The sequence below is a fragment of the Tasmannia lanceolata genome, unplaced genomic scaffold (assembly GCF_043159265.1).
Source record: "Tasmannia lanceolata isolate RefF3 unplaced genomic scaffold, GAP_Taslan_0.1 ptg000012l, whole genome shotgun sequence".
NCBI lineage: Eukaryota > Viridiplantae > Streptophyta > Magnoliopsida > Canellales > Winteraceae > Tasmannia > Tasmannia lanceolata.
In genome coordinates, this window is record NW_027518689.1 from 34407711 (window position 1) to 34528973 (window position 121263).

At 39.0% G+C, this 121263-nt stretch overlaps 9 protein-coding genes across 27 annotated transcripts; 5 read left to right on the top strand and 4 right to left on the bottom strand.

The window, feature by feature from the left end:
* Positions 1 to 1856: 1856 nt before the first annotated feature.
* On the top strand, positions 1857 to 12406 carry LOC143887239 (putative cinnamyl alcohol dehydrogenase 1). 2 transcript variants are annotated; one of them, XM_077391350.1, is made up of 8 exons: positions 1857 to 1958; positions 2283 to 2306; positions 8094 to 8195; positions 10103 to 10216; positions 10351 to 10579; positions 10727 to 11014; positions 11774 to 11924; positions 12010 to 12406. In XM_077391350.1, the coding sequence occupies exons 3-8, from the start codon at positions 8107 to 8109 to the stop codon at positions 12204 to 12206; spliced, it is 1068 nt and encodes a 355-aa protein (XP_077247465.1). In that variant the 5' UTR covers positions 1857 to 1958; positions 2283 to 2306; positions 8094 to 8106; the 3' UTR covers positions 12207 to 12406. The 2 variants fall into 2 exon arrangements, with proteins under 2 accessions (XP_077247465.1, XP_077247464.1); XM_077391349.1 differs by lacking the exons at positions 1857 to 1958; positions 2283 to 2306 and adding an exon at positions 3559 to 3650.
* An 8804-nt stretch (positions 12407 to 21210) lies between these two features.
* MOS2 (D111/G-patch domain-containing protein) lies at positions 21211 to 23231 on the bottom strand. Its single transcript, XM_077392184.1, has one exon. The coding sequence runs from the start codon at positions 22972 to 22974 to the stop codon at positions 21451 to 21453; it is 1524 nt and encodes a 507-aa protein (XP_077248299.1). The 5' UTR covers positions 22975 to 23231; the 3' UTR covers positions 21211 to 21450.
* Positions 23232 to 38266: 15035 nt separating this feature from the next.
* Positions 38267 to 43078, bottom strand: LOC143887240 (WAT1-related protein At1g43650-like). Of its 2 annotated transcripts, none has more exons than XM_077391352.1 (6): positions 42850 to 43078; positions 42315 to 42494; positions 41317 to 41560; positions 39756 to 39914; positions 39049 to 39200; positions 38267 to 38598 (listed from the first exon to the last, which is right to left on the bottom strand). In XM_077391352.1, the coding sequence occupies exons 1-6, from the start codon at positions 43029 to 43031 to the stop codon at positions 38406 to 38408; spliced, it is 1110 nt and encodes a 369-aa protein (XP_077247467.1). In that variant the 5' UTR covers positions 43032 to 43078; the 3' UTR covers positions 38267 to 38405. The 2 variants fall into 2 exon arrangements, 1 of the variants encoding a protein (XP_077247467.1); XR_013254100.1 differs by having other exon boundaries at positions 38471 to 38598; positions 38974 to 39200.
* A 9148-nt stretch (positions 43079 to 52226) lies between these two features.
* Positions 52227 to 70650, top strand: LOC143887943 (protein FAR-RED IMPAIRED RESPONSE 1-like). Of its 12 annotated transcripts, none has more exons than XR_013254448.1 (9): positions 52230 to 52680; positions 53642 to 53722; positions 54476 to 54550; positions 54836 to 57115; positions 57393 to 57461; positions 57623 to 57714; positions 67544 to 67664; positions 69231 to 69334; positions 70098 to 70650. XR_013254448.1 is itself a non-coding variant. In XM_077392192.1 (8 exons), exons 3-7 carry the CDS (start codon positions 54527 to 54529, stop codon positions 57689 to 57691), a joined length of 2355 nt encoding a protein of 784 aa, XP_077248307.1. In that variant the 5' UTR covers positions 52227 to 52680; positions 53642 to 53722; positions 54476 to 54526; the 3' UTR covers positions 57692 to 57714; positions 67529 to 67929. The 12 variants fall into 12 exon arrangements, 7 of the variants coding, with proteins under 7 accessions (XP_077248307.1, XP_077248304.1, XP_077248305.1 ...); XR_013254445.1 differs by having other exon boundaries at positions 52231 to 52680; positions 67529 to 67664; XR_013254446.1 differs by having other exon boundaries at positions 52231 to 52680; positions 67529 to 67664; positions 69276 to 69334.
* Positions 70651 to 72257: 1607 nt separating this feature from the next.
* Positions 72258 to 81359, bottom strand: LOC143887944 (large ribosomal subunit protein uL6-like). The gene is made up of 3 exons (XM_077392193.1): positions 80885 to 81359; positions 72646 to 72768; positions 72258 to 72553 (listed from the first exon to the last, which is right to left on the bottom strand). The coding sequence occupies exons 1-3, from the start codon at positions 81245 to 81247 to the stop codon at positions 72467 to 72469; spliced, it is 573 nt and encodes a 190-aa protein (XP_077248308.1). The 5' UTR covers positions 81248 to 81359; the 3' UTR covers positions 72258 to 72466.
* Positions 81360 to 87162: 5803 nt separating this feature from the next.
* Positions 87163 to 92719, top strand: LOC143887241 (WAT1-related protein At4g01440-like). The gene is made up of 6 exons (XM_077391353.1): positions 87163 to 87415; positions 88739 to 88801; positions 89594 to 89710; positions 90063 to 90480; positions 92081 to 92232; positions 92329 to 92719. The coding sequence occupies exons 1-6, from the start codon at positions 87228 to 87230 to the stop codon at positions 92459 to 92461; spliced, it is 1071 nt and encodes a 356-aa protein (XP_077247468.1). The 5' UTR covers positions 87163 to 87227; the 3' UTR covers positions 92462 to 92719.
* A 2972-nt stretch (positions 92720 to 95691) lies between these two features.
* On the bottom strand, positions 95692 to 97522 carry LOC143887242 (berberine bridge enzyme-like D-2). The gene has a single exon (XM_077391354.1). The coding sequence runs from the start codon at positions 97509 to 97511 to the stop codon at positions 95874 to 95876; it is 1638 nt and encodes a 545-aa protein (XP_077247469.1). The 5' UTR covers positions 97512 to 97522; the 3' UTR covers positions 95692 to 95873.
* A 6590-nt stretch (positions 97523 to 104112) lies between these two features.
* Positions 104113 to 110458, top strand: LOC143887243 (uncharacterized). 6 transcript variants are annotated; one of them, XM_077391358.1, is made up of 11 exons: positions 104131 to 104609; positions 105546 to 105612; positions 105707 to 105772; positions 107306 to 107393; positions 107489 to 107684; positions 107765 to 107869; positions 107982 to 108266; positions 108352 to 108384; positions 108472 to 108696; positions 108792 to 108855; positions 110117 to 110458. In XM_077391358.1, exons 4-10 carry the CDS (start codon positions 107365 to 107367, stop codon positions 108813 to 108815), a joined length of 897 nt encoding a protein of 298 aa, XP_077247473.1. In that variant the 5' UTR covers positions 104131 to 104609; positions 105546 to 105612; positions 105707 to 105772; positions 107306 to 107364; the 3' UTR covers positions 108816 to 108855; positions 110117 to 110458. The 6 variants fall into 6 exon arrangements, with proteins under 6 accessions (XP_077247471.1, XP_077247470.1, XP_077247475.1 ...); XM_077391357.1 differs by having other exon boundaries at positions 105707 to 105743; XM_077391360.1 differs by lacking the exon at positions 105546 to 105612 and having other exon boundaries at positions 104130 to 104609.
* Positions 110459 to 112366: 1908 nt separating this feature from the next.
* LOC143887945 (ubiquitin-conjugating enzyme E2 variant 1D-like) lies at positions 112367 to 119058 on the top strand. Its single transcript, XM_077392194.1, has 4 exons — positions 112367 to 112544; positions 118185 to 118324; positions 118425 to 118550; positions 118681 to 119058. Exons 1-4 carry the CDS (start codon positions 112511 to 112513, stop codon positions 118819 to 118821), a joined length of 441 nt encoding a protein of 146 aa, XP_077248309.1. The 5' UTR covers positions 112367 to 112510; the 3' UTR covers positions 118822 to 119058.
* The last annotated feature ends 2205 nt before the right edge of the window (positions 119059 to 121263 follow it).

The window sequence follows — 121263 nt, forward strand, 5'->3', positions numbered from 1 at the left end:
CTAATGGTTTCAGGGTAGAAAATGTGGTTCCCACGCCGGGCCCGTACGGGCCGAGTCGACCGGCGTGTCACCCGGATTTTTGCCGTATTTTTTAAGATGTTTTTGGGAAATGATATCCGCACTACCGTATTTTGATGAGGACACTCCTCACTTTATTAAAAGTACGGTATGGCCCGCACCATAGGATGATCCAAACCGTTCATTAGATGGGCCACAGCCTAAACATGTTGTGCCCCAAAAAGCATTTCTGTAGGTTTATCCTAACCCTCTGATTAGAATGTTAGAGGGTTGGTCCTAACCCTCTATAGATCGGAGGGTTAGGATCAACCTATGGAAATAATTTTTGGGACAACCAATTTAGGCTGTGGCCCATCTAATTGACGCTTTGGATCATCCTATGGGGGGCCATACCGTACTTTTAATTAAATGAGGAGTGCCCTCATCAAAACACAGTAGTGTGGATAAAATTTCCCTTTTTTTTATGGGAATTTGCTAGCCACCTTTGCCGAGGCAACTTCTCGGCTTGTGGCCCATCCTTTGATGCAAAGATTGGCAGAAGTAATATGGGTGCAAAGGTGGCTAGCAAAAGCATAATTGCAAAAAATAGTAATCATTACTTGCAAAAAATAGTAATCATTACGGATTTGTGGCTGAAGTGCTAAGTTTTAAATGAAAAATTACGAAAAAATGGAAGCAAAGTATTAAAATTACGAAAAAAATACCAAAAAGGATGCACTTACATATGACAATTACCGAACTATAAAGTTTGACTGTCTTACGTCGGAAGTCCGAACGTTTTTTCGGAAGTCCGACTCGGAAGTCCGAACAAACCTTCGGACTTCCGAATGTAACCAATATTTTAGTTATGTATACTGACTTCCATTTGGAAGTCCGAAGTTTTGTTCGGACTTCCGACGGAAGCCAGTAGAATAGGGATAATTCCAAAGATTTTTATTTTCAAATTGAGTAAAAATTCGAAGGATAATAAGGATATACATTGTGATCTTAGTGTCATGCAGGCAACTATAAATTGAAGCTTGATTTTGATGTTTTAGAATAAAAAAATGCAAAGAAAATGGATTACCAAACCCTGTTGTAAATGGCAACCTTCATGATTACCAAACCCTGTTCCAAGAGTTCGACTCGGAAGTCTGACTCTCTCTCTCTCTCCCTCTCCCTCATGATTACCAAACCCTGTTGTAAATGGCAACCTTCAAAACCCTTCCATGGAGTTTTCCACGTTAGAAAAGTCTTGAGGAAGAAGAAGGTGGTATGTGAGAAGGTAATAAGTACATAGGGATAGGGAGGGTATTCTTGTCCTTTGGGATTTCTAAAAGCACTGACAGCCCCTATTTCACAAATAAAAAGAACGTACCCTTACTTGACAATTTAACCAAAACTTTGCATTTTTCTAACACTTTTTCCATAAATTAAACTAAAAAATGAGCCTGTGTCTAGCAAATCTCCTAATATATAATAGGACCTTGGTGATATATGACTCCATCTATGTGGGGCAAATAGGACTTATTCCATGATCACCAACGTGCACTTCGTACATGAAGGGTCCAAGATTGTCAATGTGCTGAGCTCATTGCAAATGTCATTTGTAAAGTAGCCTACTAAATGAAACCTTTACCCTTCCATTTAATATGGATTGTTGGCTAGTCATATCGACTATTGAGAACCTCACCGTTGACTGATCTGAACCGTCCATTTGATGGGCTGAACTTTAGATTGCATATCTAGCAGCAAAAAATCCAAACGTCTGAGTATACAAATGGTGGCCAATTCAAAGCAGAGATGACTGGTTCAATGGAGGGTCAGAAATGTATCCTGCCTTCCTCGTGTACGGTGATGGTAGCCCAATATTGTAACACAATCAGAAACAAGTTGAATACAAATTTTGCCTATAAAACGAGAATCCTGAAATCTAGCATAGAGAATACTCACACTGTTAGGTCTAAAATTGGTAACAGGTTATGGTAGAGCCGGAGAGGCTGATCTGACACACCACAGCTGAAGGGCTGGTGGAGTCCTGCGCTGTACAAGGGCACATACAAGAAGATAAAGGGTCAGAGGACCAACCCGGAGTGGTGCTCCGGACGGGCGCTTCGACACTCAAGTCAGTATGAGCAGGAGTGCGGAGCAATGTCAAAGCAAAAGCTTAGGGTTTTGATTTTCAGATCCCTCACCTTAGCACAAGTGGTTGCTGAGTTCGGACCTCATCAGTGCTAAGTTCGGACCCATCAGTGCTGAGTCCGGACCCCATCACACACTGTGAGCTAAATCAAAGGCAATCAGTACTGGTAAAATTCTTATTAGTAGAGAGATTTCATCTTTTATTATCGTCTTTCCATTTTTCTACTGTCATCATCTGATGATCATCACACACCCACATCCATTTGGTTTTGTTTTATCTATCTCTTACTGTTTTTTTTCTTCTAGTTTTACATTTGTTAGCCTGGAATTGTCTAAATCTCTTTTGATCCTTCTATGATTTCGAAAATACTATAAAGTACATACATGAATCTCTTCCTTGTATTGCTAACGTCTCAATACTTAACTCTGCCAATAATCTATCCCTTACTTATCATTTCTTGAATCTCTTGTGTGTATTGGTAACATCTGAAGTCTTGTATTGTATCTCCCAAAAATTCATACCCTGCTCTTCATTCCTTAGTTAAATTAGAAGCTTCTCAATGAGAAGGCGATGAAAACCTTCATCTGGGTCCGTCCTACATGGTGTCAATGTGATATTGTTTACACCCATTTTTTGAAATTGAAATCGGTCACGCGAGACCAAGCTACTGATTGGTGACAAGTTCATTGGAGTCAAAGAAGTAATGCACCAGCTATTGTTTTCCATAAGGTGGAGACAGAAGGTATCCTTGAATAAGGGAATGTGTAAGAGTGTGAAGCTGAAGTAGGTGGTTATTGCAAGTTCCCTCTCAAAGAACGTGGGACAGTGGTGAGAACTTACAGGTAAAAAAAGCTATAAAAAGGAATGGCTGCCTCAAAGGAAGAGGTCCCGCTGCCAAACATCAAACATGTCTTAGAATTTTATCTTTTTCCTTCAGTAGTCGATGTAGCGGCCAAAACCCACCGCAAATGACACTGATCAATCTTCTCGAGGCAAATACACGGAAAAATCTAAGATCTTACACAAACAAGATGTAGAAAACACATACCAACAAACCATAACCACCAAAGGGAAGCAAAAACAGACAATCACATGAAGTCAAGAATATGCATGTGATGAACACAATGGGCTACTTCACGGAAAATGCAGAACACAAGCTACTATGTAAAACCAAAATAATATAATGTTACTTTCACTAGTAAAATCCACTGGAAAACTTGTGTATGCATCTAATCTAAGCGTGTTTCTTTCCTTTGTCATCCGTTTTGGAATTTTTTTTCTACTGTGCATAGCAAGGCGGGGGCCATCATTTTACAACTACACTCATGCATAGCATCAGTGGAGGCCCACCATTTTACAACTCATGTTTTGATATGGCAGGGCAGACAAAAAGTGACCCGGACCTGCGGGTCCACCCGGCCCGCCTTTAAATTATGGGTCCGGGTCACCAATCAGTGGTTGGTGACCCGTTTGAAATTAACCCGAGGGTGCCCGTAGAGAAGTGCAGAAGGTTTTATTTTGGCACCGTTTTGACCTTTTTTTCCGTAATTGTCATAATTTTTGCTTCTTCTATGTAGTTTTTTCCGTAATTGTCATATTTTAGAACATTCTTTCGGTTTTTTTTTTCGTAATTTTTCTACTTTGCTTCCATCTATCCGTAATCCGTAATTTCTCATTTAAAACTTAGTACCCATGATTATTATTTATGAGAACTGATATGATGCCCGACCTTGAGATTATAAAGGGTGGAGAGAGAAAACCATCTCTCCCTTAATTTTTAATCCAAGAGAAAGCCCTTTTTCCGACTTTTCCTTGGTTCAAAAACCAAGGCAGCAAGTTTTGTCTCTACCCACCCTTTACATTCTCACGGTCGGGCATCATATTATTTCTCATTATTTATTGCTATTATTTATTGCTAGCCACCTTTTCACAAATCGTACTTCTGCGAATCTTTGCAGTTTGCACCACCTCGACAATAAGACAAATCTCTCAAACAGTCAAGATAAATGGTTGGCGAAGGTCGCTAGCAAATCCCTATACAAACAAAAAAAATCTTAAAAAATATGTCAAAAATCCGGGTGACCCGCGGGTCGACCCGGTCTGTACGGGCCTGGTGCGGGTCCAAGCTTAGTGACTCGTAAACGTTTTCGGGTCATTTTGACGTAGCCCGTTTGACTCGGACCCGTACGGGCCGAGTCAAACCCGACCCTCCTGTTTGCCAGGTCTACTACGCAAACCCATGTATATGTTGGGGCCCACCATTTTATACCATCTTTATAAATCCATGAATAGGGTGGGGCCCACCTTTTTTACACCATGTTCTGTTTAGGGTGGGTCCCACCAACTCCACTCAAACCCGCAATGGGTCCCACAAATTTGCCTTCCGTTTTGATGGGGCCTCTCCAATCTTCTATGTATCCACAAAATAACCTCGAAGTCTACACTGAGTACAAGGAATAAACCCTCATTTGAGAAACAGTTGGAAAATTCTCTAACACAATGCTTGTGCCACAATAGAGAAAATCCAATGGAGAAGAAGAATGGAAGAAGAATACACCTGAGTAAACAAGGAGAGGAGGAAAAACCATTTTTGCTTCACCACAAAGCCGTCCAATAGCCCAAGAGAAACCCCATCTTTTTGCCACAAACTTTCTTTTCAACCTTGAATAGAAAAACAACATTGCTTTTGCTTCACCACAGAAGCCCTCCTAGAGCCTAAGGCTCTGCTCACTTGCGTTCCCCGGAAAGCAAATCCCTGGAAATTAGCCTCTTTTTTCCTTGACAAGACAGAATTCTGGTGTTCACTTGCTTTCCTGAGAAAGTAACAAGCCTAGGTGGAAAATGTCAAACAATGACATGGAAATTGCCAAAAATGATGTGGAAATGTCTCTTTTCTCACAAGTGTGGGAAACCAAATCTCACTATTTTGGTCGGATTTGCTTTCCCGGGAAAACTAGTGAAAAAGGTGGGCAAGCAGTTTCTCAGGAAAAGGTTTCCTGCACAGTTCATGCGCACGTGAACCAGCGCGGGAAACCTTTTCCTACACAGTTTCCCTGGATTTCTTTTCCTAATGCCACATCAGATTCCCGGAAAACCTTTTCTTTTCCTTTCCCGGGAAAACAAGTGAACAGAGCCTAAGAGAAAATCCCTCTTTTCTTGCCCTAGCTCTCTCTTCAACCTTGAGTAAAAGAAGAACCTTGCTTTTGCTTCACCATAAAAGCCCTCCTAGAGCCCAAGAGAAAACCTCTCTTTTCTTGCCCTATTGCTCTCCTCTGTTCCCTACATTTTCCCTTCTTCAAAACCCTCTCTTTCATATACAAACTATATATAGAGAGAGAAAACACATCCCACTTAAAAGGACCAAGTGGGACCCCACTCTAAGAACGAAATATAACCGGTGATTTTTTATCACTGACTCAACAATCTCCACCTTGATCCATAATCACCGGCATGTCGAGCCTTCCTTCTTGAAGTCGAGAGAAGATTAACTCCAATCCAACTTTTCTCCTTGAACTGTTTAAGTAAGCATGTCCACCAAATTCTCTTTGATTCTCACTTTCAACAAATAAATACGTTTGTCTGCCATAATTCAAAATTTGTCTTCCCATCAAAAAGCTCCACCTTAAATGTGTGGCTAGTCATTTTCTAAAACTTGCTTCTTTCAAGCAAATTCCAAAACACCTTGTGTGCAAAACCCAGAAGCTCTGATACGAGTTGTAGCGGCCAAAACCCACCAGCCAATCTACCGCCGGCAAACGGACGAAAAATCCAAGATCTTACACAACAAAATAGAGGAAATATATACCAACAAACCACAACCACCAAATAGAAGCAAAAGAAACAATCACAAGAAGACGGGAATATACGTGGTTCATCACAGTGGGCTACTTCACGGACAAGGCAAAATACAAGCTACTATTTAGAACGAAATAGTAAAATATTACCTCTACCGGTAAAATCCATCGGAAAACCCTCCTCTCCAACCTTCTATGTAGCCACAAACTAACCTCAAAGTCTCTACACCAAGTACAAGGAAAAAACCCGTCATTCGAGAAATGGTTGGAAAATTCTCCAACTTGTTTATACTACAATAGAGAAAATCCAATGGAGAAGAAGAATAGAAGAAGAATACACCTTGAGTAAACAAGAAGAGGAGGAAAACCCATGTATTCTTCAACACAAAAGCCTTCTAAGAGCCCAAGAGAAAACCCTTCTTTTTGCCACAAACTTTCTTTTCAACCTTGAATAGAAGAAGAACCTTGCTACCCTTCTTTTCTTGCCCTAGCTTTCTCTTCAACCTTAGAGTAGAAGAATAACCTTGCTTTTGCTTCACCAAAAATGCCCCTTCTAGAGCCCAAGAGAAAACCCCTCTTTTCTTTCCTAGCTTTCACTCCTCTTCTCTACATTTTCCCTTCTTCAAAACCCTCTCTTTCATACAAACCGTATATATAGACAGAAAACGAATCCCACTTAAAAGGGCCAAGGACCCTACTCCATGAACGGAATAAAACCGGTGATTTTGTATCACTGACTCAGCAGTCGAGAGTTGTTTATCTTAGCATTTAGTACCTGTAGTTTGTCCTAAAGAATTAAAGACGTGACCAAATGGATTCATCTTCCCTATGCCTTGCACTGGCGTGTGTTTTTGTTGCTTTGTTAGCATGAGTCGTTCACATTTTGCGTGCGTCAACAATCCAATTTGGTATTGCCTTGTTCTAGAAAAGTCCTTTTTGTCCGAGAAAGGCATTAGAGCCCAAGGAATAAGTTGTGTTCCCCTCTTCTTCTCAATCGCCTGAAATCCAATCCCAGGGGATAGAAAACTCTGTCGTCTACCCCTCGAATTGAATTTCAAATTGTTTGCTAAAAATGGCACGCCCTCATATTCACCACAAATCACACATACCACTCGCATTGAGCGACCACGCTGGCGACATTTGACCCAACGGATATAAACCCCTCATCCCAATGGCCCCAACTCATAGCCATCTCAGCTAACAACATTCCTATCGAATCTCAATTGGGTTCTTCACATTGATGAAATTAAGGTTCTTCAGATTTCTCCTGACACTGAATCTGAGATGTTCTGAGCTGAGAGGTCTAATATTGGATGAAGCATAGAAAAATTTTCAGATTGGATGAATTAGTGTTTGCTAGGGCTTTAACTATTTCATTGTACAGGCAGTTTACGTATGTCTGTATTTACGCATTTTCTGGATATCAACTTTTGAATTAGCATTGTATCTGTGATGCTTTGAGCTGAAAGGTCTCTGTTTTTGGATATCGGGGCCTTTTTAGATTGTCACACATAACATGAACTTAAACGGTCCGAATTGCAACCAAATTGTATTTTTGTTTACATCCAAACGACCCTTAACATGTTAACCTTTGCTTCCTAATTAATTTGATTCTCAAGTTTTGCTCGCAGGTCAGATTTTTCAGCGATAGTTCTGATTATTCCACTAAAGAGTTGTCAAGTCATTGATGTTCATAGTAGTATGTTGGATTTTCTGTATATGATAGAAAAAGAATCCAATGTTTTTTTTTTTTTTGTAAAACTAAATGTTTACGTCTAGAAGTTAACCTCTTATTCAAAATTCTTGATCTTATGAATTTGAGCTGCTTTCTAATAAACAACCACACATAAGAAGTTTTCAAATCTGAGAACAAGAAAGAAGTTGCAGATGAAGTTATCAATGACATGTATATGCATAAAGCTTTCTATCTTTCTGCCGTATGTGTTCTCAATAATAAGCAAGAAAATTAACTAACTGTAATGATATTTACAGTATATAAGATGTAGCAGATGCTTAAATGGTATGTTCTTCATATAGTTTACCTGATAGTATGAAAGCTTGCAAAATTCGAAAATAATCAAATTATTAATGTAAAATTTGGCATATCCAAACCATGTAGCCTCTTCACTAACCTTTGCATTGACTGTTTTCATGGCCAGCGTTGGGATAACAATGAATACAGATAGTGCAAATAAGAATTGCCTAGGATGGGCTGCGAGAGATCCATCTGGAATTCTATCACCATATAGATTCAGCCGCAGGTATGTAAACTAACATATTTAGTTGTATAGTTGTATTGTAATTTTCCATTTGATGGATATTTTGTATAGCTGAGCAAATGGTGATAAGAGCTATACTTGTTAAGTGGAACCCGTATAAGGCTGAGCTAATGTCTAGGCACTCCTGAGTTACTTTGCGGCAGAGTCATTATCTATGGATGGGTTAGGATGATCCTATGGACCTGATTTTTGGTACACACCCTATCTATGTAAAGGCCTTCCAAAGGAATGCTTTAGATCACCCCAAAATATGTGGGACCCATCTGATTGTGGCACTCTAGCTCATATAAGCTATGTGAACTCAAGCTCACAAAATGATTCATATAATGCTGTTTTCTAATCATTCTTTGTTATGAAAACTGTTCATGCTCATTACTTTGTGGAGCAGGAATTATCTGTCTTTCCTTTTCTCCAATGTAACTCCTTGTATTTTTTTATCCCTAATGGATTCCCTCCTCATTTGGTTTCCCCATTCCGGTTAGCTGTTTTTTTTTATAAATCAGGATGGGTGGCTTGCTTCTTTTATTCGCTGGCCCCTGCACTATTAGATCAACTCAACTCAACTAAGCCTTTGTGCCAAACTAGTTGGGGTCGGCTAATGAATCCTTTAGAAAATTCTCATGAAGAAGGTGAAAGAGTCTACCCGGCTCAAATTGACTAAGTCTAATCCTTACACTAGCTGGGTTCGTCTACATGGATCATTTTCTTCCATTCTCTCCTATCCAAGGTCATTTTCTCTGTTATGTTCCTAGCCATCGAGTCTTTCCTCAGTGTTTCTACCCAAGTTGTTTTCGGTCTGCCCCTTCCTCTTTTTACTCCATCAACTTGGCACGAGTCACCTCTTCTCACTGGAGCATCCAAAGGCATACGTTAGTATAATGCCCAAACCATCTTAAGCGGTGCTCTCTCATCTTCTCCTCAATTGGTGCCACCCCCTACACTATTAGATCCATGTGTTAAAAACAGGTAGATGAGTGTCCATCAAGTGTTAAAAGTTTTGTCTGTTTAGGAGTCTTCTTCAATAATCTAGTATTGTTTTTTTTGTTTTTTATCTGACTTATAGGGATTGGTTGCATGGTTCTGGTCTTGTTCCTGTCTTAATTTTTTGTTTTTCCTTACCAACCTATTCTAATTCATAATTTTTTTATGCTTATTTATCATGAAAAATCCATTATATATATGAGAAAACTGTTGGTGCACTTAAGCTCACCATTTTTTTGATGCGCTTAAGTTGTTATAACGCCTCCCATTCGTTTAAATGTTTGGGTCCCGCTTAAGCGCACCAATGGGAGGCGTTATAACAACTTAAGCGCACCAAAAAAACAGTGCGCTTAAACTCACCAACAGTTTTCTCTCTCTCTCTCTCTCTCTCTCTCTCTCTCTCTAAATATATATATATATATATATATATATATATATATATATATTCATTAGAAATATTAGTTTCTACCATTTAGTATGAAATATTAATGTTACTTTTGTATTGTTTTCTTACTTTTGAAGAATCTGAACTGATGCTTCACAGGACTTCCAAAATCTCTCTCCAAACTTCACTTATCATTTAAATGCCATCTCCCTGCTCCTGAATCTACTTGTAGAACTAATGGAAAAGAGTTTCTTTAGATTCGTCTACATAATCCTATTGCTAGTTGGAGATCATGATCCTTTAGTTGGCTACATGCCTACAAGCTTTGTAATTTGAAAGGGCTTTGCAAAGTATCACAATGTGCATTAGTTTATAAAATTTAGCAGAAGGATGATACAGGGGCGCTTTTAAGTAGTTTTCGATGTCTATCTGTTCGTAACTATTGAATGATAGTATTGGGGTTAAAAGAAACCACAATGCCTTTCATGATTCTCAACTAACTTGTGTGAGAAAAATCATACAGGGTTGTTGGATGCGATGATGTTTCATTGAAAATAACTCACTGTGGAGTATGTTATGCCGATGTTATCTGGACAAGGAATCAACTTGGAGACTCGATGTACCCATTGGTACCTGGGTATATTTCCTGGAACTAACACACCCTGGAGTGTTTAACTTAAATTTCTCAAATAATTTGGTCGTTATATTTTTATTAATTTTTATTCTTCAATAAACTCATTTATTCATGTCTATATATGGTGTTTTCTGTAGTCATGAGATTGTTGGTATTGTCCAAGAAATCGGCTCCAATGTTACACGCTTTAAAGTTGGAGACCCAGTTGGTGTTGGAACATACGTAGGCTCATGTAGAGATTGTGAGTATTGTAATGATCGACTTGAAGTTGCTTGTGTTAAGAGGACCACCCGCACTTTCAACGGCCTTGACGTCGATGGAACAATCACCAAAGGGGGATATTCCAGTTACATTGTAGCTCATGAGAGCCAAGTCATTTCTATTATTGACCTAAGTTTTCATTCATTTTCTATGTTTAATATACTTGAATTTCTACTCCCAAAGACATTGTATCAGTGTTTCGCTTCTGCTAGGAGAACTACACTGAAAAATTGGTATATGTTTTGAATCCACAGGTACTGCTTTAGAATACCTGTTGGGTACCCATTAGCTTCGGCAGCACCATTGTTGTGCGCGGGAATTACAGTGTATAGTCCCATGATGCGCCATAAGATGAACCAACCTGGAAAATCTCTCGGGATGATTGGTCTTGGTGGTCTAGGTCACATGGCTGTGAAGTTTGGGAAGGCCTTTGGTTTAAATGTTACAGTTTTGAGCACAAGCGAGTCCAAGAAAGAGGAAGCCCTAAAACTACTTGGAGCAGATAAATTTGTGATCTCGTCTGACAAAAAGCAGATGGAGGTAATATTCACATATCTTTCTTTCATGTTTTAATCTGGTTTACACTTCTGAAATATTGAGATGTCTGAAGTGGACTACCCCTTACTTTTTACAGTTGCATTTTGGAACATCCTCGAGAACGACAGCTTAGTCGCTGCGTTTTCAAGATCCATTTAGCTTTCATCGATGTTTAGCGTTTTAAATAAGAATTTGGTTTAGATTTTCCTTTATCCTTTTTATGGTTTTGTCCTTGTTTTCATCAAGAAATTCTATAGCTTTCATCAATGTTGATATGTGAGTCCTTCATCTAGAATTTCAAAGAATATTACCAATATACCATATTCTTAACATAGCCTGCACCTCTTATTCTTCTGTAATCAACAATGCCATCAATTCCTGTTGGTATTCCAATGTTTCTTGCAAAAAACAGTGGGGATTCAACAATTTCGTCACATTTTACATTAAGTTTTGTTTTTCCTTCCCAACTACATCAAGAGCATCGTTTTACATAGATTTGTCATCTATACGAGAATCATGGATTTTCTAGCCATTTCAATCATCATATATTTATATGGCCCTGTTCTTTTAGATGTTAGAATCTGATTACAAAAAATTTGACTCCCTAACTGACTATTGGATGCAAAATCAAATGCAATGTTGAGCCGAATAATCAGTTTTGGACCCAAAATCGATTCTCAAAATCTAAAACGAAAAGGGTCTAATCTTTTAACCACTGCTGGCTTTTGCTGTGATGCCACCATATTTTTAAATCTTATGCAGGAATCGGCGAAATCCCTAGACTTTATAATCGACAGTGCATCCGGAGATCACCCATTTGATCCATACATGTCCCTACTAAAGACTACTGGGGTTCTAGTCTTAGTCGGATTCCCAAGTGAAATTAGACTCAGTCCTGCAAGCCTAATTTTTGGTACCTCCATCTGTCTCTCTTCTTTCAAAACAGAAAGAGCTACTGTTATTTGACTTACCATTTGTTATCATAATAATCATTGCAGGTATGAAAACCATTTCTGGAAGTGCAACAGGTGGTACTAAAGACACGCAAGAAATGATAGAGTTCTGTGCGGCCCATAAGATATACCCGAATATTGAAGTCATTGAAATTCAGTACATAAATGAAGCACTTGAAAGGCTAATAAACAGAGATGTGAATTATCGCTTTGTGATTGATATTGAAAATTCTCTCAAGTGATACAATACAGGATGAAGCACTCTCCTCATGCCATCTTTGCTCCTCAGGCTTTTGTGGGTCATATCATGTGCATTGATGACCCTATCAATAATTTTGAGTTTCTCACTAGAATTACAAATAATGTATGAGAGAATAAGGGACTGTTTGTCAGACTTGTATTTAATTAGAAATATACAAGAGGTTTCTGATTATTAGGGAATTTTTAAATTTTAAATTATGCTTACGGGTGATGATATTTTCACCCCCCTGCAGTACTTGCACACCTCCCTTATAACCTGATTTGACCCGAAAAGTGGGCAACTTTATGTCAAATCACGTTATAAGGGGGGGGTGCAAGTACTGCAGCGGAGGTGTTATTTCAGGGATTTTTCAATTATTCAGAGAATTTTGTAACTATAATTGCAATTGCATATACAAAATACAGAAGCCTATTAAATACGGTAATTATATATTGGCTGGAAATACGAAATCATTCATATGATTTATTGGCTGTGCCAAAAAACTTTCATCATAGGGAAATCTTAACTCTTTGTTATAATGGGTATAAAATTAACAGCTTGGAGTGCTAAAAAAACAACAATGTAGAGGCTTAACCAAATCAATATGGGATGGTTTTGGGGCTATGACCTATCTATTGGCTAGGACAAATAAATGAATGGTTTATATCACCTAAATGGGTGGGGTACAACATTTCTCTGCAGTGCTTGGCATTGATATAGAGTCTACATATGGACATTGATATTACGGGTAAATTATTTTACATTTCTAGGTAGTGCTTGGGCACTTTTTTCCGTTTTGGAGAATAAAACAAGGGAAATGTTATCAGCACTGCTGTATTTTGATGAGGGCACTCCTCACTTTATTAAAAGTATGGTATGGCCCGTACCATAAGATGATCCAAACCGTCCATTAGATGGGCTACAGCCTAAATAGGTTGTGCCCCAAAAATTAATTACACAGGTTGATCCTATCCCTCCGATCTATAGAGGGTTAGGATCAAACCTCTAACATTCAGATCAGAGGGTTAGGATCAACCTAATTTAGGCTGTGGCCCATCTAATGGATGGTTTGGATAATCTTTTGGTGGGGGCCATACCATACTTTTAACAAAGTGCGGAGTGCCCTCATCAAAATACAGTAGTGCTGATAACATTTCCTTAGGAGAAACAGAAAATTTTATTGTTCAACACTGACCGTTCAGCCCGTTTCTTTTATTTCCAACACTCATGTGAAAATTTATGGTAATTTGGGTTGAATTCTGAGAGCAAAGTGGAGTCATTCCACCAGATATCTCTTCCACCTCAAATGAATAAAACAAATGAGACAAAATCTGCTAAAAAAAACAGGGCTGGGCCGAGACTCCGCCACTGGGGAGGGCTAAATGTACACAGCCTTACCGCTGCTTTGCAGAGAGGCTGTTTCCGTGACTCGAACCAGTGACCACCAGGTGACAATAGAGCAACCTTACCATTGCGAAAAGGCTCGCCCTCTTCACTCGCTCATGTTATTTGATGAAATTTCTATATATTTATTAAATGCGTTAAACAATAAGCAACTCTATTGAAGGACGACAACTCATGCAAAATATATGAGCTTCAGGCATGTATACTTGATATTTGATCCATATAATTTCTCAGAATTAAGAGCCTTAAATTTATATATTTTGAGAGGAGTTTTCCCCCCTTGTTTTTCAACATTTTCCCTCCTCTCCTCGCTCAGTCTCTCTCATGTCTCTCCCTTCACCATTGGGTAAGATACCATTCTTTGGGGGGGAAAATCATGGTTGCTAAACTTGAAGAAAAACAGAAAATAAATGAAATTTTTTAAAAAGGGGGGCATCTCCCCTTCTTCCACTTGAGTTTGTGTGACCAAACATTTTGGCACTTCAAGAAATACTTCAAAACACAACATCAACGATTGGAGGGGCTCGAACGACCAGAAAAGTAGGCGACATAACATTCCTTTAAAAAGTATGAATTACAGAAAGAAAGAATCTGAACTGACATAGCTCAAAAACCACACACTCTAAGCGAATCAACTTTTAGATTAGGAAAATGTTAACACATGAAAACCTATTCCAAAAGGTGAGAGGCCTTATTACATCTAAAGTCCACACAAAAAACCAATCCCATTGCCATATTGCAGATAAATATAACTAGGAAGAATGGAAATATAATTGAGGCTTAGGCCAAACCCCAAAGTAACAACTGTCAACAGTAACAATGATGTTAAATCTGACTTTAGATTACATTTTCTTACACCATAACTGTTACTCTACTGTCAATTTACCAAAGCATAGGCCAAAAGGAAAATTTACCCTCTTTATCACTAAGCCATATAATCAATTATAAAAGCAGCACAACAAAAAGTTTACTATGTTACTTTTATGAAAAGAATAACTCATTAATAGCAAATCCTATATTTAATATATAGATGAAACTATAAGAATATCACACAAAAACCCTCCTCAAACCAATATGCTTCCATTTCCATCATGACTGAAATCGTTCCGAAATCGAAACCTGAAACCTTGCCTCAAAATTCTATAGTTTCAGCTCACCATATTCAAAGAATATCTACATAGACGCAAGGGATTTGCTAGAAACCATCACAAAAGGCATTTTGCGGCTGGCTGTTGCATGCGAAAGCAGCCACCTCACATGAATTAAATGAATGAGACAAAATCTATTGAAAAATGAGCCTGTGTGGCTGCTCTCACATGCAACAGCCAGCAGTGAAATGCCTTTCTGAGATGGTCCCTAGCAAATCCCTAGACACAAACAATGGTATTATACTGGAAATGCAGATTATCAACGAAAGCCAAGCAAGATAGATGGTCTTGGTTATAGCCATCAAGTAAAGGGTAAAAAAAGTATCTAGAACATCTTTTTGAAGACTTACCCATCATATACAGTCGGTCTCGATCTTTCTGCAATGGTTAGATAGGAGGAACAATAATTATATTTGTAGTATGCCAACACCAAGACACTTCTTTGTACTTCTAAGAAGCCATCAATGACTATCAAAGCTTATAAACTATCTATCAAACCTAACCATTTTGAAGAATAGTTATCAAACCCATTTTGTATCACCTTTAGCTTCATATTAACCTTATAAACCATCAACGACTATATCCGATGCTTCTCTCATGTCAAAAAACCATCCCATCTCAATCAACGAACTAAAACACAGGCGACTTCAAACTCACTTGGGTTCTAATTAGTTGTATTCCTCAATAGTCCCAAATCTATTCAACTCATATAAAATTTCCAGTAGTAACTATAAATATTTGCACCCCCAAGGCTCACATAGGAACAAAATAAAAAATGAAATTCAGTTATGATCTAGCACACCAACTAACAAAAATTACAACAATCCTCACAAAACTACACATCTCAAGAAAATCCTCAAAATATATCACAAAATTTCCAATTACAGCTACTCTTTAAGCATTTGCTCCCTCGTGCTCATATGGGGGCGGCCCCGTACACGAGGCTCCTCGTGCTCATATGAACGTAAAAAAACAAAGCAGACACCACTTATATCTAAATATAATGTAACATCTAAAAGACAACCCAACTAGTAGATCTCAAACAAAAAATTGCAACAATCTCAAAACAAAGAAAAGTGAAAGAGAAATCCATAGAATTTCCAATCCCTGCTACTCTAAATATTTGCTCCCTCAACCTCACATTTGAACAGGAAAAAGCGGCAGATCATTTGGTCTGGATAATACCCACAGAGAATTCAAAAAATTATCCTCTAATTTAGATAGTACTGTCGGAATTGTCCATATCCATACTTGTAACACAACAGATAAAATACACAGGAAAGGAAAATGGGTACTTAATAGTTAGTACTATAGACCTGTGCAAAAAAAAAAAAAAAAAGGTAAACACATACATCAATACCACTACCAGAAAAAGATCAACACTTGCGATCGGCTTAAAAGAAGGAAAAATCTATATGGCTATGCATTTTGCAAGGAGAATGAAGAATCTCTGAATCATCTATTAGTTCATTGCCCCCTCTCTCATAGCTTGGTGGATGAACATTATTAAAATCTTTAGACTAGCTTGGTCACTACAACAATCTATCAAGACAATAGTATGGGAGTGGAATGGCAGGCCTTTTGGTGAAGTTGGTGGATCTCTATGGAGATTTGTGTCATGTGTGATGATTCCGCACATATGGAAAGAAGGGAACAATAGCATTTTCAAAAATCAAGAGGGTTGGAAAGGACATTGCTTGATATCAAAACCGACCTCATACAACTCAACTCAACTATGCCTTTGTCCCAAACTAGTTGGGGTCAACTAATGAATCCTTTAGAAAAAATTTATGAAGGAGGTGAAAGGATCTACCCGGCTCAAATTGACTAAGTCTAATCCTGACACTAGTTGGTTCGTCTACATGGATCATTTTCTTCCATTCTATCCTTATCCAAGGTCATGTTCTCTGTTATGTTCCTAGCCCTCAAGTCTTTCCTCACTGTTTCTACCCAAGTTGTTTTCGGTCGGCCCTTACCTCTTTTTACTCCATCAACTTGACACGAGTCAATTCTTCTCACTGGAGCATCCAAAGGCCTACATTGGATATGCCCAAACCATCTTAAGAGGTGCTCTCTCATCTTCTCCTCAATTGGTGCCACCCCCACCTTTTTACGGATGTCTTCATTTTTAATTTGATCTAACCTTGTGTGGCCACACATCCATCTAAGCATTCGCATCTCCGCTACACTCATCTTATGCACATGCTGCTTCTTGGTGGCCCAACATTCTGAGCCGTACAGCATGGCTGGCCTCACAGCTGTCTTATAAAACTTTCCCTACAACTTGGTACGTATTTTACGGTCGCACAGAACTCCTGAAGCATGCTTCCAGTTCAACCAACCTGCTCTTATTCTGTGGTTAATGTCCTCTTCAATCTCTCCTTCCTTATGTAGGATTGAACCAAGATGGAGTAAAAGGGGGAAGGAGACACCTCGTATATAGCTTGAGTGAAATTCTTAGAAATCGGTCAGAGATCTTGTTTGAGAAAAAAAAAGAAATAAAAAAATGAAGCCTAGGTGGTGCACGCCTCTTAACAGATCGGTCAAATTGAATATCAACAGAAGCTCAAAAGGCAACCCGAGGCAGGGGGGTATAGGTAGACCTGGCAAACGGGTGGGTCGGGCCGGGTCAACCCGCGGGTGATGCGGGTGCGGGTCACACGGGTCGGGTCAGGAGATGACCCGCATTTTTGCGGGTCAGGATTTAGGTGACCCGCGCGGCCCGCGGGTGGGACGGGTCAACCCACGGGTCACCCGCAAACAGGGGATATTAATTCTCATGATTTGACCGCACCACTTTTTTCCCATAATTGTCATAACTTTATACATTTTATTGGTATTTTTTTCGTAGTTTTAAAACTTTATAACCTTTTCTAGGTAATTTTTCATTTAAAACTTTATAAGTTTAGCTATTTTATTTTTTTGTAATGATTACTTTTTTTTTCTTATTTTTGTTTTGCTAGCGACCTTTGACATCTTTGCCATCTGTGCACATCTTTGCAACATGGATGGCCACATGCCGAGAAGTGGCATAGGAGAAGTTTGCTAGCAAATTACTATAAAAAAAAAAGAAAAAAAGGAAATGTTATCAACACTACTGTTTCTTATGAGCGCACTCTCACTTTATTAAAAGTATGGTATGGGCCACACCATAGGATGATCCAAACCGTCCATTAGATGGGCCATAGCCTAAATAGGTTATGCTCCAAAAATCATTTCCATAGGATGATCCTAACCCTCCAATCTGAATGTTAGAGGGTTGATCCTAACCCTCTATAGATCGGAGGGTTAGAATCAACCAATGGAAATAATTTTGGGGCATAACCTATTTAGGCTATGGCCAATCTAATGGACGGTTTGGATAATCCTATGGTGCAGGCCATACCGTACTTTTTATAAAGTGAGGAGTGCCCTCATCAAAAAACAGTAGTGCTGGTAACATTCTCCAAAAAATAAGGTAAAAATGCGGGTGCCCGCGGGTTGACCCGACCCGACCGTGTTTTTGCGGGTTGGGTCACCCGCGGGTTAGTTTTTGACGGGTCACTAAAACTCAGACCCGTGCCCGTAAATTTGGGGGTGGGTCGGGTCGACCCGCGGGCACGGGTCGCTTTTGCCAGGTCTAGGTATAGGTGGCCTATTCTGAGATACAAGCAGGTGAGTGATATTATCTTTTCAGGGCCAGCCGGTGTATGCGACTCCAATGAAGCGGAAGCACAAGCTCTGGCTCGAGGTGGTTCGCCACCCACAGCTCCGGGCTGTTGATTATAGATTTATTGAAGGTGATTCATCTAATGTGATATCGTGGGCAAGTGTGGTTGGACCATCAGCTGAACCCTAAGTTTGCACTCGTAGCTCTAGGTAAAATTCTAGGTGGTAAGCTAACCTGACGGCTTCCTTCTCCACTATTTTTTTTTTTTTTTGGAATGATCACCATTTCATTACTAAGAAGACCGAGATGGTCAAGGTACAATGTGAAAAGGAACCCAGAGGGCTAAAATACAATCAGAAGAAAATATTCAAGGAGGAAGTGAGTCAAACAAAGCTAAGGACTCTTTCTGCACTCCTTCCCCAGCAAGACTTTCTGCACTTCCTTCTCCACTATTGTTATTTGAAACATTCTTTATCCCACCTTGATTAGTGGTGTTCCTAGTTTCCGTATTAGTGGTGATCCCAATTTTGGCTACAGCTTCTCCTCTCGGATTAGAAATTGAAGTTATATAACTCTACAAGGCTTTCACACATTCAATAAGTTCAAATATGCTTTCATCCCTAGCACTATCCACCAGTTTCTGACGCAAAGACGGACACAGAAGCTCTGATACCAAATGATGCAAAGGGGCATGACGGATTGAAACTCTTATACAAGATAATGAAAGAGGCTCGGAGGGCTAAGCGTCTTTATGGGAAATTGGCAAAGTGGGTGGAGCTAGGAACTGGAACAATGGGCTGGAGTTGTTTGAGGAGACACAAATGCCGTAATTATTTTACTATGATGGGCATTGGGAAGAAACAAACAGCCAATATGATCTATTTTGATCATGAACATAAAGTTAGTGAGTGGGCGTTTAAGTGAAAGAAAATAGGGCAACAACAATAACAGGTTAGAATGGAGGTTGTAATAGACTGAAATTTGATAGTGTAAAACTTGGATAGCAGGTGAATGAACTTTTGACAATAAAGGGTTGAGATTAAGAGCGGCAAGCACTCGGCAGTGAAATGTTCACTGGAATTTGAAGTAGCTACCAGATAGGTGATTCTGTGCGGCAATGACTGGTTTGTGGGTTTCTCCTCCAATAGATGTCAAATCCGATTGGTGGCGGTTTGAGAAGAGACAAAACTGCAACTGCAAATTGTGACAAGGTGGAACTGGTCAAGAAGAAGACAAATCTAGTTGAACTGTCATCCTTGTATGTAACAGGGGAAGAAAATGAGAAGAGGGCCGAACACAATTCGTTCAGAATTGGGTAGTTTGTAGTCTTCAAAGATCGAAACCACCATACATTGAATTGATGCAGAGAGAAACAAATTGTTGAATCGTCCAAAAAAGACCCCTTTTCTTATTGTATTTCACCTATATATAGAGGCACTCTTCTTCAATATTACAAGACAAGCAAAATTAGCAACTATGAAAATTTGAACAACAACCTAAACTATAGAAACTCTATCCCTCGTCCAAGTACTAGTCTTGAACGAGGGATAGATTCTATGTAAATTGGGAAGTTACTACTTAGGACAACTGCAAATAGAAAAAGCCATTCTTTTCCAATTCAAAGAAGGTTATTCAATCTCTAACCCATGACTTGGTGTATTCTGGTGGAAAATTCCATTAAATGTCACATATCAGCTTCTTCTTCATCATCAAAGGTTGAAATTTCTATCAACTTCACGTATTGGATTCTTCATCATCAAAGGTCCAATATTATAATACATATAAAGTTCAGTAGTCATCAAGGAAAGTCTGTGTCAACTTACCATGCTTCTGTATGATGATAGTTGGCAGAATCTCATCAGTTTTATGAGTTAGAAAGGACAAGATTATCAAAATAAAGCAGTACATGCGTGGCTAAGGCTTTTATAGAAAGTATCAAATTAAGGGTCTGTCCATCCAAAGGCAACAGATTAAGGCATAAATAAACAAAAAAACTGAAGGTCTTGCGCAAAGCAAATGCTCAGGATTAGATGAAAATTGTGAGTTGAGCCATCAAAAATGAGAAATTTGAGTAAATCTTTTAGAACACATCACTTCAGAAAAAAGAAAATATAATTAAGACCTGTTTGCAACAAGTGCTAACCACCTCAAAGATCTCAAGTTATTATTGACATGTATATTTTTGAAAGAAAATCAGAACCAACCCCTAAAGAATTACCCGTAGTATGCTTAACATTCTCACCCAAAGGAGGCAATGATTTTTGTACTACAAGAGGAAATTCTATTTCAGTTATCTGGTTGTATAAGCTCCAATTGATCTAAAAAATGCTTTAATGATGTAAGGAAAATTCAAAATTTATACATGCCAGAACATGCGACAATATACCATTTACATGGGCGGAAAGTAAAGGCTGAAAGCTGGGGATTTCTGCCATATTTAGCATAATAATCATTAATATGAATCACGCTTACACAAGTATGTACAGCATCATATTCCATGCAACAATCTGTAGTATGTCAATCTCTTCCAGGGAGCATTTATATAAATCGTAATTTCCAACACATTGTACTCAATGTTAATGAATCATATTTTCAAAATTTTCCAAGGTGTGACCATCTTTACCAGTTAAAATGGCCTTAAAGCTCACAAACAGTATAAGAACATCATATTTTGGATTTTCTCAAGCATCAAGAACCTAGAAAAAAAAAAAAAAAAACAGATCCTATCATTTTTAATGGGCATTTTAAAGTACCTTCAGTAAAAACAAAGCTCCTATTTAATAACATGCAACACTAAGAGCCAATGACCATAAGAAAATTAATATCCAATATAACACATGTCTCCTACATACTCTGCAATTTGTTCCAGACGCACAGTGAAGAATGTATGACTATCTGCATCTCGAACAATGCCATTCACAAAACAAAAAAAAAACACTAGAAGATTTAAAGAACGGATCCTATCATTTGTAATGGGCCCTTCAGTAAAAACAAAGCTCCTATTTAAAGATGTGCATGACTAAGAGCCAATGAACAAAAGAAAATTAATATCCAATATAACTCGGATCTCCTACATACTCTGCAATTTGTTCCAGACGCACGGTGAGCAATGCATGACTATCTGCATCTCGAACAATCCCGATCTCTTTATCCATATCCCTCTCCACAAGGTTTCCAAAAACGCCTTTGTGCTTCCCATACAAAACTAGAACAGGTCCGCCACGCTTTGGAAGTGCCGTCTCCAAAATGTCCTGATCAACACCTTGGATGATCGCCTTGTTCTCATCCATAGATATGTCACATGTCGTTGGCCCGACAACATCCATGACCTCACCTTTTTTCAAGTAAAACCTCCCTCCTCTGAAATCTTTGCTAACTATTCTAACCCGGATATGACTCCTGAGCCAAGAAATGGGCACCTTCTCCTCTTCCCTACGGTCACCATTGATACAGCTAGACTGTGAGTTCCTATTATCAGATTTTGCCACATCCTCTCTCCCCCTTTCTTCTCCATTTCTTTTATCTTTCCTTCTCTCCTCCTTGCCTCCATCCCTCTTTTCCCTATAATTTCCATCATCTTTTCCACGAACCTTCAATTCCTTCAATTTCCTCAAACACTTCTCCTCTTCCACTGAACCCACCTCCGCGACCTCTGCCAATCCAACTCTAACTTCCTCGCCACTCCTCGACAGCTTCAAAACAACCACATCAGAAACAGAATTACCCAATTTCTCCACGACCTTCCCCTTCAAACCCACATGCCGACCATCGATAATCCTAACAGATTTACCCACAAAAACTCCTCTCACCTCCCTAGGAACAAGCTTCTCATCGATCCCAACAACATGCCTAGTCCTCCCATCAGGCCCTTTTGGAGCAACAAGAGTCTTCTTCTTTGTATCTAACACATCAGGAGTAAACCCTAACCCTTCCTTCCCTGCTCTCCTCACATATTGCACTACCTTCACATCTTCCTTGGCATTTCTACCAATCCCTTTCCCCTCTGACCATCCATACCCTGCAAGATAAGCCGCAGCGAATTTCTCCACAGGCATATCAACAAATTCATCGAACCCACGATCCTCAGGTAGATTTTTTAGGTCTTCTCTGAATCTCTGCAATCTGAAGGCTTCAGTATCTATTGGTTTCTTATCTTGTGTTAGGGTTTCTACAGAATTGAAATTGGGTTCAAATGGAGGGACAAGATCTACTGGTTCATTAAGGCCACCATTTTTCTTCATGATATTCAATCCGAAAGCTAAGCTTTCGATTTTGGTATCGGTATCGAGGACGGAGGGAGTTTCGAGCTCGAACCCTAAATCAGTTTCAGAGGGGAGTTTAGAGGGATCGATGTTGCGCATCTTTTTCTCGGGTCTTCTCCATGTGTCCTCAATTGGAGGGATGATGAGGTTTGTTTTTTGGGTTAGGGTTTTGGATGGGTCAAATTCGGTTACAAATTGGGGTTTCGTTTCTTCATCATTTTTGGTTTTCTCTTCGAGAAAATGTGTGGGTTTGTTGTTGGGTTTGGAAGAAGAGGGTTTGGGAGGGAGAGAGAATGATAGTTTCATGATTTCGAATTTCCTGTTTTTCTACTGAAAGAACAAGACGAGAGAGAAAGAGAGAATGAAGAGGAATTAGGGCAAAGAAGATCTCCCGAACCTTCTTGAGAGAAACTTGGGTCGTTGAATTTCTATCTGACCTGCATCGTGAAATCAATTTGGGTCGGGTTTAGAAATCATGGATCTTGGGTTGGGTCCAATCTCAAGTCGGGTTTTAAAAAAATGGAAACTTGAAGCCTGACCGTGATTATAGGCATACTCTGACTTTCTTAAATAGCTCTTGAATAACATGATAGAGTATTTTCAAATATATTATGCGGTGAATGCACATGTAGATCGGTGTAGCCAGAAGTACTGCCTTTGATATTTGATCCAACAGCAGCACCTTATAAAGTACGCTGCTGTTTGATCAAATATCAAGGGCTGTACCGCCTACGCCTATTTACGTGGGCATTCACAATATAAAATCTCATGACATAATTGTTTTCAGGGAATTGCTAGCATCCATCTCAAAAAGCATTTTGCGGCTGGTCTGTCTGGTCTGTCGCATGTCAGACCAGCCACTTCTTTAATGAAGACAAAAGTTCACAAGGTGGCTGGTTTGACATGCGACAGACCAGCCGTGAAATGCCTTTTGCGATGGACCCTAGCAAATCCCTTATTTTCATTGAGGTGATTAAGTTTGTGATGTGAAAAAAAAAATAGAAATGCTTTTTGTTTGAAAATTTAAACTTTTGCACTTATGACTTAAATTTAGAGATTTTTAGAGTGAAAACTTATCTTTTTACAATCTTAAAAATTAGTGCTTATTATAAGTTGAACATTAAAACCTATCTCAGCCCGACTAAACCTAAGAAACTATCTCAGGTAGGGTCAGGTTTATGATTGTATTTTTTTCCTATAAACTCAACCTGACCTGACCAGAGATAATCTTTGTGTAGGGCAGGGTGTTTTGGAAAACCTGACTTGCCCACCCGAGTTGCAACCCTAATTTGTACATGGTAGATAGACTCTTATCCATCATGTTTCTATTTTGTTCTATTTAGATGTTCAATGGTTTACTAGAAACAATGTAATCTACAGTCAAGTTCACCCAACACAAGTAAAATGCAGACGTTTTATACTTTGGGTTCATTTCCACCAGCTTCCCATGATAGAAATGCTTGTTGCTTATGAGGAGCCTGCTACGTGTTATGGTCCTGAATGCGGCGTCAGGACATGCCTAGGTATGGAACTAGGTGGGACGAAGGCCAGCATGGGACTTGTTTAAAGAGCATGCCTAGGTATGGAGGAACTAGGTGGGACGAAGGCTAGCATGGGACATGTTTAAAGGGCAGAGGCTAACGCATTCCATCAGAGCTTGAGCTTTTGGCGTAGATGTTAGGTACCAACCAATGCGCCAAAAGCAACAGAACACGAATTAGACTAGGCCCTTAATGTTAAGGTCCTAAGTGGGGGCTTGCCTTACACAGTTACACTAGGTCCTCTAAACCTATCTCATACCACGTTGGGTCCTACCTAGTCTCATACCTAGGCAGGCCCCGCACTCAAGACCATAACATTAATGTTAGGTACCTAATCGATACGCCAGAAAACCCTAGACCTCATGGAACGCGTTAGGCTAGGCCCTTTAAACCCATCCCATAGGCTAGGTCCCACCTAGTCCCATACCTTGGCAGCCCCCAGTCAAGACGATAACAGAGCCATCAATAAAATCTTAAATTCTAGAATCCTTATTTGAGACTCATCATGGGTCCTAGCCAAAGTTAGCAAAATGCTGTTTTAAGCAGCGTTTTTTTTTAAAAAAAAAAACTTGTTTTATTAGTTTACCATTTAAAAATTTTACACCGTTTTTTTAGGAAAATGTTTTAAATGGACGCATTTAAAACACATTTTTTTGGCTAACTTTCCAACTTTAACGCCCCTATAATGTGTTAATGACAATATTTTAAGGCTACTGATATTAGCACTACCGTGTTTTAAAAATTGAACTAACTCATCTTGTTTTTTATTATTTAAACAGCTGTCAAATGTTATTACGGCTCCCAATAAGCTCTCATTAGCCCTTTAAAACAGAAAAGACAAGCTGAGTTTGTGCAATTATTAAACATTTTTTTTGTGTATCCGTTTTTTTTTCCACGTTTGTTTGAACCACTACCATATTGCCGAATTACGTTTTGCAAACTATAGTCCTTAGTAGTCTAGTTTATACTAAAAGGTCTCTAGCAGTCCATCCAACAAATAGATTCATCTGTTTTTCGACATGAATAAGATCTTTAGCTTGGGGATTGTCTGTCTACTGTGCTCAATTGAATTCATCTACATCATCTTTACCCATCTCCTAGAAGCATCTTTGACCAAGGATTATCACTTAGGGCATGTTTAGCAATCATGAAAAATTATTCCATGGAATATTCATCTGCCCAATTATGAGAAGAGTTGTAAAGGAGGAAGGGGGAGAGACTTGAGAAATCACTAGAAAACAGTGAAAAATTAAGCTACTTCAAATTGAGTTTTTGTCTTTGTTTTTCAGGGCATTTTCTTGCGCCCCTCCCACCTTCTCAAGTCTCTCCCTACACACTCATCTCTCACAACCGGCCCCACTAATATTCCATGAAATATTTTTTCATGGTTTCGAAACAAATGCCCTTAGGGTCTGTTTATTAAAACGGGCATAAAACAAAAGAATATTTTAAGACGGGCGTAAAAAATTTACAGCAAAAATGGAGTATATTCGACAAAATCCCGGAGAATGCCTCACTTATAGGGCACGTCTGGCTGCCAGGAAATGTTTTTCCTGACAAATCGCCATCTCCAAGTGTAAATTGGAGAGAAATCAGGAAACAAAATCGAAATTAGGAAACAAAATCCTAGAGACAGCTTCTCCAATGGAGAGAAGATGCAAAAAAATCCAGTAAGAGAAATCTCTGCTCAAAACCGAATCAATCATTTCGAGTTTTTAGCATCTTCTCTTCATTGGAGACGTCGTCTCCGGGATTTTGTTTCCTAATTTCTCTCCAATTTACACTTGGAGATGGCGATTTGTCAGGAAAAACATTTCCTGGCAACCGGACATGCCCATATCAAGTAAAATGGGTATTTTAAACACTTCTTTGTGCAGTGAAGTGTGCACTACATTAGCATCTAGCTATCAGTGTTGATACCTGATGGAGAGAAATTATATGATGAATGGGCATACAAAGACGTAAAGGTGGTATGATGGAAGTACCGCCCTTGATATTTGATCCAACAACAACTTCTCAAAAAGTGAGTGTTTGTTGGATCAAATAACAAGGATATGGGATGATGAGTACTTCTTAGTATGCCCCTTCATCATATAATTTCTCCCTGATACATAGGGTATGGAACTGCTTCCCATGATAGAAATGCTTGTTGCTTATGAGGAGCCTGTTACGTGTACTAGTCCTGAATGGGGCGTGAGGACATGCCTAGGTATGGAACTAGGTGGGACGAATACTAGCATGGGACATGTTTAAAGGGCAGAGGCTAACGGGCAGAGGCTAACGCGTTCCATCAACGCTTGAGCTTTTGGCATAAATGTTAGGTACCAACCAATACGCCAATAGCCGAAGAACACGAATTAGCCTAGGCCCTGAATGATAAGGTCCTGAGTGGGGGCTTGCCTTAGGCTAGGTCCTCTAAACCTATCCCATACCAAGTTGGGTCCTACCTAGTGTCATACCTAGGCAGGTCCGCACTCAGGACCATAACATTAATGTTAGGTACCTAATCAATACTCCATAAAACCCTAGAGCTTATGGAACGCGTTAGGCTTGGCCCTTTAAACCCGTCACATACTAGGCTGGGTCCCACCTAGTCCCATACCTTGGCCGCCCCAGTCAAGACGATAACAGAGCCATAAATAAAATCTTAAATTCTAGAATCCTTATTTGAGACTCACCATGGGTCCTAGCCAAAGTTAGCAAAACCTCGTTTTAAACAGCCTTGTTTTTTTTTTAAAAAAACATGTTTTTTTAGTTTACCATTTAATACTCCGTTTAAAACTTTTACACCGTTTTTTAGGAAAACGTTTTAAACGAGCGCATTTAAAACACATTTTTTCTAACTTTCCAACTTTAACCCCCCTATAATGTGTAAATGGCAATATTTTAAGGCTACTGGTATTAGCAGTTTAGCACTACCATGTTTTAATAAGGGAAATGTTATCAGCACTACTGCATTTTGATGAGGGCACTCCTCACTTTATTAAATGTACGGTATGGCCCGCACGATAGGGTGATCCAAACCGTCCATTAGATGGGCCACAGCCTAAATAGGTTGTGCCTCATAATCATTTCCATAGGTTGATCCTAACCCTCCGATCTGAGTGTTAGAGGGTTGATCTTAACCCTCTATAGATCATAGGGTTAGGATCAACCTGTGGAAATAATTTTTGGGGCACAACCTATTTAGGTTGTGGCCCATCTAATGGATGGTTTGGATCATCTCATGAGGTGGGCCATACAATACTTTTAATAAAGTGAGGAGTGCCCTCATCAAAATACAATAGTGCTGATAACATTTCCCTTTAATAATTGGAAGAACTCGTCTTGTTTTTTATTATTTAAACAGCTGTCAGGGCTGCAAACGAGCCGAGCCGAGCTTTGGGGTGTTCCGGCTCGGCTCACTTAGTTTTATGATGGCTCGTGTTCGGCTCGGCTCGGCTCGTGAAATATTCGATCAAAGCTCGGCTCGGCTCATGAAATATTCGATCAAAGGGCTCGGCTCGCTTAGTTTTTATAAAAGCTCGTGTTCGGCTCGGCTCGTGAAATATTCGATTAAAGCTCGGCTCAGGGTCGGCTTGTTAAGTGGAACGAACCGAGCTTAAGCTCGGCTCGTCTCAAGAATGATAAAAAGAGACAGCTGTGGGATTTGATCCCAGGCCCTCTAAATCCAGCGCCTTAACCACTCGGTCAAACTTTCATTTCTAATAAACAACCCACATTCTTTTATTTTATCAGTAAAAAACAAACATAATCCTAGCTTTAAAGCTCGGCTCGTTTATGAACCAAGTCTAAAAAGTTCACGAGCTTGTCCGAGCCAAGCTATACAAAGCTCGGGTTCGGCTCGTTTAGTAAACGAACGAGCCCGAGCCGAGCTTTTAACAAGCCGAACCCAAACAAGTTCGCGAGCCGGCTCAGCTCGTTTGTAGCCCTAGCTGTCAAAGGTTATTACGGTTCCCAATAAGTTCTCATAAGCCCATTAAAACAGACAAGACAAGCTGAGTTTGTGGAATTATTAAACATATTTTTTTGTCTTTCCGTTTTTTTACCACGTTTGATTGAACCAAGGTTTTAAATTTCGGTTTCGGTACCGATTTCGGACCCCACCGAAATCCGAGCCTTAACCAATCGGCCAAACTTTCATTTCTGATAAACAGCCCACATTCTTTTATTTATCAATAAGAAACAAACATAATCCGAGGGTTCGGCTCGGCTCGTTTATGAACCGAGCCTAAAAAGTTCACGAGCTTGTCCAAGCCAAGCTATACAAAGCTCGGGTTCAGCTCGTTTATTTGACGAGCCTAATTTTTGGGCTCGGGTTCGGCTTGTTTAGTAAACGAACGAGCCCGAGCAGAACCCAAACATGTTCGCGAGCCGGCTCAGCTCGTTTGCAGCCCTAGCTGGCAAAGGTTATTACGGCTCCCAATAAGTTCTCATAAGCCCATTAAAACAGAAAAGACAAGCTGAGTTTGTGCAATTATTAAACATATTTTTTTTTGTCTTTCCGTTTTTTTGACCACGTTTGTTTGAACGAAGGTTTTAAATTTCGGTTTCGGTACCAATTTCGGATCCCACCGAAATCCAAAATTTCATCCCGAAATTTGGTAAAAATTAAAAAAGATTATTTAATTCATTTCGAAATTTCGGCCGAAATTTTGTAACATTTCTTTTTTTTAAAAAAAATTATATTTTCTCGAAATTTTGGACCGAAATTCTCAAAATTTTGGACCGAAATTCTCAAAATTTCGGCTGAAATTTGGTAATGTCCGAAATTCCGGATTTTGCCAAATTTCGGTTTCGGTGGTCTCCACCGAAATTTCGGATTCGGTTTAAAACCATGGTTTGAACCACTACCATATTGCCGAATTACGTTTTGCAAACTATGTCCTCAGTAGTCCATTCTCATCCTAGTTTATACTCTAAGGTCTCTAGTAGTCCATCCAACAAATAGATTCATCTGTTTTTCAACATTGGGGATTGCCTGTCTACTGTGATCAATTGAATTCATCTTCATCATCTTTACCCATCTCCTAGAAGCATCTTTGACCAAGGATTATTACTTAGGGCATGTTTAGCAATCATGAAAATTTATTCCATTGAATATTCATGTGCCCAATTGTGAGAAGAGTTGAAAAGGAGGAAGGGGGGAGACTTGAGAAATCCCTAGAAAACAGTGAAAAATTAAGCTACTGCAAATTGAGTTTTTTTGCGTTTTTGTTTTTAAGGGCATTTTCATGCGCCCCTCCCACCTTCTCAAGTCTCACCCTACACACTCATCTCTCACAACCGGCCCCACTAATATTCCATGAAATATTTTTTCATGGTTTCCAAACAAATGCCCTTTAGGGTCTGTTTATTAAAAAGGGCATAAAACAAAAGAGTATTTTGAAACGGGCATAAAAATTTTGCAGCAAAAATGGCGTATATTCGTCAAAATCCTTGAGAAAGCCTCACTTATATCAAGTAAAACTCTTCTTTGTGCAGTGAAGTCTGCACTATATTAGTATCCAGGTATTTGTGTTGATACCTGATAGAGAGAAATTGCATGATGAATGGGCGTAAAGGTGGTACAAAGACGTAAAGGTGGTATGATGAAAGTACCGCCCTTGATATTTGATCCAACAGTAGCTTCTCAAAAAGTGAGCTGCTGTTGGATCAAATAACAAGGATGGGATGATGAGTACGTCTTTGAACACCCATTCATCATATAATTTCTCCCCCGTACATACATACATACATATTATACAGATCTTGTATATGTATAATTTCACCTTGTCCGGATGCAGAAAAAGATACAATACAAACAGAAACGCCCATGAAAAATAGGAAATTTATCTCTTGAACTCATATAAGATAAATGCCATGAATTTCAGCAGTAATTTCCATATCAAAAGGCATGATAATAGGGTAATACACAAGACCATGAAACTCCATGTCTTTTGTGTTGTCCTTTATGCCCCCTCCATCTCTGCATGACGTCTTCACCCGGTGTTTAATGTCTTCTAACAGTCAATCTATACAGTAAGTGTCACACAGTAACTGTTGATCGTCTTTCCTCCTGCAATCTCCAGATTAATCATGTCTACTTGCTTCTTTCCCCTCCCGAAAAAATCAGTCTAGATTGTTCATTGTTGTGAAATCAATATAAAGTTATTTCATTTGTTATGTCGGGCTTACCCATCAAAAGAAAAGAAAGATCAATGAACTTTGGCAAACCGACGTATAATCAGAGCCCTTTTGGTACAAGGAATGGAATTGGTAGCACTGTCTGGAATAATAACAATATCCTTAAAGAAGGGGTGCGATTGGATAACGCCAATGAGATGATGCATTTCATCTTCTATATTTACCAAAAAACTCAGATTGGGGAATACTTATTTTGGACAAATAAGCTGCGAATAGATTGACCATCTTGTGCTTGCCACACAAGGTAACTTACATATGATACAACCATGGTTTAAAATTTCGACCGAAATCCGAAATTTCGGATACCGGTGAGGACTGAAACCGAAAATTTCCGAAATTCAATTTTTTGCCATTTACCAAATTTCAGTAATTTCGGTCCGAAATTTCGGTTTAATGACATTATTTATTAATAAAATAAAGTGTTACAAAATTTCGGCCAAAATTTTGGAATTTCGGTACAGAATTTCGAACCAAATTATCAAATTTCAGTTTTCGGTAGGGTCCGAAACGGTTACCGAAACCGAAATTTTAAACCTTGGATACAACATACCTCACTTGTAGCTGGCAAAAGCATGAATTTATGATCAAGTAATATCAGATTGAAACATAACAAATGCTGTGTGACTTGAAATTTTCAGGCTCTCTGTTTCCATTCCTCAATTATGAAAGATGACCCATTGGGTCAACTCTAATGTCCCAGTTCGAGTTCTTAAACCTTGTAAAGGGCCGCTTCTAAGAGCAACATATTCCAAGCTGTCACTATCCCTTTTTGTGTGTATAAAAAAAACGTACGACAACAAAGAGGAGAGAGAAAGACACATAGGGAGTCGATTTAAGATATTTGGGAGTCGATTTATCACTGCCCAAAAAGAAATGGCCAATATAATTTCAGATGGACTCATAAGAAGATTATGGCCATATGGAAGCATGTATAGATGGTGTGACATGCTCAACCTCGAGTTAGAAAATCTGGCAAGCCGACTAATGTAGAGTGTCCTATACTATTCCTGCGTCTTTAGAAGTGCCAAATTGAGCACCATAAACTGAACTGAGAGCTTTGTGAATGTTGAGGTTATGTTTAGTGGGGATTATGTAATATTGTGTTGTCTCTTGCTTCCCAAACAGTTAGGAAAGTGTTTTCAAACCATATTACATGCAAACGTGCAAACAAGTGGAGATGGAATTTCAAATTTGAAAAGAGAACTGTTATTCTCTTGAAAAGGGTTTCTCTTGTGCTTAGAGAGAAGGAAGTGAGTGCGGAAGGCTTCTCTTTAGGAAAGAGAGGTGAAGAAGAAGAAGCACCTTGGGTTTTTCCAGATTTTCTGTTGAGATAAGAGAGGAATGAGATTTAAGCAAAGACTAATCACTTTGGGGAAAAAGGGTGGAGAAGAAGAACGTAAGGGCCGTTTGGTTTATGATCTTGTGCAAAGACAAGAAAGTGAGATTTATTTCTCTTGTGGTTTCCTTTCGTAGTGCAAAAAAGGGATTTTCTTTCTTGTACAAAGAAAGGGGTTTGAGAGAGAAGGGTGTCCATGGAAGAGCAAAGAGGGTTATGGGTTTACAGGATTTTGTTAATCCCGCCTTTTGTAATCTTGTTATCTCTTCTCTAATAGTGGAAGAAGTGGTTTCACCCGTGGATGTAGTCCATTGTGGTGAACCATGTAAATTGTGTGTGTGTTTGTATGTAGCTCTCTTGTGATTGTTGTGAAAGCTTTTATATTTTCCTTTGATATTAACCTAATTTCTTGTAGGGATTGGCCCACCGAAAAAAAAAAAAAAAAACTATACTTTAAACACAACTATTGCAAAAGACATGAGCAAGGTTTGAAAAATAATCAAATTAAGACCCTCTTTCATTTGAAATTGTCAGGCAAGATTAAGTAAAAGTGAGACAAACAAAAGCAAGCTCATGCAGATTATAAAAACATTTATGCACCATCCTAGAGTTCAGATGGATCTTGATCAAATTGATGAGATTCCTGCTTCTGCTTTGCCCATGAAAAGCATTGTTTGGAACTGTTGGGGGCCTTAATAAACCATCAGCTCTTCAAAATTCATAACCCATGCTAGCAGTATAAGCAAAGTCTATAAAATTGGAAGGCAAACCCAGGTTGAAATCCCATTGCACCCAGTATTGTGATCTTCAAGAAAGCAGCTTACCTGATGGTTTCCACCAAAGGCTTTTGGGGTTGGCCCCTAGCTCAATTGAAAGGTGCTTTAGGTAGCAATCTGGAGGAAATGACTTGGGTATAAGCTTAGCTATAAAAAAAAAAGGAAATCTACAAGATGTACTGATCAAATAGGATATGGATTGCTCAATTGGAAAGTTTCAAGGCTTGCAATAAGTGTGCTATCAAGTCTGTCACATCCTCAATATTATGGGAAAAACTTCCCTTTGAAACTTTGCTAGACTGTGAGTTCCTATTGTCAGATTTTGGCTCAGCCTCTCTTCTCTTTTCTTCTCTATTTCTTTAATCTTTCCTTCTCTCCTCCTTGCCTCCATCCCTCTTTTCCCTATAATTTCCATCATCTTTTCCACCAACCTTCAACTTCCTCAAACATTTCTCCTCTTCCACTGAACCCACCTCCGCAACCTCTGTTAATCCAACTGTAACTTCCTCGACAGCTTCAAAACAACCACATCAGAATCAGAATGACCAGATTTCTCCACGACCTTCCCCTTCAAACCCACATGAACGATCCTAGCAGATTTACCTACAAACACGATCCTCCCTTTCCCAAAGGCATACCATGTAATCCCAGCGAGGTCACCTTCCCTCAAATGGCATACCTCATCCAAAGGCCCAACGTGACAAACTTGAACATAATTTATGGTGAGACCGAGCTGCCTAGTGTCCTGAGTTGGAACACTGGATGATGACTCTAATGTAGACTCAGACAATGTCTTTGCGAGGGGACTCGTATGGAACTGAGTCGCCCTACTGCAAAGAGACCTTTGGGGGACAATGATCGACGACTTGAACCACGTTCCCCCAACAAAGAAACTTCCAAGTAAGGACTCCACTGATTGAAGTTGGTCACGATTCACGAAGGCCTGATCGGAATCTTTTTCTCCGGTGGAGATCGTGGGTCCTACACTCCTACCCCATGAAAGCATGAGGTAAAATGGTGGGCCCCACCCGTTATATGTGTTTGAATGAGTTAGTGGGACCCCCTTTCAAATCATATCAATGAGCTTCACTGGTATCATTATTTTGGTCTTTTTAAAATTTAATTTTAGGGCGCTCGTATATGTCACTTTCCCACCATTTGACCGGTCTCTCTCTCTCTCCACACCATAGGATAATCCAAACCGTCCATTTGATGGGCCATAAACGTAAATAGGTTGCGTCCCAAAATATCATTCCCATAGGCTGATCCTAGCCCTCCGATCTAAATAGAAACTACACCTTATGCAACCTCTATAGATTGTAGGGTTGTGATCATCCTATGGAAATGATTTTTGGGGCACAACCTATTTACATTGTGGCCCATCAAATGAATGATTTGGATCATTCTATGGAGTTGGTCTTAAAGTAACATTAAGGCCCGTCCACAACATAGGACGATCCAAGCCGTCCATGGTTTGGATAATCTTATGGAGTTGGTCGTACAGTAACATTAAGGCCCAATCGTAGGCCCCAAAGATATTTTTTTAAATTGAAGCGTACCGTCCACAACATAGGATGATCCAAGCTGTCCATGGTTTGGATCATCCTATGGTGTGGTTCGTACAGTAGCATTAAGGCCCAATTTAGGCCCCACCCATATTTTTGAAAATGAAGTGTACTGTCCAGACCATAGGATGATCCGAGCCTTCCATTTGATGGGCCATAACGTAAATGGGTTGTGCCCCCAAAAGGGTTGGCCCATCAAATGAATGGTTTGGATCATCCTGTGGTCATACAGTAACATTAAGGCCCGTCCACAACATAGGATGATCCAAGCCGTCCATGGTTTGGATAATCCTATGGAGTTGGTCGTACACTAACATTAAGGCCCAATCGTAGGCCCCATCGATATTTTTCAAATTGAAGCGTATTGTCCACAACATAGGATGATCCAAGCCGTCCATGGTTTGGATCATCCTATGGTGTGGTTCGTACCAATTTAGGCCCCAACCATATTTTTGAAAATGAAGTGTACCGTCCAGACCATAGGATGATCCGAGCCGTCCATTTGATGGGCCACAATGTAAATAGGTTGTGCCCCAAAAGTCATTTCCATAGGATGATCACAGCCCTACGATCTATATAGGTTGCATAAGATGTAGTTTCTATTTAGATCGGAGGGCTAGGATCAGCCTATGGAAATAATATTTTGGGGGCGGGCTTACGTTGTTCAAAGATGGGCCCACCATTCCACCAACGGTTTCTGTTGGGCCCACCAACTGTTCCTGTTGTGTATGTGTGGAGAGAGAGAGAGAGAGAGAGAGAGAGAGAGAGAGAGGTCAAACGGTGGGAAAACGTTAGCCAGCCGGGGGGACGGGGAATATCAGCGCCCTAATTTTATTCTTTTCGTACAAAAGGACATTTTGGTCTTTTCCTGAGTCAAAAAACTCTATCAGGGTATTTTGGTCACAAATTGATGGCACGACCTGATTTGTAAAATTCCCACAAACTAGTGACGCTATTTGCAAATTGTCAAACTAGAAGACTGTTTTGGCATATAAAGCAGGGTAGAGGACCTCTCTTGCAAAAACCCCATAGTTTTATAGTACACTTGTGAAAATAGAAAGGGAGAATATATTTGCTCGGAAACCTTCTCCATATGTGATAATTTTTCATTTCTGTGAAAACCCTTGTTTTTCACAAAATCTGCAGTTAAAACTTCAAGTTCATCACAAAATAATGTATACACTGGAGGGTTTCTTTGCTTGCTGAAACAATAGGTTGAAATGCATTTTAGAAAGTACTATTCAAGTGTTTGGAGAAGGTTGAAGTATTCAAGAAAGGGGTTTCTTTTCACTTTTGTAATGCTACTGATGTATAGTTGTTGGATTTTTATTTAGGTTTCAACTTGGGTCGTTTTACCTCACTTAAAATTAACCTGGGTCAGGTTGAGAAATCATGGGTCTGTTTCCCAAGTGAGGTTTAAAAAAAATGGAAATACAAAACCCGATCCTGATTAAAGGGATACTGTTTCTTCTTTACAAAAATGGAAACACGAAACCCGACCCTGATTAAGGGTTTTTGGAAAACCTGACCTGCACACCCGAGATGCAACCCTAATTTGTACAGGGTAGATTTTAAGACTCTTATCCTAACATGTTTCTATTTTGCTCTCTTTAGATGTTCAATTGTTACTAGAAACAATGCAATCTATAGTCAAGTTCACCCAACACACGTAAAATGCAGACATGTTTATACTTAGGGTTCATTTCCACCAGCTTCGCATGATAGAAATGCTTGTTGCTTATGAGGAGCCTTTACGTGTTATGGTCCTAGTGGGGCGTCAGAACTCAGAACATGCCTAGGTATAGAACTATGTGGGATGAAGACTAGGTAGGATGAAGGCTAGCATGAAACATGTTTAAAGGGCCTAGCCTAACGCATTCCATCAACACTTGAGCTTTTGGCGTAAATGTTAGGTACCAACCAATACACCAAAAGCCACAAAACAAGCATTAGGCTAAGCACTTAATGTTAAGGTCTTGAGCGGGGGCTTGCGTTAGGCTAGGTCTGATCGCTGCGGATGTTTTGATTTCAAAAAATTTCGCCCGTTAAATCGCTAAACCGGACACGTAATCACGCAAAGCCGCAATCGAAACCACAATCCGACGGGATGGAAGATGATCGAAAAATCCTAAGGGGGTTTGTACGTACACCACGAGGGGATTTGTTACTGTACACCCGTTAAATCTCAGTCCATAGAAGATGGACGGGAGAGATCGATGATGGATAGAAAAAGTGCTAGAGGAAGAAGAAGAGGGATGAGAGAATCTTACGTGTATGTAGAGAATGAGCTATAAGCTCACTTATATAGAAATAAGAGATTTGGTAATTCCCAAATTACCCCCAAAATCTCTACACTCTCAAGAGCAAACAAAAAGTCCTCATTCTTCGACTTTATTACAGCCTTGCCATTAGTGATCTAAAATACCAAAATACCCTCAAGGCATAATGATAATTATCAACCTGCATAACCCAAAAGGCAGTTAGATCAACGTCACAAAACTAACCCTTTAGCAATCTTAACCATTCGCACCTGATCTCAAATATTGAAACCTAACAGGTGAGACCTCAGGGAACAATCATCTTCTCAACGAGAGCACCGTACCAAATCTCCATCTCACTAGAACGGCAACATCACATTCCTATTCGCACCTGATCTCAAATACTGAAACCTAACAGGTGAGACCTCAGGGAACAATCATCTTCTCAACGAGAGCACCGTACCAAATCTCCATCTCACTAGAACGGCAACATCACATTCCCATCTAGCCTGTCCTAAACCCACACGATATATACCGAGATGAGCTGCTCTAATCCCAAAGAGCTCCCATCTACCTCAGCATATACTTGGTCATTTGTTGAGCAAACTGATGTTTTGCAAAAATTATTTTCTAAAATAAACATATTTAACTACATAAAGAGATTTAGAAAACAACTCGCAAAACGATCGATAAAACCCGATAAAAATGCCGCGGCCGATAAAGATAAACAAGTGCACACCATAGCCCAGCCATAGTGTAAATATCATGGGATCTTCCCCAACCACATATGCTATTCCGTATCAGTCCAACTGCTTTTCCAGCAATGCGTCAGTATGTCGAATCGATCACAACCGCATGTTAGCATGCCGAAGTAGCGAGCATTAGACTTCAACTTCCTAGCAAAGTGAAGGGTACCTAAGGGCACAAGGGTTACCTACAGAACCGGCTCCTTACACACGGTGCTAGGTAAAAGGGATTAATCATGCACCTGTCAGTAGTGGCCTCTGGCACGTTTCGCACCTAGTGCACACACCATGATGTAAATCTAGAAAGCACATTGTAATCCGGAACTAGATATATCGTCATGCGGTTACACATCAATGACTATAAGGCTCATCTGACTAATCTCAGGAATGCCTCATCCTGGCTCTAAAACATGTCAATCATCCTGATCTCCTGTGGAATCAGGGCGGCCAATCACTTCCTCGGACATCCCAGATGTCAATGCGATCAACATCATCCCGCACATCCCAGATGTCGGGGCCGGTCTATGCCATGTGAGTAGCAGACCGTACATGTTGACGATCATTAATCAATCTCATCGATTAACTAAATCCATCTAGTTATTTAACATGCATCCATATAAGCATAAGCATAAAGCTAAAATAAGGCAATCTCAAATATCTAATAATAACCATCACGTGTGCTAAATATGAGCATCCACATAAGATAAATGTAAATGAAATAAAATGTTGAAAGGCCACAAAAACTCCTACAAAGTCCTCCTCACATAGAGATGGTGTGCCCAAAACAAGTTGGGGCAACATTGTTTCGGTGATCCAAAGCACATTTGATTGGCCCTCACATAGATAGGGTGTGCCCAAAAATCAGCTCCATAGGATCATCCCAACCTTACGATTTGTGGAGACAAATGAATGTGTATAAACCTTCACAAATCTGTCCTTTGTTGCCTCCACGGTTCGAAGGGTAAGGATGATCCTATGAAGCTGATTTTTGGGGCACACCATAAGGGCCCATCAAATGAATGCTTTTGATCACCCAAACAATGTGGTCCCCACTGTATTTTAAGCTAGTGTGTAGATAACTTATCTATACTAGTGTATTACAAAAAGGGAAATGATAAATTTCATAAATCGAAGGATAAACTTTCATAAACTTGATAAATCAAAGGATAAACTTGATCAACTAACAGAAATTCAAAAGGCTCCATTGATTGAGACTCCATATTATGATGTTATCTTCGGAAAAGCTAATCCAAAAAGGATAATAAACAACCCACTTTGATTATCCTAGCATAACAAATTAAGTCCATAAATCAAGACTGCGACAAAGAATTAATTATTGTCATTTTTCACTTGTGTGATGATGACATTTATAGATTGGTCAGTTTTAGAAACGTCTTGCATACGATCAGGTAAAGATTTTTCATCCACTTGCTTCTCTTTGTCATGTTCAACAAGAGTATCCCTGTTCTTGCCCCAGAGTACACAGTATAGGCCGAGGATTATGAGGAAAGCACCGATTAAGCTGTAGACATCCAATGAAAATATAACATGTCATTACATCAGCAGTTTATAAGTGACCATGCTATTAAGAAGCTAGAATCATAATCACTTTTTAAAAAAAATTGAGTATACCATCACCTTGCCCGAGTTAACTGGATTTTAACTTGGTCAAGGACTTATTTGAGCCCAAGTTTTGCCGTCTCAAGTAATCAAAAACTCAAAGATAGGTCCAATTAATACAAAATAGACGACATCAATCATTGATCTCGCCCCAAGTTGACTCCTTTTTACCTTGGTTGAGTTAGAGTTCTTAAACACTCATCTTAATTTGAGGGTTTTTTCTAGTTTCACTTAGGTATCCAAAAAGGGAAATGATAAATTTGCCCCTTTTTCTTACTTTTGTCATCAGCTTGTAGTGTGAAAATATAGTCAAATTTCCACTGAGAATTATTTCACTCCTAGTTTCCCTCACCTTCCCAAGTGAAGTCTCTCTGCAAAGACAAACGCCGAGAAGATAGCAATAATGACAAGTAATAATGGTGAAAACATGGCCGCAAAAACCGGCCCCTTCTCGGTAATACACCATGTTTGTAGGGAATAGACAAGGGCAGAGTTAACAGTTCCCTGCAACAAATCAAACATGAGAGAGAGAGAGAGAGAGAGAGAGAGAGAGAGAGAGAGAGAGAGAGAGAGTAGGATGCAGGTTGGATCGGGTCGGGTCAAGCTTTTGCTAAAAAATGAATTGGAATTAACCTGAAGAAAACCAGATTTTATTGTAAAAGCTCAACCCGAATTCCCAAAAATCAACCCAACTTGGGTCATGGTCGGGTCGAGCTTTTGCGGAAAAAAAATGTATTGGAATTAACAAAAGCATCCTCATTTTATGGTAAAAGCTCTACCCAAATTCCCAAAAATCTCCCAAGTTTCGGGGTGCAACTTGGGCCGGGTCCGGGTTAGGTCGGCCTGAGGCCAACCAGACCCAAGCCGAGTTTTTAAGCTTACAAAAAAATCATAAAATGTCGAGTTTCACTCGGGTCATGTTGCCTGAACCACCAACCCGAACCCGACTTGAACTCAACCCAGGTTGGGAAAACTCAACTCGAACCCGACCCGAGTTGCATCCCTATCTAAGTTGCACCTTTAGAGAGAGAGAGAGAGAGAGAGAGAGAGAGAGCTTACACAATAGATGATGGTCAAGAGCTGCACATCCCATTGTAATTTCCATGAAGAACTTTTCCGATCAAAAAACAAAGAAAGCACAGAACATTGCAAGGATGCAAAGAAACATATTAAAGTGTTCATGGATAACCGAGCTGGATAGACCTTGTAAACCACGGCCTGTAACCCACAGAATGAAACAAAGCATGTTAAAGTATAAATGATTAAATAACACCATTTCCAACAGCTCAAGTTTTTGGAGTAATTGGATGTTTCACAAGGTATCACAACAAAGGTCTTGAGGTCAAAACTCCTTAATATTAAAAGAAATTACACATGTAATGGCCAACCTAAAAAGAGAGGCCACATGTGACACGTGTAGGCCAACCCTAAAAAGAGGGGCCACATGGAAGGGGAGTGTTAAAATATAAATATCGCCATCACGGCTTAAGCTTTTCGAGTAATTGGTTGTTTCACATAGTACTCCTCCAAAGAAGAGTCGGAAATGGAAGCTGATGAAGAAGAACATCCCCGTCTAAAGAAAAAGGAAACCCTCCAACAAAGGAAAACTAAATCTTCTAAGGTTCAGAAGCTGAGGAAGAGCCAGAGACAAAGGTATTTTAGCCAGAAAATGAAAGACGCCTTGGATCATTAGTGGCTTAATCATGAGGACCGGCTCTAGATTTCATATGTTTTCTCTATTCTCTTGCTTGTTTTGTTATCCAGGGTATTACTATCTTTGTTGTTTCACCCTCCCTTAGTCATTGTTCTCAGGATTGGGAGTGGTCTTGTTTCTTTCATTGTAATATATTTCTTTAATTTATATACTGGTAGAGGTCTGCCTAACCCCAGCTTACCGATCAAAAAAAATAAAAATAAAAATGAGATAAAGGAATCAGGCTTATGTCTTGGAAATAATTATTACCTCATTCACAAATCTTTGTCTAGGGAATTTCCCAAGGAGGGTATCTCTTGGAATATTTGTTTTTTGTTAATTTTGGGTTTATAAGAGGAACAAATTTGTAAAAGAGAAATATTTAAAAAATATAGAAATATAAATTTTAAGAAAAAAAAAAAGAAAACAATAATATTGTGAATTTATCTTGATTTTATCATGATATTAAAAATAAAATATGAAAATGAATCAAATTTTTAGAATCTCAGAAAAATTTAATTTGGGATTTTGTTTTAGCAATATTTTTTAAAATATCCATGATATTTATGACTATGATTATTATTTAATAAATGTTAACTGTTGTTCAACTTTCTTATAGTCCATAACTAATATTCAAACGATGGGCTACTCTTTTGTAACATGACATAGATAATATATCATATTTATATTTCTTAAGGGCCTAAACTTGTCTAATTTTCTCTCAATGACCACATGCTCTCATGTTCTTCCTAAGGTTGATTTTTGGGAATTTGGATCGAGTCTACCGTAACATCGGTCGGGTTCATGTCAATTCCAAATCATTCTTTTTAGCAAAATCTCGACCCGACCCGACCCAAACTGCACCTCTTAGTTCTTTGCAAAGACAAAACTACAAGAGGAAGGAAGTGAATCATTTATAACGAAGACCTGAAGGATAAGCCATGAACTCCATGCACAATTGCCGGTGAAAATAAGAGCTGCGCCTTTGATCCAATCATCTTTCTTGTGCCGACTTGAACCATTATTGTGAACGTCGATTAGAGGGCTTCCAACAACGCCCTTGAATAGGTACCCTTTCCACAAGGTAAAAAGGAGCGCTCCGCCGATGCATATTGTCGCACCGATGAGCTTGGCTCGCCCATGAATGCTTCCAATCTGCAGCTTTTCCATCCTGAATGGGAGAAGGAGAAGGGAGAAGTACTTAACCATAAGTCTAGTAACTCGAAAGCTCGACTTGACTAGAGAGTGGGTTGAGTCTAATTTATAACTTTATGGGGCGATCTTTACCCCTGAAGTGCACTTGTAATCCATCCTTATTGTTTTAATAAATCGTTAACGTTATCCAGAACAGAAAAAAAAAAAATTTGAGTCTGAGTCACCAATGCCAATTGCGCATAAAAACTCGAGTGCATGTGACTATTTAATTACTTGGGACATGCCCTCTGGTGTATTTATGACTACTCTTTTACACTAGAGACTAGAGAGGGTTGTCCCAAGTAGAAAATAAGGGTGAGTATATAATTTTCCTTTTCATAATATAACATAAAGAGTGTTTAGGCAAATTCTTCCCAAAAAGTCATTCCGGGGCTCACACCTTTCCAAGAGAGAACAACCTCATAGACGAATTAAATGAATAAGACAAAATCTGCTCTGAGGAGGATGCGATATGACATTTTGCGAAATTGCCTAGACATTCCCTAGCTATAATATAATTGGAATGTATAATTTTTAGGTCGGGGAATTCCAATCCTTCTACCAGCAATTTATTTCTATGTTCTATCGAGTTCAAGTTGAGTCAACTCATTTTGCTGTCGAGTCAATTCAACTCGTCCAATCACTGACTTAACTCTTGGAGTTTTAGTACTATGACTCTTAGCCTGCCAGAACTCTAACAAATAGTAGATCACACCAATTAGATTCTTAACCTGAACAAAATTGCTAGCATGAATGTTAAACCGGGAACAACATTGCTCAAAGCACCCGCAACCGTTGGAGTAGTGTAATCCAGGCCGGCATAGTAAAGCCACCCATGGATTGTAGTCCCAAGCATCGAAAGCAAGAAAATCTTCATTACGACCGGAAACGTTAGATAAGCGTGTTTTTTCCTGCATTACATAGTACACTTTGTAAGAAGAACTAAAATAATAGTGATGCTAACCGGCTTTCTTGTTCAAAGAAGAGAGAGCCCACTTGGAATTGTTTGATTTTCTTGAACTTGATTTCTTTTGGATTTTGATCTTATTATGCACTTGTTTTGCTTTTGCTTTTGCTTTTTCCTTTTGTACTGACCACCTTGGTCGTTAGGGTTTCTCCGCTTTCTAATGCAATTTGCCACAATTAAAAAAAGAAAGAAAAAAGAACCAAAATAGCAGCGAGCTATCCAAGTCGTGAAATCTATGATCATGATCAAGGTTTGACATAATAACCATGAAAAAATAAAATTAATAAATGCGCACTAACCTTTCGAGGGCATAAGCGAAGGGACCTAGAATGAGCATGGCAATGAGGTGCCGATACACGATAAAGACGAGATAACTGAGTCCCTTTCGCAAGGCGAGCTTGCCAAGGATGTTCGACCCGCCATAGGCGAGCTGCACGAGGATCATGGCGACATACGGAGCGCAAGCTTTAATGTTTCCCATTGATCAAACTGTTTTGTAATCAACTTTGCAAGAACACATAATATAGTTGTTAGATATAGAAACTCAGCCACTACTTTAAAGGTGCTTTTATTTAATCAATGGATAATGGAATTCATAATCGGTAAAGCAATATGCCACAAATGCCCACCTCCTTTCGTGGTTGACAGCATTAGCTCCAAATTGGAAGAAGAGTTTGGAATTTGATTCGAGTTTGATGAACACTATTCCAATTCGATACTCTCTGATTACGATATATTGGAATGTTAGAAAGCTGCAAATAGGATCAATGTACCCTTTTATCGTACCGTATGATGATAGTTTTAAATATCACTTTTCTCTTGAAGGAGAAAGTTATCTCAATTCATGTTCATGTTGATACACCCTGTCAGTGTGACGCGGTTGATGCCCTTTTAGTAGGTCCAATTGTTCGGTTTAGATGCCTTTTTTCCTGTGTAAGTAGGACTTGAGACTCTCTTTAATTTATGTGTTCTAGTATGACTATGATATATATATAGAGGAAAGTGTTTCTACTCGGTCCCCTAGATAAGCTTATCTACTCCTCCCTTTAAAAAAATACAGTGGGCCCATGCTGTTTGGATGATCCAAAGCATTCATTTGATAGGTCTTAACATAGATAGGGTGTGCCCAAAAAATCAGCACCAAAAGGTCATCCTAGCCCTTCGTTTTGTTGGGCACACCGTGTCCAAAATGGACGCATATAAACGTGGATGTTTATATGTGTCCATTTTGGGCACCACAAGGCACTACAAAACGAAGGGCTAGGATGACCCTTTGGTGCTGATTTTTTGGGCACACCCTATCTATGTTAAGACCTATCAAATGAATGCTTTGGATCATCCAAACAGCGTGGGCCCACTGTATTTTTTTAAAGGGAGGAGTAGATAAGCTTATCTAGGGGACCGAGTAGAAACACTTTCCTCATATATATATATATATATATATGAGAGAACGGTTCCTACACACATGTGTAGATAAGTTATCTACACACTAGCTTAAAATACAGTGGGGGCCACATTATTTGGGTGATCCAAACCATTCATTTTAAGGCCCTCACATAGATAGGGTGTCCACAAAAAATCAGATCCATAGGATCATCCTAACTATTCGAACTGTGGAGGCAAAAAATGGACTAATTTGTGAAGGTTTAAAGACATCCATTTTACCTCCAAAAATCGTAGGGATGGGATGATCTTATGGATCTGATTTTTTGTAGACACCCTATCTATGTGAGGGCCTTTAAAATGGATGACTTGGATCACCCAAACAATGTGGGCCCCCACTGTATTTTAAGCTAGTGTGTAGAGAACTCTCTACACATATGTGTAGGAACCGTTTTCTCTCTCTCTCTCTCTCTCTCTCTCTCTCTCTCTCTCTATATATATATATATATATATATATATATATATAGAGAGAGAGAGAGAGAGAGAGAGAGAGAGAGAAAAAAGTGTTGGTGAGCTTAAGCTCACCAAACTTATGGTGAGCTTAAGCGCCCCAATCACATGGGTCCTACATTTTCTGTGGTGATCCAAACCATTCATTTGCAAGGCCCTATCATAGATAGGGTGTGTACCAAAAATCGGCTCCATAGGATCATCCTAACCCCTCCATTTGTGGAGGACAAAAATGGGCAGATTTGTGGACAAATAATGTCTGTCCATTTTGACCTCCACAAATGGATGGGTTGGGATGATCCTATGGAGCTGACTTTTTGGTACACACACCATCTATGTAAGGGCCTTTCAAATGAATGCTTTGGATCATCCTAACAAAGTAGGCCCCAATGTGATTGGGCGCTTAAGTTCACCATAAGTTTGGTGAGCTTAAGCTCACCAACACTTTCCTCATATATATATATATATATATATATATATATATATAGAGAGAGAGAGAGAGAGAGAGCTTCTTCTTGGGGTTTCTCATGTGGTGACAAATTGAGATGTTAAAGTATAAAAGATTAAATAACGCCATCTCCAACCGCTTAAGCTTTTGGAATAATTGGTGGTTTCACATGGTATATATAGAGAGCAAAGGTCTTGGATTCAAAATATTAAAAATCCACATGTAATAGCAAATCCAAAAGAGGGGCCACATGTGCCATTTGTAGGCCCACCCTAAAAAGAGGGTCCACACATGAGGGCGGGTGTTAAAGTATAAACGATTAAATAATGCCATCTCCAACAGCCTAAGAGTAATTGGTCGTTTCACAGGAGAAAAGGAGAAGGGCTGCAGTTTGGAGGCGTTTTTGGATTAATCTACTGTAATCTTTGTATTTTTGCTTTGATCACATCATTGATGTAGTCATCTTGGCGGAATCATGTAAAACTCTGACGTGTGCTTCTTGTGGTTTTTATTTCTTTCCATTATTAGCCGTTTCCTTCTTAAAAGGACAGAATATAAGAGCTCATTTTCCCCCTTTATACGCTTTTTATGCTTACCTTGGTTTTATTCTGTGAATGTGAATCCGGATAAAAAACTATCACAAAAAAAAAAGATTTATGGAGTTCTATTTTGCAAAGGTGGAAGCCCCCTGCTCAAACCATGTATAAAGTTAATTTCGATGGTGCGAGTTCCTGCAATCCGGGTCCGGCAGGAGTGGGAGGGGTTTGTCATAATGATAAGGGGGATGTTGTGTAGGCATATATACTACGGCTCTATTGGTGTGTCTGATTCCTCAGATGCGGAAGTAAGGGCGGCACATTTTGGCATTTTCAATATTGATAGAAGGTTAATGGATCAGACAATTGTTGAGAGAGATTCGTTAAATGTGATTCGTTGGCTGAAAGGTGGGGTGGCTCCTCCGTGGAGATTTCTTTCCATTTTTTGATGAGATTGAGGACTTAACTATGGGGTCCGCTATCGGCTTTTAGCATGTTAGAAGATCGGCAAATGATAAGGCGGATGCGCTAGCTGAGCGTGGTGTTTCCGGTGGTTCTATTATGTGGTTCGACCACTTTCTCCCTGAGAAGGGGTTTTCTCTGTATTTTGTTTTTTCTTCGTTGCTGTTTCTTTCTTGCTTCCTTTTATAGATATGGGTGTTCCATCTCGGCCTCCTTAATTTGCTATGATATATAATTATTACCATTTCAAAAAGAAAAGTACTGCGCTTAAGTCCAAATAGGAGATGAGAAGATTTTCTCCAGATGTGGTTATGACCACATGACATCTACAGAGTAATCTAACAAACCAAAAATGGCAAAAAATACACATTATTGTTCTCAGCACAGTTGCTCTTCACAAGCCTAATGGGGACAGTCTATTCATGTTTGCTAATGAAAAAGATGTAATGTTTGATGAGGCAAACTTATTTTATTTGATTCCTTCTCTCTGTAACCCATGCAACATCAGTAATCTTGTTCTTGTCCTCACAATACTCAATTTTTTTAACGTCAGTTTGGCTTGTGGGTCTGCAGTCTGCACTCCGCATTACCTAATAACATTTACTTCATCCATTACCTAACATCATTCGAAACCTTCTTTTTTTTTTTTTTGTGGGGTCTGCACTCTCCATTACATAATCTTTTAGATGGCTTTTTCTCTCCATCATTTAAAGCCTTTTTACTTGTGGGCCCACTTTTCCTCAGGATCCTTTTCTTTCCAAGTAAAATGGCTGTAATTCTGTAAAGGTGTAAAACAAATTTTACACCCATTTTCCATTTTAAAAATTGGGGTAAAATTTGTTGGGAGACGATAAATTCGCACCCACTATAGGATAATTTGCACCCCTTATAAGGTGAATTGTGTCAGACTATGGCCTTTTTACGTCAAGTCACGTTAAAAGGGGTGAGAATTGTGTGTTCCTTTCGTCATGCAAGCAACTAAAACAGTAGTTCTTCTAATAAGTCTAATTAAAAAACCGATCCCAACGTTTATTCAACATAAAATTATACTATACAATCAATGCAGACGATCTCATGGGTTTGTTCAAGGTAAAATGATCCGAGCAGAGATGCTAATCCGAAGAACAACTTATCCAAAGATTTCTATCCGTGTGGGGACAAAACCATTACTCCATTAGGATATCACCCACTACTTAAAAAATAAGAGTTTTATTGTTTTCTTTTCTATTGTTTCTATTCTCACCTAATTTTTCTTTCTTGGCTCTCAACCTTGCCCTGTTTGGATTGCAAGATAAATATTTTGAAGGAAAAATTCGTTGGGAAATTATTATTTTCTTTCCATGATTTAGAAGGACATAATGTGATAGTGATTAATTTAGAAGGATATTATCATAAAGAGGAATGATAGAATGAAAGGCGCCCTAGCAAAAAACCGCTACAAGGGCGCTCCTATTGGTCATTTTTAGCAAAGCCGTTTATGATGGCGCCTAAAAATATGGAAACAGTTTTGCCATAAATGCGGATTGCTGAAACTGACTAATAGGCCGGAGCGCCCTTGTAGCTGATTTTTGCAAAGGCGCCCTTCATTCTATCATTTCTCCATCATAAATTGAAGGGCCCTCTAAGATAGTAGGGTTGACTTGAGCATCTTTTACACGCGTTAAAGGGTAGGGAATTTTAGAAATATTTTTCCTTTCCAAACTTTTCCAGGAAATTCACAAAATCCAAACAGAGCCATAGACCATATTTGGCTCCTTTGATGTTTTAGGTCCTGTTTGGATTGTAGGATTCTTTTTGGAAAAGTTTGGGGGAAAAAACCTTTTCCGAAATTTCATGCTTTTCCTTTGATTGAGTACGCATGGAAAAAAGTGACTTCAGTCACCACAGTTCAACTTTTATTTACAGGAACCTTTAGGCACCTTTTGGCCACGTCCGGCAGCCAAGAATTTCTTTTCATGATAAATTAGTGTCTCAGGGTGGCGGGATCGGAGGAGAGGGCACGATTGAGATGAGGATGAGAAATGGCTAACAAAGTTTAATTCAAATCCGCTTGCACTGTTGCTCCATTATTGTTTCCCGCCAGAGGTATGATTCTTGTGCCATGTTCTTTGTCGCCATAAGCCCATAACTGTCTTTGTTGCCGTGATGGCTTGAACCAAGTTTGGTTGTCAACTGGAGATTGGTTAGCTGTTGTGTGAGCGTTGTGACCATCTCTTTGATCTCACGGTCGAGTCGTCTCTTGTTGTCTTCATCAGAGTGGGATTGGTGAGCCATGTTAAGCTTGGTGGGGTTGGCAACCGTCTAGAGAGAGAGAGAGAGAGAGGTCTATGTGGGAGGAGGGTGTTGGTTGGGAGGGATTCATGAGGAGTTAAAGGCATACCTTGCATGAAAGACCAGTGAGAGAATAAATTAGATTCCTCACCAAAATTGGAAGGAAGGATTACGTGAAAGCCAACTAAATCTTTTACCTTCATTTTCTTTATAGTGCATGTAACGTAACTAAAGTTCTTAAGCCATGATATGTGTTTAGGAACAAAAGGGAAATATTCTCCATTTACAAATCGAAGCAATCGACAGAAAGAAGTCTAAAATAAAAAGAATGCTGTAAGCATCAAATTAAATGGCCTAAGCCGCGTTTTTTAATTTATTCCCCACTGGAGCAGAAATTCTTTTCTTTTTCCGAAGGTAGTTTTCCACAAATCAAAGTATTAAAAATAATGCTTATACTATTTTTTGGTTAATATAATCCATTGGGTTTACACGGCATCATTACGCTGAATATAGAAAACAAACCACAATCACAAAGATAATACAAGGATATATTTTATGTTGTTAGGTAGGATTACATTCAAGGTAAATAAGCTTCCTTGTACTATGGGCAACAAATTAAGCATAAGAGATTATAAAGAATTAATCACCAATCCTTTAACCCAGTGCTTACATGCTCAATGCTCATAAGCTGAGCTATTGAACCCAAGAGCACCCAACCCCTTAGCCCAATGCTTACATGCTCAATGCTCATAACTTGGAATATTGAACCCAAGAGCACCCAACCTCCATGCGAAGTCACATTCACTTTTCACACGTTCAAGCTCTGTTATTCTCATCACTTTACAAAAGGTGTAACAATGCTGCATATACTTAGGTCTCTCCAAACGATAATATTTGATGCCTTTTTCATCGGCCTTGGTTTTCGATTGACCTGTCTTTCTAGGGCCCCAACTTGAAAACCTTCTTTGATTCTTTTCTAAATAATAGAATAGTCCTTGGATATTGTCGTATCGGGAAGAAAAATAAGCAGCACTAAAGCCTTGCCTTCTTTCATCTTTTCATCGATCTCGTCGAACTAATCCAAAAGCCTATTGATTCCATCATGTACTTAGAAAAATCTCATCCTTCTGTATTTTCAACATGTACAACTGTTGCTACAAATACGGCATGTTGGCCAAGCTCTTCAACATGTGGAGCTTCTCCAATTTATTTCATAATTTAGGTGCTGATTCTTCTTCCACAATGTTGAACAAAACATTATCTGGCACGAGACATAATTTAATGTGTTTACGGCCCTCGACTCAATATCCTCTCACTTGGCAATCTGCATCTTTTCCAACTTTTCCTCATTTTCTTTTAGCTCTTTTGTAGGCCTTACTGAACTGAGATATCCTTCACTCCCTTTCTATAAAATTTCTCCATCTTAAATTTCAAGTTCTTCTTTGCCGTCATTCTAGATTATCGCACTTCTCTAAGGCTCTGTTCACTTGCGTTCTCGGGAAATCGAATCCCGGGAAAACGTCCTTTTTTTTCCCGAGAAAGCTAAAATGAGGGTGTTCACTTGTTTCCTAGGAAAATAACATAGTCTAGGTGGAAAATGAAATAAATGGCAAATAATGAAGTGGATATCTCTCTTTTCCCATAAGAGTGGGAAACCAAATCGATTTGGTTTCCCAGGAAAAGAAACTCGTGTGTTGTGAAACAAAAAGGTGAGAGAAAAAAAAAATAACGGGCAAGAGGGACTCTTCCCGGCTCGTTTCAACGTGGGTTTTTTCCTCATCGACCAGCGTGGGTTGCTTCCTCCTCGAGAAAAAAAACTCGTGCGTCTTCTTCCTCGACCAGCGTGGGTTTCCTCCTCAAAATATCAAGTATGGGTTTCTTCTTTTTTCTTAATTAATATGAGTTAGGGTTCTTGGGGTTTTTTGGGTGGAAGAAGAAGACAATGGTGGGTTTAGAAATGGGTTTCTTGGCTGGAAAAAGAAGATAATGGTTGGGGTTTAGATATGGGTTTCTTGGCTAAAAGAAGAAGATAATGGTTAGGGTTTAGAAATGGGCTTCATGGCTGGAAGAACAGGATCATGGGTTTGATTTCATCTTTTTAGTGTTATTGTCTTTTGCCTTATTCTTAGCAAAGATGGCAGAATGGAAGCCCAAAAAAATCTATGATCTCAGTTTATTCTGCATTGTAATGTAGCAAAGATGGCAGAAGAGAAGCCAAAAAATATAGAAGAGGAAGAAGACGATGGAGATTTCAGCTTTTTTTTTGCTTTAGCTTCTATTCTACTATCACAGATAATTTTCATGGTAGATGGAGGTTTTGATTTCGATTGGCTCTGTGAAGAAGGTTAGAAACCCAACAAATCGACACTGTAATTTGCTTTGTGAAGGAGGATTTGATAAAACCCTCCTCAATCGATACTGTAATTTGTGAAGTAAACACTGATTCTCTGAAAACTTGTACAACAATTTTTTTGAATGGCATAAAGCCCAATTTTTTAAGGTGATTTAGCATAAAGCCTAATTTTTTTTAATGGCATAAAGCCCAATTTGTTCACATTACTGTAATGTTGTGAATGAAAAACTTATTACTGAAACCATTTTCCAATTAATTTATCTGTACCAAAAAGGGTCAGGAATTTTAAGATATGTACCTCTATTCAGGAATTTGTCTGTATGGTATAACAAGGGATATGTACCTCTATTTAATGACCATTTAACCCTCTCATTGATCAGTTGTAGTTACCCATGTTTTACTATCCTCACTTTTGTTGGGATGGGGACGACTCATCTCCCACATGTATTACTTCAATCTATCTCCACCCCTTACAAACATGTAAAAGACACACCAATCCAGGGTATCTGCCAATGTTTATGTTTATGTTTATGTTTAAAATGATTTTTTATGTTTGTATTTCCCACCAATGTTTAATTGGCAAGTGAACAGGTGCGGGAAACCATTTCCTGCACAGTTTCCCGAGATTTCCTGCACAAGTGAATAGGCGTGGGAAACCTTTTCCTGCACAGTTTCGCAAGATTCCTTTTCCTTTTGCCACGTCTGATTCTCGGGAAACCTTTTCTTTTCCTTTCCCAGGAAAACAAGTGAACAGAGCCTAAATGGCAGTCTGTAAAGCCAGTAGCACATACAAAATAAGGAACTTGAGAAAGTTATATTTGGGTCTTTTCCCAAACCTAAACTTGGCTCAATCCTAGTTAGTAGGACTTAAAAGGGAGAAGCCCATGTGATGTGGATAACAAGACAAAACCCAAAACAATGGATAATGATTTTGAGACGCGAGAACGATTATGTGTAGCCCATCAATAATTAGGGCTGTCAATGGACCCATTTCAAATTGGATCCACCTATGTCTTAGTCGCGATTCTCTTATCGGTTGGATCAGATTGTATTGTTCTTGGCATCCTACTTTCTATGTCTCAGACACGACCCATTTCAAATCGGACTGTCCATCAGAGTGTCCTAGTAGGTCCTACTTATCCATCACACAAATATTATACCTCTAGGGCTTCAAAGTTGTGTACTTGTTAATGACTATTCATTGTCACGTGACTCTAAATAGTTCCCATTTAGTCATTGTAAGTTGACAGTGCACACATTTCCCCACTATTTAGATACGTGGGTTTCAGAATCCAAGTTTCAGTTTGAAAGTAGTGAAAAATTTTGGATTTTACAGTGGATGTAGGTCGCAGATGAAGGGTTTAAGTAAGAAATCTCTCCCTCCATCCTAAGATTTCTAAAACCTGGAAACCAGAGCGATCTCCTACCCTCTCGCCGTAAAGAAGGGCGAGAAATCAGAAAACGATGGATGGTCTCCTTCTCTCATCTTCCATCCACAATTTTGAGAAGATTCTAAAATCCACACATCCAAACGGCTTGTTTTAGATTATGACAACTGGAGTTGGGACTCCACAATCACTTGCCATAATCTAAAACAAACAGGGCCTTAAAGCCTCCGCAACGAGTATTGACATTTCATGAGTGCACACATTTAAAGTCTCCCCAAGCAGTCCGTGCCGCTAAACCCCAAGATTGTTGAGAACTAGAAAATGGGTGGCTAAGAAGTATTGATCAAAACCATCTAAGATTCAACGGATAGATTACAATGATTGGAAATTTAACTTTTGGATAGTGAACAATCAGGTGAGCCCATCAAATGAACGGTTTGGATCACATATCTAAAACCGAGAAGAAAAAAAACACGTCACGAGCTACCCTAATTTTTTCTTTACACGCGCGAGTGGCTTTTGCAGCCACGCAAATCAGAAAGCTCTCAAAATTTCAGCCCACAGAGAAGCGACAGTAGAAGAAAAAAGGAAGAAGAAGAAGAGTTTTTTACTTTTGTCACACGCGCGAGTGTCCTTTGCATCCGCGTGTATCAATCGGATCTCGAGATTCAGGCCGAGAGAGAAGCAGAGCCGGAGCCGAGGAAGAAAAACGACGGGGATTTGACGGAAACTTGGCGAAAGGAGACGTTTTGAGACGGCTAGAGTTTTGATCTTTTCCGGTAGGGTTTTCATCTTCTCCGGTAGAGAATCAGACCAAATCTGTCCATTTTATTCTAAGATTTCATCTATAGATTCGCTCATTCGTCAAGCTAGGGTTTTTTCTTCTTCTTTTCCCTTTGCCTGATGAAAGATCTGTTCTTTTTAGGTACTCCTTTCATCTTTTCATCTTTTCCGGTAGTGAATCCGAACAAGTCTGTCCATTTTCTTGTAAGATTTCATTAATTCGCTTCGATTTTATCATTTCTGAAATTTCAGATCCAAATAGCCGGTCGATCTAGGGTTTTCTTCTTTTCTATTGCCTTTTCCCATTTCCTGATCAAAGATCTGCTCTTTTTTAGGCATTCTCTATGCCTTTCTTCTTTTCCTCAGGGTTTTTGATAGAGCCATAGCTTTCTTCGGTCGAGCTAGGGTTTTCAACTTTTTCTATTTCCTTTTGCATTTTCCTGATGAACGATCTGTTCATTTTATTTTGGTATTCGCAATGGCCGTTGAACCATATCATTCTTCTATTCTCTAACTTTTCTGTATGTCTTTTCCCTTTTTTTTTTTGGTTTCTCTCTCGATCTCGATCGAGAATTTTCAAAAAGGCCGATTTTTCTGAGCAAGAAAAGTACTGTTGTGGAGATGAGCTTGAGTTGACTATAATAGTGTCTCAGCAAATAAGATTTTGGGGAATGCGTACTGCATCTTGCCTTTTGGTCATTTCCACTCTCAGTCTGTTAAAATTATGAATAAACTGTTTGAGACAACGAAAGAAAGTAAAGAGAAGGGGTGGAAGTGACCAAAACAAGTGGTGGCAGTTCTAGGTCTCTATTTTTTTTTATTGTATTTAGAAATATAAAGTTCTATGTCATGGGAGAAATGCTATTTTGTTTATCATACCCGTTTAAGTTAATTTAGATTTTCCTGTTTTATTCTTTTTAATTGTTTCTATTTCAATTATATATTTTTTCGCTGCAGATGGTGAAACATTAGAGGATGGCTATGTAATCCTATGAAATTACTGCAAAAAACAACTAGTTAGCATTATATGTTTCTCAGGTTTGTTGTATTTTGTGCTGCTGGAATATGTGAAACAACCAATTACTCCAAAAGCTTAAGCTGTTACAGTTTGTGTTATTTAATCATTTTTATTTCCAACACTCTCCCTCACGTGTGTCCCCTCTTTTTTTTGGATTGGCTGTACACGTGGCTCATGTGGGGGCCCTCTTTTGGGTTGGCTTTACATGCGGATTTTTAATATCATGGGGTGGTTGGGTTTTGAACCCAGGCCGCGAGTCAATAGCTCTGATAACATGTGAAACAACCAATTACTCCAAAAGCTTAAGGGGGGCCATTTGGATACGCAGATTTTAGAATCCTGAATTTCCTCAAAATCCTAGATGGGAGACGAGAAAAGGAGATGGTCCATCGTTTCCATATTTCTCGCCCTTCTTTCCATCTAGTGAGAGAGTAGGAGATCGTCCCTTGTTTCCAGAGGGAGAGATTTCTAAAACCTGAATTTCTTACTTAAAATACAGGATGATGGTTTGCAAAATCTAGAATTTTACACCGTTTTCAAACTAAAACCTGGATTATAAAATCTATGTATCCAAACAGCCCCAAGCTGTTAGAGTTGCCGTTAATCATTTATATTTCAACACAATAAGCTAGACACTGGAAAATCAGTGAAAGTTATTAGATTCAGCACAGGCATGAGATCTTTCTTTCATTTGAATCTGCTATCGGCCCTCTTATTTCATAAATTTCTGCATGTGTAATTTTGTTTCACTTACATATTGATATGATTTTCAGCATCAGATGCAAATACAAGGCATCTAATACAGCCCCCTTTGCAAACCCACGATGCCAATGCGTAAAATACTGCCTGTAAGTATGTAATGTAGAAAAATGTTTATATGCAAATAGGAGTATTGTCACAGCATGTGTCTTATACGAGCAACCTGTTAGCAAGTGGCATGCTTAGTTTACATAGTTTTAATCTTCCTCCCATTCCAAAGAAAACTAAACCCGACCCGACCTGAGATAATTTCTTGGGTAGGGTAGGGTTCTAAAAACCCGACCCGCCTGACCCGAGTTGCAACCCTAATTGCAAGTGTTGCTAACTTAATTGTTGAATATGTGCAAAAACTAACACGGAAATGTATTATGCAGCGTCCTATCATAGCAGTTGATATGGAAAGAACCCACGGTACAGAAGGCGAACCCTGTGTAGGTGGGGACCAATTGAAAGAGAATTCCCCCATTAGGGAATCCACTGCAACTGAAGGAGATGCTAATTTTGATGTTGAACCCGACGCAGGTGGGGACCAAGTGAAAGAGAAATCTCCAATTAGAGAGTCCATTGCAAACGAAGGAGATGCAGATTTAGAGCCATTTGTTGGTATGAAATTTGAATCTGAGGCGGCAGCGTATTTATTCTATAACGAATATGCCAGGCGCCTGGGCTTCGGCATCAGTAAAAAATCCACCCGTCGTTCAAGGACAGATCGAGCATTAATTGCTGGAGAATATGCATGTACACGACATGGTTTTAAAAAGTCTGCTGAAACAAGTAAACCGCGGCCCGCCACAAGGATAGGCTGCAAGGCGATCATGAAGGTGAAAAGGATGGCCTTTGGTAAATGGGTTATAGTTGATCTTATCAAGGAACATAACCATGAACTCGATCCAAAGCGTGCCTTTCGTTCACACAGTTGGAGGACTTCACGGTATCAACAAAGTAAGATTTGCTCCATCTTAGGCAAACAACCTGATGGAAGTAGAAATACAAAATTGACAGAAAAGGACACTGGAAATAATAGTGATGAAGAACAAGGAAAGTTACTTGCAGCTGGAGATGTGGAAGCCATTCATGAGCATTTTATGGATATGCAGCTTTTGAATCCTACCTTCTTTTACGCATTGGAACTAGATGAAGAACAACATTTGAGAAATGTTTTTTGGGCTGATTCCAAGTCTAGGATGGCTTATACTTATTTTGGTGATGTAGTCACTATTGACACATCATATTTGGCAAAAAAGTATCGTATCCCACTTGCTACATTCATGGGAGTGAATCATCATGGGCAGCCTTTGTTGCTTGGATGTGCATTGATTACAGATCAGACAACATCATCATTCATCTGGGTGTTCAAGACATGGCTTAGAGCAATGTCTGGACGGGCCCCATTGGCGATAATTACTGACCAAGATAAGGCCATAAAAGAAGCAATTTTGGAGGTGTTCCCAAACGTTCGTCATCGTTTTTGCCTATGGCATATCCAAAAAAAGATCCATGAAAAATTGGGACATCTATGTAAACCCGATGAGAAGTTTTTGAAGAAATTCAATAAATGCATATATGACTCTACAACGGTTGATGAGTTTGAAAAAAGATGGAGGAAATTGATAGAAAACTTTGACCTTACAAGAGATGAATGGCTTCAAACTTTGTACGAAGATCGTCAACAATGGGTTCTTGCATACTTGAAGGATGCTTTTTTTGCAGGAATGTCTATATCCCAGAGAAACGAAAGCATAGACTCCTTTTTTGATGCATATGTGAGTTCGAATACCACTTTGAAAGAATTCTTAGAACAATACGAGACAGCTTTGCAGAATTTGTCTGAAAAGGAAGCCCAGGCAGATTTCAACATGTTGCAACTAAGGCCATCAATGAAGACTCCATCACCTTTTGAAGCACAAATGGCATCTATCTATACAAGAAATATATTCATGAAATTCCAAGTTGAGGCTTCAGGAATTACTGCCTGTCATACAATAAATATCCAGGAAGAAGGGGCAACTAGAACTTACACAGTGAGGGATTTGGAAGAGAAAAAAGACTACATTGTTGTGTGGAATGGCTTTGAAACAAAAGCTTCTTGTAGTTGCCATTTGTTTGAGTGTAGAGGATTTCTTTGTAGACATGCAATGGTAGTCCTTGTAGCCTCAGGTTTATATGAGATCCCATCTCATTACATTTTGAAACGGTGGACAAAAGATGCAAAGAACAGGCGTGTGTTGGATCAAGGTTCCAGTGAAATACAAGGTGATTGTCGCGAATCTATGATCCAACGTTTCAACGACTTGTGTCAACGGGCTGTTAAATTTGTGGAGGAAGGGTCGTTATCTGACGAGAACTATAGTGTTGCATTGCATGCACTAAAAGAAGCACTAGAAAAAGTTGTAATTGAGAACAACTCAGTTAAGAGACTTTTACAACATCGAATGTTGGCTAGTAATAAAACCAGTGAAGGAAGTCAAGCAGATAGTATGGCTGACATATCAGTTGTGCTTGATGCTCGGCCGGTGAGGACAAAAGGGCACGATAAAGGAATGAAATCTGGATTCGAGAAGAGTGCAACCAAAACAAAGAAATATACATGCAGTCATTGCAAGAAAACTGGTCACAATGTCTCTACCTGCAAGGTGGTTGGTCATACTCCAATGGTCTGACACACTTCTTTCTAATAAAGGGCGATGATATTTTCACCCCCTGCATTATGCATGCACCCCCCTTATAACGTGATTTGACGTCAAAAAGCGTTAAAGTTGCCCACTTTTCACGTCAAATCAAGTTATAAGGGGAGTGTATGCGTAATGCAGGGGGAGTGAAAATATCATCTCCCCTAATAATTGTATTTATTAACTGTTATAATAAAATGTGCTCATTAAATTTTCAAAAAAGAAGAAGAAGTGTTCATTCAGTATGTCATATTTGTTACAGGCACAATTAGATTCAGGAGTAGCAAGTATTGCCAATCAGTATGGCACACAAGGGAGCTTACAACAAATGGTCTGAAACACCCTCATCCTAACTCGGTCTTTTTTTTTTTTTGTTCCTTTTCTTTTGAAAGCTTAAATAGAAGACGAGTATGGGATAATCTCGTTTTGGTCATTGTACGAACTAATTTTACTACCTCCATTTCTTAGACTAGGTTTTCATATTTGTTGCAGGGACAGTTGGACATGGGTGTAATGGATCCTGACTATTCAATGTGGCATGCAAGAGAGCCTTACCAATAGCCAATGAAAAATGTACTACTTTGGTATGCATATGCCTTTTCCTGTTTTCTACCTTAGTTTCCAGTTGGATGTAGCGAATTGGTTGTAACATTCTACTGTTATAAGTTTCCCATAGAAACTGTTGCTTTGCTTGTGTTTTAGTATGTCAGAAGGGCAAGAAAGAACGATTTGTGAATCATGGGGCCTACATCTTAGTGAAAAAATATTTCTTCCCTAGATCAATCAATTAGGCACATTAAAGGTGTTCATTTAGGCATGGTTGTGATATGCAGCAGTTGGGAAAATAGCAGTTCAGCAGAACTTGCGGTGACTTCTAACATGTGTGGCATTTGGCAAAGTTGTTGCCTTCCCCTTCACGTGGCTTCTACTCTAAGTAAGAGGCTAGGAATGTCATTGAAAATGTACTGACTGGAACTTATGAAGCTTTGTAATCTATGAGATGTGAAATTTCCCTTTCAACAGTCTGTTTCTCAAAAATACTAAGACCAGTTGTTGATGTTGTGCAGTAATTTACTTCTCCTCCGTAAAACTGGAGTGCTTCTTCTTGACTTTCCATCATCCTAATTTGCTGTTCTTAGTCAAAGAAATCCCTGTAATGTGCTCACAAGTGTAGTGGTCATTTGATTTTTCTAACTGTCTCAACTCTCAAGTCTATGTCTTTCTCCATATATAATCCTTTTTTCTGTACTGCAAGAGATTTGCTGTCTGCTGGTTTTCATCTCCTCTTAATCTCTTTTTAAATTTCTGGAGTGCTAATGGGATTTTTGTTAGTCATCTTGAGCTCACCAATGAAATCAAGGGCATATTTTGCTGAGTTAGGAACATTCCATGTGGTGTTCTTTTCACTTCTATCCCTATAGAAAAGGTGAGAGGTCCAAGATCCTTCATGTCAAAGTTATCTCCACTAGTGGAGAGGGCGAGCCTTGGCGCAACGGTAAGGTTGCTCCATTGTGACCTGGTGGTCACGGGTTCGAGTCACGGAAACAACCTCTCTGCAAAGCAGGGGTAAGGCTGCGTACATCTAGCCCTCCCCAGACCCCGCAATGGCGCCCTTTTTTGTTTTAATATCCACTAGTGATGATAGTGTCATCTGTATAAAGTAAAACTAGGGCAGTAGCAGCTTTTGTTTTCTTTGTAGATAAAGAATTGTCAGATGCCCATCTTTGTACCCCATGTCCATGGCCTTGTAGAAACACTCAAACCATGCTCTATGTGCGTGCTTCAGTCCATAGATAGCCCTATTTAGTTTGTAGACATACTCTTTATCAGTTGTTGTGTGGAATCCTTGTTGTTCCATGAACTCTTCTTTCAGAGTCCCATGCAAAAAAGATATTTTTCACATCCATTTGATGAAGAGGTCATTCATAAATGTTTGATATGATCTTTACTGTGTCAGCTTTGACAATTGGACTGAATGTCTTATCATAGTTAAGAACGTGCTGTACAAAGCTAATCTTTTGCTACAAGACGATCTTTGTACCTCTCGACGGCTGCATCCTAGTTGTACTTTACCCTGTGTACTCATTTACTGTAAATGACATTTATGTTTGGTGGTCTGGGCACTATCTTCGAAGTGTTGTATTTGTAGGCAGTGGACATTTCCATCCATCTATAATTTGATTTTGCTTCATAAAGGCAAATTGTTCATTAATTTTCTAGATTTCATTTGTTAATATTTGATGAGATTACTGTTCCTTTGTATTTCTGGATACATAAATTTTAGTGTATAGCTGCATGAGTTTTCTGTCTTTAGTAGGCGTGCAACTTGGGTCGGGCTCAACCCGATTTTGGCTTGGGTTGGGTTGGGTTGGGTTAGAGTTGGGAAAAGCCAACCCAATTTAATTTCATGTTGTTAGGGTTGAGGCCTTGGCAACTGACCTGACCCGAACCCGACCTCCATCCTCTAATTTTGTCTTGATTTTCTTTGGGTGGTTGTATATCTTCTCTTTGGCCCTAGGTGAACCTGAACCCAACCCGACCCAATTTCGGGTTTAGATGGGTTGCGTTAGGGTTGAGAGATTTAGAGGCGGGTTGGGTTAGGGTTGACCATCCTCAACCCAAGGCTCGGGTTGGGTTAGGGTTGAGGGAATGCTATCTTGCGTTGGGTTAGGGTTCAGGCCAACCCGTTCCAACCTGGCCCGAGTTGCACCCCTAGTCTTTAGGCAAAGCTTCAAAGTTAGTATCATTACCATCAGCAAGCTTCTGCTACTGCTGAGCACTTTTAGCTGTGGTGGGCTGCTAATGGGCTCCATCATGGGTTGTGACATAATGTATTGAGGATTGCTCGAGGAATGTAATTCTGGTTGCAAAGCTAGTGGCAGGTGTGAAGATCAGGTTGTTGAGTGAATGACTTTGCCCTCGTAATCTAAGGTAGGCTGGTAGATCATAAGAGAGGGTTCATAAAAAATTATGCGCCTAAAAATTAATTTTTTTCTAGATTGTATTGAATAAGACATGCATATTTTCTACCAATCTCCTACATGCTCTAGTGGTAGAGGCAGTAAGTACTCTTGCCATGAGGTGTAGGGTTCAAGATTGGTACAGGAACAGATGAAAGCCCTTCAAAAAAAAGGACATGCATCTTTTGCGATCATTGATGTATCCTACCATTATACATGTGATAGTCTTGGGAGAAGTCTTCCTATGCATTTTGGATGGAATATGCATGTAACATGTACATCCAAAGGGATGCAAATCAAAGTAATTTGGGGGGATGCCAAAAGCTAGTTGAAATGGCCATCCATAATCAAGGATCAGTGATGGAAGGTGATTGATGATATGCGCAAGATGTCAAATCTAGTTGAAATAGCGATCCATAATTAAGGATCGGTGATGGAATGTGAATTTGTGATTGATGATGTGCGCAAATGTGTGAAATGCTTTGGTCGATCAATGTTTTGGCAACCATTGTAAAAGCACAAGGAGAGACTAGATTGGTGTGCTGGTGTTTTGCAACCCCATTTTACTAGTGTCTTTGGACAAGAGAACTGTTACTTATGCCTTTTTAAGATAATTACAAGTGAAATTTGTGTGATGTACATTGCTCATCACCACCACTCCCTAAAACTTACAATGCGAGTGTCAGGATGTTGTTGGATGAATGCAGAGAATATGCAAAATATTCTAAATACATTAGTTTTATTTTAAAGAATTTTTTTTTGTGAGTCTAGTGAAATCATCAACAAAGATAACATATCAGCGATATCCATAGAAAGAAGGAATAGGGACACAACCACAATCATCGGAATTAATTGATTCTGAATAATAAGATGAAGTATTTTTATTAATATAAATAAATGGTGGTTGTCTGTGCTTTCGAAGCCGTCAACTAGAGCAAACACAAGCTTTCAGAGCATTATTACCTATGAACTATGGACATGGACATGAGTGTCACGTGTCGACATAGACACAGAGTGTCAGATACCGCAAACTCCCAAAATTTATTAACGGGGACACGGCTAAAATAGAAAGTACATATAATCATTATTTGTAGACATGGATTCATTTGCCTAGTTTCGACACGGATACGAGGTTTCTGACATGGCAACTTGATGTAGGACAATACCTAATTTAGGAAAATCCTACACTCCTAATGGGATTAAGACTTTAGGATTGTTTAGGGCTTACACGGAAAACTAAAAGAACATTTAACAATCTAGGACTGAGTTAACACCTAATTGATCTATGGGCAGCAGCAATAATGAGACTTAAATAGCATAAATAATTGTAAAGATTGTAATTAAGCATGAACTAAACCTTATACAAATCAATCAAAGCGATAAGGATTCGTAAGATGAATTGATAATAGAAGGATTAGTCCGAAACTAGGCCTACACATGCAACCAATTAAAAGAACTAAAAGATAATGTAAGACCTATCAATTAGATGTAACAAAAGCACGAGAAATTAATAATAATCAATGAAGAAAAACAAAAAAAAATGTCCAAGAGTAGAAACTGGGTCAAGTAGGTAAAAGAAAGGTAATTCTAAGGTTTAATGGTATGTTTAGGCTATGGATCCTTAAAAAGGGTTTCCGGGATTGAAAAGGGTAAGAACTTGCAATAGGGTTCAACAAGGTTTGAAAGTTGAGATTCTTGTGAGTTTTAGTGAGGTTTAATCACTAAAACAGTCCCTCAAAATCTCAAAACAAGATCTTGAAGAACAAGAGAGATCTATGGATTTTGGGTTTTTCTAGTTTTAGAGTTCAAAAACAAAGAAAACAAAAAATCTATTTTACTAACCTTATTTGTGCTGATTTGATTGAAGAAATAAAAGAGAATAATAGGTGAGAGGAGATGAGAGAAGATGGTTCCAAACCACAAGAAGAAGAGAAGAAAAAAGCCCAAATTTCTGGCTTCAAGCAAAACATCAATTCTATTCAATATTCAAAAAGTCCCTTACATTGCTTTCATAAGATGTATTTATAAGAAAAGAGACCCCTAGAAGATAACTTAAAACCTAAGCAACTAATCTCAAACATTCATCTAATTCAAAGTAAACTAAATAAAGTTAAAAACTTACCAAAATAGTAATCCCGTAATAGACCTATACCACTTCCTAAAAACACTCATAACTTATTCAAAACACATCCAAATCACGTGATCTTGGGCTCATTAGATAGGTAATTGAAAAACCTATCTGATAATACTAATAACACGTCAAACGGATGAGATTATGCCTAAAAAGTAAGCTACAAATAAAATGACGAAAATAGAAAGTAAATAATAAAAAAAAGATGTCCATGTCTGTGGCCATGCTAGAGTCTCCGCCATCAGTCTCGTCCACGTCTGCGCTTGTAAACCTTGAATCCACGCCCATTGTTGATGTCCCCATCACAACCCCTAAAAATCTAGAAATAGTGTCACACTCATACACATAAATACATATAAAGTTACTGATAATTCTATCGTTACATTTAAAAGTGTCTAAAGGAGTGTCGACACGTGTGGACATGGGTGTCGTGTCCGACACGAAACTACACGTTTGTCGGCAATAAATTCTAAGTGTCGGCTAAACCATAGATTATTACTGGTGCTAGAGATATACTGGCTATAAAAGATATTGAGAATACTAAAGTTGTTATGACTGAGGTGCTGGTGCCAAATCGAAAGAGAGATAGACTGTGTAGCTGGTGTAGAAGCTTGGTTGTCCAGGCTGGATAAGATGTATACGTGGTGTAGGACTGCTATGGGAGGAAACTCTAATTGAAAATTTTAGGATCTGAACTTAGGGGATAACTGGCCATGGACAATAAATTGAGAAAATGACTAGGTTCAGTTTTAATAAGGTTTAAGAAACTATGGTTCAAAGTGGACTGATTGAGATTAATAAGATAATTTATTGGATTGGGATAATCTAAGTAGCAGTCAAAAATTTGTATCCATTTTTCATGATATTATCCATGGATCGGATATATCATGGCCAATTCCTCAGAAAAAATGGTGGGCGATTCTTCCACAATGGAATCTGATAAGTGAGATTTCGAGTAAGTGTTTACAGAAATCTGTTCGGAAACAGAGCTCTTTTATCACGGAATTAGACCTGCTATTAACGTCGACTTATCTGTCAGTCGCGTTGCGAAGAGAGATCGAAGACGAAGATTTTCTGACAATTGTGACGATAAGGGCGGGCACTGGATGGAAAAGACAGAGAAGGGAACAACCCCCCTCCCCTATTAATAAGGGAAACAATTACTGATTCTTTAGCGATGTAAAGCTATCACTTTTCAGTTGTCAATTTCTTTTATCAAAGTCAAGTTTGTAGAATTATCACTCATTTTGTACCCTGGAATGGAAGAACAAATCTAACTATCCGGATCTAAAGAGAGAAAGTAAAACTTAAAGACTGCATGGATGGGAAGTGTGGATATTTCATAATAAAGAGAAAAAATCAGGTTTTTAGCTGATTGTAGGGTTTGAAAAGGATGCCAAATAGGTCTTAGACGGGGCAAAATAAATGACTGTCCTAGATGATTATGAGGATACAAAACTAAAGATCTAAGGGAATGGTTATGCATGAAAGAAAGAATTCAGGATTTGAAGCAAAAATGAAGCAACTAACTAGAAACAGATCTAAATGCCGCTGATAAATTGGATCAATGATGTGATCCGACCTTGGATCTTCTCATTTTAGTTGTTAGTTTTGCTCATTTTACTTGTTATTTTGTTTACATTGAGGACCTATTACTATTTTTGCACCACACCAACATGACCTATAGTGTCACACCTCACCGAAGGAAATCAAGGCCTCACACCTCGGAAACAGACATCACTTCCTTGTTATCATGGAGGTGCAAAAAAATAAAAAATAAATAACTGTTTATTTATTTATGCGAACATGAAGTCGATGGCCCTAGGCCTTATAATATATAGAGATGGTCCGTGACTTCCCTAAGAAACTCCTAAATAACTTGCTAAAAAGAATCCCATACAAACAAACTTCTAAATTACTCTACTAAGAGTCTGAAGTAAACAATTCATCTAAAAAGCCAGTCAGAATTAAGCAACCTCCTAAAAGAAATAATCCCAATATAGAAACAAATAAAACTTTCCTAATAGGGACTCTCCAGTTAAATTAAAAACTAACTAAATAAAAAAAATCTCCTCCATGTGGACCCAAGATGATGTGGCAACTCAAAGTGATGCAAGAAGTCACTCATGACTGTTTGACTAAAGTCAACCCAGTCTAAATTGTGGTGTGGGTGGCCACTTCTCGAGCTTTGCTTTCCTCTTGTTCTTGATATCCCATCATGTCTCCCTCGCTTAGAAGAAGTAGACCATGTTGTGTGAAAGGTCGGATTCGACTTCACTGTAGTTTTGGGCTCTTGGAATAGACCCCATAAGTAGCATCGTGCATTGAATTCTTGATATTCTTAGGGCAGCAACAGTGAGGAATACATCAAGGGTTCGATCTTCCTGATGACTGCTTTCAATGCCATGCCATACTGTTAAGTTCACTTAACAATATACTATACTTCATGAGTTCATGGCATCTTGCTCATTTCCGGCAAAGAAATAAAGCTCAATATTATCTTCAGTAGGGTCAGAGTGTTGGAAGAGCATTGGCCACATTTGATCTCTTGTTAAGTTCACTTAACAATATACTATGTGTCATGACATCTTGTTCGTTTCCGGCAAAGAAATAAAGCTCAAACTTAGACATTTGATCTCTGCTGAGCTGGCACACATGCACAAACTTAGACATCACATTTGTGCCTTGACACACTTTGGAGCACCCTCCGTTAGATAATTGTGTTTGCAACATTCCATATGTTTCTCTACTAGTGTTGAAATACACCCTCTCCAAATAAGGTTAATTATCGAACGTAGAGATAGGGTACACTTTGTCTCTCCTCTATGCTCTCAAGTGCATATTGGCTCATCCAGTTCAACCCATCTCTCACATATTCAACTCCTCTGCACGAACCTCCACCATTATGGACTGCATCTTACCTCGTCGCAGATCCTAGATGATTTTCTAGGTTATCCAATTGATTTGCCATCTTCAATAGAAGTGCATCATTTTGGGCTTCGATTAATCCTCCCATGAAAACCCTACTGCCACACAAAGACATCCCAAACCAAAGCACTCACACCAAATTGATGTAGGACCACTATGGGTAGAAAATATAATCGAAAATTTCAGGGTCTTAACCTAGGATAGACTGTCGTGATCAACAAATTGAACAAATGTCTAGGTTCACTAGGGGACCCTTTTGTGACCGCTAGAAGAATTCCTGTCCAGATAGAGCTCATCAAATTGATCTCTTGTTGTTGTTGTTTTCGAGTGGAGAGGAAAGGGGATCTAGGGCCCACTGTAGGGTTTTCAAATGAGGTAATGTGGATTTTAGAATTTGTGAATGGAGAGAAATAGAGGGCAAGCCTTGGCGCAACGGTAAGGTTGCTCCATTGTGACCTGGTGATCACGGGTTCAAGTCACAGAAACAGCCTCTCTGCGAAGCAGGGGTAAGGCTGCGTACATCTAGCCCTCCCTAGACCCCACAATGGTGGGAGCCTCGTGCACTGGGCCGCCCTGAATGGAGAGAAATAGGTCAAGGTTTTGCAAATGGTGATGAGATCTAGGGTTTCTTAATGGAGAAGATTTTATTTGGGGCTTTTGAGTGAAAGAAATAAAAGAGTCTAGGGTTTTAGAAGAGAATATATGAAAAATGGAGGGGGACAAGTCTTAATGGACTAATTGTATTTGATCATATCAAAATGTTTGAGGAACATATGTGCGTGTATACATGGAAATGATATTTTTACTGTTTTTTTGTCCATTCCACCCTCTTTGATTTTTTTATTTTGTTTTCTTTGCAAGAAATTTTTTTATTGGAAAACCTTTTCCTCTAGAAATTCAGCACTGATTTTACATTAGGGTGGGCCCCAACATTTTACACCTCATGTTACTTCATCTTATTGATGGGATGGGGCCACCGTTTTACACCTCATGTTTTTATGGGGTGGGGCCCACCATTTACACCCATGATTCCTTGGTGATTGCATAGTTCAATATTATACTGGTAAGTTTTCATTTAAGTAGTTTTCTGTTCTGAAATTGGCCCTTGATTATGTCAAATCTCATCTGAACTGCAACTGGTGATGGGTTTACCTAGATCCCTCATGCAGGTGTTTATTCTGTTCTGAAACTGACCCAATTTGAATACTTTAACATTCAAGTGATGTTGGAAATTTTGTTCTGAGTGCATGAGCGATAGTTCTGAAATTTTGATTGGTGTAGCCGTGTAGGACATGTAAGGATTATATAAAGATATATAAATGACTCGCACCAAAGCAGTGAAAGAAACTACTCTCTGTACTTCCAATGAATGATAAGATCCTCATTTAAAGGCTTACGACTTGGATCTTTTATTCCATGCAGGTTTGAGCTCTATTGCGATCCTCAGGATCTCCAATCCCAATCCCCCTTTCTTCCCCACGCTCTCTTAAACCACATTCTTTCTTCCAAAAAAAAACTATAGCTTGTACATAGCAACACGTTTCTAAATTATTCCTCTTGATTTATAGTTAATTCTCTATTGTAATTGATCTTATATCCTTTTAAAAGTATACAGTTATGTTTAGGTCTTTTGAGATGCTTTTATGAAGGGCTTCAAGTACCTATATATGTGGGAGAGCACCGAGCAAACATGTTACTCATTCCTTTTCTCCTCCTTGAAACTTTTGATGATTATGTGTAGTCTAAAACGAGCAAATACTTTCTGAGAGAATTTTTTTCGTGCTGTTTCTCCTCGGAACATTTGACAATCAATTTCATTATATAGAATATGTTTCAAATCAGACATTAGTTAGATTTTACTTGAGTTCCTTTGTTTGGGGGCAGAGATTGCCCCTCCTGTAATGATACTCTATGAACAACCATATTGGCCAATAAATCAGTTATATCACTGGCCTGCTTTAATGTACGAGTAAAAACGAATCCTGTTTCCCTGAATAAGTTTGCTAGTTCATTGGCGATCCTTCCCAAGCATCATTGCTCATAATTTCTTTGCATACTGCACAATTACATTCTGAGAATTGCCTTCCACCACCAAATGACCATCAAAATGTGAAATATATATCTGTAATCCAGTTAATAAAGCCCATGCTAACACCTCGTTAGAGTTCGCGATGCCATTGGGTCCAAAAAACTTCCATACGGTTGTACCCGTGCTGTCTCTGAAAAAATCGCCCACACCAGCTGGGATCGGGTTCCCTAAAGTGTAGCCCTCTAAATCCAGTTTATTATTCAAGAATAGTTCATGTTTATTTCTTCTTTGAGATTTTCAACAGCAAATAATTTGCTTAATCTGGATTTTGGTTTTTACTCTAAATTCAGGTTCCCTCTTTCCAGGGACATGGATGAGCAAGGTTATCTGTGACAATAAGCAAAATGTGATGTTGAAAGAGGGATGCAAGGTTCATTCTCGAGACCAATAGTGACTTTGTGGATTTCTCTTTGTGCAGTGGCTCATGTAAGCTTCCAAATCTTATGTATCATATTCGCTGATGGGCAGAATTAGTTGCTAGCTACAACTGATCTTTTTAAACTGTTTAGTTTTTATTTAATGTGAGAAAGACATCAATGCTCCCAAATTTGTGAGGTGGATAAGTTTTGAAATTCATATTTTGTGCCTCTGTTGACTTGGGTTGAATGACGGAGATGAATTTTTCCCCCCTTTCTATCTTTGTTTTTAATCCTTAAGATGATCATCTTTTAATCAATTTTGTTCAAATAAATTCCACCTGATGATTTTTTATGGTGTGATTCCTTGTTTAATATAACGTCTGGATGTTTTTCATATCTTTCAATTGATTCAAGTATTGCCATCTATGCTGATTAAGGGACCATATGCTACTTGTCTTATTGGGTTTTTTAGGCTAGATAATTTTGGATTTGAGAATAGATTTGGAGGCCAAAATTGTTTAGGCCCTGTTTGTGTTAGATTTTTTAAATCAATTTTGAGTCCAAAGCTTATTATTGGATTCCAAATTGTGTTCAATTTTGAGACCCACAGTCAGTTTTGGACTCAAAATCGATTTTTAAAATCTAAAACAAACAGGGCCTTAGTAGACTCAAAATTGCATTTAGGAACTGTTTGTTTTGGATTTTGAGTCCAAAACTGATTTCTGGGCTCACGATTGTGTTGAGTCCAATAATCAGTTTTGGTCCTTTTGGACTTGAAATCGATTCTCTAAGTCCAAAGCAAACAGCGATCCTCCCCCCACCCACAACACACACATGCGGGGTGGGGATTCCCCGATTTGAGCGGGGACAAGGGACGGGGATTTAAAAAAATTCCCTGCAGCGGGGACGGGGATAGATTTGCCTCCGTCCCGTTCAATATCCAATCATTAATTTATTTTATTATTTTCAAGTGTTTTACTATTTTTTGTGAGAACTAGGAATATATTTCTTATAGGCTAGTGATATTAGCACTACCATATTTTGATAAGTGCACAAATACAGCTTGTCTTTTCTTCGTATATTAGTATTAACATTTAGCAACTGTTCAAAAATTAAAAGACAACATGAGATAGCCGAAAATATCAAAACATGGGAGTGCCAACATCAATTTCAGGGCAGGGATGAGGAGGGGATTTTGTCCCCGTAGGGTGCGGGGTGGGGAGGGGATGGGGATTAGATATTCCCCACGGGGAGGGGGTGGGGATTCCCCGCCCTCCCCGCAGTGGGGAGGGGACGGGGACGAGAAAAATTCCTGCAGAGGGGAAGGGGACGGGGGATGCAACATTCGGCCCCGCCCCCGCGCCGCCCCGTTGCCAGCCCTATATCTGGATGCCATGGAATGAATGTTGTTACTTGCGTTTCGGTCTATCATTCACATTCAACCCAGTTGTTATACTAATGAGTGTTCGCAGTTCTCTTGATGCCTATCTCTCAGCATTGGCTTATTTGTCAATGAGACGTCAAGAAATTTTTCCTTCATCGTGTTCTTCACATGGAAGTATACCTGTAACAGCACATGAGTTTGTTGATTCTGCTAACCCCTCTCACGTATGCCGCCTATATCTTGCTTCAGGCACCTCAGGCCTGTTTTCAATGGTTTAGCCATTTCTTCATTCAGGTTGGATTTTATCATAGCTTGGTTGATGGCTCTAGCTCATGTTTCACTCTTCCTAAACGGTAAGAGTTCTACCTTAACTCTCTTTCTTTATATCTCGACTTGGAATGGAGTTTGCTATGACTAAATTAGGGGACCTTCATTTCTTTCGTGGCATTGATACTGTTCACTCATCTTTCAGCTTCACACTCGAAGACATGTATATTTTAAATCTCCTGTGTCACGCCAGCACGTTTAAATTCAAACCTTACCCTACTTTTATTGCATATGGATAAAAAGATGTCCTTACATGATTCCTCTCTCTAATCCATCTGACTTATCACAGCATTGTTGGAGCTCTACAATATCTCTTTCATGGTCAAACTTGTCAATCCAATGGCTAAGTTGGGTTCTGGACTTCAACTTAGATCAAGTTATATTTCTTCTGACTTCCTATTCGGATGTGGGTTGGGCCCTGTGTCCACTAGGTTAAGATTATGTCTCTTCTTAACACTACTTACTGCTCCACCACTAGGTTTTGCACTTTAGGTCCAAACCTTAACTCTTAGGAGGTCAAAGAAACGATCAACAGTGTCCCAGTTAAGTGCCAAAATTCAATATAAGCTGATCAACGTCACAGCTGAGATGGTCTGGGCTTTCATATCATCTTAAAGATCTACGAATGCCTGTTCACTTTCCTCTCTTACTACACTCTGAGAACTGCAATACATAGGAGGGCCGACCTACTTCTCTATGCTTGTACTAACCATATTGATGTTGATTATCAATTTATTCATAAGTTAGTTGTCAATGGTAAACTTATTGTTGAGTTTGTCCGATCTTCAGCTCAACTTGTCATCATCTTCACCAAATGCTGGAAAAAATATCACCCAATATGAGGCCTCTAAAGAAAAGTTCTCCAGTATAAAACTCCTTGAAGGTTGATCTCAAGTGGCCCTCATCACTTGTAAGCTTGCAAGTCTCACACGATCATCTATGGCAGTCAAGGCTATTGCTCTGTTTCGGACACAAACAAACAGTTGAACACTCATGCGTACTGTTAGTGAAGGAATTTTCCTAGTCCCCAAAACTAAAAGAAGAATAAGTTCGATTCCTCATACTTGATATTTACCATAGCCATTTGCATCTCGTGGTAAAGCGATTTTGGATCATTTAGTTTCAGGGTGCATTTGGATTGTCAGAGTCGGGAATCAGAATCAGCATCACATTTCATTCCTATTGTAATTCCTCTGTAAACAGAATGACAATTCCAATTATAGTATTTAGGTAAGAACTGGAATTCATCGAGTGAATCAGTTGTGATTCTGATTCTACCACCTTGTAGTAGTTTTGAGTTTGTTTTCAGTTTCATTGAACTAGCTTGATTTGTCTGCGAGTGCACTTTGAAGTTCTTACACAACATCATCCTTTGCTATTGAAGCTGAAAAAAAGGTTCCACATAAGCTCTAGAAGGCACAATACTTTCAGAGGCTCTGTGTAATGCTCTCAATAGCAAAGCCTTTTGTCAATTCCCCCATTTGCATTGCCATTTTCTCCTCCCCAGCTCTATCTCCTAATTGCAGTTCATCTAGACATGACTCCAGCATGGATGAATTCATAACAGTATGTACAGAATCAGCTACCAGAGAAATTAGTCGTATTTTCATCCACACTTTTACGAGGTTTGTCTGATGGGGTCCAGAAAAACCGCATATGTTTTGGATCTAACGACGCTGATGTACAAGAAACCTCATCCATAGGCTCTGATGGAATGTAAGGCCTGATTTTCTCCATCCCCATATATTTCTGACTTGGGCTTATGTATACCCGGGATTAAGTCCACTCTTCATTCCTTTTGAATAATACAAACCAATTGCCCGAATTGGTTGAATCAGAAATGCAAAGCCAATTCTGATTCCTGATTCTGGAAATCCAAAAGGTGTGTTTGGATTACCGGAATCAGGCAATAGACTTGGCCTCTTATTTTTAGGGAGATGTTTTTTTCGCGGGAAATGATTTCAACACAACTATGTTTTGATACAAGACGCTCATGTTTCTTGTCTTTTAGTATTTAAAGAGCTGTAAAAGGGATTTTATGGTTCCCAAAAGCACTTAAGTGACAATTAGATACTAAAAGACAAGAAACATGAGCAGCTGTATCAAAACATAGTTGTGCTGAAATCATTTCCCTTTTTCTGAACCTACTATAGGATTATGTGCTACCCCCCCCCCCCCCCCCCCCCAACGGAATTTTGGACAGACTAATGCTTTTGGCGTCAAATCACATTAACAAGGGGGCGCATTATTGTTTTGTTGAGGGTGGCAGGGTGGGGGTGGCGGGGGAGGGCAGAAAAATCACTGCCCTTCCCTGAAAGCTGTCATAAAAAGGAAAAGATCACCTTAAAAGGGGGCGCATAATCTTTGAGTGAGGTTAGGGGGGAGGGCGGAAAAATCACCGCCCATCCTTAAAAGCTATCATCAAAAGGAAAAGAAAAGGTGGATTTGTGCGTGCAAATAATAAAACATGTTAGTGCCAATATAAGTAGCCAATTTTTTGTTTTAATTTATTTTAATATTTCATTGACAGAAGAATTGGAACAGGATTCCGGCAAGGAAAATGACATTAGCTCCCTTTTCTTCCCTGGGCCACCCCCTTCTAGTGTAAAAACTATAAATAATAGTCACAAATACACTAGAGTGGATGCCCCATAGACGAAAAGGGTGGAGTATATCACTTTCCCATCAGCAATACAAACAGAACTGGAAATACTCAAAAAGTTCTGCTTAGAAAACTCCAGTGCATATTCGTTAGGAAAAACACAGCCTTCATATCTGCACCTGTCCTTTAAATCAATAGCCTCCTCAGGTATACAAAACTGGACCAACCATGACTAGAAGGACCAAGATGGCCCCACTGTAAGAGAGTGTTTCTGGCACTGCTCAAATAACAAAGATTAAGCATGCCATGAAAAGTTTTTAACTATGATCATGGAATGAAGAAAATGGTTAATCAATCCAAACATGCTTATAACACTCATTAAACCACGGCAGAGAGATTACACTGTTCAACAAAAATTTATAGTCTAAAGATTGAAACCACAAAAGATTTCTACCTCATTTTAAAAATCCTACGCAGTCCTGAGACAACTGAATCCAAAAAGCTTATCAGGTAAACTTAAAAGAAAATTATAAACCAATGGCTGCTGCCTCCTTCCTCACTCATCATCAGCAATTGTTCGTCTTTCGCTCACGTAGATACCATCGAGGAACTTCCTTATGTCCTTTTTCTTCACATGGCATTTCTGTATCACCAAATTGCACAGTGACACCTCAACACATGTACTGCAATAAGATTCAAGAAAAATGGAAGGAGAAACAAGACAGTAAGTAGTACCTGGTTAATGAGCGCAGCAGATCGAGAAACTAGTTCAACATCATTGCCATCCAATACCAGCTCATCCTTAACCTTCTCAGACCGAAGAACTGTAACACCATTAAGCATATCCACCTTCCTGACCTGTGTTACAAACAATAGGCAATCACGCATTCAAAAAATGAATAATTGAATAATAAAAATAAATCTATAGGTGAAAGCTGTAGAGTGCTCAAGAATCCGATATTCAATAAAACAGAATTGTTTCGCCAGATGAGTGAAAGCGCTTAAATATTACAATCTTCCGATGCTGTCATGTAGCACAGAAATGACAGGCAATGTTTAGCTACCTAGGCCCAAATAAATCACGAAACTTAGGGCCTCTTTGGATATCTATAAGAACTATTTGCATATATATATATATATATATATATATATATATGTTCCTTTAAAGAAAACAGTATTTGCTCATAATCTTATCATATGCAAATGGTTTTGAAGTTAATATGATTATTTGCAAATAATGGCTGTAATAGTTTTAGAAATGGCATGGTTAATGGCATGCAAAGACATCTTAATGTCCTATTATTTACAAATAAGGACATTTTGGTGGCATTCAAAGAGGCCCCCTCCCATTCTGTAGACCAAATCAACTGAGCGGCATACCAATAAACGAACTCAGCAGAGAACATAAGTGATCATACAATGATTTTCTCTGAAACCACGGAGCTGGACACAGGAAGAAAATTACGAAAAACCAAGGACACAGAAATCAACTTGATAAAAACATACAATCATAGGGAAGATCGCGCCCATAATGAAGGGCCTCACCAATAGTGAGTGCAATCAATGGAAATCTACCACTCAGGTGGTTGGTCTTTGATTTCCACCAAAAGACCAGTTTGCAAACCTTCACATGTAATTCAGAAATCTAGAAGATACCAAACCAATCCTAACCAAGTCGACACATATCTCTATGTTTCTCCATATCTTTGAATCATTGGCTGAAAGAAAACATAGACCAGCACTAAAGACAGAATTCTAGTTTCAATACCAACATATCATGCCTATTTTACACGTGGCATAGGTAATTACCTTATTTTTCTGAATCACTTTTAATGTATTAGATAAAAAATGGCTAGAAACTTATTAAAAATTAAATTTGTAGATGACTATAGATTGGCATTAAATTTGTAGATGACTATAGATTAACACGAATGAGGTAAACCCAACAGACTGAGGTAAGGATTGTCTACCGTCTGCAGTCTGCAAAATGTACTCAAGGAAAACCTCAGAAAGTAGACAATATTGGATACATAATATAGTTTTTGTTGATTACTTTTTATGCACATTTTTCTTGGGAGCAATTCCCATGCTGCAGGCTTCCAAAATTGCACAAACGTTGAAAGTCTAGGTTTCAAAGACCACAATTATCATGTCATAAAACACTGGCCACGGATGCGCATATCCCATCTAGACATTGTTATGGGAGGAAATTAGTAGACGTCGAAGATAAAAGCTTTGGGACTAAAAGGTGTTTGGTGATAGAAACACCTTTTTCATATGATGCATCGACCAGGTATGGAAAAATTCTATAAAAGGCATTTTACTGGATGGTCAGATGATTGACGATGAGACCTGTGTGGAGGATATTATCATCAGATTTTAAAAAGTTTGAATCATGGCAGGGGTGGCAACTACGCCTGTCAATGGACCAAGAAGGTCAAGTGGATCCTTTGGAAATCACTCCATATAGGTGGGAGTGGGACCAAGGTTGTCAGAGCGGGTAGCAGAAGCGGGAAGGGTTGGAGAATTTTTTTAAATATCTAAAAAAATTTAAAAATAAAATAATACTAAAAAAATATAAGAAATAATTATACGAACCAACCAAATATAAAAACAAACACTTTTTATTAAAAGATCCGACATTTACTTAAAAGAAAATCACTATCAGCTGAAATGCCTGTGTTAACTAGTCTGTTGACCGGTGTGTTGACTAGTGCCTGGCAAGATGGAAACATTTTAGAGACGAAATTATGAGATTTTTTTACCGGACTTTTGAGATTTAGTAATGTTAGAACATGATAGAATTTATGAATTTTTTAAATTGGATAAATACCCCACATTTGGAAGATACGATTTTGACCCAACCTATTTTTTTTCAAATTTTGTACTATAACTGGAAAGTTGACTTTTTATCCTTTTAGATTTGGGCCTTGAAACTATTTTTAATAGATTCAAATGAGGGGTTTTCCCTTCTTTACATGTAAATCTTAAGTATATGGACTTAAATGACTTCGTGTAAATACTAGAAGAGGATGAGAAGAGGGCCACCAAGAAGAGAAGAGGACTACCGAGAGACAAGGAGAGTAAATAGGAAACGCGTTTCTCATAGAGTGGGAATTGCGATTCCCGTAGAGTGGGATTTGCGATTCCCCCAATTCTGAATTAGGATTCCCAATTTTTTGAGAATTGAGAAGATTCCCGGTTCTGAATCACAAACTGGGGAATCACCAAGTAACGATTCCTGCTTCCTTGGGTGGGGCATAGAGAGATGATGTGGGTCTGCTGCAATATCTCATGCGGGACATAGGCACAAGCCTTAATTAATTTGATGGGACCCAAACACTGTCGTCCCCATTCACCGACTGCTGGTTGATGCACTCCATCTCTATTAGTTGTTGGTTGATTGAGTTTGTCGAATCACACCTGTTAGAAGTGTATTGTGTGTGTGGTGTGTTGCCTAAGGGCATAGTGGTTATATGTATGTTCTCTCTCTCTCTCTCTCTCTCTCTCTCATATATAAATACATAAATGAGGGGGAGCATACCCCAACTCACTCTTTTCTCTTCACTCTCTTCTCCTTCAACATGATATCAGAGCCCTAGGGTTTGGATCCCTAGGGACCGGGACCATCGTTGTTTCTTCTTCTTCCTCTTCCCCTTCTTTTTTTTCTCCCTTTCTCCACAAAGAGTTCTCCACGAAAGACCTTGGTCGTCTTAGATATTTTTTGAGAATTGAGGTGGCTTATTCATGGACTAGCCTCTCTCTCTCTCTCTCTCTCAGTGGACGTATGTGCTTAATCTTCTTGATGAGACGGGAACGCTGAGTATGAAGCCCGCTACCACTCCCATGGATCCAAATACGAAACTCTACCCTAATGAGGGTGACCTACTTCATGACCCTGGCAGATACCGCAGTGGGGGTGGGTTAGCCAGTTTATTAATGCTCCCCGTACATCCCACTTGGCAGCTGTGAGTCAGATTCTTCGCTATTTGAAAGGCGCCCTAGGAAAAGGGCTGCTTTTCAAAAGACATGGTCATCGGAGAGGGGTACAGTGATGCTGACTGGGGAGGCTATTCTGCCGATAGACGTTCCACGACTGGCTATTGTACCTTTGTGGGCCGAAACTCAGTGTCCTGGCGCAGTAAGAAGCAAAATTTTGTCGCCAGGTCTAGCGCTGAAGCCGAATATCGAGCTATGTCCCCATACTAACAGTGAACTCATTTGGCTACGCTCACTTTTGTCTGAGATTGGATTTCCATCGTCTTCACCCGCTCACCTATACTGTGACAATAAGGCAACGATTCACATTGCTAACAATCCGGTCTTTCATGAGCGCACAAAGCACATAGAGGTAGACTGCCATTTCATATGTCACAGGATCCAGCAGAGGGAGATATGCACTACCTTCACTTTGTCGGCCGACCAACTTGTTGATGCTCTCACCAAGCCCCTAAGCAAGGCTAGACTAACTGATATTTGTTCCAAGCTCAGAATGCTCAATATTTACATTCCAGCTTGAGTGGGAGTGTGAGCAGTGTATTGTGTGTATGTTGCCTAAGTGCATAGTGGTCAACTGTATGCTCTCTCTTTTATATATAAATATATAAGTGAGGGGGAGCATACCCCAACTCACTCTTTGGGATTTGGAAAGGAGGTGGAGGGGGAACTTGGACAGGAGGTTGGTGAAGATGAGGTAGAGGGAGGACTTGGGGTCAGCAGGAGACAGGGAACAGCCATGTTTTGGAGAAGCTTGTCCTGAGGATGATCTAACCTCAAGCTTTCTCTTAGAAGATCCGGTTGAAAGGGTGAGTTTGGCTGAGGGCAAAGGGGAATCAGGAGGGCTTGGAGTTTTCCCTCCCTCCATCTTTAAAAAAGAAGAAGAATGGAAGACGATAAAATGAATAGGAGGGAAAGGTATAAATAGAGGAGGATTCAAAATAAGAAAGGCTGAAGGACTGTGAACAACCTGACTTTCTGTTTTATAAAATTCCAGAAAAATGGAAGAAAATAAGAACTGTGTACTACCTAACTTTCTGATTAATATTCTAATATTCCTTGAAATTGGTAGTACAGGACTTGTGGCAGATAGCACACGTCTACGTTTGCCCAAGATCGAGTAAACAAAATATACAATCCCTAAGATCGGATTTCTCACACGAACCAAATACCCGAGATCGAGCAATGAGATCCGTAAGCAAAAGCACGTCTACTTTTGCCCGGAGACATCTTGTGTTCACCACGACCCATCTCAGGCTCTCGACGACCTCACCACCTCACCGGAATTGATGGGCAAATTTGGGTCGAGACCAACTACACCGACGTGGTCTCTGGTGGTATCTGCCACAAGTCTTGTACTACCAATTTTCAAAGAATATTGGAATCTTAATATAAAAAAAGCCAGGTAGTACACAGTCATTATTTTTTTCCATTTTTCTAGAATCTTCTCAAACAGAAAGTCAGGTTGTACACAATCCTTCAACCTTTCTTATTTTGAATCCCCCTCTATTTATGCATATTCATCATACTCAATTTATCATCTTCCATTCTTCTTTTCTCTAAAGAGAGGGAGGGAAAACCCCAAGCCGTGCTAATTCCCCTCTGCCCTCAACCAAACTCACCCTTTCAACCGGATCTTCTAAGAGAAAGCTTGATCTTGTGTTCAAGGCGCACACCAAGTGTTCTATAAAATGTCCAAGAGAGGTGTGGTGTCTAGATTGTCTTCATTTCGTTGCAAGTTGAAGGTATTTAAATTTCAACTTGAGAGGGAATTTTCTCATGTAGTTCTTTGTTGTTCTCAAGTAGTTCTTTGTATCTTTTCTTTCGGGGGAGTGTTGTTATTTCTCTTGATGCTATCATCTTTGTTGTCTTCTCTTGAGGGGGAGTGTTAGTGGTGTCTTCTTGTTAGTCTTATCTTAGTATTGTCTTCTTGAGGGAGTGTTGTCCTGTTTTCATGTCTTCTTGAGGGAGTGTTGTCTTGTTTTCATGTCTTGTTGTTCTTTCTCTTGATGGCGTCCTCTTTGTTGTCTTTCCTTGAGTGAGTCTTGTCTCGATGTGCTCTAGTCTCGTTGTCGACTTTACTTATGTTATCTTGTCTTCTCCGGGCTCATGTAGTCTCGCCCGAGGGGTGTTGTTGTGCTCCCTAGTCAGTCTTGTTGTCTCCTCTTTACATTGTCCGTTCTCTCGTCTCTTTATCTTCTTGGCTTTATGCTTTATCCCCTCCTTTTCCAGACGATGGCTTCCATATCCATCGTTGGACGGCTCTCTTACAAGATACGATCTTTTCCCGTCGACCTCTCTTTTCTGGACGATGGTTTCTCCATCGTTGGTCGGCTCCTTTTCAGGCGACGATGTTCATGCCGTCGACCTTGTCTCTAGACGATGGTTTCCCATTGTTGGTTGGTTATCTTCTTCCTCATTTTCCTGTCGATTCCTTCCATATCCATTGTTGGTCGGCTTTCGGCGACGATCTTTTCCCGCCGACCACTCTTTTCCAGGAGATGGTTTCCCCATTGTTGGTCGGCTTTTTTCAGGCGACGATGTTCATGTCGTCGACCTAGTCTCCAGACGATGGCGTTGGTTGGTTTATCTTTTCCCTCCTTTTCTTCTTGTCTTCTGGCGACGATGTTCATGACGTCGACCTTGTCACCAGACGATGGTTTCCCATCGTTGGTTAGCTATCTACTCTATCTTTTCTTCTCTCCAGGCGACAGTTTCCCGTCGACCTTGTCTTCGATGGTTGCCCCATTGGTTGTTATCTTCTATGGTGTGGTGCTGCTTAACTGGTGTTCCTGCTCGTGGTGCTTCGTCGTTGCTCATGTGCGCACTTTAGGTGTGCCTTTTTTGCTCGGTGGATTGTTGTTATTCCCCTGTCGAGGTGCACGGTTCGATCCTTCATGGTTCCAAACTTATTTGCCGGGTTCTCATTCAGGTGAAGATTCAGTTGTGACTGCTTTCGCCGTAGTGCTACTTCAGGGGGAGTTGTTCCTTTTTTGTGGCCGCTGATCTCGAACCATACTCTCATGGTGGATGTTATCTTTTGTTATGCTTTCCTTATGTATTCACTACACCAGCTTGAGGAGTGCTATACCAGGCTGGATGTGTGTATGAGATTATGTACTTTTTGTTACTTTTTAGTTGTTTGTTGTAGTTTTCTTTGTACCAAACTAGAGTTCCATAACAAATACACTCCAGCTTGAGAGGGAGTGTTGAATAATGTTGTAGGGTAGTTCAATCATTACTTAGAGTATTAGGGGTATTATTGTCATTGTACCATTGTTTCCCTAGAGTGCCTATATATACATCGTATACATGAGGAGCTCCCTAGTGGAGGCTCTCCATCCTTCACTCATCTTCTTCTTCCTCTCATCTAACCCTAATCTCATTTCTAACAATGATGTTAGATCAATAACAGATTGCTTTGCTCTCTATTGGTTCTAGGGGACGGATTTGTTTGTTTCTGGAACCGAATGATAATCTCAAATAGGTTAGAGTTCCTGTTATTTTTATTTTTCCCTTTTTTGGTGGTAACTCTTCTCTGCTATTGTTGCCGGTCTGCAACGTATGCAAAGAAAGTGATAGCAATGAGCTAAGTGATTGCATGGATCTTTTGTGTTGTTTGGTGTATACGTGAAGAATTTAACAAGATGAGATGCCTTTATCAGAATATCAATAATGCCATACCTATGGCTAGTGTGTCAAGATTCTTGTGTTTTATTGAGTGTTGGCTTGATTTGATGAATCCCTTTGAAAGGCTGCGGGTTTACCTAGCTGCATAACCAACTTTTAGCTGATCCTCTATGCTGCTCAATAGTCAATTATTTCTTGCTAGTATTCTTGTGAGCTATCTCTGTGTTTTCATTCTTCTAACTATTTTGGATGTGATTTGTAGTTTGACTCCCTTCATTCTTCACACTATTACAGTATTACAGTTTATAAGTCGCCATGATAAACCGTCCTTTAACAGCAGTTCCCATTATCAATGGTTCCATGCCCTTTTATCTTCTTATCTTTTAGTCAATGGTTCTTAGTTTCTTTTCACTAAAATCATTGCCTTCACTATAGCCTGGGTGAGGTGTATCCCGTCTTTTCGGTTTATATCCGCATCAAGGTATGTCTCAGTCACTAGGGTCAGATTTCACATGTAATTCATAAAAAAATTATAAATTTTACATGCATTTTATATAAATATAATTATGTAATACATACTGGTATTGTATACCCACTAATACACTTACATTTTGGAATCGGTATGTGTTTTGGTGGGGATGGATTCCTCAAACCTGACCCATCAAAGTTCAGTTTCAAGTTCCCCTGCTCTTTTTATCAATTTCTGTTATTGTAATAAATAAACCAGTCCACTTGAATGCCGCACTTTTTATCTGAAATAGAAGCACATTTGAATGACACTGATTTGGTAGTTAGAATTTCTAGGTTGGTGTGCGCTTTCTACGATTTCAATTAAACATCATGAATGTAAAGAGTATCCTAATTCAGTATATTCACACAATCAGGAACTTCAAACCAACTATTAGTAGCTTCCTTGAGTTGAAAAGAGAACCAACTACCAACTATTTCCCAACTAGTTTGGGACAAAGGCTTAGTTGAGTTGAGTAAAAGAGATCCAACTATTAGTAGCTTACCACCAAAAGAATGCAATTCAACAAAATAGAAAGAAAAAGGATGCTGCAGAAAATGACAGCTTCTGATTTCCAAGTAAACATAACATGGATCCAAACAGGAAGATACAAACAATAAGACACCATTAACACACGATATTTACAACAAAAAACAATAATACATCATCACCAATCCATCAAATCACATAAAACTCTACACCAAATCGTATACCTAAACACACACAAAAAATAAAAAACCCTAGATCTCGCAAAATAGATATGAAACAGACAATAATAACAAGATGAATACAAATAATACAAAGATAAATGGATCTTAGTGTGAAAAAATGATATTATACCCGCTTCTCTCCGAGAAAGTTACGGATCTCGATGCTCTTGTTGCCACTGGTGATGCTTGCGTTGATCGGAAAATGGGCGTAGACAAATCGCATTTTGTAGCGATAACCCTTGGTGACACCAGTGATTAGGTTTTGTACGTGGCTTATGGCAGTACGGATCGCGGCCATGGTTTTTCTAGAACCGAACCAGGCATCGACCTTGAGCTTTTTTCCGCGCTCGATTAGTTGGAAATCAAGGTTCAGATGCTTGAAGTTCCTGATGAGCTTTCCCCTAGGGCCCTCCACCTCTATGATCTTGGCTTTTACTTTTACTGAAACCCCTTCAGGTATGTCCATGGTCTGGGAAGCCAAGATCGTCTTCATCTTTCTCTAGGGGCGTGAGAAATTTACGGTGAGGGTTAGGGTTTGGGTGGAGAGAAAGCAAATTGAAAGGAGGAGTTTTGAGTCGTGAGAGATCTAGGGTTTTTAGGGTTTCGTTATTGGGGCCTAATTCCCGCGCCCCCTTATTTTTACGAGGGCGCCCTATATTTTGTCTTTTTATCCCTGATTCAATATCCTAACCCTCCGTTCTGTCGAGGGTTTGGATGATCCTGTGAAGTAGGCCCTACAGATCTTTTGAAAGATTATGGGCAATGATAAATTCGCACCCCTTGTAAGATAATTCGCACCCCTTGAAAGGAGGATATGTGGCAGACCTTTGGGAGATTATTTTTTCGCCCAGCTGTAAGATTATGCACCCCCCTGGTTACGTGAATTGTGGGCTAACTTTAACGCCTTTTTAGTTCAAGCATAATTCTACAGGGGGGCGAAATCTTATGAATTTATCATCACCCAAAAATATTAGACTTCATTTCGTACCCGTATAAAATCTCACGACGACAACAAGGAGGTTTGAACCTAGGCATTACTCGAATAACATGTGAAAACTACCAGTTACTCTATGATAAGACATGGTAGTTGTCATATGGTATCAGAGCAAATGTCTGGGTTCAAACATCCTTGATAGCAAAATCCATATGCAATGGCCAAACTCAAAGTGGGACCACATGTGTCACGTGTAGGCCAACCCTAAAAAATAGGGGCTACATGTGAGGGGGAGTGCTGAAGTATAAAAGATAAATGACGCCTTCTTCATTAGCTTGAGTTGTTGGAGTAACCGGTAGTTTCACACTTATTGCTATAAATTTGAACCTGAATAGCAATCTCGATGGACTTTTAAGAACTCTGACAGTGACAGCGGCTTTAGAAGAAAAATGAATTCCAACTTGTTCACAAGCAAAAAGAACCGTTTCTTCGAAAGCTCATACCTAAGAGCAACTGTCTGGGTTCAAAGCTCCTTGATAGCAAAATCCGCATGCAATGGCCAAACCCAAAAGTGGGACCACACGTAGGCCAAATTCATAAGCTTATCTAGTTGTTTTGTTGTTTTTGTTTGTTGCGGCTCCATTGAATGAATCAATTCCTTACCCACGCCCCAATACACAGTTACAGACACACACACACCCCAAACAGACTCAATGGTTGGGGACAAGCCTATATCTCAGGGATGTTAAAAAAAAAAAAAAAGGGGGGGAAAAGCATCCTTAGGAAACTAGTAGTTGTTATCACCGTAGCCAGAGCTCTCCTTGTTCTATTGTTTGGGCGAATTAGCTTAATGAAAGGCCCTAGTTTTGGCTCAAGCCACCCTATTAGGAAGGAGCCTTACTACTTAAATTATGTTATAGGCGTAGGGGGACCACTGTATAATAGGCGCTCACTTTGCTTTGAAAGTGTAAATGCCCTATCATGCTCTTGTTAGTATGGTAGCCCTGTCATAAACGAAGGGCAAAGTTACCCAGTCGGGGTTGGCATGTCGGCTAGTGTCGTGGGTTTTCTCCTCATAGCTCAGTTCGAGTCCCCTTGGAGTTACCCGACGCACGTGGTTTACAGGTGATTACGTGCATCCATAGGGATTAGTCTCGCCCTAAATGGGATGGGAATACCCTATGTCATCAAAAAAACTACAACTAAGGGCGAAGTTAGCTGGATCCGTAAGCTTAATAGATGATATGCATGCCCGAGGCCTTACCTCTCACCCTCTGATTGCTGGCCTCAAGTCCTAATGGCAGATCAATCCCCAAGTGTGATTGTGACTAGGGAGGCACATCCTGATCTTCTGTTAGTGCTGGAAGTCGTATGCCAAAATAATTGGGACAATGGCTTCATTTGGCGCCATACGGGATACAGGCAATGACTATCCACACTTAAAAGTGATTTAGTTCTCTTCTTAGTTTTGATTGGGACAAGGTCAAACAATATATTAAGTGATTTCTCTTGAAACAAAAGCCATTGCCTTTAGCTACAAAAAAAGGTGAGATGCATTAAAAAGATGGATTGAACCATGGGGATGTTCATGCCCCCATTGGCTGCACGCGTTGCATGAAGACCAACCAATGGGGGGCGGGGTGTTGCCTCTATTTCTACACGTGCAAGTTGTGCTAGCAATGCTCTTTCACAAAGTCAATGGGGCCTAGCAAAGGCAAAGTTGGGATATCTTAAATGACATGGGTTAGGAATATTGTGTTAGTGATTAAAATCACCAGTATTTTATCAGGGGGAAAGTTAGGGGGTTTGACCTGGATCAAAAATCAAGGGGGAGAGTTTTTTCTCGCTCTGCCCTTGTTGTTTGACGGTCGGCCACCATAGAAATTCTCCATTAAAAGTATCTTGGTAATATATTTTCGTTTTAAGAGTACACCCCATCTCATATCGGTAGTATAACATCCATAGGATTTAAAAATACAGTTGGAGCTCGAATAATTAATATCATTGGTGGTCGTATTTGTTAGAGATTTTGGTTTTCAAAATCATATGATTTTAGTCAAAATTAGGGTGTTCGGAGAATGTATTTCAAACTTGTTTCGGAAAACAAAAATGTTTTCTTTAATAAAGTTGCTTTTTGCAAAGAGAGTAGAAAGTGGGTTGGGAAAAAATAGTTGTACATCGGATGTGGCAAAGGAAAGAGATGGGTATATAAAGTATTACCCACTTCTCTTCTTTGCTTTCTTGCACAATGGGTTAGCCATGGGTTGAACTGTGAGATGGTGCAACACAACGTCCGCGCGGAGCGTGGTTTGCAGGGCATGTCCATTCACTTCCCAACGAACAAGCCATGGAATGGTGATCAGTCACAATCTAGCGGCTATAGGGGGGACGCAGGTTTTACACAACCCAACCGTCACTCCAGGATCAATCCGGACCATTGAATCGCGGATGGGTGTGATCTAACAGTCAGGATTCAAACCGATCTGAAAAGGTGTCCTGTAGCAGATCTTTTCACATTCTCTATATAACAGAGCAGATTTCTGCCATTTCACTACATAAACGAATTTACAAATTTCGAGGTGCAAATCTAAGAAATCCGTAGTACTTCTACCCTCTTTCAAAGTCCCCCAAAATCGTTTTTACATTCTGTTTCAATTTTTTCCTACTAGGCTTCATTGTATCTTTGAGGCAGTTCATGGATCCCCTTTGCAAACTTCTGGTGGGGGCAAATTTTGTCTTGAGGAAAGTGACATCATGCCTTGAAGTAATTCAATTTCAGATTTTCTACCACCATCAGTGCGATACCCCCCAACAGTTTTATATATAAGGTGATAAAGAGTATTAATTTTCAGATAAATGTTGTCCATCACCCTCTTATCCTAATCACGTGGGACTTCCTTTGCCCAACTCTTTATCCTTGCCTGGTCCACGTTTCTATGCACCAGGTTCTATATGGATGGCAAGAAGCTCATCGACCTACTACTGTAACTGTCAAGTGGAAGTCTGGTGCTGCCGTCTAATTGTGTATTTCATTGGTGTCATACATTGCCACGACATAGTCCATGGTTTCATCATCCACTACAACGAATTTCACTGAAGAGACAAACAATTTTTATAAGCTTACATACATTATGTATGTATGCAAGGTTTTAAATTTCGGTTTCGTATGTAATTTCGGGGTAACCGAAACCAAAATTTTAACCGAAATCCCAAAATTCGGTAAAGGCTGAGGAAATGGCTTTTTTTGGGCAGAAGTTTTGGCCGAAATTACTGAAATTTTGGTAAAGGATTAAAAAATTAATATTATATTCAAAATTTCGACCAAATTTCGGAAATTTCGGTTTTGAAATGTTTCGATTTCGATCCTCACCCGAAATTTAAAACCTTGCTTGTATATATGTACATTGAATAATTTTTCCTAAGGCACTCTATATCACTAAATTTTTGTATTAAGCATTAGAAAAAAAGACCATATTATCAGCATAGAAATAATGTTGTGTGTTTCCCGGTCTAAGCAATAAGATATAAGAGATTATAAATTTATGTAGCATTTATTTATTAGAGCTCCAACTGTACATGAACTCATCTCATATAGGTAGTTCAACGTGCATCTCGATATCAGATCAAGTCTAGATAGGGTTGTCAAAATCTCTTGCACGTACTGAAAGATCTCACATCGGAAAGGGAGGAAAAGTTACTGGGTTGTATATGCGATTCTCTTCTCCCTATGTAGACCCATTTTCAGCATGTCCAAGGGGTGAGCCCCGCAGAGTGGGTCGAGCACAGTTAGTGCTGCTGGAAAACAAAACCGGGGAAGGTAGATGACCAAAACCGGACAATATCTACACAGTGGATCGGGGCGTGACATATGGTATCAGAGCGGGACCTCCCATCCAGTATGATGTGCCAGCGAGGATGCTGGGCCTTAAGGGGTGGGATTGAAAGATCCCACATCGGAAAGGGAGGAAAAGTTACTGGGCTATATATGTGGATTTCTCCTCTCCCCATGTAGACGTGTTTTTAGCATCTCCAAGGGGCGAGCCCAGCGGCGTGGGTAGGGCACGGTTAGTGCTGCTGGAAAACAAAACCGGTGAGGGTAGATGACTAGAACCGGACAATATCTACACAGTAGGTCAGGGCGTGACAAGTACGTCGAGAAGTTACAGTAGAGGGAAACTCTCAGAACTTATTCAAATGGGTTGCGGGCAATTTTTTTCTATCCTTGGAGGTTTGTGCGGTGGATTGAAGAGATCTCGAATCAGGTGGCTGGATCCTCGAACTCTTTCTATCATGTAAGACAATCGGCTAACAGTGAGGCCGATAGACTAGCCAGGGAGGGAATATCAAGGGCGGTTTTGGAGCCTTTCAGTTCCCTTCCTAGATCCCTAGTATATATTGGTCTTATATTCTTTGTATTTATTCTTTCTTTGTTGTCCTGTACTTGATCATCTCGATCTCCGCAGGGGGGGGGGGGGGGGGGGGTTGGCTCCCCGGTTTTCTTTTTCTTTTCTTTTTTATTTAATTCTTTGCCATTAAAAATATATATATATAATCGTAAAGAAGTTTTAACTAATCCTTAAGAAACTGCATTGCAAAATGTGTGGTACCAGATTAATTGAATGACATTCACGTTTTTTCTCATTTGAAAAGTAGTCTTTGCTTGGACTACTATTACTGATATCGATCATGTTAACAAAAGCCTGGAGTGTGAACCAAAACAGAATGGCATCTCCCTACTAGCTTTTCATCACATCAACCCTCTCAGAACAATGTTAAGAAAGAATACAGTATACAACGTGATGAAGCATCCATTTCGTTGTCTTTCAGTACTACTATTCTTCTACGAATATTAAATTAATGACTCAACAGTGTAAAAGATGATGCAACTGCCATACGCAAAAAATAAAATAAAGCATGCAATTGCAGCTGGGAGGAAGCATCAGCTGCTTTCTATTGCTACTAAAATAATATTTATGATTTGACACTTTGTTCCACCTAGCAGACACATGGGTTCTGCCTATTTACCTCAAAGTAGAAGCATTAGATACCATTAAGTAGGGGAGCTCTGCACCAAAATCACATGAAAAACAACCCCAAAAATGGTCAAAGAAGGAATACAAAATCAGGTGTGGAATAGCCAGATTGTATGATTTGAGGTCTGATTCCAACTTTCAACATCATTTTCAGACTCCTATTGTGAACTTTCCGCGTAATTCCAAGATAGATTGTTGGGAAATTCATTTTGATGATGGACGATGGTGGTTTTTGTGTGAGATCAGCTCTGATTCCCATTAATTTTCAACGGTTGAAAGAGATCCATCAAAGAGTGAGAAAGGAGACACAAAAAAAATGCCAAAATTGACAGCTTAAAGCAATGAATTGATTTGGAGAATTTAATCTTGCTTTGTGCCCACTTATTCTGGGATAAGGTTTTGAGGGACCCATTTGTTGAAGTCTACAAAAATGGGGATTTTGGTTGTGTAAGTGTAAGAAAACTGGTTGAGGTTGAAGAGAAAGACAAGAGTTGAGTGAGCCTTCAATGGCTGAAAGCAAGTGTAGTGAATGGAAGCCTGCTTTTGCAATGGTGGCTGTTGATGTAGCCTTTGGTATTGTAAATATATTTCTGGAGAGAGTCCTTCGTGAGGGAATGAGACATTTAGTTCTCGTCACCTATAGGCAGACAATTGCCACGCTTTTCTTAGCTCCCATTGCCTATGTTTTGGAGAGGTAAGAGCTAATCACTAGAATGCATGTGCATGATCCTTATTTTGGATTTCTTTAATCCACAGTTTAATGACCGTTGTAATGGTAAAGAACATGACCCATAACATGGCTTACGAGTTACGCCTACATAGGTCATAAATGTTTTTTATATGAACAGAATTAGGTAATGTTCATGAGGTTATTTCACGTCCGTCGCAACTAAGTGCTTCACCTTAAATCAGGCCTTTCACTTTTTTTGTGAATGGCTGGGATGAGCCTTTTTTTAATCTCAGCAATTCACAAAAGAGTGAAAGGGCTGATTTTGGGTGAATTAGATACCGATTGATTAGTTAAATCCATGGTAATTTTTGCATATTAAGCAAGGGATTATTAGTTTATCACTGTGGCTTACGTCAAGGATTTGAAGTATTAGCTAATGGTCTTAACCCAAATCATGGATTCATTTTGTATCTTCAAACTCAAAAGGGTTTTAGTTAATCACCATGATGCAGATTTCCATCATAATGAAGGTTTTTAGTTAGGGCCCTCTTTGAATACCCACCAAAATCGGTCATTATTTGTGAATAAGATTATTCTAAGTTAAACTCATGCTCATCTAGTGGTTTGGAAGGTACTTTGTTTTGCAACCACGAGATTTTGGGTTCTAGCCTGCTTTTGTACCCAGAACAAGTATTCTAAGTTAATCTTATTTGTAAGGGCGACGATTTTTTCTCCCCCTGTAAGATTATGCGCCTCCTTTTTAACGTGATTTTATGTCAAAAAGCGTTAAAGTCTGCCCACAATTCAGTTAAAAGGGGGGGCACATAATCCCACGGGAAGGGGGTGCGAGAAAATCATCTCCCTGTTCGTAAGTGGAACATTAAGTTCATTATGAAAGTCATTCATTAAGATAGATATAAGACATGTTTATGCCTATTTTTTGCATATAGAATAACTTTATGTAAATTATAAGACTATATGCATATGAGATTACATGCAAATAAATAACTTGGGATTTGCTAGCGTCCAATGCAGAAGGCATTTAAGATTTAAGGGATGGTCTGTTGCATCCGACAGCAGCCCCTCGTAAATGAAGATAAAATCTACTGAAAAGTGAGCCTCTCTGGCTGCTATCAGACGCAACAAACCATCCGCGAAATGCCTTCTGCTGACACTAGCAAATCCCAAGTAACTTTTAGGGGTATCTAAAGAAGCCCTTAATCTAAGTAAAATATGGGCTAATGACAGAGGCCCTTATTCCACATCGCGTTCCTTTATTTTTCTTCAATGTTTTTTATACAAAAAGAAGGGGATTTAGTTGATGAACAGTTACAATTTTTATTGCAGGAAAAGCCGACCAAAACTAACGGTTGGTATCTTTTGGCAACTTTTCTTCAGTGCAATGCTCGGGTAAGTAACTTGTCTTTGCCATCGATCTACTGTTCAATGAAAGTGTAAAACATTAAAAAAGAACAGTAGAGATAAACACAAGATAGAATACGAGATTTATGTGGTTTGTCAGATTGTATAAAGATTATAAGGTCCAGGATAGGTCTACGAGAAATACCTTACGTAGAATCGCAACAAGTGGGTTCTCCCCATAACATAAAAAGTGATGTAAGCCAGCCCTTAGGTTTAGCAAATTCAACAAAAAAGTATATTTTTTTTTTTTCACACATGGCGCATTCTCATTGTTCAGTTCTCCCATTGGGTCTTACTCTTGGTCAAGATATCATTTCCAAAAAATTATCTTGGGGCCTACATCTTTGGATGATCTAAACCATTCATTTGCTGGTCTCCACCTTAAATAGAACATACCTCAAAATTTTCTCCATAGCATGGTCACAACCCTTTGATTTGTGGAGGTTTCCATTGTTTTATGAACTTTCCGAGTTACACCAATAAATCATAGGGTTAGGTCTATCCTATGCAGAAGAGTGAGGGGACCACCTGTCTATGGCAGGGATCGACCAACCAATAAATGGTTTAGATCATTAAGGTGGTGGGGCCACTAGACTTCTTTTGTATAATGGACGGCTATGCACGGTGTAGTAAAAAAATATATGTGTGTGTGTGTGCGTGTGGGGGGGGGGGGGGGGGGAATAGGATTGAGCCAAAACACTTCAGTAGATAGCTGTACGTTTTGTGTCTAAAGTTTTGTATTTCTTATTGAAACATTTTGATTTGCTAATTGCATTATAGGGCCACACTCACTCAATATTTCTTCCTCCTTGGAATTGGCTACACCTCTGCTACCTTCTCTTGTGCCTTCATTAATGTGGTGCCCGTGGTCACCTTTATAATGGCTCTTCCCTTAAGGTATGAATCTATCTTAACTGCGTTCAATTGTGAAACAACAATTACTCCAAAAGCTTAAGCTTCATGTGTGGCCCTTCTTTTTTGGGTCGGCCGTACAAGTGGCACATGTGGCCCCTCTTTTGGGTTGGCCATACACCTGGATTTTTAATATCAAGGAGTCCTTGTGTTTAGAACCTATCACCCACTGTGAGGCAATGACTCTCGTACGATGTGAAACAACCAATTACTCCAAAAGCTTAAGCTATTTGACTTGGTGTTATTTAATCATTCATACTGCAATGACCAACCTCTCATTTCCTCCCTACCAAAATTTTAAAATTCTTCAATCCTTAATGTGAAAAATTGTCTACAGATTAGAGACTGTGAATTTGAAGAACAAAGCAGGGAAAGCTAAGGTGTTGGGTGCAACTGTGTGCGTTGGTGGCGCGGTGTTGTTAACACTCTATAGAGGCAAGACCTTAACTAACACATCATCACATTTTCCTGCCATGGCGACCCATGCAATCCTACCCATCAATCATGTTCAAGATCATAAGGCCGAGAAATGGGCCATCGGATCGTTAGCTTTGATCGGTGGCTGCTTATGTTGGTCTTCATGGTTTCTCATTCAAGCAAAGGTGGGAAAGAAGTACCCATGTCTCTACTCCAGCACTTCCATTATAACCTTCTTGAGCGCCTTTCAGTCGGCAATCTTGAGCTTTGTCTTAGAAAGGGATACTTCGTCATGGGCTTTAAAAGGGAAATTTCAGGTCATAACGGTCGTATACGCGGTAAGCAAGATTTTGTTCGTGGTCATGAATGTTATATCGATCTTAATTTGCTGTAAACATAGAAAACACCCATGCTTAGGGGGTGCAAATTGGGCCACTATTTGGGCTTTTGGGTCTAGCTTTTATTTTCTAAACAAGCAGGTCTAATCCAATTCACAAAAGCATGGCCCCGCCCAGCCTGACCCGACCGGGCCCAACTTGTACCCGGATCCTCGATCTTTATTGATATGGTAACATCTAGTGTGAGATATGCATGTAGCCCATCTCATTCTAAAAGGGAGGTCTACCATCCCTACCTACATCAAGTAGCGGGCCCTATCCGGCATTACCATTTGATGAAGATCAACGGTTTTCTTACAACGGATACACCAAGATTCAGTTTTCCAAATAGGGTCTTGAGAAGTCTATAACTTAAAGAGGAAAAGATTGGTAATTAACCTGCTTTGCATGAGTAGGATGAGGGCATGTGTTGGCAACCATGAAAAATTATTCTATGGAATATTCATGGGACAACTGTAAAATAAGAGCTGACAGGGGGGAGGGCAATTAGAAATCCTTAAAAAACAGTGGAAAAATACACTACCTCAAATTGGGGTTTTTTCCCCCCTGTTTTTCAGGGGTTTTCAGGCTGCCCCTCTCTCCTACCCATAGCTAGCAAAGTGTGTTTCGGCAATTTAAAAAAAAAAAACAGGACTGGAAAAATTCAAGTTTAATACGTACTGGTTAAAAATTTTAGTAAAAAATACGGAAACACAATAAAAACTGTTTGAAATTGTCACATTTACAAATTATGGTGGGGTTTAAGTTGGAAAGTTGGCCCGAGAAACGAATTTAATACCTCTAAAACGTGTTTAAAACGTTTTCCACAAAAAAAAACTGAGTTTTTTTCACTGCAAAAGTTTTAAAGAGAGTCTAAACGGCGTACCTGGCCACTCTAATATTTCATGGTTGCCAAACATGCCCTAAAACTAAATTTGGATAATAACATACACATGGCATCCATAACCAACTTCTTTCTTGCCAATAAAAAAAAGGGCAATGATATTTTCACTCCCCCGGGAGTACTAATTCACACCCCTTTTAACATGATTTGACGTCAAAAAGCGTTAAAGTTGCCTACTGTTCACGTTGTAAGGGCTGCGAATGCCTACTCTAGGGGGAGTGAAAATATCATTGCCCAAAAAAAGGCAATGATATTTTATGGTAAAAGCTCAACCCAAATTCCCAAAAAATTCAACTGAGTTGCACCCTAATCTAGGGAGTGATTTTTTTAGGCTATTTGATTCCAGGGTACAAGTTATTCGTTGTTGGCTGCACAACTATCCATGATAAGATGTATCACAAAAGAACACTTTATCTCCAAAAAATAAGGATAAGTGTGATTCCAACCAAAAGGTGGAATTCCACTTACTCATGATAAAAAGGATAGAAATCATATGGGACAGATTTTATACAGAACACGCTATCCTGAATATAAGACCACCTGGAAAACCAATCCTACACATGGAAGAAGTTGGGCAAGGGCATTGATATTTTCACTCCCCCTAGGGGGTCGAGTTTAGGTTGATTTCAGTTCATTTTTTACCATTGATTGATGCAGGGGACTGTGGGGTCGGGCTTATGCTTCCTAGTGATGTCATGGTGTGTGAGAAAAAGAGGTCCTGTTTTTACTGCAGCATTCAGCCCCCTAATTCAGATAAATGTGGCAATCATAGACTTTTTTGTTTTTCGGAGATCACTTCAACTCGGAAGGTAATATAATGACGCAACCGAGTTCTGAGTTGAGTTCACGAGTTTTCATTTTACACACTATGTTACTAACCTTCCTAATGGTATTCTAATTTGCAGCGTTTTGGGATCTATCCTAGTAATCATTGGGCTTTATATTCTGCTGTGGGGTAAGAGCATGGAGGTGCAAAATTATGTGACCAAACAAGTTCGAGCCATTGATGAAGGAGATAGTGAGTTGACGCAGGTGTGACTGAGTCACTGAGTCAGTTACAGCAGACATGACCGTGTCACTGAGTCTTTCTTTTTCTTTTCTTTTCTTTTTTTATGATTGTTTTGAGTCTTATTAGTTTTCCGGGCGATTGTAACCTCTCAAAGGAAAGAGTGTGAACGGTTGAAAAGAACACAAGAACTGAGAGAGTTGTATTGGTCCGAATTCCCTCTTTTACAAACGCTTTGCAGGGAGGGAAAATTTATCTTGGATTTTTTATATAAAAAATGAATTTTCGAACATTTGGTTGACTTATATTCCATGGAATTTTTTTCCAAAATAGAAAATTTATCATGCTTTGTACAAAAAGTGCAAGACTAATGGACCCAAAAAAATTTTCTTTTCGTTCTATATGTTTCTGCCTTACACGGTTACACCTAAATGCTCCAATGGGAGGGCCAGCGAGAATGGGTAACTTCAGTGATTCAAAACGCAGATGCGGGTCAGAACACTACCGAAGAAAATCTTAGTTGACTCGACACGACGTGGTCGGATACTCGGTTGATGTGGTTGAGTACTCGGTTACACGGTCATAGTTCGGGAGAGTCAAAGGAGAGTTTTAATTAACGGGCAAAACAAGAAACATGGGGTTGAAGCGCGGCACGGCCAAGGTAAAAGAAATTTGACTCTGGCGCAGCCCAAAAACCAAGATCAAACAAAACCAAGAGAGAACAAGTAACAAGAAGAACTCGTACGAAATCTCACGTATGCCGTGAAGATAAAATTTTATTCAATCTCAAAAACTCCCCAATTCCAATCCTTCATCTCTTTTATTACATTTCAAAAAGATTTCCAAAATCTAAAAAGAAGCTAAAATTATATTAGCATATCTACCTAAAACACTAAACTTTCCCTAGGCTAAAAACTAACTAAATAAGAAAAGCAACTATAGCTTATCAAATCTAGAAAACAAACTAAATAAGAAAATGATAACTCAGCTTTAGGAAACAAAATATTAAGAGAATAGGAAATAGCATTTTCCCAAATCTTTAAGATTGCAGGATCTTGCAACTTTCCAATGACACACATTTCCAATAACTCCACCATGTAAACTTGCAAGTTTCTTCCAAAAATAGTTCCTTATTCACGGAAACTTTCGTATTTTTCACTTATGAAACTTCCATTTGTGAATCTTCCTAAAATAACCATCCTCAAAATTTGCTACTAATTTTTGGATTGCATCAGTCACTCCTTGTTGAGAAGAATTCGCCCTCAAATTCGATACATTATCATCCGACAAATCTTCTTCGCTTTCTCGTTTCCACTATACAATCTTGTGGGGATTTGGATGATCTGTGAAGTTAATATGTAACTTGGTCGTGGTAGACTCCGATATGATGTTCTTACAACTCATGCCGTCAATAACCAACAAGTGAAATTGTTTTGTACACCGTACATGTAGAATGAACATTATTGTCTCTAAGATAGTCGAGAAAATTATCTTGAAGTGAAATCATTTCCTTTTGAATGACAAAGGCTTCCCAAACGTCACCATGTAGTTCAAATATTTTATCATCATCCCCGTACTCATCATCAACGAGTTGTAGTTCTACTATTTCATCTTCATCATCGTACTCGTCATAGATGGGTTCATCTTGACTTGCTTTGTCTAAATCAATAACCAACTGCTTGCCTTCTCGATTCTGTAGTTGTTGATAAGTAAACTGAAGGCAGTTAAAAGGAAGAAAACCTTCTTTCAATTTCTTCTTCATCTTCTCCCAAGTGCTGATTTTGGACTTTCCATGAAAGAATCGTGTTAGTTCCAGTTGTGTCCACCATGCCAAGGCTTGTCCCCTCAGCTTCAAAGCCATAAGTTGGACTTGCTTGTGGTTTGGAACCCCTGTGAACTCGAATATTCTTTCCACCGTGCATAACCAATCCAAGAACTCTTCCGCGGACAATCCACCTTGGAACTCGGGCATCTCTATTTTCAGTCTGGATTCCCAACTGCGGCTGTCTCTTTCATGCGGGTTCACTGGAGCCTCCATTTGCACCCCTGTCATGGAAAGGGTTCAGGCGGGTTTCATCTTCCTCTTCGGTTTCTTCATCTTGGCCAGAAGTTTCCAAGTGAAGAATACGGGCCGTCAAGACTTCGACTTGTCTTCGAAGTATGGCAAGTTTGTCTCGTGTCTGTATCTCCACCATCGGAACAGTGCGAGCGCCTCTTCTTTTCGGTGGCACGATCGATCTGTCGCCAACCGCAGGAACGAAGCAGCTCTGATACCAATCTGGCGCAGCCCAAAAACCAAGATCAAACAAAACCAAGAAAGAACAAGTAACAAGAAGAACTCGTACGAAATCTCACGTATGCCGTGAACATAAAATTTTATTCAATCTCAAAAACTCCCCAATTCCAATCCTCCATCTCTTTTATTACATTTCAAAAATATTTCCAAAATCTAAAAAGAAGCTAAAATTATATTGGCATATCTACCTAAAACACTAAACTTTTCCTAGGCTAAAAACTAACTAAATAAGAAAAGCAACTATAGCTTATCAAATCTAGAAAACAAACTAAATAAGAAAATGATAACACAGCTTTAGAAAACAAAATATTATGAGAATAGGAAATAGCATTTTCCCAAATCTTCAAGATTGCAAGATCTTGCAACTTTCCAATAACTCCACCATGTAAACTTGCAAGTTTCTTCCAAAAATAGTTCCTTATTCACGGAAACTTTCGTATTTTCCACTTCTGAAACTTTCATTTGTGAATCTTCCTAAAATTACCATCCTCAAAATTTGCTGCTAATTTTTGGATTGCATCAGACTCATCTGAGTCTGTGAAGAGGCGGGAGAGTTTTAAAACTATGGGTAACACCTCAAAGGGGACATATTTCACAACCATGAAACAAATTCATGGATTATTTGTTTGGCCAAGGTGAGAAGGGTAGAGAGGGATGGTGAGATAAATTTGAGTGGGCCCGAAGTGAACATGATGAGATTGGTAAACAATGAAAAAAAATTCCTGTTTAAGATAGGAATTTTGTTTCCTTATTTTCCAATCCCATGACATGCTGTCCTCAACCAAACACATCTAAGGCCTTTGCATGGCCACCTTAAAACAGTAACCAACATCATCGTCGTCTAAAGAGATTCTCCAACCCACCAACTCTAATCATAGTTCTACCAAAAATGGTTAAAAGCCCTCGGAGATATCGAACAGTTGCAGGCCCATCCTAGAATAGACAAACCTTGTACGATTTTCAAATCCACCTTGATTTTCTAATAATTTCCACAAATTACGTTACATTAAGCTTCAAATATCACATACCCCATTAATAATACAAAAGCAAAAGAAAAGAAAACACAGAAAATTAACTCCCATTAAAGAAGAGACTTCAATCATAGCCCTTTACATTACAGACTTCAACCGTATAACCCTCTCTCTTAATTAGATTTCATCTAATTGAACTAAGGGAGGAATGCTCTGTGGGTTACGAAACACATTACTAGGATCTATAAGGGTCTTAGCTTGAACCAATCGATCATAATTCCCCAAAAAATACTTTTCACCCCAATCTCTAGCCACCTCCACAGCATTACCATACACTATACTCCCATTCATCCATTTCATCACTCCAAGATCAAGATCTAAGTAGTTTACATAGGCAGCTCTAGGACCCTTCGTTACAAAATTTGTCATATAATCATAAAGTCTTCGTACCCAATCCATCAGCTCATTACTCCTCCAATCATCTTCTTCTTTCCAAGCCACTAAATACTGAATTATATAGAGATTTCCATCTCGATGAGGAAAAGGAAGAGAATCACTCCTTATTTTGTTCATCATCCCTCCGTATGCGTCCAAAATAACATACCCTTTAGGCTCCATTTCAAATATCTTCATCATACCCTCTATTATAGTTAAAGATATGGGATCTCTCACATAGTCTGATTTTCCCTTGAAGAACCCTTTATCATGTAGAACTCGGTCTTTCAAATCGTCCAGCGAGCTGCCATTCTTTAACCCGGCGAAGAAAACCACGGATTCGATCCAACTCATCTCCTTGCATTCTTCTTCTAACAGACCCAATTCGGGGAATGACATGTTTAAGGTAGAGAGCATTTGGGTTTTTGGACCCAAATAGAAACCTTTGAAGGTGGCTGATATCCCAATTGTGGCAGTTTCTGGCAATCCGGTGCCTACGAAAGCCGATACATAGAAGTTCTCTTCTAGTTTTGGTGACACATACTGCCATTTGTGCACTAACTCAGCGACTCGGCGAGTCGTACCGGGTCTTGAGATGATAAAACTCGTAACGATTTTCGGGACATGGACTAGTTTGATTTTCCAAGCGTAAATTGCACCCCAAACACCGCCACCTCCTCCTCTTATAGCCCAAAACACGTCCTCCCCCATGGCTTCGCGGTCTAACAACCGTCCTTCACTATCTACCATAATGGCATCGTTCACATTATCCGCGGCGAGTCCGTATTTTCTAGATAACAAACCAAATCCTCCCCCTCCAATGTGCCCCCCACTACCCACTGTGGGGCATGACCCGGCCGAGTAACCCAGTGAGTCACTTGCCATGGCAATTGCATAGTAGGTCTCACCAAGTGTTGCGCCTGCTTCGACCCAAGCTGATTCCGATTCCAATTCTACCGAAACTCGGTTCAAATTCAACATGTCTATGATCACAAATGGTATCTCTTCGGCAATGGACGATAAGCCTTCATAGCTATGGCCCCCACTTCGAATTCGAATAGTCCATGATTCCTGTGCCCTGCAACATATAATCGTACTAGCTAGTTGTTCTTTGGATCCTGGCATGACGAGGGCGGCCGGCTTAGGAAATTTGGGTTCTGAGAACCGGAGATTTTGGATCGATAAATTGAGTAGATAGTCATACTGGGAAGATCTAGATGGGACATCATCCGGTATAGGATAAAGGGTAAAATTTTGTACCCCGTTAGATGTTAAACATGCAATGAAATCTGTGATTTCAGCAAAGGAGGGAGGGAGTAAGAAGATGAAGAAGATGAATAGACTCAATAGAGTAACTGGGTTTGTCTGAAATCTTTCCATGGCTTTGAGTTACTTGAAGTGTGATAGGGGTTTTATTCATATTAGTGTGTTGGGAAAGAGTGTATTTTGTTTTATGTGTTGCAGACAAGAGGATGGAGTGATCAATGTGGAGAGAAAGAGTAGGAATTTGGCCGGCTTTGGGTTTATTATAGAACATTTGGAAGAGCAGAAAAGGGGAAGAAATTAGTTGAGATTGTTTAAAGATGAAAGGGGACAGATTCGAAAATAACAATGAAAAATTGAAAACAACTGAGGGCTTAGGAAGGAAACCTAACTAGCTCTAATCCAAAATTTCTTCTAATAATATTTTTTTTATCTAAATATAGTTATCTTTCTTCAAAAGAATAGGGGAGTGATAAATCGACTCCCATATATCTTAAATCGACTCCCCATGTATCTTAAATAGACTCCAAAGGAGAGAGAAAGACACATGGGGAGTCGATTTATCACTGCCAAAAAAATATTAACAGATCACCATATATAAATGTCATATGGTGGGCCCACAAATAGATAAACATAAACCGTTGCATTTTAGAATCTTGGGAAACTTTGCATGTAGGAGTAATCTTTATAATATTATCTACTACTGATGCATCAACAAGGCGTAAAAGGACAAATATGTATCTATACTATATACAAAGGAAGAGACTAATTAAATTGATTTCCTAAATTTGATGTCAAAGTCCCAATAAAATTATAACCACTCTCTCTCTCACCTTTTTTTTCTAGTTAAAACATAAAAAGACAAAATTGCAATAGACTAGGGATATCTATGGACCCTGACAATCCGATGGATCGGTTGGGTCCGAATGTTAATGGAACGAATTTGGGCCTAGCAATTATATCTGAACTCTGTCTATTGGATCCATATCCTAAGGTCATAAATTATTTTGGAGCATGACCTAAAGGTTGCCACAAAATCAGATGGAGAGTCTTAGGTCCGAATGTGGGTGGCTTTGTATGAACATACCCTTCATATTTTTGTTCATTTATATCTATTCATAAGAGGCATGTTGAGAAAATCCGCCGGACAATCCGATCCGATCGTACACAAATTAATGGAAAAGTAAAATAATAAATCAAGCCACAAGATGAACACCAAGATTTTACGTGGTTCGGCAAAGCCTACGTCCACGAGCGACAAACATGATCTTCCACTATGAGAAAAACAATATACAAGGATTACAATGGATTAATCGCAAACCCGCAAACCCGCAACCCTTTTCTTGCTTCTCAAATCTAAGACCGTACATAAGAGATAACACGAGAGATAAACCAGAAAAATGACCTAAGAGAAAACTCCAAAATGAAAAACATCTTCTCCCTTTCTCTCTCCTTTGACAGCCGACACATCAAAGACGTCTTGATTCGCCGCAACCCAAGAGAGCAACACTTCTCTTTTTATAGTTTAGTTTTCTCCAAAAGCTAAAAATAGAAATCTCTATTTTTGCTTTTGCCTTCGCACCCAAGCAACCACCGTGGGTGGGAAATAAGGCAACTATCCCAACAAGGCATTTTTGCAACATTTTAAAACTCTACACTACTCAAAATGCTAAACACTTTCATTTTCTCGCTTTTCATTCTCTCTCTCTCTCTCTCTCTCTCTCTCTCTCTCTCTCTCCGGGACTAAGAAAGTAGGATCCGACCATAAGAGATCCTGTGACCAAGTAATAGGTGGATCCGAGTGGATCTGTTGAAATCCCTACTTTAGACTAACTTTCTAAACACAATATAAACCTTTGAAAAATGGTATCCTGATGTGAAGGAAGAGGACCATAGGGTTACCTCATAGAAGCCACGAGATCAAGTTACACACGTACCATGAGGGATCCGAAGGTTATTAATTAGAATTCAATCCAAATTAAACTAGGTCGGCAGCCTCTAAAACTTTAGATACGTGGGAGTAAATTTAAGGCTGTGTTTGGATCTCTGGAATCAGGAATTGGAATCAATATCATATTCCAATTCCTTTGTAATTAAATGGAATTTAAAAATTAAATTAAAATTTTAATAATGGAATTTAAAATTTTAATTAAAAATTTCTATGATATGGACCTGGAATTCATCTAGTAATTTCTCAGTCAAATCTTTATACTTCAACCTAGTAGTTTACCCTGTACCTTCCAAGGTAGCTAGAGTTTGGTCAATCTAGACACCCCCTCGAGTATGCTTCTTTGGGTGGGCGGCACTAAGAAGAAGAATCCAGACAATGTCTTATTCCGACAATCCAAACGCACCCTGGGCCCTTGTTAGGCATTCCAAATCATGTTAGTTGTCTTATTACCTTCGGAGGAATGCCTACTTTTTAAGGTGGCAATATCAATACAAACCCCTATAATATATCTTAAAAACTTCCAACGATGGATATGAAAAAACTAAACTCAGAAAGCAGGCAGCAGAATAGAATAGAGAAGTGTGATAAATGAGTGCCGGCCAACGGCGCAAGAAGCATGGCCTGCAGCCTCTTTCCGTGGTAGATTGCTGCGTTCCTCTCTTTTGTTTGGGATGCTGTCTTTTAACTTTATGTAGATGATGATATCCTTATCTAGCTTTATATTGTTAAACGATTCTTAGCTTTTGTGGATGGACTGCCAATCTTTTGTATATTAATGAGCAATGTTATCTTCATTTCCTTCTTTTTTTATAGTGACACTCATCGCTTTATTAAACACTTTTTGTTATTGGCTGATTATAGCATTTGGGGAAATTCAAACGGCCCTTGAAACCAAATTAGAAAAGTGTAGAATAAAGAGAGGAGTTTCATTACTAAAACAAGGGCAATGTGGATATACATGTATCATAACTGTTTGAACCTTAATCAGATTTTGATTAGGGTTCCAACTTTCATTATTTTTCCTTTTGTCCTACAAAGTAAAAGATTTACAAAATCCTCATCTATTAAAAAAGACCCAAGGAAGTAAATTTTAATAAAGGGCACTGATATCCCCCCCCCCGCGCCCACAACAACAAAAATCGTTAACTTTTAAGCCTTTTGGAGTTAATGGTGGCTCGTCCACACCTTTGTATATCCTAACCATATCTGTTAAAGGAGAGGGGGGTGGGGGGTGTATCACTGGCCTTAATTAATCACTTAGAATCATGATTTTGCTGAAACGTAAGTTTAAAAAATATTTCCAATAACCCCCTAAATACCTAAATACTACTTATTTTAGCATGGATTAGGCATTGAACTTTATTTTTTGACAAAGAAGTATTTTTAGTAACTCTAAGTTCACAACGTTTTTTTATCAAGTTTTTTCTATTCTTAGTAGACCTCAATCATTTTTAGTTTGAAAAGCATTAGGGTTATAATTTTTAGGACCAGGATAAATTAAGGGCGCTGATATCATCCCCCCCCCCCCCCCCTCTCTCTCTCTTGACGGCTGGCTAACGTTAAACATTAGGATATGTCACTTTCCCACCATTTGACTGGTCTCTCTCTCTCTCTCTCTCTCTCTCTCTCTCTCTCTCTCTCTCTCTCTCTCTCTCTCTCTCTCTCCACACACACACACAACAAGAACAGTTGGTGGGCCCAACAGAAACCGTTGGTGGAATTGTGGGCCCATCTTTAAACAACGTAGGCCCCGCCCATACCACCGTAGGATAATCCAAACCGTCCATTTGATGGGCCATAAACGTAAATAGGTTGCGTCCTAAAATAAGATTTCCATAGGCTGATCCTAGCCCTCCGATCTAAATAGAAACTACATCTTATGCAACCTCTATAGATTGTAGGGTTGTGATCATCCTATAGAAATGATTTTTGGGGCAGAACCTATTTACATTGTGGCCCATCAAATGAATGGTTTGGATCATTCTATGGAGTTGGTCGTAAAGTTACATTAAGGCCTGTCCACAACATAGGACGATCCAAGCCGTCCATGGTTTGGATAATCCTATGGAGTTGGTCGTACACTAACATTAAGGCCCAATCGTAGGCCCCACCGATATTTTTCAAATTAAAGCATACCGTTCACAACATAGGATGATCCAAGCCGTCCATGGTTTGGATCATCCTATGGTCTGGTTCGTACCAATTTAGGCCCCACCCATATTTTTGAAAATGAAGTGTACCGTCCAAACCATATGATGATCCGAGCCGTCCATTTGATGGGCCACAATGTAAATAGGTTGTGCCCCAAAAATCATTTCCGTAGGATGATCACAACCCTACAATCTATAGAGGTTGCATAAGATGTAGTTTCTATTTAGATCGGAGGGCTAAGATCCGCCCATGGAAAAATATTTTGGGACGCAACCTATTTACGTTTATGGCCCATCAAATGGACTGTTTGGATTATCCTACGGTGGTATGGGCGGGGCCTACGTTGTTTAAAGATGGGCCCACCATTCCACCAACGGTTTCTATTGGGCCCACCAACTGTTCCTGTTGTGTGTGTGTGTGGAGAGAGAGAGCGGTCAAATGGTGGGAATACGTTAGCCAGCCGTCACAAGGGGGGGTGGGGTTGTGTGGAGAGGGTGTGGGATATCAGCGCCCTAAATTAAAGGGATTTACAAAAGTTTGGTGTAGCAGATCTTAGGGTTCACAATTTTTTACTATTATTTTTCAAAGATTAATTGGCAAAAGTTTGGTGTAGCAGATCTTATGGTTCACAATTTTTTACTATTATTTTTCAAAGATTAATTGGCAAACACTTTTCAAATTAGGGATCCATAGGCGCAAGTCTAAAAAAATCTTGGACACACACAAACACACTAGTATTCTCAGTCCATGCTATGCATGGCTGTAAAATGATAGGCCCACACCATCAAAACATGTAGGAGTGTCAACTGAGTGTCCACTTTGGATCGGACCCACACATGTATCGGTCAGGACTCAGGATCCATTCAAATTCCTCATCAGTCGGATCGGATTGGATTCGGAGTGTTCATTGGATCTTACTTCCCATGTCTTGGTCTCGATCCATTTCAAATCAGACCCCCCATTGGAGTGTCCTAGTAGGCCCTACTTATGTTGTACACAGTTAAAATTCTCCAAAGAGTGTGAGGGCGAGTTGGAGCGGCGATGACACAGTAGATTAGAGACTTAAAGTCAATGGTTAGAGAAGGAAAAGAAGAGGCTGACTCGAGAATTGAGAGAGATGAATGACAAGATACTGAAAATAAAAATAGCTTAAAAATAGATATGGCTTATTTTTACTAAATACCCTTGAAATAATACCTAATGTTGTAAAAATTAAAGGATTTTTTCATAAAATAATATAATAATATCGGATTGAGGAATGTGCCTACGACTGTCAATCGGGCCGAGCTTAGGCGGGCCTGAGGTGCTCAAGCTCAGCCCATGTCTATACAACGGGCTTCGGGTCGAGTTCGAGCCTGACTAAATTAGGAAATTTGCTTTCACAAACTCCACAACGGGCTTCGGGCTTGCCCATCACCTCTTATTTTCTGCACGAGAAAAGACTAAGCCAAGCACAGAAAAGTCAATTCATAGAAAGTCATTAAACTTGTTGGCTTTGGCATGTGAGAAAAGCCACACCGATTGATTTTTTGCCAGATTTTGTCTTATTCATTTAATAAATTTGAGGTCGAACTATAGCCTATAGGATATGATGATCCAAACCGTTCATATGGAGTGGGTTGAAGAGGGCAAAATAAAGAAAGAAAGAAAAACCTATTTAATGTCGAACTATAGCCTATAGGATATTAATGTTTAAGTAACATATTTAATTAATATCTACTGATTTTTAAGGACATAAAAAAATCTTGAAAAATTATATAGTAAATATATTATCGGGCCCGGGCCTATAACAGGCTGGACGACCCTTGATCAAGCTCAGCTCAAATTAGAGTTAGGGCTTCAACTTTTGACCAAGCTTGGTTTGGCTTGTTCTTATTTTAATTATGGGCGGGCTTTTAGCGGGCCAAATGGGCAGGCTTCGAGCTTGCCCATCCCGATTGACAATCCTAAATGTGCCACGGGCTTTTTATTAGTTATCTGAGTCTGATGGATAATTGTTTTTTGCATCCTATGTTCGGGATCTGAAATATGTCCATGGATCCTAGTATTGTGTCTATGTTCTGCCATTTAACTGTAGATTCGGATAGTCCATCGGACTAGCTGTATCAATTGACACCCCTAAAAATATGAGGTATAAAATGATGGGCCTCACTCTAATGCATATGCCAGGTGAGATGGTGACCTGCCCTCATCAATAACATTAAGGGTAAAATGGTGGGCTCCACCTAATAAAACTTGGCATAAAATGGTAGGACAATAAAAAAGCATGAGGTGTAAAATTCTTGGCCCCATCATAGGCACTAAAAGAACCAGCTATTTACAGGTGCTCTTAAAAACCACCCCTATAGGTTTGTATGAGAAATTATATGGTGCCTGCTCTGGCACATACAGTGGGGCATATGCCCTTGATATTTGATCCGATCTATTAAATGGTGCTTGACCGTGAAGTCCTTTGCGGGCGGTACGCTGCCTTGATATTTGACCCAACCCAGCGTCTTAAAAAGTGTGACTTGACGGTTAGGCACCTTATAAAAATTCATCCTAGAGATTATAAAAAGTAGGCTGCTGTTGGATCAAATGTCAAGGTGGATGTCCGGGCGTGTACAATTGGGCATTGTGTAAAAATCACAGGTTTATATATACCGGCGTTCCAAAATAAACCGCTTTGCATAACCCAAGCAGTCGTCGCATCGCCCATTCGGCCATTCCCGCTCAAATGTCAAAAAAAAAAAACCCGAACATCGGAACATGGTGTTAATTTCGTGAAATTTTTTTCACAGGCTGTTTCGAACTGCCCCCTTTTTTCATGACCGCCTGTGAAAGTCTATTGTGTAACACAAAAAGCCACCCGCCCGCGCGATATTTCACTCCTCCACCGCTTTTCTTCTTCATTGTCCCTGTCATTTTCTCCCTGAGTCGCCCATCTAACCGGAGAGCATAGGCCCCCTTTTCCGGTCAGAATTAGCCCCCCATTTCCGGCAAGGGTTAAGGTTTTTTTTTTTTTTTTTTTTCATTTTCGGTATTACAAATTGATGGAAACAGATTGAGGAGTATTAGAAGATCTTTAGATTCGATGATATTGAGCTCGGCAACGTGGCCAAGAAGATCATCCGGTGAGAATCGGCCCCCTTGCTTTTGGTATTTAAACCCTAATTTTTTGTACTCTCTGTGAAGAAGCAGAAAATTGTTTAGGGTTTTCTTTCTTGGGGTTTTTGCAATTAGTGTAGGGTTTTTAATCTTCGTTTTTTTTGGAAAGCTTTGCTTCTATTTACTGTAAATCAAAGCAAAGCTTTTGTAAAGTACAGGGTTTTCCATTACTGTGAATTTGTTAGTTTGGTTTGTTTCTCTTCAGTGAAATTTTTAGTTTGTTTTTTTAGTTGCTTCTCTTAGTTCTATAAGGAACTGTTGTAGTTGGTGATGTTTGATGTTTCTTTTCAATACGTAGTTGTCTTCAATGTTTTGACTGTTTAAGACTGTAATGTGCTTATACATGGTAAATTGGTTTGTTTGCTTAATTTGTTTTTCTCTTGTCTCAAATCCTGTTGAGAGTGCTGACTTATCCCTATCACAACCAACAACACACAATTTGAGTTGGTTTGGAAACTCACCACCTATGTCGACCTCTTATAATGGTGCTTACAAGTGACAATCCCCTCCCCTATTGATGTTCTCCACTGGAATCAGTTTTAGAAAACCTAAATTGCCAACCCAAGTACAAATTCCTAATGTGGGAAGTCATATTGAGGAATAAACTTTCCAACCTCAACATTTCCCGGTCCCTTAGCACTCTGCAATTCGGAATAGCCCGTTGTCTTTTGTGCTTTTCTGTTTCTTGTAATTCGAGAATATTCACATGAATGGAGAAAAGAACTCACGATCTTGGGATTTTTTAATTGAGTTTATCTGTTAATAGGAGGCATAGTGTGGTTTGTTTTACTTTGAGTTTTGTGAATTTTCGTCTTTCATTTTTTTCCGTGAATTTTTTCTTGCTCTTTTGCTTCTTGTATCTTATTTACTTTTTATGTTAATTCTAAGACAGATGTTTTCAGTCTATAGGGTTTAGTGAAACTTCAGTGTCTTAGAAGAAGAGAAGAAGAAGAGGAAGGAAAAAGGAAGGTAATTCGTGTTCCTACCATCTTCCATTCAAGATTTCTGTCGGTTGCATTTCCCATTGGCCTATTTTTTTTTATTTCTTTTTTATTTTTGTCAGATTGTGCAGGAGATCACCACTGAGCTAGAGTCCCAGGGTACGTTTGTTGCAATCCTCTTGTTCACTGTACGTGGTTTTAAATTTCCATTGTTGACATTCATTTAGTAATAATTTATTTACAAGAATTGCGCAAAGGAGATTGACTAGTCTATGTGATGAAAATCATCAAATTTATGCCAACAAATTTGTAATGATGATTTCAAAACAAAAAAGGATAATAATTAAAAAGTTCTTACTGATTATTCCATTATGTAAATATCAAAGTTGGTTTTCATTTTGTTCTAATGTATGCCATTTGTCTTAATGCTCCTTGAAATAAGCAAGAGAGGTATATGCTCCTTATATAAATGTTTCATCTTTTGCACGACTTTGGATTATACATATTTGAATGTTTTTGTTGATTCTGTGATATATGGTTGATGGTTTTTTTTTTTTTTTTTTTTTTTTTTTCTGGTTAGAGATTGTTCCAGCTATTGGTTATTTAATTAGTTTATGTGTTTATGTTGTTTTTAGTTTTCCTTGTTTTTTTGAGACTTGGTATAGGTATTATGTGTGGGTGTTAGGTGTTGGGGGTTCCACTGAAAGCAAAGATCCCACATCAGATAAGTAGATGGATGTGGACGGGCTTATAAGGGAATGGGCACCCTCCCCTTAACGGCTAGCTTTTAAGGGTGATTGCTACCCGGATCCCAACAAGTGGTTTCAGAGCCGGGCCGTGGCGACCCCGGTGTGTGCCTCCAAGGGCGGAAAAGTCCCTCGGGGAAGATCTCGGTAACCCCAGTATGCCTCTGAGGATGGTGAAATTCCCTCGGGGAAGATCTCATAGTTCCCATGTTGCCTCCGTGTGGAGGGGCGAGATTGTCCACGCTGCTTCCACATGGAGGGAGAGATTGTTGGAGGTTCAACGTGAAAGCAAAGATCCCACATCAGATAAGTAGATAGATGTGGACAGGCTTATAAGGGAATGTGCACCCTCCCCTTAACGGCTAGCTTTTAAGGGTGAGTTCTACCCGGGTCCCAACATTAGGCTGGTTGGTGTTTTTATGAACACATTAGAGATTGTGCCAGCTATGGGTTTTTTTAATTGAAGTTTATAGGTTTATGGTGTTTTTTCTTTGCCTTCTTTTTTGGAGAATTGGTATAGGTATTATGTGTGGGTGATAGACTTTAATACTTGGGAACTGTGATTGTGTTGACGACTACTGTTGTTCTTTTTTTTATAACTTCAAAATGTATGGCTTGTTTGGATAGTCTGGTTCCTGCAACTAGAGATGTTTTTTTATGCAATTAACTTTTATTATATTATCTAGGAGTGCTTATTATTTTCGAATAGTTTCACTATGCCATAATTTGAGGATTTTGGAACAAGTACCTGAACATAAGTTAGATCTTCACTTGACTCCGATCCATGGTCTTCACTTAGCTCTGATCCATGGCCTTAAATTTAAGTCCAATAATCAGTTCAATGAACTTGAATTGACTTTATAGTTAAGTCAGTACAAGAAACTCGGCATTTTATGTGAAAACATGTTTGTTTCGAGTTTGCGGTATGGATACTAATATCCTTAGAACTGATCTCCTTCATGTGGGTTCTTTCAGTTGTACACGTGTGTTCCACTCGTTATCATTTTGATCTCGAGCTAATCAGGAAAATTGTAATGGATAGAAGTTGGATTCAACTCCCCAGGTATGACGCTCACCACGTTTTTGTTTCTTAAACATGGATTCAATTGAAGCGTTAGTTTAAGATGTCTCACGTGTGTTCGCCTTTGGACAAAATAGGAATGACCCAACGTACATGGAAGGAGTTAAAGAGTTTATAAAGTTTGCATTTGCCAATACAATTCGTGGGAACAAGATATTATGCCCATGTAATAAATGTGTCCATGTTAAAGCGGTTGATCGGAAAGAGGCAGAGGAACATTTATTATGGAATGGGATGCTTAAGGGATACACTAAATGGTATTTCCATGGGGAGGTACTTTCGTTAACTTTTAATTTCATTTAGACTTTATATACTGATAGTCACCGGGAAAGAAATTGTTTCTATGTGGACAGTCTGTTAAAAGGGATGGGGAGGAGCTTAGCCGCGTCAAGAAGTTCAAGATCACCCATACCAAAAAAGATGGGCAGCCCATAGACGCTGCCTCAGGGTCTCCGATTGTACGTTAACTTGTATAAGGTTTATATTTCATATGTTATGTGAAATTGGACATGCTTGACAGGAGTTTTCTTTATTTTTTTTCCTTTTTCTTTTCGGTTTGAGGAGTACCAGACTCAGCATCTCGAGTCTTCCACGAGCAGCATGGGTGCAAGACATGAAGTCTTCTCCCAGGTCGTGGGAGAAGAGAGACGTGGACGAGTGCAGGCGGATGGGTTAGGTGCGACCCCGACTGAGCTTTTGGTTCCATCATCCGACTGCATGGAGTGCCGGAGACAGGTCGAAGAAGCTAATAAGAAAATTGAGATGCTTGAAAAGAAGTTGGCCAATGTAGAGGACAATTGCGCGCAATTAACTCAACAGCTCAATGACTTCATCTCTAATTACATGGCCCTCCAGGTAATCTCTTAATTACATTCAGTACGATTGTTATGATTATGAAATTTCATCTATTGAATCATGTACTTATCTTATTATATGTTAGGCACAGGTCCACGCCACTCCGTCCTCCCCTGAGGTATAAACGTTGTTACCTTTTCATCTAAACAATGTCACTACTTGATTTTATAATTCACTATGTTGATTAAGAATCTTTGTTTGTAAGGTTGTCCTGATGAGCATTGCACAACATGATGTTGAAGTGGCACGAGGCCTTCTTAAATCCCAGGATCCGACGACACTAGTTGCTGGGATACGATTGGGAGAGGGATTCTCTGAAATCTTACTCAAGGTTCCGGTGGTGAAAAATGAACCTTTGGTAAGGCCATACGGACAGGTCATAACTATCATGGATGCCCTTGGAGCATCTGTTGCATGGCCTTCCTTCTTGGTAAGTAAATGACTTCTGTATTTATTGGTGAATGATTAGACATTTATTGAAGGCTATTAATTTGTTCCTTTATTGTTTGTTGTTTTCGTATGCAGGTTAAATTCTCGCCGAGGACTTGAGTGGTGCTCTTCCGTTTTAATTTTTTTGTTGGCCTCCTTGGTATAAAAAATTCATACCTTGCCTTTTCTCCCCTTCTCTTACATAAGGTTTTAGATTTTGTTGAACTTAAATGACTTTTTTCCTACTTCGTTTCTAGTTTTTTTGGGAAGTTTAATATTCTTTAAATGGAGCTTAATACGTTCATATGAACTAAGGAACAACTTTAAGTGTATGAGAACTAAAAATGGCTTTCTCATTTTTACCCAAAAAATGAGAAGCCTTCCCTCTTATTCCGTTAGTTTCATTAGAGACCAACAAAAGGAAATGTAAAATAACATAGTGAAAAAACATATACACTTACTCTTAAGCCTTCCCTCTTATCCCCTTAGTTGCACTCAGTACGATTCATAATTGTGGTGTAATGTGTATCCCCCCTTTGATTCAGAGTCTGAGCTTGATTGAATTTTGGAGAGAGGGTTGCATCGTGTCCCTTCTACATTTGAACGACTTAACTATCTTCAAGTAATAGTTTCTTACAGCTCACCTCCAAGCATCTGATTCAAGTTAATTATTAGCCTTTACATTTTTTATTTTTTTTTGCTTAGTTGTTAGAATACGTTATGGATGCTAAGGAGGAGGGTAGGTTCTTCCATTCATGGGAAATCCAACTGATAGATTAACTAATTTGGGAGCTGGTTTGCCTTCTACTGATGATTGTTCATTCTGAAAGAGGAAATATAAAATAGAAGGAATGCCACCTAACTCGATTTGAAGTTCCTCTGGACATCATTAATGAGAAAAAAGCTAGGGAAACGATACATGAACTCCCTTGTTTCAATAATGGGACTCTACTCTTTATGTGCACTTTTCTAATTAGATGCTAAAGGCTGTTGTAATTCCCAAAAGCTATTAACAGCAAATCAAAAGAGCATTCGATTAAGTGAAGTGCCATTATCAAATCAAGAGAGGGCAGGTATTATCCCTCATTGCAGATCAAGATACATGTTAGACATGGAGTTATTTGATGTCAAAACAATTTTCTTTAATGTATACACAGTAAATGATCTCTAGGATGATTGAAGTTACCTTAGCTAAAAATGCAGAACAAAACAATTTCATGGCAAGAAACATGATAAAGTGTTTGATATCAAAACACATAACCTGCTATAGCCTCCATTTTGATTCATCATTTTTGTATTGGCATCCACACTTGTTTTTTTTACTTCGTGTAAAGATATCATCTATATTCTTTATGCTCAATGTAAAAATATCATGGAAATTCTTACTCATAACTAATTTATTTTTTTGGAATATATTTCAGGGTCCAGAATCCTTCCAATCTTTCCAATGGTTTGACGAATTGAAGCCCGAAGGAGCAAAGGATGGTTGCATGATGGAGCTCCATTATCTATTATCTTCTCCTCCTCCTTCCTGAGACATTTGGGCTATTTGTCATGATACTAGTATTGTATGTTATGGTGGAAGTTGCTTCAAATATTGGTTTTACAGTTTTTTTAGAGGATGTTTTTATTGACTGTGATGGCTGGTGTATGGTTTGAATGTGGTGCTGTATGGAATGCTATTAATTGGTGAAGATGATGTATGGTTGAATGGAATAGGACTTTAAATTGAATTGAATGTAAATTAAATGTTTGGTGACAAAGTGAATGTTAGTAATGTATACAGGTTACAGGTGACTATGTACCCATATTTTTACAAATCTAAATAAATTTTTTCTTTAAAATTATTTTCTCTGGCAGTCCTGGTAGTCTTACAGAAAAAACTCTCATGTTTTACCGGCAGTCCTAACCTCCTGTACAAGTAACTTGCCCGCATTTTAAACCGCAACACAACAGACTTGCATTGGCAGGCATAAATGCAGTGTAACATCTTTATTTTGCACCGCCTGTAGACGTACAAAGTCAGAGATATTAACTTAAATTTTCTGGCAGTCATAGCCGACTGTATTTACGCACATACACATGCAATCCATAAAAACCGTCTGTATAGATTATACTGACACCAAAGTTACATATGATCGTTGGTCATCTGCTGATATAACATATACAGGCGAAATTTAACATGTGTTCTTCTCTTATTCTGTCAGATGTATATTCTGTTGCGATCCAAGAAAGAGAATAATTTTCTTCTCTTTGTAATCTCGAAAGTGTAGTAAAAAGCAACAAGCATGTTATGTTTCTTCTTTTATTCAGAAGCAATAGTTATTGTCAAAGCTTCATTTGAAGTATTTCTTCAATAAGTCACTGAAAAGATGAATTTAAAGCTTGAAAAGTTTTGGAAAGAGAAATTGGACGATAAACCTACTTTTAAAGCTACAAGAAAAGTTAGAAACAATGGATTTTACAATGTGTATTTCGAAAATGCCACCACTATTGAGAAGTTAGAGAAAGCATAACATGAGCCAGCATCAATTTTACATTGAAATGATGTCCTCTCATTTTCATCAACACAAATTATCGCCATCTTATGAAGGAAAAAAGAAAGCTAGCTAGTATCTCAGTAAGTAGTGCCTTGAAAAATAATGTCTTGTTGGAAAGTGTTTTTGTATTGGAAAGATCCTCTTCTTGCTTGACGATATTAATCTATTGCTTTGATACATCATATTTTAGAGATGATGGCTTTCTTGCAAATTTTCTCTAGTGCTTTGACCTAATCTTTTGACGAGTTGACCCCATTTTTTTTTTACATTCATTATCATTTAACACAATTTTCCCATATATTATCATTTATCAACGGTATCTAAACACATTGGAGATTTGATTTCTTACCTTTATACAGCGGATGGTTGCCAAGTGGTGGCAACCATGTAGACGAACCCAACTAGTGTCATGATTGGACTTGGTCAATTTGAGCCAGGTAGATTCTCACCCTTTTTTTCTCTTTTCATTAACTGCATTCCTTATGCTCAGTTTGGTTGGCTTTTGTTGAGAAAAATAGCAGGGAACGTAATTCTACTGATTCGCTGAAGGGTGTTGGTGGGGAATCTAGCGAAATTGGGGAGTTTGACCGCCGGAGATGTCGGGCACTTGTCGATGATGTGGAACCCTCAAAATTCACTTGATGAATTTCTTCAAATTGAAGAAAAAATGGGAGAAATTCTCTAGTAAATCTTATCTTTTGAGTTTTATTAGGAAGTGGCAAATCTTTGGCAAATCTTGGCCAAACCAAACATCTTTTAGATTTGCTCTCAATCTTCCTGTTGACTAATTTTCTTTTGATTTGCTTTTAATCTCCCCTTGACTGCTTCTTCTCCAAATCCTCCCAACATCTACTACCATCCGAGCAGAGCATTAATTACCTAGGAATTTTGTTGTCATTGAATTTTTTTTCCCCACCCAAAATATCATTTTCAACAGACTATTTTTCCATGGAAAATATTATTTTCCAAAATTTTCTTCTGGACTGATATCGAATTAGGAACATATTTTGACAATGAAGCTAACTCAACTCCGCAGCAGGACCATTTTTGATAACGAAGCGAACTCACCTTGTCTTAGTCAGTCGTGCGGATATAAGCTTCCTTTCCTTTGTTTTTACCTAGATCTAAACTGCCGTTATTGACCCTCCTACTACGGTGAATAAAAAGGACAAGATGGAGGCGACTGATAGATATTTCTCCGATCATCCGTCAGTTCAAGATCGCAGATCACGATCCGACTCTCTTGCGATCTGATCTTGATTCTAGACATCGTCCATGGCGATCGGTTCTGGAGGATCGAGCGTCGTTGGTCAGACATTTCATAATCTCTCTGCAACAGTTTTTCTTCTCTTTCTTCTACTTAGTGTTATGTATGTTCTTTTTCATGAGATGGATTACTTTTTGCGGAGTAGTTTTTATAATTTTTATCCAGTATACACTATGCGGAATTGGGGTTTTTGTCACTAGCTTTTAAATTTGTTTTTTTTTTCTAGGGCATTTTAGAAAATCATTGAATGGGAATGACGGGAATTTGTTGTGTCTGGATGATTGGAAATGTTATGAAAGGATCACAAACTCGCAATCCATACTGTACTGATTTTGTTGTTGTTTCTAAGAATGGTTAGGGAACTGTCCTGCTTCACCAACACAAAATTCACAGCTTACTGCTGGACTCATAGGCATAATTTTCAACATTAGAAAAATTTGAGTTGGTTTTTTGCTTTAGACAAAAAATGCTTTAGAGGTGCCTCGTTGGACCAAAAGAAATAATGGAAGTGTGTGATATCACTGAGGGATTCTCAGTTACGTTTGTAGATTTGGTTGTTGGGAGCAGGGGAGTGGAGTGTTATTTCCTTAAGAAAAAATAGTCAGGACTCAGGATATTGTTGTATAAAATGATATTAAATACTCTTTTAATATTTATTATTTAATAGAAATTAGGTTTGTTTCCGCCTATGATCTGTGGAAAAGGTGGGGTGAGGTTTGTTGTAGCATGGATATCAAGCAAAGAAAGGTTCAAGTATGGATGTCACCTGCGCCGGGTTTTTTAAAGTTCAATTTTGATAGATCCAGTCTTGGGAACCCCGGTCCGGACGGCATTGGGGGAGTCTTGAGAAATGATCTAGTGAAGGTTATTTGGGCCTTTGCGGGTCCCAATTGGATGGCGGATTCTTCGGAAGCGGAGCTGCGTGCAGTGCACCAAGGTTTGAAGTTGTTGGCTAGAGATCTTCGAGAGAATGTGGTGGTCGAAGGGGATTCATTGAATGTTTTTCGGTGGCTAAAGAGAACCCAAAAGCTGCCTTGGAGATTTGTTCTATGTCACAAATATCTCTAATATTCTCAAAATATAGCGTTTTTATCGCGAGATTTTGATAAAACAACAAAATCCTGAACTAATCCTGAGATTTTAAAAATATAGCGATATTTTTGTTTTTATCATAAAATATTTCGATAATATCACAAAATTAGCCCGATATTTTTACGATATTTTTATTTTATATTTTTTTTCTTAAATTTAATATTTTTGTATATTTTTAAATAATTTTAATTTTACCCTTTATTTCCCGATACAAACCCGAAAAAATTAATAAAAAATAATATATCCCGAGATTTTCCCTTGCCTAGAAATTCCCAAGAACGACATTTATGACATAGGATTTGTTAGGTTATTCGATGAGATGTTTGATTGGACCTGATCGTGCACTATAGATTTTTGTCATATTCAGCGTTTTGCCAACGAGGTGGTGGATATGTTAGCTCGAGAGGGAGTCTCAAAGGAATCATTGGCTTTATTTGATTCTCTTCCTTCATGATTTTATTTTTGTTTCATCTTCTTTTATTTCCTCTTTATATTTGAGTTTGACCATCCCGGTCCCCTCTTTGTTCAATAAAATTGGCTACCATTCTAAAAAAAAAACGATATTAAAGAATTTAAAATATATAATTGCTCCTTAATGAATATAGAGGCCACTTATTTATAAATCTTACATATAGATACTTGAATATTTAGATTCAAAAATCAGAAAAAATTGCAAGTGGTATAAAATCATTCAGGTAGAGGCTGTATCAAACTCTCAATTGAATCACTGTCATAGTGGCTGATACAGAAGCAATGATAATACCTATTTTACACTCTTGTACATTACTTCTTAGTTGTGAAATTATACCACAAGGACAGAAATGTCCTCAAAATTAGGGCAGTCTCGCATTGTGTTGACACATTTTCATATAACATGTAAAACCAAATAGGAAGTGCTGCGCGCTTCTGGGAGATGAGTAAATGCAAGGTTGAACTGTCAATTATCTCCATTTAGCTTCTTTCTTGTTTGCCAACTTTTTTTTTTTTTTTGAATAATGCTTAATAGTTTTCAGTGTTAATGATTAATAATCTGATATCGTACTACTTGATAATTTGATACTTGATTTTTTTAAAAGTGATAATTTGATAATTGATTGATATTTAGTTATTGTTTAATAACATAAAATTTGTACAATATGATGATGCATGAAGATGTCTAAATAATGTCTAATAATAATTAAATTAAAGGAAACCATTGCTGAACTATAGAAAAGGACAAAAGATTCCTATCCATAGTGCAATTTGGATTTGGCGCATTGCCTATTACAGAAAGGTTAATACCAAAACTCTTATTCTCGAGGGGTTGTGCATCTACTGATCTACACAAGACACCAAACCTAGGATTAAGATTTGTGATTTTGTAGATGATAGTGATTTTTATGGCTTAATAATGTCACATGAATTGCCATTTCAAAAAAAAAAAATTTAAATAAATAAATAATGTCGCATGAATTGGAATGAGAACTAGATGTGAATGAACAAGAAATGGGATGGAATGGTAAAATCAAATTTGTTTGAACAAGTAACACTCACTTTACAAATACTGATCTAACTGGCTAGAATATGTGTTTGAAAGTTTTAGTTCAAGCTAAGCGTCCTTCTTTTTTTCCTTGTTTTCATTTTCTTTGCCTATAATAATTTTTTCTAGAATGTAATAAATTAATACCAAGAAAGATATACATGAAGCCAAGAAGGCAGCAAAGAAAAATAAACAAAAGGTCATAACTTTACAAAAGTTCATCTCTTGCCAAACTGGGAACTCTTTACATGTAACTCTAAAATTTGCTAAGGAGTGAGAGTTTACTTCCCAATGAATATTCAAGAAAGAAAACTCCATAGAAGCAATAATATCCATCATCTCCCCAAAGAAGCATCTAAATCTCCAAGTGGCTTAGACGTCCTACAAAAAAAAATCTCCAAGTGGTTCAGACGTCTTTAAAGCCACCTGAGAGTATTGAGAGAATCCCCTCCATCCAAAGCGTAGAGGGGCTTAACCGAGGGATGAGACTGATCCCTCTCCACACAGCTTTGACCTCAGCTTTTACCATGTCACTCTCGTCGCAACTACAAAGACATGTGAATTCTTCCATGGGAGAGATTGAAAGGGTGTCTAAACCGATCAAATACACAGTGGGCATGGATAGTTGAATTCTGCAAAAACTTTTTTTTATAGGGATTGAGAGTGTCTTCATTTTTGGAATGTTTGAACTTGATCTTTATTCGGAGGGATGGTATGGATAAGAGAACCTGACTATGGGCTCACGATGAGGTTTTTTCTATCCGTTCTTTCTACAAACATCTCTTGTTGGCCGCGGCTGCCTCATCAGCTAGCACTACATGGAGGACTCCTGCCCTTCCTCCCTAGAGTTTGTGCATTTGTTGGACAACTTATTTAAAAAAATATTGCTTGTAGAATGAACAAGCAATATTCTAATCAGATATTATAGACTATAGGCTATGATCCTAAAAAAAAATTATTTTCGAGGGATGCTCCAAAACCGTGACTATTATTTCATTAAAGATACTTCCTCTGCTAGTATTGCCTAGGGACTGAGAGGAAGAGGATTTTCCAAATTCATTTTCTTCTCTTGTTCTCTTATGTTATTAAATTCTAGCAAATTGCCATTAAAATTGAAGTCTCCAAAAGGATATGGATGGTTGGACTTCCTAGTGGCATCTGAAATGGAGCAACTAGACAAGAGAGGAGAATATAGATCCAATCCCACACGAACTAACTACGAAGTTGTTATCTAGAGTTGCATGGAGAAGAGTTGTACATATTGGATGCTTGAGACTCGATAATGATAGAAAAGGCCTTCAGAATAAACATGGCTTATTATCAGTTCCATGAAATTCTACCCTTAGATGAGGAGGGCCTTTCGAAATACATTTTAAGCTGCAGGACTTGTGCAAGCCAGGTCACACGAGGTTCTGATCCCAAGTTCCCAACTTAGCATGTAAACCCAACAAAGTGTCTTTTTGGGTCATAAGTGCCAAGACTCCCCCTCAAGGATAGACATCTTTCTGCGGCCTTGGAAATTTCGGTGGATATTCTATAAAATCACGGAAACATATGGAAACACATGCAAATGATGGAATTTTAAGATGAACCCATAGTTTCAAAAATTCCCTGCATCATTGTTTACTCCCCCGAGTCGACTCCTTTTTACTTTGGTCGTGTTCTTGTTTGAGTCCGCATTTTGCCCTACAAAGTCAGTAAAAAATCCTTTGACTCCTTCGAATTATGATCACGTCAACCAAGTTCTCAGCCACGTCAATCAAATACTCGACCGCATTGTACCAAGTCAACTAGGATTTGCTTTGGATGCATTTTAACCTGCATCCGCATTTTGAAACACTGGATGAAACTTTAGGAAATGCTAGAATAAGGACAAATACACACTTAGAAACCATCACATTAGTAAAACAACCATCCATCATTGAACACCTTCTGTCATGTGTTGTCTATAATTCAGTACATACCGCATTTCACATTCATATAAATATAAAATATGTATATGTAATACTTTTTTTTTTTAAATGAAATTTATATTTAATACATATACCACATTTTACATACAATTCATTTTTTTTTGAAATATTTACATACAATCCATATAAATATAATTATAGAATACATATTGATATAGTATACCACCAACACATGATTTTGGTTTCGAAGTGAGTTTGGGTTTCGTTATCGTTTCGATGTGGATGGAAATGGAAACATTTCTGTCATCTCGTGTCAGTTTCGCTAGAAATTTAAAACCATGCCTGCAAGAGTTATGGTGGTGAGTGGTGACCACCAAAAAAAATAAAAAAATAAAGAAGGCTATGAGGAGGTAAAAGAAATGAGAGCAGGAAGAAAAGCATAAGTAACTTTTCTCATAGCAGTTGGTCCTGTTTCTTTGATAATTGAACAGTGTTTGGCTTCTTGGTCATTTTTTTTGAAAGTATGACAACAGTTGGTCCTGTTTCTTTGATAATTGAACAGTGTTTGGCTTCTTGGTCATTTTTTTTGAAAGTATGACAACAAATATATTAAAAGGAGAAAAAATTACATAGAGGGTGGATGTTGCCTCTATAATAGTTTCAACACTCCAGATGTAGCCAAACCATCGGTTAATTCGTTAGTGTTTCACGGGATGCAAGGCAAAAACAACTAAAATATGTCTACATCTCCACGACTTCATCAATTCAACATCACTAGAAGAGAAATAATCTACATGCCTCATGCGTTAGAACATTAGTGATTATCTAATGTTGGTACTGTAAAAATTTCTCTGTCAGACATTTTGCCTCTGCATGAAATTTGCTTTTAATTTCTGAGCTGAGACTAGAAGAACCTGTGAGCATTTGGTACTTCCATAAGTCACTCAATTTGGGAATGGTATATTTTAAGTGCTGCGGCTTCTTGTAGAGTACCAATACAACTAGCATGTTCAGTGTGCTGCTACTATGAATGCACATTTGAAAATTTCAGTCCCCTATGTGCTGCACACCATACCCATTTCTCACTGTTAAAAGCATTCTTTCCTGCTAAATTTTATAATTCTGTTGACATCAATAGCACTTTCATTCTATTTGCAGTTCCTCGGAACTTCAGATTGCTGGAAGAACTCGAACGCGGAGAAAAAGGGATTGGAGATGGAACTGTTAGCTACGGGATGGATGACGGAGATGATGTCTACATGCGTTCGTGGACCGGCACTATAATTGGTCCTCACAATGTATGATGATTCCTTTTGTAACCACATTAAAAGATCTGCTGAAATTGTTCAACTGTATTCAATATCTGCTCTGATCACTCCTGTTTTCACTGTTATGCAGTCTGTTCATGAAGGGCGTATCTATCAGCTCAAGTTGTTTTGCGACAATGATTATCCCGAGAAACCTCCTAGTGTTAGGTTCCACTCAAGAATAAACATGACCTGTGTTAACCATGAGACGGGAATGGTGAGGCCGGGGATTGTTCCTTCACAAACACATCCTTGCACTTGCACTTGCACTTGCACATGTACTCACAATGTACTCAAATGGCATTAATTGGGTGGCGTAACTGAATTGGGCTTGGGCAAGTGTGCAGGTAGAACCAAAGAAATTTGTCATGCTGGCGAATTGGCAGAGGGCGTACACTATGGAGGACATATTGACGCAGTTGAAGAAGGAAATGGCATCGGCTCATAACCGGAAATTAGTTCAACCACCAGAAGGTACTTTCTTCTAGTTCTATGCTGTATGCTTGATGTGTTGAACCTTTTGACGGGCAGGGTCGTTATATGTTAATCAGCTCAATCACCATCATGTAATAGAATGGTTTGCTTAATTAATTAAGGTTGTGAAGTAGTGAAATGATCAGACCCAAGGAGCAAGTTAATTCATTCTGTGCTAGTATCTTACTTGATATTCGTGTTCTTAAGTTTTTCGGTTTGGTTGGAACCATTAATGAAGCATCCTTTGTTCATATCTTTTTCTTCACTATGTTCTTGAGGATCAAGTCCGACCATCTCAAATGGGAGAGGACATCTAATAACTAACAAATCAGAAAGCACGAATTGGTTTTGCAAACTAATTACCAGTGTAGGGTATTACTTAGTAAATGTTATGAGTACTCTGAACCAGGTTGATCAAACCCATCAAGAATTAGACGACTATCGAAGGTCTCACCAATAACACTTGTTGATTTACCTTATCCCATGGCCATTTTACATCCAGTCTTTGTTCCAAGACAGCAATCTAGCAGTATCTACATTTTCAGTTGGTTGTTTCAGGGCTCTCTGATTGAGCATTCTTTGATCTGAACTACGTCTCTTTTGTAAGTAGAGCACCTTTTTTGAGCTGCATGAAACAAGAAATTTACCCTGGTAATTCATTCCTTCCCGCTGGCGTAGAACTTGTAATTATAATTCCCTTTTTCGAAAATTAAATTCAACATTTAGCGAGTTTTACTCTGAGTGGGGTTGCTGCTTCTTTGAAGTCAATGGTCAGAAAGAGTCATGCCCGATTGCCATTGCAATTTGGGAAATGGTACATTCGCCCCTTTTTCTTTCTTGGGCTGCTCGCTTGTAGTGTAAAAAGGTGGCCGAAATTACACTAGAGGGGTTGGCTCAGGGAAGAAAAGGGGGGAAGAAGGCCAACCATGCTGAAAAAAATAAGGAAAAATTGCCAATGGGGGACACCAAAATACAAGAATTGTCAATAGGGTTCACAATTTTGAAAAATTGTTCAAGAGGGTTAATAACCCCCTTTTGAGAGTTTGATAACCCCATTTAGAGGGTTGATAACCCCCTTTTTAGAGACTTGATAACCCCCATTCGTCCTTCCCAATTTTTCAAAAGTACGCCTCGCAATTCTCGTATTTTGATGTTCCCCATTGGCAATTTTTCCAAAAAATAATGCATGTATCTTTTTCCAACTATAGTTTCAAGTTTCAACCCCGTGAGTCAATTCCTTTTACCTTGACGGGTTCTTTTTGGAATCTGCCTTTTATCCTATGAAGTCAATCAAAACTCTCCTCTCTCTCTCTCTCTCTCTCTCTCTCTCTCTCTCTCTCTCTCTCTCTCTGCTTATGGCCGTGTCAATCAAGAACCCTCCTGAATTTGTCTTATTCATTCAATTCAATTGAGACAGTTATCTCTTGAAAAAGTAAGCCGTGAAAATGGCTTTTGCAAAATTGCCTAGACATATCTTATACTTTTGTTATGCTCCTTGCATGTATATAATTTGGGATTTGCTAGTCAATTTTGCCGAAAGCCTTAGGGACTCACTTTGGCAGCTCACTTTTGCAGGAGAGAACAGCCACACAGGCTCACTTCTTAGCTGTCTGTCTTATTGATTCAATTCATATTAGGTGGCTGTTCACTCCTGCAAAAGTGAGCTGCCAAATGGCTTTACATGGAGTTACTTAGCAATTCCCATATAATATTTCGAGAAATGAATCCTATAGCTGGAATCTCTGGGAATGGTGGGGCGACGGCATGGTTTTAAATTTCGACCGGATTTCGGTGGGGACCGAAACTGAAATTTTCTGAAATTTTGAGAAAATGGCATTTAAAAAAAATAAAAATAGATGTTACAAAATTTCGGAATTTCGGTCCCAAATTTCGAAGCTTAATACCAAATCTCAGGTCCGAAATAGGTACCGAAACCGAAATTTAAAACCTTAGGCAACGGGGATAATGAAAGTAGAAGATGTAAATCCCATGAAAACTTTGGGACTGCACTGGGAGTTTATTTACTGTGAAAGCACTGTAGTTAATTTTGTGTATGAAATGTAATTGCATTCAGCTAAAATTGAAAAACAATTGTTTGAGTGCTGATTCTAATGTACAAACCATACCTGATGATGTATTCAAAGTTGCACTTCTCAAATTCTGAAGTTGTTGTTCAACCTTCTGCGTTTTTTGATTTTTAAAATGGTTTCAAAATAAGAATTTACCAGTATTAATTATTGTGTTTCATTATGTTACACTAATGCCCCGCAGAGGGGAGTTTGCCGAACGCGATTCGATTTTCAGGGAGCACTAAAAAAAAAACATTCTAATTCTTGATTCTAAAATGAGATTCAAAAGAATGATTTCAGAATACTAAATCAAACGATTATTGGGCTCAAAATTAAACGTAATTTGACCTTGATAATAGGTTTTGGGCTCACTATCGGTTGTCGTAA

What these genes read in the sequence shown, in the direction of transcription:
- LOC143887239 (XM_077391349.1), top strand. Translation starts at nt 3,574, where the DNA reads ATGGGTCCGGGTCACCAATCAGTGGTTGGTGACCCGTTTGAAATTAAC. An exon ending in ATGTACCCATTGGTACCTGG is followed by an intron (nt 10,217 to 10,350) that starts GTATATTTCCTG and finishes TGTTTTCTGTAG; the next exon opens with TCATGAGATTGTTGGTATTG. An exon ending in CTGACAAAAAGCAGATGGAG is followed by an intron (nt 11,015 to 11,773) that starts GTAATATTCACA and finishes AATCTTATGCAG; the next exon opens with GAATCGGCGAAATCCCTAGA.
- MOS2 (XM_077392184.1), bottom strand. Translation starts at nt 22,974, where the DNA reads ATGAAACTATCATTCTCTCTCCCTCCCAAACCCTCTTCTTCCAAACCC.
- LOC143887240 (XM_077391352.1), bottom strand. Translation starts at nt 43,031, where the DNA reads ATGGGAAACATTAAAGCTTGCGCTCCGTATGTCGCCATGATCCTCGTG. An exon ending in ATGCTAGCAATTTTGTTCAG is followed by an intron (nt 41,561 to 42,314) that starts GTTAAGAATCTA and finishes TCTCCCATTCAG; the next exon opens with GATGGAAAAGCTGCAGATTG. An exon ending in GAGAGACTTCACTTGGGAAG is followed by an intron (nt 38,599 to 39,048) that starts GTGAGGGAAACT and finishes GGATGTCTACAG; the next exon opens with CTTAATCGGTGCTTTCCTCA.
- LOC143887943 (XM_077392189.1), top strand. Translation starts at nt 54,527, where the DNA reads ATGCCAATGCGTAAAATACTGCCT. An exon ending in TGGTTGGTCATACTCCAATG is followed by an intron (nt 57,116 to 57,392) that starts GTCTGACACACT and finishes TATTTGTTACAG; the next exon opens with GCACAATTAGATTCAGGAGT. An exon ending in AAGGGAGCTTACAACAAATG is followed by an intron (nt 57,462 to 57,622) that starts GTCTGAAACACC and finishes TATTTGTTGCAG; the next exon opens with GGACAGTTGGACATGGGTGT.
- LOC143887944 (XM_077392193.1), bottom strand. Translation starts at nt 81,247, where the DNA reads ATGAAGACGATCTTGGCTTCCCAGACCATGGACATACCTGAAGGGGTT. An exon ending in ACTTTCTCGGAGAGAAGCGG is followed by an intron (nt 72,769 to 80,884) that starts GTATAATATCAT and finishes TTTGTAACACAG; the next exon opens with GTCAGGAAGGTGGATATGCT. An exon ending in CTGCTGCGCTCATTAACCAG is followed by an intron (nt 72,554 to 72,645) that starts GTACTACTTACT and finishes TTGGTGATACAG; the next exon opens with AAATGCCATGTGAAGAAAAA.
- LOC143887241 (XM_077391353.1), top strand. Translation starts at nt 87,228, where the DNA reads ATGGCTGAAAGCAAGTGTAGTGAATGGAAGCCTGCTTTTGCAATGGTG. An exon ending in TTCTTCAGTGCAATGCTCGG is followed by an intron (nt 88,802 to 89,593) that starts GTAAGTAACTTG and finishes ATTGCATTATAG; the next exon opens with GGCCACACTCACTCAATATT. An exon ending in ATAATGGCTCTTCCCTTAAG is followed by an intron (nt 89,711 to 90,062) that starts GTATGAATCTAT and finishes AATTGTCTACAG; the next exon opens with ATTAGAGACTGTGAATTTGA.
- LOC143887242 (XM_077391354.1), bottom strand. Translation starts at nt 97,511, where the DNA reads ATGGAAAGATTTCAGACAAACCCAGTTACTCTATTGAGTCTATTCATC.
- LOC143887243 (XM_077391355.1), top strand. Translation starts at nt 104,570, where the DNA reads ATGATATTGAGCTCGGCAACGTGGCCAAGAAGATCATCCG. An exon ending in AGTTGGATTCAACTCCCCAG is followed by an intron (nt 107,394 to 107,488) that starts GTATGACGCTCA and finishes TGGACAAAATAG; the next exon opens with GAATGACCCAACGTACATGG. An exon ending in CTAATTACATGGCCCTCCAG is followed by an intron (nt 108,267 to 108,351) that starts GTAATCTCTTAA and finishes ATTATATGTTAG; the next exon opens with GCACAGGTCCACGCCACTCC.
- LOC143887945 (XM_077392194.1), top strand. Translation starts at nt 112,511, where the DNA reads ATGGCGATCGGTTCTGGAGGATCGAGCGTCGTTG. An exon ending in TGGAGGATCGAGCGTCGTTG is followed by an intron (nt 112,545 to 118,184) that starts GTCAGACATTTC and finishes TTCTATTTGCAG; the next exon opens with TTCCTCGGAACTTCAGATTG. An exon ending in CTATAATTGGTCCTCACAAT is followed by an intron (nt 118,325 to 118,424) that starts GTATGATGATTC and finishes ACTGTTATGCAG; the next exon opens with TCTGTTCATGAAGGGCGTAT.